The sequence below is a fragment of the Mastigoproctus giganteus genome, chromosome 12 (assembly GCF_048544385.1).
Source record: "Mastigoproctus giganteus isolate SK-2022 chromosome 12, ASM4854438v1, whole genome shotgun sequence".
In the NCBI taxonomy this organism is placed as follows: domain Eukaryota; kingdom Metazoa; phylum Arthropoda; class Arachnida; order Uropygi; family Thelyphonidae; genus Mastigoproctus; species Mastigoproctus giganteus.
Window position 1 is genome coordinate 12,801,682 of NC_143586.1, and position 144,179 is coordinate 12,945,860.

The 144,179-nt window shown below is 37.0% G+C and overlaps 2 protein-coding genes across 2 annotated transcripts; one reads left to right on the forward strand and one right to left on the reverse strand.

Annotated features, from left to right (window-relative positions):
* The first annotated feature begins 2,079 nt into the window (after positions 1 to 2,079).
* On the forward strand, positions 2,080 to 77,069 carry LOC150076707 (uncharacterized). The gene is made up of 3 exons (XM_090386220.1): positions 2,080 to 3,441; positions 53,099 to 53,247; positions 76,892 to 77,069. The coding sequence occupies exons 1-3, from the start codon at positions 2,258 to 2,260 to the stop codon at positions 77,038 to 77,040; spliced, it is 1,482 nt and encodes a 493-aa protein (XP_090242346.1). The 5' UTR covers positions 2,080 to 2,257; the 3' UTR covers positions 77,041 to 77,069.
* A 10,272-nt stretch (positions 77,070 to 87,341) lies between these two features.
* On the reverse strand, positions 87,342 to 125,724 carry Polr3H (RNA polymerase III subunit H). Its single transcript, XM_090386226.1, has 9 exons — positions 125,628 to 125,724; positions 123,030 to 123,150; positions 121,763 to 121,859; positions 117,922 to 118,008; positions 115,868 to 115,931; positions 103,509 to 103,595; positions 99,613 to 99,721; positions 98,305 to 98,382; positions 87,342 to 87,482 (listed from the first exon to the last, which is right to left on the reverse strand). The coding sequence occupies exons 2-8, from the start codon at positions 123,138 to 123,140 to the stop codon at positions 98,335 to 98,337; spliced, it is 603 nt and encodes a 200-aa protein (XP_090242352.1). The 5' UTR covers positions 123,141 to 123,150; positions 125,628 to 125,724; the 3' UTR covers positions 87,342 to 87,482; positions 98,305 to 98,334.
* Between the last annotated feature and the right edge of the window lie 18,455 nt (positions 125,725 to 144,179).

Genomic DNA, 144,179 nt, shown 5'->3' on the forward strand with positions numbered 1-144,179 from the left:
CCTGCAAGATATGCCAATGTCAGCTGTCGCACAGTGACCTGCTGTTGAGCCCGTACACTTCGCTCACCACAGACATCCATCCACCTTGCATAATCCTTTTTAGTTATGTGGGCAGAAGGTGGTTTGACCTTTAGATGCTATTCTTTATCCACCTTAACCACAGTGGACTGTGAGCAACCAGCAAGGTTTCCCAAATCTCCAAATTAGTTCGCTCCTGGTCTTAATCCCACCTACCTCATTACCGGGCATGGATCAATTAACCACAAACTTACATCCATGGAAATCATAGACAACTGCAACTGTGCATGTGGTGAAATAGAAGACTGGATCCTCATAACGTGGACTGGTATATTATGGATTGGCATGTTTGCGCAAGCACTCTTCACAAGATGGAACACCTTACTGCCAAAGCAGAACAGGAACACTCCAAACATCTGATCCTTACCTAACTGGCCAGCCGAACTTAACTCGAATAGGATCAAGTGGCTCCTGGGCCACCTGATTAGCCAATGGGGACTTACACGCAGCTCTCTTGCTGTGTATATTATCTATCCACCTCTATACGTTCCCCCTTTTGCCTGATGGTGCCTATTGCTTTAATCCAGCAAAGTGCAAGGTCTTACACGCAGGGAACAGCAATCCCGAAATAACTTATACACCAGGTGGAATTTAACTAAAGCCAGTAGTGGAGGAAAGAAACTTGGGTGTTAAGATTCAGTCAGACATGAAGTTCTCGAACATTGTAGACAGGTTGCAAGGATGGTCCATGATGTCCTATCAATGATTTACTAACAATTGCTAGTAGGGATAATGACGTCATAATCTCATTATATAAGACTATTGATGATCTTGGAATATAATGTGTTCAAGTGTGGAGACCGAACCTAAATGAAGACATTGTGCTTCTTGAATGGGTGCAAAGAAGGGTAACTCACCTGATGAGATCGGCAAAAGGGCGTCCATAAGAAGAGAGACTTCGGATATGTAGGTTGCAGAGATTGGAGACCAGGCATCTTAGAGGAGTCTTCATTGAGGTGTTTAAGGCTCTGAGTAGCAAAAGTAAAATGATTGAGGACGAAATTTTCTAGAAGTAGGGGCCATAAGTTGAAGTTAAGAGGGGAAATGTTTAGAGTGGACTGCAGGAAGTTTTATTTTAGCCAGCGAGTTATAAATTAGTGGAATAAGTTACCTACATGGGTGGTTGAGGCTGACAGTCTGGGGAAATTCAAAGGTCAGATGGATAATTAGATATGGAAGGAGGGCATAGGTTGTTTATTTCCTCTTCGTTTATTATTCACTAATTGTTTATTTTATATAATTCGACTATTCTATTGAGAGCTATGTGGCATAGTCCATTACAGAGGGTGGTCATATTTCAGTGATCACTCAGTGTATACATTTAAAAGCATTTCTAGCAATAAACGATTCTAACTAAACAGAAAGAGATAATTGAAGAAGAATCCATAATCGATTATAGAAATGCGATTTCGATTCCGATGTGCTTCACCTGTCGTCGGTGTGCTTCGCAGCTGCGGATGGATGTTGCCGGCGAGGAAGCGCGTTCAATCTTCGCCACCTGCGAATCCCAATTAGCCGGACGAGCGACGTCGCAGCTAGAAGTCCACGCTAATTACGGCTTCGCAATTATAACAGTTACGCGATAACCCCCCGGCGAGTCCCCTACGAAAATCCGTCGTTCGCGAGCAGCCGTAAACACCCACCCGGAGGGCACTCACATTTGAACGAACTCCAAAATATTGACCGCCCGCGCCAAGTACGCAATGCGTAATTTCGTGCCATCCGATCGCTCCCGGTAATGATCCTCCTCCTCGGGTTTTTGCCGATGCAGTCGGGCCACGGTACGGAGCCCAAATCTGCGACACCTCCTCGTGCCGGATTCGCTTCAGTGGCGAACGACCATCGGAGAGTCGAACTGCGGGAGCTTTCTCCGCGCTGTCAGTGTTCGAAACACGCTTCTGTCACTCCCCCCGACCCCTGCAGCCCGCAATGAACTGCGCCGCACTACGAGCGGCGCGTACCATTGATTTTGCGAGAGCGCGTCAGAAAGAAAGGTGTGCGTCTCGGGAATGGACAAAGAAATAATCCGAGGGGATCGGGCCGGACATCTTAATTACTCGCTCACCGCTGTCTGTGTGTGTGTGTGACGTCACCGAGCATGCGCAATGGCCGGCAACGCGGTGAATGAAATGAAGTGCGGTGGGAGACGCCAGTGTGCTGGCGACGTTCGCTCTGTCTGATGGGTCAGCCACCATGGTGTGGTCTCTGTAGATGTGTGCCTCCTTGTCCGCAGACCTTCTTCTGGCCCGAGCTTCCCATGACAGCCGACATCAGCTTCACGAAAAGAGCCGCCGCCGAACTGAGCCGCTGCTTCAACGGACTGACGGTCCGCACGAAGGGAGCGAACATTCCATGCAAAGAGCGAACCCCTCAGGGACCAGCGACCCTCGCTCCGCGGTGCGAGAAGAGACGTCCGAGCAGGGAAGAGAAGTTGTGTCGAGTCCGGGATTACCTGTTCGGGATACGCAAGCCCAGAACCGTGGATGACCTTTGGCACGACCCCGTCTTCCTGTCGCGTTTCTTCCTGTTCTTCTGTGCCCGCGACCGCTCTCTGCTGGCCCAGGTGTGCCACACCTGGCGGAATGTTCTCTACAAGCCCCGCTACTGGCGGGGACTTCTTCCGGTTCTGCGGTGCCGCGAGCTCCGCAGCGCCAGCGGCGATGTCACCGCTACCGCCGAACTGAAGCAAGGGGTGTACGGTAGCCTGCAGAAACGCGGTTTCGACGGAGTTTGTTTGTTCGGGGCTAACGACAACGACATTTACGACTTCCTGAGCAGCTGTCCGCCGTCTTACATTCAGCACGTGCGACACGTTTCCCTCCGCTGCTGCAATGTCACCGACCGTGGTCTGGAGGTCCTTCTGTCCAGCCTGAAGACGGTCACTCAGCTCGAACTGTCCGGTTGCAACGAAATCACGGACGCCGGCCTGTGGGCAAGCCTCACCCCTCGCCTGGTGTCGTTGACACTTGCCGATTGCATAAACGTAGCCGACAACACCATGGCGGCAATCACACAACTTCTCCCCTCGCTGTACGAACTGAATTTACAAGCTTACCACGTCACAGACGCATCTCTGGCGTTCTTCGGGCCCCGGCAGAGCGGCACCCTCAGCATCCTAAGGTTAAGGTCGTGCTGGGAACTCACGAATCACGGCGTTCTGAACCTCGTGCACGGGCTGCCAAACCTCACCACCCTCTCGCTGTCGGGATGCTCCAAGGTGTCGGACGACGGCGTTGAACTCGTGGCAGAAAACCTCCGCCAATTACGATCTCTTGACCTGTCGTGGTGTCCTCGAATCACCGACGGGGCTCTGGAATATGTCGCCTGTGACCTGACCTTATTGGAGGAGCTGACACTAGACAGGTAAGTCTATTTGCTCATATGCCAAACGACCCCCCCCCCTCTCTCTCTCTCTCTCTGAGTAATACTGGTGCATAATATTTCAGAAAACAAAAACTACCGTATTTACTGGCACATTTTCTCCCAGTTCATAATTCCTTATGTTTATCTTTGCACTGGAATGCATCTATTTCAATACTCTCTCTCTCTCTCTCTCTCTCTCTCTCATTGTTTAGGCTAGAAGAACGCACACAAAATCTTATCAAACAAAATCTCCTTAATAAATAAAGACATCCCCACGTTCTGTTCTAGAATTCAGCTGAAATTGAACGTTGGAGTTACACCGATGGAAGTTAAGTGACCTCCCGCGTGTTTCGCACCGTATTCAATTAACTTCTCTTTCGTACGAAACCCCCACATAATTGTGTGGTCACGCTCAGCGTAACACACACCTGCGTGTTACAGGAAATACAATGACGCAATCCCACGAGAGTCGCTGTTCGCACGAGTGGACATCGCATCATCTCGCAAGAATGAGATGTGCCGTTCAAAACGAAGGAATTCCATCGACGAACTCTTGATGTCTTGCAAAAGATCCCAAAAAGGAAATAATTCTTAGTGACCTAAAAGTCACTAAATCTCTAAAAATCCACAGAGGCAGGAGTATCTTGCAAAATACTCCTGCCAAACTTCAAGAGCGTTTTTCTTCTTGAGTCAAAAAGAACGCATTTGAGTGGACCCATATGTACAAGAATGGTATTCTCCTACATTATTCGTTATTGAGTTAAGTCACATTTATAAATATTACGCTTACACATATTTCTTAAGTAATATATACAGGGTGTCCCAAAAAAATTTTCTATTGAAAAAGAATATCCCAGCAGACAAGCTTCCAAATAAACAGACTTTAAGTTGATAAACACTAGCAAAGTGTTTTCTCTGCAATGCTGTACCATAAAGCCAGGAAAGCTATGCGCAAGGGGCCATAAATCTCTCGAGAATTAAAACCATGATAATCAGGTTGTGACCAAATTGTGAATCTGCAAGTAAACGAATTTTATTGATTTATGTAAGCCAACCAGTTAGATTTTCTTGCCACAGCGTACTACAAATCCTCTGTCAGTTGACCTTGTAACTGAATAACACAACCTTCAACTTCCCTACTGCCCTCTATAATCAATTGTTTTCCTTCGAAGGTCTTCGGAGTTCCAACCCTGAAGAGACTGAAGTAATCTTAGGAGAGGGGAGGGACCTCATACTTTTGGGTGGGGAGAAAGGCCAATCCGATAAACAAACCCTGCATCTAATCTACTCTGTTCTAGTCCCCCAGTTCGAGCCAATCTTCGTCCTGGACTCATCTCTCCCAAACACGCCAATTTAAAGACAACGCAGGACCATTAGGAGAACGCTTCGCGTCTGGTGCAGTGTCCTGGCAAGTTGCCAGCAGCTCCGTGGAGTTACGAGCCCGTACTTCAGCGACTCTCTCTACAAACTCCGGACGTTAAAGAGACGCGTGCCTCTGGGTCATATCGTGTTGCGTTTGCTAGTCACGTCATCTCGAAAAGAAATGTTTGCAAACTTCAATGTAGTTGGTTGGGGGCAGCAGTTTCCTGTTTCTTGCTGCCTTAGTTCCGGTGGGTCGATTCTTCCCCCCCCCCCCTTTCTTTACACACGCGTATATTGGCCAGCGTGAATCACTTATAATTGCCCACTTAATGTGTCTAAGTCGAAAGGAATCTTTAACAAATTTTAACTTAATGTACACTCCCGCCCAAAAGTTTTGAATCACAGCGTAAAAAAACAACAGATTTATTTATTTGAAATTAGCTATGACAATTTAAGGGCTAATATAAAAACAGCACACTACAAGATATTTTAAGATTAAGACTTCAGGGACTTCACGGTCTAGATGATCCCATAAAAGCTGTAATCACCCCCAATCTTGACTTAAACCTCTATTGAGTCAAGAGATTGAGGAGGGCCACACCATAATTTGCAGTACTCCGTCCTGTTGTTTAGTTGCTAGTGCTTCATTGTCTTGTGAAATAAAATTTCTTCCACAAAGTCGAGTCCAGAGGATATTGCATTACGTTCAAGAATGTTCATACAGCCTTCTTCAATTCTGACGATGTCACCCAATCGAGAAAAAGAGAACCAATCCCAGATCATAATGGAACCACCACCACCCTCGATTGTGGGACTAAAGAATATGGTACCATTTTTCCTTCAGTTGATGTTCTCACATAAACTCCACGCTTGGATCCAAAAATTTTAAATTCGGATTCATCCATCCACAGTACGTTCTGCCAGTTGTCCAATGTTGAGCAAAAAATAACACTTTTCAATCAGCTACAATCTTCTATAATATTGAAACAATACTTCCACTTTCTACCTTCGTGGGTATCATTGGTGGAATCGCGTGGATTCGAGTGGATTATTCTTGAAAATTTATCTCCCAACCACTTCGAATAATCGGGAGTTCGTTGTATCTTTACTCCCACAAACGCTTCTACATCATGTATGACAGCAAAACAGGCTTCAAGTTAGAATTTAGATACAATTGGTCAACAAAAAATATTACAGTATTTTAATTCTAAGATGTCTCCTAGTCTATGTGGATTTCTCCTTGCTGGGTCAGTGGTGACGAATCTGATTAACCTATGATATTTTGTCACTATGGAAATCGATAGGGGAAGATATCATTTACACTGACCTGTCCAAAGTATTTGATTACATTGATCATAATTGAAATTTAAATTAGAGTACTATTTGGGAAATACATTAAGACATCATAACAGTTTGCAGAATCACTGTCCTCCCCACACCGGGTGGAAAAGACCTCAGTTCAAGTCCCATCGATGACGTGAGGAATTTTCATGGGCCTTTTTCATAACGTGGCTGATTTAGTCGGTCTCAGGAGAGTGTAGCATGGTCTTTTCTCCCAGAAACTCGGGTTTTTTAGCCATCAAACAGAAAATTGGCCACAGACCACAAGCAATTTATAGACAGTATACATGGAACAATATGGCCTCAGTTATGATCCTAAAATCCTACAAGAACAACAAGAGATTACAATGGAAATACCACAACGATCTGCTCTGGGACCATTGCCTGACACCCACTCCAACAACAACAGATTACAATGGGAATATCACAAGGATCTGCTCTCGGACCCATTGACTGAGGCCATATTGCTTCATGTATATTGGCTGTTAATTGCATGTGTTCTGAGATCAATTTTCTCTTTTCTGGATGAAAAACCCGTGTTTCCGGGTGAAAAACCATGCTACTCTCAACCATGTTGTGAAAAAAGTCCAAACAAATTCCTCAAGTGATCGATGAGACTCGAACTACAGATATTAAATATCAATAAAAAGTCTTCCTCTCCTTTGTTGTTGTAGTAGGGTTTTAGGAGCATCAGCGACTAAGGCCATATTGCTTTGTGTAAATTACGTGTGTTCTGGGGTCGGTTTTCTGGATGAAAAACCCGGGGAAAACCATGCTATCCTCGCCTGAGACCGACTAACTCAGCCACTTTGTAAAAAATGCAATAGAAATTCCTCCTGTCATCGATGGGACTCGAACTCAGGTCTTTACCACCTGGTGTGGGGAGGATGGCGACCCTACCAACTGTGCTATCCACGAGGACCGAAAAAAAAAGAGAGAGAAAGAGAGAAATAAAAATAAAATTCTGTTTCTGATTTCGATGTAACTATGACTACTCCTAACATACAGAAAAGATTAAGGAAAAAATAGTGCCCACCCTTAATTGATTATTACATTTAATAGATCAATATTAGTTAAACCCTTTATTACTTTCTCAGGTTGTTTCTGGATGAAAAACCACCATTCATCAATTCTTTTTTTTTTTATTCTTATATTTTTTAATTATTTAGGAAATTCATAATTTATGTCTGTTTAAGGATTATTACTAATTTTGCAACGATACTGAGGATTTTAAATAGTTTAATTAATTTATTTTATTTATACATTCTTAATGATTTTCTTCAAATGATTTGCATATATATCCAGTACTTTAAATGGATGAAATCCTTAAAGTGCAGCAACGAAATAAATATCTATAAATTCCTCAGGTGGAAAAGAAAAACAAGCAATGACTGTAAATCCTCTACAATGAAAACAAAGGGAGGATTATTATCTTCCCAACCACAAATGGTGCCTAAGATTTGGAGTACTTGAACAAAGGTGGCCGCCCATGTTAATCGACAGTAATTGTCAGGTAACAGTAGGCCATTGAAGACATGCCATACATTCCTTACCTTCGTTCACCCCCCTGTACTTCCATGCCAGCACATAGTTGGCAATGGTGGTGACACCTAACGGCCTTGTTTGCTACAAAATGTTTTCAGCTGACTACAGGCCCAAGGAATGCGTCTACTTGAAGGGTTGGAATAAGAGACATTATGTAACCACCTTAATGGGGAGAAAGCTATTCTCGTGCGTGTGAATACCCAATACTACCCACCAACGCCAACATTAAGAAAATCCAGAAAGATTACCTTCACAAAGTAAAGATTTCCCACGATACGAACCATGATGATAATAAATGATCCTTCTTCGACTACATTTGGGGTGATCAACGTAATAAATTATACTTTAGCCACGGTTACATGGCGGAGTAATACATTATACCTCACTCGGTAATGCAAGGTGAGAGTAATAAATTAAAGTATGATAAATGGTAGGATCAGTCCCTGAAAATAAAGTCATTGATGTCTAAATGGGAGTTCGAACTCTTGTTTAAACATTGGTTTGTCCATTCAGAAGGATTTCTTCTACAGTTTAGAAGCAAACATTAAATTTAAGAATATTTTTATTCTAAGAAACAGAAAAAATCGAACTTTACAAGAGTGGTATGCAAGAACATAGTTCTTTGGTTATCGTGGTGCTGGCAGATTCTAAAAAAAAAGATGGCGCCCAAATGAAAAGATGGCGTATCAAAAAATTGTTTTCAGATGACCATGCCCAATATTTATGATACCAACAAATTAATCCAGTGATTTCCATAAAATTTTAGGATAATATTAATCTGCATATTAAGATAAGTTAGAGACTAATTTATGAAATTAATCAAAATATTTGGAAGTTTGCAAAACAATTTGCATTTTTCCATCCAGCCACCAAAATTGTATTTTGGAGTTTATGAACCATGTGACCTTGAGACACGAGATGCCTTCCATAACATTATGGAATGTTTGCCAAAGTGCTGTCATTATCTTTAAAAAAAAACTGTAAAAAGCGAAATTAATCTGACGTAACCATTAATTAATTAAGCTAATTAAGGTCGAAAGGAGTTGAAAGGGAACAACGCCAACACGTTCAAGTGAAGCGCATCAAGGTCAAATAAAATTCCTTTCGGAAATAAATCCTTAAAAAATTAAATTTTCTCAATTAAAGCAAAAAAATAAGTATTTTAAATTAAATATAGTATTTTAAACTATAATATTTTAAATTATAATATTTTAAATTAAAAATAATTAATTTTTTCCTTGAAGAATCAGTATTAGAATAGTTGTAATATTTATTTAAACTCGACAAATATTTTTGAATTACTCTGAATTGACTGCGAAGACATCAGCGCCACCTAAGCAAAATGAAAAATAAACAAAATTAATTATATATGGATTTTATATATGGATTAATTATATATGTCGGGTTTTGTAAACTCCAAATAATAATTTTTTAAGAAAATGTGTAAAAAATCTGTAGCTGGATTTAGAACAATCTACTCTTTATAAGTTCAATATAGGGATTTACGATAACCATTCATTTTCCAAATATAATTTAGTATTTGACAAAATTTAGACTCACTAATTCGATTCAAAATTTTTGGCATTTTTACTATTTTACAATTGAAAATAAAACGTAAAAAATGGACAAATAGTTGATTTGCCATATTTTACGAAAGCTTATGGTCTGGCTTATGCTGCACCAGCCAAAAAAATAAAAAAAGAAGAAGAAAATCATAATAAGAAGAAAAGTTTAAAAAAGAAAAGGAGATAGACAACCTATGGGTTTCCCTCCTCCCGTAGGTAATTGTCCAGCTGACCTTTAAATTTACCCAAACTGTCAGCCTCTATCACCCATGTAGGCAACTTATTCCAGTAATTTATAACTCGCTGGCTAAAATAAAACTTCCTGCAGTCCAATCTAAACATCTCCCCCCGTAACTTGAATTTATGTCCCCTAGTTCTAGCATCATTTATAATCTTGAAAATTTCGTCCTCATTCATTTTACTGATGCCTCTCAGAGCCTTAAACACCTCAATCAAATCTCCTCTAAGGTGTCTAGTTTCCAAACTCTGCAACCCACATATTCTAAGTCTTTCTTCATAAGGACGCCCTACTGTCGATCTCACCAGGCGAGTTACCCGTCTTTGGACCTTTTCAAAAGGCTCGATGTCTTTCTTTAGCTGCGGTCTCCATACTTGAACACGGTATTCCAAGTGTGGTCTAACAATAGCCTTATATAATGGGATCATGACGTCCTTATCTCTACTAGTAATTGTTCGATAAATCATCGATAGGACACCATGGGCCTGCCTTGCAACCACTCTACAATACTCGGAGAACTTCATGTCTGACCGTATCATAACATCCAAGTCCCTTCCTCCTCTATCGGCTTTAGTTTAACTCCACTAAGTGTATAAGTTATTTTGGGATTACTGTTCCCCAGGTGTAATACCTTACACTTAACTGCAATTTTTCTGACCATCCCTGAAGTCTATCTAGGTCACTCTGAAGAAGGTCTGCTTGGCGGTGATCATTAACTACTCTACCAATCTTTACATCATCTGCAAATTTAGCCATAATGCCCTCTATCCCTATTATAATTGAATCTCCAATGAAATTGGAAATATTGATCTTTGGACTACGGGATTTCTTCGTCTCCAATTAAATTTAAGCTGGTCTTTTCCAATTAATATTTACAGTATTTTATAAACTCTTATCTGTTCAATAATTTTTCTTTGTTTTGTAAGAAATTTATTTTCAACGTTTGGAGAACAAAATGTAGCAATGGTCACGATATTGTTTTGTTGTGAAAGCCATTTGAAGATGATGCATTTATTCTTACGAACATTCTTCAGATATTGTGCTGTATTTGAGATTTTTGATGTTCTGGAATCTTCGTGTCACTCAAAGCGAGCGGATAATTGTCCTTTCCTGATCTTTGTAAAGTAGTAAACATTGCGAACCGTACTAAACCATACTATTTTGCATTGAAAAATACTTTCTTTAAGGAGGAAAAATGCTCTACTGACGTTTTGAAACCATGACTTTATATCTAACCAGAAATTAAGTGATGAGATTATAAAATCTCTATTCTTCATGCTCAGAAAAACTGTTAATTAGTGCTGCAGTATCAATGCCCATTTTGTACCAAAAAGTGCAAGAAAGTACTTTGCATCAATGGTCATTTAATGTTTGTTTAGAATAAATTCCAGTTGACATCAATCGATTTTTTACAAGTTTTCACAAAATTATCTTAACCTCTGCTATTTTATCCAATATACTGGATAAAATAGCAGAGGTTAAGATAATTTGATTTCTGATGTGAGTGGTACATGGGTTCCTATCATGGTAGAAAGAGTATTAGCCATATTGGTTGGCCCAGCAGAGACTATTTTTAGGACAAAACCAAATTTTGTAATTAATGGAAAATGTTATTCAATGGATACAGTGTTTTGGTGAAATTTGAACTGCTCCCAAGGCTCTATGGATTCAGGTGTGATAAATAGGGTCTGGTCGCGGATGGTACCCTGCCCAATGAACTGCAGATTTGTTTGCATTAGAAGTATACTTGGTCATCTCTAGATCTGAAAGAGTCAGAGATGGACAGTCACCCAAATATGAAAACGTGCGAACTCTTTTACAGGAAGACCACGTGATCAACTTTTGCTACTGCGGTCCCAAAATCTGCAATTAATCACTCACTAAAGGAGAGCGAGGATGGTCGATAAATATCCATGTGCTAGATTACGTGAAGGTGCTATAATGAGTATGTAATTGAAGTAGATACGCATGCGCGCATGTATGTGTGTTTGGGACCCTTGGACTGCTAAGAACAGTATACAACCGTGACAGCCAATGACAAATGACTTCTGTTACTTTCCGCCTAAATAGGTTGCCTGCAAATTCGCATCGTTCGTGACGCAGCGCCTCATCTGATTCAATGAACAGCGCTCCCTGTGGCAAGATCCACTTTCAAGTTTCCTCGCGTATTTCTGAAGCCTAACAGGGAAACAATGAACATCTGTTGCCGTGGGAAGGGGAGAAGAGAGAGGGGGAAGGCAATGTCATTTGGACACTTCCAGACAGCTCGACTGGCACTCCTCCAAGCGTTTATAAAGAGGATTTGTCCGGACGCACGTTCTACGCTACCTTCAATAAGCCCCGGATGTAAACAACAAAGGATGATTTGTTCACCTGAAACAATGGCACGTGGCTAACGACTTTCCTTTGTCAGGCAAGGCGCTGCTAACACACGCGCACGAGCACAGTCAACACACACAAGGCAAGTTTTGTCTCTTCTGTAATAGGCACCGTAAAGTTCAAACGCGTCACGGGCTACGGCTCACGAAAAGAAGCTTTTATTGTCCACTGGTTCGCCATCGTAGACTGTTTTGTGAACTAGAATACAACTTCTATAACTTTCACTTTGTACTCAATGAAACAAAGAACCTCCCCAATCGGAGTATCCCCCACTACAATTTTTACCTCTGACCCGTTATTTTTGGAAACCTCAAATTCATTCCATCAGACAGCGTCAAAATAATTATACAAAAAATCTCTTCCATTCTTGATTCTTTAATACGAGGGGGGTTTGAAAAGTTCATGGCCTGATTATTTGGAAAAAAAAGGGACTAACGCCAAAGGCAATTCATGAGGATATGTCTACAACATTGGTGGAAGATGCAATTTCTAAATTTCTATGGTTAAGAAGTGGCAGCAGATTTAAACGGAGTAAGAGTTTGGAAGATGATCCACGGTGTAGAAGACCTCCAAAGTCCATCACTTCAGAAGTTGTTGACAAACTGCATGATCCCGATGATGAGTGATCGACGAGTGACAGTAAGGTACATTGCCAGCGTCTTGAACATCATCAGAAGCCCAAAATGTGTCTGCACGATGGCTTGTTGACAGCAGATCAAAAACGCATAAGGGTTGTCAAATCACGTGAATATTTGCATTGTTTTCAAGCAGATTCATAAAATTCCCTTGCAAGGTTTGTGACCATGGATGAGACGGAGAGCCATAGCTTTCAGCCAAAGACAAAGGAGCAATTCAAACACAAGCTCGTTTCTCCCTCCAAAGAGAGCCAAGTCGATTCTATCTGATGGAAAGGTGATGGCGTCGGTTTCTTTGGGATACTGATGGATTGTTCCTAGTGGAGACTTATTATGCAAACCTGTAAGGCGTTTTCATGAAAATATCAAAAAAAAAAACACCGAGGCAAACTCAGCAAAGGAGTCTTGTTCGCCAGGACAACGCGCCTGCTCACAAGTTTGTCATTGCTATGGCTGCACTCCAAGAGTGCGGCTTTCAGTCCTTCTAAAACTCGATATGATGCTCCAAGGAAGTAATGATCCGCGGAACAAAACAGCCTCCCAAATCCGTTCAGCACCATTTCTACAAAGCGGATTGTCCTCAAACACTCCGGGTTCGAACTCGCTCAGCTCCACTTGAATTAGCATAGTCAAAATTTTATATACAAGGGGATGATCATTTAATTCGCAGACTGGTGCAAGATTTTATGTTTACCGGGCAAACTTTCCATAACTGCCGCTAGAGGTGCTCTCCATGATAGCTACTAAGCAGACTCTGTGTGTGCATGCCAGTACATGTCGAGCTAGTGCTGCGAGAAGAGAGTTTTTTTTTTTAGCCACGTGTCACTAACGATCGTTTTGAAGCAAGAATCATGTCGGGCATACAGATTGAACAGCGATATGTGATTCGTTATTGTGTCAGATGGAGCTTAAATGCATCGAAAACAGTTAAAGAGATGAATGAATTGTGTGGTAATGAGTGTCTTGGTAGGATGGCCATATTCCTGTGTTAAGTGGCTTCTACATTAAGACAATTCCAGTCCACATAGAGCTAATATTGTGCAGGCAGTGATCGCTCCATAGGTGCCTAAGTTCTGCCGCATTCCCCTTATTCACCGGATTTAACCCCATGCGATTTCTTCCTCTTTCCACGTCTGAAGAAAGCTCTGAAAGGCAAGCGTTTCGCGTCCAACACAGCGATGCTCGGAGAGTCACAACGGAAGCACTTAGCAGTCTCTTGAATAATGGCTGCTTTGGATAAACAAAGAACGCGATTGTAAATGTTACCGTGCCCCAGATGAATCCGTAGTTCATCCACATCGAGATCTAAAATAAAAAACAAGTTCATGCACGATTTCGGAATGCAATCAAATTTACTGAAGATATCCTTGTAATTACATAAAAAAAATTGCAATTAAATGAATCGATGTGCACCTCTGCAGGAACTAGATCCTTCGGAAGAAGAAAGGGCATTACCTGATTAAAATCGTACTCTCTGTTCTAATTCACAAGTTTTTAAATGCAGATTAAAATGCATTTAGTCAATGAGAAGTCCAGATTCAAAATAGCTCCTGGGGTTTTCTTTCTTTCTTTCAGTTGGGCTAGAAAAACAAAGTTGGCTTGGTTCAGTAAAGACGAAAGGGAAAACAATATCTTTTGTTTTCTAACGTAGCACTTGAATACAAATACTTTATAAATGGTTACACGTAAAAGAGTTTAACAAGTAGCGTGGGTTAAACTGAGAGATTCCATCTCGCAAAAAAAGCGATATTTTTTTAAAAGATGTTTATAAGAAAGAATGATCTTTTGTGGCAGGGAGGCATTGTTCTTGAAGTGCGAAATTTCCACCGCCTTGAAGATTTAGAGACAGAAAGAAAATGAACAGATGGGATCCCCTTAATCTAGATATAACCTCCTCTCGCAAGGTCAGCAATCTTCTGCCAAAGCAAATGAAATAAAAAATAAATAAGTCCATCTATCAGGAAGGTGGTAGCAGAAGTAGAAATGCCATTAGCTGGTTGTTGTTGTAGTAGGGTTTTTGGAGCATCAGCGACTGAGATCATATGGCTCCGTGTATACTGTCTGTAAATTGTGTGTGTTCTGTGGTCGATTTTCAGTTTGTTGGACGAAAAACCAGAGTTCCCGAGAGAAAAAAACCATACTACCCTCTCCTGAGACCAACTAACTCAGCCATGTTTTTAAAAAGGCCCATAAAAATTCCTCCCGTTATACGGGACTCGAACTATGGTCTTTTCCACCCGGTGTTGGGAGGAAGACGATCCTACCAACTGTGCTACCGACGAGGGCGTAAGAAGGCCATTGTGTATCCTAGTATTCCGTCTGCCATTAGACCAGTCCCACATGGATATAACCTGCTGATTCCATGCCCGCTACTTATATTGAAGAATATAACAGCAGAATCCTGAAACGATGCTTTGAAGATGAAAGTGAAGTCTACACACCTAGAGACATTGAATCCGGCCCTCAATTGTTTTCACAGCACGAACTTGATAATATGGTAAGGGATTTAAATGTACCAAAGAAATCTGCAGTACTCCTTGGCTCTAGACTTTAGTCAAAAAATCCTCTAGCACATGAAATTTTTTTTCTTCGTGATACAGATACAGAACGAGAACTAGTCCTCTACTTTACTGAGGATGATTCCAAGGTTTTTTGCAGTAATACAAAAATATAATGAGCTATTTAGGAATTAGTTATAATCCTACACATTGGAGACTCTTTTATTGACTCATCAAAGAGGAGTCTCAAAGGTGTATTGCTCCACAATACAAATAAATATGGATCAATTCCAATATCTCACTCTCTGCATTTGAAAGAAACATAGGAGAACTTGAAGTTGTTGACAAATATATATGAAGAACATGGTTGGTTGTCTGTGCTGACTTTAAATTGATAGCCATGTAACTTGGACAGCGATCTGGCTTCACAAAAATGCGTTGCTTTTTCTGTGAGTTGGACAGTGTGCAAAGAATAAGCACTGGGATGTCAAAGGTCTGTCTAAAGAGGGACAATTTGTTGCCTGTATTAAAGAACATAGTTCATAAACCACTGGTGGACCCCAAACTGTCCTCCTTCCACCATTACACATTAAACTGGGTTTGATGAAACAGTTTGTGAAAGCTTTACTTCAGGAAGATCCCTGCTTCAACTATCTTTGCACAAAATTCCCATCAATCACCCAAGAGAAGTTAAAACAATGCATTTTCTTTGGACCTCAAATTCGCCAACTGATAAGCAACTGACATTTTGAGGGAACTATGAATAAACGAGAAAAATAGGCATGGATTAGCTTCAAACCTGTTGTTCAGAACTTCTTAAGGAAGAACAACAAGGACTCTGATAAATTTAAATTTTAAGATCGTTTTTCACATTATCCCGTCTCGATCGAACGTCGGAAGATTTTTCTCCAGGATTCTCAACTTTTTCATCCAAAAGCAGACATAATGATAATACAATACCAGAATTTATAAACAAGTTAATGCTACCTCATGGCCTTAATTTCTTTGGCAAAAATTCAGACACAACTCACAAGATTTGTCAACTAGCCAGTTCTAGAGGTACATCTTTCCGAAAATTCTGTTTCCAGTGCCTGCAATTGCTGCGCACCCTCGCGAGTAACACAGTGGTTATAATTACCTTCCTCTCAACACATTGTGAAAAAAATTGCGTTTGAATCCCGTGAATGACATGGGAACTTTTGTGGGCTTTTTTTTTTCACGCTGTGGCCATGTTAGTCTGTTTCTAGCCATAGTAGAATGTTTCTTCTCCCAGATTTTTTTCTCCCAAATTTAAAATGTTTATTTATTTATTGCCTCTTTCAGAAGATGATTCTGTTATGAACCGAAACAATTATCGATGGAACAGAAATGATGGTTGGTGATGACCAGATGTGTAAATTATTATTAAATCTCATTTCAGTAATGCTGATCTTAACAGTAGCTCCTTCCCATCCATGATTGTAAAGAGGTCGTCTCGAAGTCTCCACAGAGGAGACTCTATCCCAAGAAGCACCGCTGTTAGCAAATGACCCACGTACACCGTACCTGCTTGAGGTACGGGCACCTAATCTGAGGCCCTTTCCTGCCTCGTTCTGTGTCGTCTACGTTCGCTGATCACCTCGGTAACCAGAAGACATAACACCAACTTATCGCGTTTCGCTGACCTATCGATCGGCGGGCTATCAAGTGTGGCCACGAAATCGATATTCGTGCACAGTCCTGGTGTGCGTATCCTCTTTATGGTTCCTAAGCAGGCTAACTCCAGTGCGCAGGCTTCAAATCAGGCCAAACAAATGAAAGAATGTGTGTGGGGAAGAGGATATAAGAAAAGTGAAGAAGTGACCCTCATAGGAAACGTTAGATCTCAACTAGATGTCGTGAGAACCACAAGAAGTAGATCCTTTCTGTCACTTGTGGGACATTATATCGGTTGCTTTTACCAGAACACTGCAGTCGAGCAGAACACATCATGAATGGGTTCAGGTGTCCCAACCACGTCAATAATGCTGTAGTGACTCACTCTGTCGCCAAGTTTAAATCGGGAAGTTGAAGCATTCGCTTTCCTGTTGCGAGAGCTGCACAGCGGAAAATGATGCAATTGACAAAAGTCATCGGGTCAGGGGCAGTGTCGATCCGTATGGCCTTGAAATGCCCTTTGGTGCTGCGAGCCAACGTCTGTTTTATTAATATTTTCTCTAAACGTGCTAGTAGAAGGTATTGCCACCCGGTGGCATAAACAAGGGCACTATTTTCAGAGAATATGAGAAAAACAGTCCAAACATAACAGTCTCTTCCACGTGTGCTCTATTTCCAGAAAGTACAGAGATACGTACCAGAAGAAAACATCTTAAATCTGCCATCGTGATGCATTAGCACAGGCCGTTGCCTAGGCAACGCTATAGAGTTATGTGTGTTCCCAATCCTTGATGGCTTTTGTGTCATACATGTATATGTATGGTATGGTGTGTGTAGGTGTCTGTGGGTGTTTAAAACCGAACAGGAAATACAGACATATTAACATTACGTATATGTATCCTAATAACCAAACAAAATATCTAATTAGTCCCTTGTCCCTCCACCCGAGGCACTTCTGCTGCTGCTGCTGCTGTCACATGATTATCGTCATGAATCAGGTACTGAGAGGAGGAGTACTTTTTGAGTAATAATGGGATTATGCTCTCGGAGGAGAAAGAAGTAAAAACAAAGGAAGACATTACAATATCTTCGCGCAGTGCGCAAGAGTATTGATCAACGAAAAAACTCCGGTTTGAATGATGTTGCAGAAGAATTCTAAGCATCGCATGTACCTTAATGTGCATGCGATCTTATAAAATCGCTCTTCCGTTAGAAGAAACGACCGCGAGAGTGGCATCAAGAAAACATGTTTTCCAATACTTATTCTCAAAGATAACCAAGTGTCTTACCACAAAGGAGAAACAAAAGGTATTAGAAAAATTAAACTGCCAGAGAGCAGAACCTTGTTATAGACCTGAAAAATCAACCAGCATGCATTGTAGGATGGGGAAACATTACATAAAAGAAACGGACCAATAATCGCTTCGCTTTTGCAAGCCCCCTTCGGATTTTGAGAACAGGTAATGGCGCGAATTAGCCCCACCCCAACAAAGACAACATTAAAGATACAGACGATACTTGTTTTTCTTGTTTGAGAGCCATTTCTGTTACCTTATCTTTAAAACACTTCAAGCAGTTCTTACTTGCATCGATCCAAGACATGTTAGAAGCCTGATTGAAGGATTGAGTTTTGTGAATAAGAATGGCGAAAAAGGTTCACAAAGTTGATTTTAACAAGTACAGCAGGGAGAGTTCTGTATTTGAACAAACCTGAAGACTTCCAGTTCGATAAAGAATGTTATCATATAAAACCAGTGGATTAATCTGTGGATTATTACACAAACTCAAAATGTTATGGGAAGAAAGCAAGAAAGCAAACTTATACAGCATTAGCCAAAAAAAAAAAAAAAACGCTTCCCATTTCCCATTCCCTCCAATGGTCTGTCTAATTCTTCCTTGAATTTATTTAAGCTATCAACTTCCACCAGATGAAAGTTTGTTCCAGCAATCAACCACCCTCTTAGCTAAAGGAAAATTTTTATTCTGCAACTGTCTTTGCTCAATTTGAATTTATGCCCCCTCAAGCGCGTAATCTGAGCAAGAGGAAGAATCCCATCAGCATTGAGCTTTCTCAAACTATTTAAAGCCTTAAACACCTCAATCAGATCACCTCGCAGGTGTCTAGTCTCCAGACGCGACAATTTGCAGAATTGAAGCCTTTCTTGATGAGAACACCGCTTTGTACTCCCACCAATCTCTTTTGTCTTTCTCTGTACTCATTCTAGAAGCTCTACATCCTTCCTAAAATGAAGCCAATGAGACAATCGCCTCCTTACCCCTGCTAGCAAAATTTCTGTATGTCACTGCAGCCGGTCTGCTTCCATATGCAGGTTACATTAGCAGTCGTCGACTTAGGGATCTTCTTGACACTTCAACCTGCCATTGAAGTGTCACGTACAGACCGACTGTTCATGTGGCACCCTATTATCATTCCGTGCTGGAAGTCTGTTAACTCCATCCATCGTAGCGTCTTGCATTCGCAATCGTACTGGTGTGTCCTGAAGGTCTACGAGCATATTTGTAGTTGTCTCACATGGTGCTTGGGCAAGATGTCACTCAAGAAAAGAATTTTACATAAATAAATTATGTAAAAATGTATTCTTCAGCAAGGAATCCCAAATGATGAATACTACAGAGTACCGGTGCACCGCGAAACACAAGTTTGGAAACACTGGCCTAGACAAAGACGATAAACGTCACTTGAGATTACTGAAGTATGGTTCAAAGGGGAAATTCGTATTCCAAATCAGGCTTTTGAGTGCAATTTTCATTGCTAATGCTAAATCTAATGGAATGGAGACAATGATCTAGTTTTTTTTTTTTAATGGTGGTCTTAACTTCACTGTTTACTGAATAAGAAAAATATCTTATTTATAAGATATTATTCTTATAAAGAAAATGGTATTTTTCTTTATAAGAAAAAGATTTTTTTTTCGCGTAAACTAACACGTTCGAATGAGCCACCATAAAAGGGCCCAATGCCGCAACAAAAAAAAGTGTAGCTGATAAAATGAATCCCTGTGAAACTCTTCGTTGACCTCAATCTGAACAAATCCTGACCTCGATCATGAGAGCATTCAGGTTCTGTCCGATGGCGAATTTATCGCTAAAAAGACGATATCTCACACTGAGAGCCTCCTGGGGCACAGAACAATGGTTGCAGAAGATTGGTAATGGTAGACGAGTTTGTGTAACTTTATACAATTACGATGGTCTGTGACAAAAGCAGTGCGCAATAATTTCATAGTGGTTTATTTGCTGGAAGATCTTCACTAATCTTCTTTAGACCAATAGAAATTGGTCTAAATTCTTTTGCGACTTTGGGATATTTATTTTTTCGAATGGGCCTAACCACGTATGAATTCCAAATCAAAAGTGCTGTTTCAATTATGGTATTGAAGGTATACTCAGGAGAACGTCTGAAAAGAAAGAAAAATTTTAATCGTGAATGAGATGGAAACCATGATTCTCACTTCTCACTGTGGCTTTACTGGGCATTCTCTTGGTGGCTTTAATAATGGCTTACTTCGAAATCGTCATCTCTAAAAATTCCGCCATGCACTTGGCCTCGAACGGTTGGATCAACTTTTTGATGTTGAATTACTTTGATCAACTTTTTGACGTTCAATTGTTTCATCGCTCATTCTTGAAAAATGTCATTAATCACTGTCATGGCTGTGTCCCTTCAGAATTCTTTTGCTGCATCCCAATTTATTAAAAAGAAAAAAACTCCTCTTTTTCGCATATCATGTAAAAAGTTGTGGGTTCGAATCTCATTAATGACGCGAGGAACGTTTATGCTATTTTTTTTTTTTTTCTTTTTGCACACGACCAAGTTAATCGGCTTCATTCGCGATTCGCAAAATATTTTACTCCAGAAATTCGGGGCTTTTTTTGTCCAGTAGCAAATAAACCAATCCTATGGACCTATGAGCGCTTTGCTCAGATAATCCGTAAGGTAAAATGTTTCTTCAAGTACAGTCATTGATGATATATTTTCTTAACCTCATTAAGAACTAAGTCTGCAGCAATATACTTTCTTTGTACTACAAATCTAAAAAGTCATCATAACTGTCACTTTGTCCTTCGCCATCTTTTGCATCAAGGTGTATCAAGGTGTATCAAGGCCTATTACTGTTGTTGCTGATTCCTATCATTTAGTACATAACCATTTCTGACCGTATGAGTTACTGTCAAAGTTGATGTGATCTGCGGTAGATCCGAGCCCTTCCGGTTCAACACGAGTTTACTGAGCAACCGTTATAAAGGAATTATGCCTAATTGCCAGAATCAAACCCATGAATTCATGTGGAGAGATCAATGGACAACTGTGAATTGTAAATCCACTGAATTTACTTGAAGTGAAACTAACCATTAGAATGCACACCTCGATTGGCTGTACAGAGGATGTAACATCTTTGGTCCAATTATGATTGCATTCATTTGTTACATCTAGTTCCATGATATAATTTTTGCAGTCGTCTTGAAATAGATAGTGGAGAACGAAAAGACCTCGGAGTTACATGGCTGTACAAAAGAATATTTTGAAGTATTGTGCGGAAAAAATACCCAGAGTTACGCAAGAATCTGATAAGAGGTTCAGGAAAGTACTTGAGCAGTAATTTGCGCATATCCTTTGTAGAGCTCTCCATTCGTGAGGAAGGCTTCAACACGAAAATTTCATCGCAAAATTAACGAACAACAGGTGCAATAACGCCTCATTAGGACCTAGAAAAGACTTCTGTGGAACAGCAGATCTTAATCTATGCGTTTTCATCACAGGTAAGATGGGTAAGGCGTTCTGCAACGTTAAAACTTGGGTAAGGCGTTAACCCAGTGAATATTTCCCGGTTATACATAAGTGATATACAACAAATATTGAAATTGGCAGGACTTCCACAACATAATTAGATATCAGAATAAACTCGCTACCACTAACATCAAAGATGACCATATGGAAACTATGGTTTTTACTGATGGGTTCCCTCTCATTCACGATTAAAATTTTTCTTTCATTTCGAAAGTTCTGATTGAAACAGAATTGCCATTTCCACTTTTGATTTGGAATCAAAAGTGGCAATGGCAATGCTTGGTTATTCCCATTCTAAAAAATAAATATTCCAAAGTCCCAAAAGTAGAAAATTGTTTCTTTTTCAAAAGCATTGTACGTTTTCAAAATATCGAATTTCGATTATCAATTAAAATTGCGTTGTACTGTATAAAATTCCCTAAAGATTTTCATTCAGCCAAACATTCAAACCGACCAGAGAAAACACCCAATTTATATGCATGATATACTTGGTGTCTCATAGCTTTAACAACTAAAAACAGAAAAAAGAAGTTACACAGCATGTCCTACTGCCCAGTAATCTGTGTTCTCCTTTCTGCAACCAAAGAACCATTGGGCAAATCTTGCCTGCATCGGGCAAAAGAACACACGACCGTGAAAATGGGTTCTGCACTGTTAAAACCAAAAACATCGTCGTAAACCACTTCCCACCCACTCGTATCACGTGACCGGGACATCGTTGAACAACGAGAGGCAGGAGACGCAAGCGGTGCAGTTATCCGAATGATTAATGTCAAAGCAGCATACACATCGACTCCATTGAAATGTAAAGAAATGTGACGTCGCTCGAAAAGAACGTTTAAACACCTCGGCTGGTTACCTAGCAACGTGTTTTGTCGTGGTGTCTTCCCCTCCCCAGGGGCTCCTTGGCTTTCAACACGAGTTTGCTTTTAACGTCCACGTACTGAAACAAAACACTGGTTACTGTCTTTCGTGCGCAGTGAGAAAGAAACAAAACAAATTTGATGACGTCACCCGCGTGTTATGAAAGGAAGAGTTGCAAACTACGTTGATGTCGTAACGGAAGATGGTCCCTCACTAGCTGTCTCATCGCAAATCCTCCAGTTTACAAAGAATTCGAAATGTCAGATCGCTACTGCTGACACCTGATGATGCAATTCTTTACGTAACAAACGCTCAAGAGCGGCTCCATGGCAGCGATGTAGGGTTCATAAACAAAATAAAGAAAAAAACCTTTTGCAAAGACTACTTTCGATTGCAAAACTCTATGCAGCGTCAGCACATTGTCTCATTAAGTTGCACGTATTCTATAGACGATGAAAAATCGGATTTTCCCAAAGAAACTACACTGCCCTATCATTAATATCCGGACACCTGCCTTTAGACAAAAAAAAATAGCTTTTATTGTGTCATTTAATATTTTGTTCCGAAACTTTTTGTTTTTATGAAGGCCTTCAATCTTCGCAGCGTACTCTCAACCAGCTTTTTATAAATGTCAGACGACATGTTGTCCATTCGGCCTTTAATGGTGCCACCACTTCGGCCTTGTTCTTTGGGCGATCTCGACGTGCACGCATCCGATAATCCGATACATCCCAAGGATGCTCGATAGGGTTCAGATTAGCACTCTGAGCTGGCCAATCCAACTTTTCCACACCCATGTCCTCTATCCACTCTGTTACGACCCGAGCAGTACGGCATGGCACGTTTGTCTTGCTGATACAGGTATGGGCCTTCCCCCAAAGTATTTCAAGTGCTTAATTATCCAGGATGTCCTCGTATGGCATGGCATTCATAGTTTTGTCGATAACGGCTAATGAGCCCAAGCCAAACCATGAAAGGAGCCCCGTACCATGACACTGCCTCCACCAAACTTCTTTTTGGAAGGATACAACCATGAAGGAACTGTTCCCCTGGCATTCGCCATACCCAGGAACGGCCGTCAAACTGTTAGCGTGCGCACCTCGACTAGTCTGTCTATAGGGCTGTTTACCACTGCTCTACAGTCCACGACTCGCGCTCCTTACACCATGTTAATCGGCGTCTAGCATTAGTTGAGGTGATCAATTCTGTTGAATTGTTGAGGTAATTGTTTTGAACGTGTCATCTTGCATGCCCACTTTTTCAATTGTATGTTCGAAGCCCAGTGTTCACATTTATAGCAGGTTCTGTGACGTGTTGCATGCATAGGACGTGTTTCCTCATCCATGGAAGGGTTTCCGAATATATTAATGGTAGAGCAGTGTATGCAACCTAAGACTATCTAATTCGACTTCAATGTGGGGGAAAAAAAGAGTGTCCATAAGACTTTCGGATTGGAAGTATATTTCTTCGCTTCGGTTAGCAAAACCAAACCCAAACCTTTTCACATGGTCTGAGAAAAGAGTGAAATTATCCACTGCGTTATGACACAAGGGTTAGCGAATTTTTCAGCCGGAAATTCTATTTTTCATCCAGCAAAATAGGCAAGTGCACTGTAGTTTGCATATTATTTAAAGCGCAGCACATTTGCTCCTCATGGCTTTGGGTTTGCCTTGACACAAATCCAAATAGTCCGAACAAAAAAAAAAAAAACTTTTAATAAGGCCAAATGATGCAAAGAAGAGAAATTCTTCTGCATTAGCCAAATAAAATAAAATAAATCCAAATACTATTCCCAGCCCCTCAAAGTAAGCATCAGTTCCAATCTGAATAGCAAGCCTCACTGCTTGTGCCACTTTGGAAGGCAACTACAGTGTTCAACAACCCGCTGCGAAATAGCTGAACTTCATAAGATCCGATTTTCTGCTATGCCCTTAGATTTCTTATTTGCGTCTTCCCGGTTTTTGTCTCGACTTCTAAGGAGAACCGACCTTCCTCGTTCAATTTACTCAACCCTTTTTCACTCATGGCCTTCTACACCTCAATCACTCTAAGATGTTGAAGCGTTCTTCGTTCTATGATAATCCCCTAAGTTTTTTTTTTTTTTTTTTTCATCTCTGATAAATTTTAGCACTGCAGCTCCTTTCCCTGTTACACATAACTCCACAGTTTCACTTCCCCAAATAACTAACTCACATTTAGAAGCATTAAATTTCAGATCCAATTTTCAGACCACATTTTCAACCGATACTGGTCTCTTTTAAGCAACATGGCCAGACTCGAATTGTTAATTTCCCTTTCCAAGTTCAAATCATCAATAAAAACCTTAACAGCTTCCCTTTGGTATCCAAGGTCAATATCATTTATGAAGATTAGGAACAGGTGGAGACCCAGCACCGCACTCCGAGGGGCTTACTTTGTTACACTGAACCATCCTGAAGCATTCTGACTAAGACTACCATCTATCTCCTATGGAAGAAGTTGGAGTTACTTGGTAGGATCTCACCAGTAGCTTCAACTTCTTCCAGTTTACACAGCAGCCTTCCATGGGAGATTTTTTAATGATTACATCATACTTACCTACCAGCATGGATTCCCCTTAAATGCTGGAATCTATTCAACGAGTTCAAGGGGACCAGTTCTCTTGTCCCCTTGAACTCGTCAACGACGTGAATAACTTTTATGGACTTTTTTTTTCACTCCGCAGGCAGTAAGATTTCTTCCTCCAGAATCTCTGCTTTCTGGTCCAGAAAAATAGGCAAATCGAACAGAGAACACATGCAATTTATGGACATAATACACAAGGGTATATACGTTAGTTCTTGGGCGACCATAATGCGACAGTTTTTCTTTCTTTTTTTCTTTTCAGATGGCTAAAAACTAAAAAAAAGATGGTAGCTAAAAAAAATCAGTCCCCCTGTAGTTCAGTAATAATATAATAGGTTTTTTTTTTTTTAGGAGCATCGGCAACTAAGGCGCTATTGTTCCATATATGCTGTCTCTAAATGGCATGTGTTCTGCGATCGATTTTCTGTTTACTGGACGAAAAACCTGAATTTCCGGGAGAAAAACATGTTACCCTTGCCTGAGACCGACTAACTCAACCACGTTATGAAAAAGGTCCATAAAAATTCCTCACGTCATCGACGGGACTCAAATTCAGGTCTCTTTCAGGTAGTGTCGGGAGGATGGTGATCCTATCAACTGTGCTATCCACGAGGGCAGACTGTATTTCAAAGGCTGAAGAGTCTTCGGAATAACTCACAGGGTAACCCACACCATCTTCTCAGACCAACCAGCTATAGATCCGAGTGAACAAACCTTTTCTTAAAGAAATTCCTCCAATTTCCAGTGGGATTTAAACACACTTTTCCAAACGATTGTACAAACCCAGTTGGGAGAGATGCTGACTAATAATCTATCAAAAACAGTTCCCTTACCCATTCGCAATACCAGATAATCTTCACCACCCACTTGATCTTTTACTCACCAGCAACTCTTCAAAGTATATTGTAGATGACAATTCTCTTCTGAGTAAGGACTGAGAAAACTCCTACATGCAGTCTAATCCAATAAACGAACATGGATCTTTACAATCCACTTATTGGATTATCGCTGTCAACTCTTTTTAAATCAGTGGCAAACCACTCACTTCCTAAACTATCATAAAAGCATGTAGGGTTGCTGCCGTTGTCAATCTATCGAAAACCTTACTTGGTGGCATTTGCCATGAATGCTCAGTGAATAAGTCCTCTGAGCAAAGACAAAAAATAACAAAAAAAAAGATAAAAAAACTGGGTTTTGGATTAGATTTAGATTTAAGTGGTTAGTTGAATCCTGAAGTAATTCACGTCAAAGGAAGGACTACACAGCATTAATTGAAGAATTACAAAGCTAACTAATTTTTTGTCATTAAACTCTCTGTTTTGCATATATGGGAGGTAAAAATTAGTGTGGTTCCTTTCATTTTTCTGATGGGTGGAATGTGGAGAACACTGAGAGTATACAGGGAGGGGTAGACAGTGCATGAAAAAAACGTAAATAAATAACTGTCTATCCTTCAGTCCATTTTAAAAGTACTTAAATCTTAGTGAAATTTACGGGAGGTGGCTACTGGTACAGGGAGGGTCAGGCAGCCTGCCCTAATCCGCTCCTGGAGACGTTCCAGATTATCACCACACTTGTCAGTCGTCTCTATCCACTGCTGCTTGCTGGGGTGATTTGAAAGCTTTCTAGCGAAGCGTCCCTTGTCACTCTTGGATGTTTTTGTGGATGTCACGTATCCCAGGCCTGCTGATAGTTAATAACGACATGTTCGTATCGAAAGCAGTGTGACTCCAGACTATTGGACGTCACTAGCCGACCAGACGGCGACAGCACACGGAGTTAGGTTCTACTCGTTTTTTTTTTTTTTTTGCTATGCATGTCTCGTCCTGGAGACAATTGAGGCTCTACCACTGCTTCTGACGTCAAATACAAAATAAAAACACGATCGATGTTGACGTCACGATTGCCGTGTGACTAATTTCTGCAGTGACGTATGTAAACAATCGAAATTTGTCCAAAACATCTCACAGAATGGACAGCTTCAAAATTAGTTGGGCTTTGTAGATAAGACCTTGAAAATTTCTTAGAGGAAACAGTCATTAACAACTTCTCTATTGTTCGTGGATACGTAGTATCCACTTAGCAGCTCTGTCTTTCCATTTTCAGAATAGTCCAGAGGTTCGCCTTCTGCCAGACAAAAGATATAAACCAATCTTTAGACAACGTAAATGGCGTTTCATCACCAAAGATCTTTGTAAAAATCTGAAGAACCTGCTTTCCTCTCCCCAAAGCATTTGACATTTTGACAGATTCTTTTTCTGTTTTTAGAATGTTCTCCATTGTTCCAGTGTGGTCAAGACAGCTAAGTTATCTTGGCCATATTAGAATAATTTTGTTAATATCAACTTAGGTAATTTCAATCCTTCTGAAACTCAGTCCTGTCTTATATCTCGCAAAAAGGATTCTTCTGCTCCTATGCTTACCTTCGATCACGTTCAGATTTCTAGACAAGATCTCTATTAGGGACTACCCCGACTTCTATTAACCTCTTAGCATAAGCCCATCACAAATATTGCTTTCTCTGCATCTAAGAAACTGAGTTTTCTCTTTTGATATCTATCGGCGTTAATTTTCTTCTAAACAACTGCTCACTCTTTGCAAATCGCAACTTCATCCTGTTCCCACATCTGGTGAGGTGCCCCCAAAACCTCTTTCTCTCTGAGACTTGTTGACATCCCTCAAAAGAGAGCACTTGGGTTAATTAATGACCCATCTCTAACAAAGTCTCTCCACTTTCTGTCTCATAGACGTTCTGTTTTTGATGCATGCCTTTTCTATGGATACTTCCATGGGCACTATTCTTCTAAATCGGCTTCTGTAATTCTCCTAATCTCTTCCAAGCCAGTCCGAACATGTGCTACAACCAATTAGTATCGATTCACACTCTCCAACGACAAACTCAGACTCCTTTATTTATCTCCCCAATTTCCATTTTGTGGAACTAACTATTCATAAAACTATTTATTAGGAGCACAAGCAATAGAAATTACGAATTTGAACGCGAGTGCATGCAACAATCTTTGTAAGGGTTCCAATGACAAAAAACGTCTACTGTAGTGGTAATAATTAACCCAGGACCATAGTTATAAGTGATAAATATTCGAAAATATTTGGCACTTTTCGCAGGGTCTTCTTGTACTGGCGAACTTCTGGTATCTAATTGTAAATATTTATAACCTCTGGCATAGGGCCAGCGTAGCGGATTATGGCCTACATTTTCGCTAGTAATTCTTTAATTTCTATTGCGGATAAAGCCAACAAGGTCGCAATCTGAAAGAAGGGCCTAACATTTCATGGTGAAACACGAAGCCTGGAAAAGAAATTGATCGCCATTAGTCTCCTTACTTTGATAAGTTCTAATAAATGACGACCAGATTTCCTTGTTCGGGTATTTTGCAACGTTCCGCTTCAATTTCTGGATGCAAGCTGATAAAAGTAATTACTCGCCTTCCCTCCTCCCCATCAGAAAAATAAAAAAAAATTATAATGTATAGTAACTGAGCTGAGCCATATTAGTAGGGTGCCAACTCGATTAACTTGATTACAATTACATTAAGTAGAGAAGAACAGTAGCTTAAACTTCAACAGACACGGGTTAAAACAATTAGGAGATACCGCGGCGAGATCGATTATAAATCTCAGAAGAAGATTGCATGGTTGCTCTCTGAAACTCAGGTTTTTCATCCTGCAATGTGCCGGCTAATCGATCAAATAATGCACGCTGTTTAGACGCCATTTAATATAACTCGTGGCCTGAGCTGACGAGGTTTATTCTAAAAATTAACTCGAGTACGATACAAGAAAAAGAAATATACTACGCTGTCAAAAGAACCCAGACACCATCACTTTTTGGAACAGTGTGAGTTTTAAAGACCAAATTAATAAAGAAATGAGTTACACCGGGTGTGGGGAGTTCCAACCCACAGCCAGGCTCATTTCTTCATATTGGCGTTCGGCATACAGATAGATCTAAGCGTTATGCTCCCTTCCCCTTCCCCGAACTTAAAATTATCTTGTCACCAAATACAGTTTCATAATGACTTTTTAAAATGGCCTTGTCCATAATTTTAGTAATGTTCGATTTTTCTGTATTATTTATGATGTTTTATGTATCTTACTCAACATTTAACAATATTCTTCCTGTGTCCGGTCTGTAATTATCTTAGGCACAGAAAGAAACATTGAAATAAGTGGTTCAAAAACCACCAGGGAAGTGGGGGAGTCGTGCTTGTTAGCAAATGTTCTGCGAAAGCGATTAACTGTATCCAGAGTCAGATCAAGTTCAAATGGACGTGAGTCTGTATGGTGAAAGATCATATGCGGTAGAGGGAACTTGATAGTCCAGATACGATACGGACCAAGCAGATTTTTGAGCTATATGGGTAATTGTTATTTATTTCAACCTGTCGGAGAACCTACAAGAGGCTGTAATATCCTCGACATGGTTCTCGCCAAGGATCAAAAACTCCTCTCAAAATTTTATAGTGCAGTAACCAATTGAGAGTACTGATGGGTCATAAGCGTGTAGTGATTTGGTCATAAAAGGGAAAACAATTTATGATCTAAATGTCCCAAAATGGGTAGTGTTCAAAGAGATATCTGTGGTCAAGGGAAAAGAGGAAGGCTTTAATTTCATAAGAGGGAACTATAATGGATTGAGATAATCTGCAAACGCATTTGTTTCAGTAGAGAAGGTTCAAAAAACAAAGATACTCTAGTGGCAGAGAGATTGAGGGATTTGTACTAAAGAAAAAAGCATAGAATCGTTATAAACAATCGCAAGATACTGATTAATGTGTTATCAGCATATTTGTAACAAAACCACTGACGTGGAAGAGATTCGAAAGCTCATTATCAGGAATCACTAGCAAAGAGCGCTAAAAATGGAGAGTTATTTTTGTATACGTGACTACAAAAAGAAAGACAGTTAATCAGACAGGTCCCTTAAGCCCGTGTGGGTAGCACAGTTGGTATAATCGCGACATCGGGTGGATAAGACCGCAGTTCGAATTTTATTTTAAATTTATGGGGATTGTTCACGACGGGGCTGAGTTACCAGTCTCATGACTTTTTCTCCCTGAACTGGTTTTTCATCCAGCAAACCGTAAATTTACAGACATATTATATACGACACAATATGGCCTAAGCTGCTAATGCGCCTGAAATCTTACACAACCAACCAACCAGGACCCTTACTAGACCAATCTGGAAAAGTCACATGAAGTCTATCAGAAGTATAGTTGAAAGGAAATTAAAACCACGAGGATCAGTGACATGGGGTTATACTGCTGCTGCTGCTGTTGTTGTTGTTGTTGTAGGGTTTTAGGGGCATCAGTAATAAGGCCATATTACTGTTTGTAAACTGCAGGCGTTCTGTGGTTGATTTTCCGTTTGCTGGACGAAAAACTCCAGTTTCTGGAGAAATAAACCATGCCACTCTCGAGTGAGACCGACTATCTCAGCCATGTTGTGAAAAAGCTTCATCGACAGGATTCAAACTCTGGTCTTTTCCACCCATAGCGAAAAGGACGACGATTATACCAACCCACGAGGGCTATACTGCTGTAAATTAAGTGAAAAATCGATCTCGGAGAAGGGCATGCAGGGAAAACTGCATGACGGTAAGCTCCAAGAGTGGACGTTGTTGTTGTAGGGTTTTATGCGCATCTGGGACTTAAGAGCATATTACGTCATATATATATATATATATATAATGTCAGTAAATTGAGTGTAAACTGTGTTATGTGATCGATGTGCCTGTTTTTTTGCGAAAAAACACCGCTTTATCGGGAGAAAAACACATTCAATCCTTTCCACACCGACTAGCTTAGCCACATTGTAAAAAAATATGCACGCGAGTAGCACAGTGGTATCGTCACCGTACCCCCCCCCCACACCGGGTGGAAAAGGCCCGGGTTCGAATCCCGTCGATAACGCGAGGAACTTTAATGGGCTTTTTTCACTCCGTGGCTGAATTAGTCGATCTCAGGCGTAGATGGCAAGGTTTTTCCTTGCTATCTACAAATCGACTATAGAACATACGCAATTAACAGACATAAGACACACAGCACGGCAGATGAATTTAATTATTCGGGTGGCTTAAAAATAATAGTTGTTTTTTTTTTTTTTTTGCTACCCGCGAGGGTCCATCAGTGAATAGTATACATCCTATTATACTAAAAAGGCTCTATTTGAGTACATCATCCCGTTGAGGATGTTGATGAGACTTATGATGATGAATTGGCGAAGTTCATAATCATAAGTCTGGAAAAGCGCTAATCTACAAAGTAGGTGCGAAAGGCTTCATGGGAAACTATAGACCAGTGGGCTTGACTTCAATGGTGGATAAGATCATGAAGTCAGGATCACCTTGATAGGAATGCTTAATAGATCACAGCGTGGGTTTTTAAAGGGAAGACTTGACTAACCAATCTAGTTAATTATTATGACGAATTCATATAACAGTGGGATGCAATAAACAACTCGGATATTAATTTTCTTGAGTTCGGTAACATTTTTGATACAGTTTTCACGAAAGGCCATTGTATGAACTAGGGAAAATTAGCATAAATGGAAAAACACTTTGTTGGATGAAGCGCGAATTAAAAATGAAATAATCAGTACAAATTGGACCTGAGAACATAAACAAATAATAAATTTCTGTTTATACTCCGGGACGACCACACGGTCAGAGGAGTGCAAAAGAAAAGAGAATACAAGAAACATCCGTATTCAGCAGTGACGGGCTTGACCCAGGTCACTCAAGGCACCGGTACTTATGCCCCCGCGCCTGACCACTCAGCTACGGCAGCCTTCGTGATTGGATCAATGGAATCAAGATATGTTTATGGGCAAGTCCAGCTCAGCTTGTAACTTGAATTTTTGACGAGTCGCAATGTGGCTGTACATGGTACCTTGAACATTTTGGAAGATAAGTTGATGATCTCGCTTATCCATGAGCATCTGCAGTTGTACCGATCGTAAATAATGTATCCCTGACAGTTTGTATAGACCGTGAGCCTACCCCTCCCTTCCATATGAAACCGTTAGTGGTTAGATTCCTTTTTATAGATGACAGCGTTCCTTATCTCATAAGGCAATTCTAGTTGATAAAATTGCTCAGTGAGAAGGATATTGAGGACTAGGATTGCCGATCATACTTACCTATTCCTAACAGACTAACTCGGTCTTCGTATAAAATGGGGCCTCCTGGGCAGCCCAGTTGGTAGAATCGCGGTCCTCCTCACACCAAGTGGAAAAGACCTGCGTTCGAGTCCCGTCGATGACGTGAGGAATTTTTATGGGCCTTTTTTCACATGGCTTAGTTAGTCAGCCTCAGGCGAGGGTAGCATGGTTTTCATTCTAGGAAACTCGGGTTTTTCTTCTAGGAAACAGAAAATCGACCACAGTGCACGGAGCAATGTGGCCTTAATGCTCCTGAAACCTAACAACAGCAACAACGTAAAATGGCCTTATTAAAAGTTCCTGATAGGAACTTTTACTAAGGCTCTTTAATAAGACTAACAGATTCTCATCGCAATGCTCTATCGCATTGCGATGAGAATGTGTCTGAGAAACTACAATGGCGATTTTTTTCAAATTCGAGTCGATCTCGAGATATCCACTGATTGTTTTAAACTATGTATAGTATATTGTTGGGTTTTAGGAGCAGCAGCGACTAAGGCCATGCTGTTCCTGTATATTGTCTGTAAATTGCGCGTGTTCTGAAGTCGATTTCTGTTTTGCTGGACGAAAAACCCGAGTTTCTGGAAGAAAAATCATGCTCCCCTCCACTGAGACCGACTAACTCAGCCACGTTGTGAAAAAAGGCCCATAAAAATTCCTCCCGTAATCAACGGGATTCGAACTGTTCCACCAGATGTGGAGAGGACGACAATCCTACCAACTGTGATGGGGCACAGTATATTGAATATTAATTTTTTTTTTAAATGATTTTTGTTAACCATCAACGCAAACTCCAAAATCAGATAGCATTGTCCCTTGAAAATTTACTTACATAATTTTTTTAAAAAAGTTAATTAATCATAACTACAAAATATGGTATAAAATATCAAGGAGAATTTCAATAGTTTAATAAAATCTATGTTTCACATAAATCGGACTTGCCGAAAGACGGCGCTGATGTAGCAATAACTTTTGAGAATAACTTTGGTGAAAAATTCTTGAAAATATTCTGAGAATATTCTCGTTTTCGAGATTATACCTTTGAGAATACTCTCTATTCACATCACTGAATGATAATGCAGTCTGGATATGGCAGAATGAATTACCGTGACCTTACGCAATACAATTGAATAGTTATGCTAATGAGCAGTGAGTCAGTGAATTTGCACAATAGGATTGCTTTTCTTATGTAGTTCTGAGAATAAAAGCAACGAGCAGAATTGTTGCAAATTACGGTAGTCCTGCCATTAGCATAATATTGGAATGAATAATTACCTTTTTTTCTTTCTTTTCCTTATTTTCTCTTTCGCTCCATGGCATCTACTTAAGAAAGGTATGCCCACATTCAAAAGGATAAGACGAACGAATAATTCGAATTTGGTTAGGCAAAGGGAACGAGGACTGATTACTACTTTATCATCGCCTTAATTCATTTTTAGAACGATGGATGACGTGCGTAAAGGTAAAATATAAAAACCATTCGCAAAATGAACCAAAATTCCATTGAACTAAAGGTCGGGAAAAGAATTCAAGAGAGCAACCAACATCTAGATCAATGGTTAATCATCTACGAGTAATAGAAATGTGGACTTGGAGTACCTGAGAGATAGCAGGTCAGAGGGTAAATCCGTAAAAATCAGTCCTCGTGAGTAGCACAGTTGGTTTGATCACCATCCTGCCCAAACCGAGTGGACAAGACCTGAGTTCTCGTCAATGGCGTGAGGATTTTTTATCAACTTTTTTTCACAACGTGACGGAGTTAATCGGTCTCAGCGAGTGTAGCATGTTTTTTTCTCCTGAAAACTAGGATCTTTCATCCAACATACGGCAAATCGACCACAGAACACAAGCAATTTACAGACATTACGTAACGAACAATATGGCCTACGTTTCTTATGCCCCTAAAAATTCTACAGCTTGCAAAGTTTTTCTATCACGTAGCAGCTGTTGTATTGCGCCGAGGTAACGAAGATCATGAAACATTCTGGCACAAAGATGAAAAACCTGAATCTCCGAGAGGAAAAACTTTCACCAGAAACCGACTGACAAGGTTATGAGATGAAAAAGCCCATAAAAATTCCACACATCTTGACAGGATTCGTGCTCCGGCCTTTTCCATGTGGTGGGAAGGATAATGAACTGAATGCTAGCCAAGATGACCCCTGCAGCAGTGCTATTAGCTTATTGCTTTTTTATAAAATATCACACGTAAGATTTCTTTAATTTTATAATTTAAAACTGTCACAAATTTAACTATAATTTAAAAATTAATGAAAAACTAGTTTCCACACAGAACACCTTAAGTTGCTAGTTGACACCGAATAACTTGGCCACGGTGGGAAAACAGTTCATAAAAGTGTCTCTCGTCACCAGGTATGTCACAAGGCGAAGACTGCTGAAAGAAAGTCCCAGTGAATGTATTCAAATGGACAAATTTCAAGAGAAACACAAGTTCCTAGTAATTAACCATATTTTCCCGCTTCAATTTTCATTTATCCAAAAAAAAAGTTAACAGGCCCTACAAGACAGAAAATAAAAAAGCAGTCTTCATTGGGAACAAAACTTTTCTATTTGGCAAAATGTCCACCAACGAAAGTTTTGTGGTCATTTCACAACAATCGATGTATCGTTTGTGAAACAGTGAAAGCATAGGCACTGAGAGTATTGAACTTTTTGAAGAGCCAGTGCTTTACTTCCACCAATTCACTCTAAGAAAAATCGTTTCCACAGAAACATTATTTGTTGCAGGGGCAGTTAGCCAACAGACGGAATAACTGCCAACTTGCCCTCGTGTGTAGCACAGTTGGTAGAATCGATGTCCTCCCCACACCGGGTGGAAATGACCGAAGTTCGAGTCCCGTCGATGGGGTGAGGAATTTTTATGGTCCTTTTAACAATGTGGCTGAGTTAGTTGGTCTCAGGCGAAAGGTAGCATGGTTTTTCTCCCAGAAACTCGGGGTTTTTTTCTAGCAAACAAAAAATCGACCACAGAATACACGCAATTTACAGACATCACTAAGCAATATGCCTTTAGTTGCTGATGCTCCTAAGAAAAAGAAAAGAAATACTTATATTTCGGATTACTCTTTACTACTATCAGAGTAATCCAACGTTTATATACAATATATATATTTGTTTCCATTTTGGTAACAATTCGAAATTCAGTTTAAAAAACACACTTTTCTTTGTAAACTTTTTTTAACATGTTTTTTAGGAAAAAGAAGAAAGAGAAAATTTAATATTCCTGCATGCGGAAGCAAAGCGGAAAAAGGAGGGAAGAATCCAAAGAGATGAACGCCTAATGTTATTGCTATACATCACGTATAACTCGCGTATAGAGAATGGTGCGCGAAAGGTCAAGGGCAAACCGTAACAGATGTGGAACCGCGCGTTCGGTTAAAAGCAAAAAAAAATAAAAAAAAAGGGGGAACGCTCAGTAATGAGACTATCTGTACCTTTTGTGTAAAACTTCAACTGTTTCAGCCAAAATCTTCTGATAAATGCCAAGTTATTTGTGGAAACATTAAATAGTAGTGGTTGCTTTAGTAGAGCCATGTATGGAGGGTAAGTATCTTCAGCCAAAGAAATGAGATTTTTGGAATTTCGACTTCTAGAAATGGACTTAAACGCTGCGTTGAAGGTCAAAGAAGGTTGAATTTCTTAACCGACGTTCAATGAGCTACTGTCCAAGCGTGTTAACCCACAATGTCGCATTCACACTTCTCCTAATTGCTCCATTTGGCAGGCATAATTGCAATTAGGGCCGTCTCATCTTGTCTGCTGGGTAGACTGCATATGTGACACGACAAGAGAAAAGTGAGCGTTCCTCGCCGCTAGCGAGTTTAAGGTTGGAGCTGATCACATTAGAGTCTCACCATGATTGCAAAGCGTTATGCGTGTGAGGAGGAAACCAGCGGAAGCACGTAAGCTAAAATCTGAAAAGTACCGTTTCATGATTTACATCATCTACACTGGTGTGCAAAAGTTAAGAAACAACATTCACTAATAACCCGCTACCTGTCCTATCCTTATGTGTGTGACCTTATCGAGGATTCATAAATGATTATGCTTTTAACTTCTTGAGGGAATAGTTTTTTGTCTTGAATTAGCACAAAGGCAACTGAGATCATGAGGCATCGGTGTATTATGTTTATAAACACAGTAAGATAGATTTCTTCTGTTTGTGTCGAGAAAAATCTTTGGAAAATACTCTGGAGAAGATCCTACTTTAGGCTGGATAACTGGCTAACTCCGTCCTTATTTTAAAAGATTATAATAATCTGATTTTAAAAGTTTACTGATTTTTTTATTATTATTTTTTTTTGTTTAAGTTTATTCACTGTGTGAATATAAAGTTTGCTTAATAATGAAATACTAATTGGCATTCGCGCGCACAGTTGTAAAATTTGGCCATGTGTATTATGTCTGTAAAAGTGTGTGTTCAAGGACCAATTTTCATGTTCTGTGGGCTGAAAAATCTGTAGTAAGAGCTATAGTTCTTTTAAAGAACGAGTTCTTGAATATCTCTACCCTAGAGTTACTGATGTGGAATGTCTTGGAAAGTTCTTGGATATTTCTAACTCTAGGTTAGAAATATCCAAGAACTTGTTCTTTAAATGAACTATGGCTCTTATGAACAAGTATGATCTAGATATGGCTGTGGACAGGAAACAGTTTCACAGAGCTATCTGTAGCAAGTTGGTTGGTTGACAGTTGGTTTCAAGGTGAAAGTTATGATTAAATAGTATGTATTCTTTTTTACGCCTTGCCCCCATTGGTAGCACAGTTGGTAGGATCGCCATCTTTCTCACACCGGGTGGAAAAGACCTGAGTTCGAGGAAATTTTATAGGCCTTTCTTACAACGTGGCCGAGTTAGTCGGTCTTAGCGAAGATTGCATGGTTTTTTCATCTAGCAGAAAATTGACCTCAGAACACTCAATTTACAGACAATGCACACGGAGCAATATGACCTAAGTCACTGATGTTCTTAAAACCCTACTACAACAACTGCAGAACTATAAATAGCAAGAGTAGCCCAATGCTAAAATTGCATTTCAGTTGGGACGGATTTTTTTAGAATTTTCCAGGAAATGGGGGGGGAAATGCTCTCTCGTAGCTATTATTTTTTGCCTTCGTCTGCTATTCGAATATAGGCCTCCACACCAAGGATCCGAAGCACCAAATCCATATACATCGTACGAAATCTTTCTCGTTTTCTCAAAAGCTCTGCGTAGTGTAGTGGATTTTTTTTTGTTTACGAACGAATAGATAAATTTTATTTGCAAAACCCCAGAACCTATTTTATATTACAATGGTTGAGATTACCTCTGTTTTGTTATCTATTTGGAAATGAAAAGCACGTTAGATATTGAACATTTTCAGAAAATGTTCAATATCTAACGTGACACATGCAATAAATCTCCTACCCGACCCTTGGACCACTTAGAACAATAGCATTCATTAAGCATAAATAATGGTCATTCGCGCCAATAAAACTATGTTGACGTTTATAGTGCATAAAGGTAATGCAGCGAAACTCCAAAAGGTATAGAAGGCTTGGTGTTGGGAATACCAATCAGCAAAGGAAGTGACGCTTTACTAATACTTAATGCAGGGCTTGGTGGTTGGGGATGTTCTTGTTTTAGGCGCATCAGCAATTTATACCACATTGCCCCGTATTATATTGTCTGTAAACTGCGTGTTCTGGTCTTTTTTCTGGACGTAAAACCTGAGTTTTCGGGAGAAAAAACCTTTCTTGAGACGAACTAACTCAGCCATTATGAAAAGAGGCCAATAAAATCCGGTGTGAGCAGGACGATGATTATGCTAACTGGCTACCTAACCACGAGGGCATTGGGGATATCTTGGTAATCACTCCTCCTAGTTGTTATTTATAGTTAAACGGATGCCCTTCTATAACCTGAATCTCCTTTATGTTGTCGATAAATTTATCGAAATAAATTCTGAAAACAGTTTGATTTAGCTATGCAGTGGCTGAAAGTCGCAGAAATTAATTGGCCATTCAGAACCAGTAACCAAGCCGGAATAACGTTTGGGGGAGGGGGTGGATGGAGTTCATTCGCCCACCCCGGATCACGCTGTTTGCACATTCCCTCTCTGTCCATCAACGTGTCTTTTGAGTTGGTTTCCAGTTGAACGCTTTTATCCTTAAAAGCCTTTATAAATGAGAAATATTTCAGGAAGGGATGAAATTCAAAAATGCGATAATTGAATGCGGATGTTTTTTTAATTTAACTTTTACAGGAATTTGGCCACGGACGATAAAAACATAAGACTACAAAAATGAACTGAAACCGTAAAAATTAAAAACGAAAAGAGGGAGGTAAACAGAAAAAAAAAAGTATTTTGACCTAGAAACGAAATATGAACGTCATTCAAATTATTTTTGTGATTTTGTTTGTTCTGCTCACAGAAATGCTTTCCCCCAACTCGCGATCGAAGTAAATCTATTTTTGTTAGGCCTAGTTAAGTGATTAATTATATTAACTGGAGTACAGGCAGTTACTCAGAGAACCGCAAAAAAAAAAAAAAAAAAAAAAAAAAGAACCGGAAAATAAGGACGCACGAGCCAACTGCTGACATGTCACCAATATATCTGCACTGAATAATGATGAACACACACACAGTGTTCGTTTTCCCGCAATCAATACCTTTAACTCTTTTTCTTTTTTTTTTTCTTTTTTTTTTTTTTGCGTGGATGGGTTGAGGGTTTATAAGCCGAAAGAAAGTTGTTCACACTGAACTTTTAATTTCTGCAAGCTGTAATTTTCAGGCAATACATAAGAAGAAAGAAAATAGAGTAGACTGGTTAAATGAAGAAAATTTCATCATGTGCAGTACAGTGCGTGGAAATACAAAGAATTGCACAGTTTTTCGTATTTTTTAATCAATTTGCCAACTAGTTTTTTGTCATTTTCACTGAATATTACAGAGAAAGCTCTCTAAAAGGCAAAATAGATATGAAGCTCAGCATTAGTCACTTTAACTTCAATATTAGTGAAGCCAACATTTGCTTAACTTGAGGATCAATAAATGTAGCACTTTTCACTTTTCCATCAGACAATTTTGGAAATGCACGTTGTATATGTTTCAAGGTGTTTCTTTAATGAATCTAATGGTTTAACAAATGGTTAGGCAATCCAAGCGTGATATGGAATGGTGGAATTAAGACTTCTTGAAGTCATTTTGAAGTCCCTACAGATATCCCAATTACACCGGTCATAACTCACCTTCTTTAACAAATGTTTTGCACTTCTTCAATATGAACAGAACGCAGAACAGGAAATTATGGACAAAACTGAAAAAAAAAAAATTTTAGGCTACCACCATTTTTTAAAAAACACTAATCAAATCAAAACAACAGCATAGGGATTTTGCAACGGCTTCTGAAATGTGATCCAAATTATTCTGATTAGATTCGTCATCCACTTCTGAAGTGTGACCCAAATTATTCTGATTATATTCGTCATCCACTTCTGAAGAGTCTTCTCTGAAAGGTGTATTGTGAATCAGGTCGTCAATTTGTATCAATGGTCTTTACCGTTGCAGCAGAGCAACAGTAGTGTATTTTGTGATACATCACAGATTTTTCGGTCCGCAGACTTTATAAACGTTGATATAAATAAATAAATAAATAAAACTGAAGCAAGGGTAACATACCCCCAAAAAAAATAATTAATGAACATCTTTGAACTTAGCACAGAACATAACCCTATCCCAGGACGTCCATCGACGTTAGTGACTGTATGGCATCATCTTTGGTATCCTCGATGACAAAACGAGTCAGTCAGAAAACTTTCAGGGGCACTGTGTATCGGTTATGGGAATACACAAAGCATTTTGAAACAACATTTAGAAATGACACGTGCATGTTTATGTTGCATCTCTCGCTTCCTTACAAAGGAAAGTTAGAATTATCATTTCTAAAACCCCAATAAATGTCATAAAAATGATTTATTAAGCATAATAATCACTGGAGATGAGTGTTTGATCCAGAAACTGGAGAAATACAATCATAAATTGGGTCAAAAATTACCTGATTCCAAACCTCTCCTTACCCTTGCATTATCATGATGCTCCTGTACCATGACAATGAAATGGTGAGGAAACACTCCAAGCGTTTCGAATGAAAACAGTCCCCGCTTTCCCTATAACCCAGATTTTCCTCTCGTGACTAGTTTCTATTTCCTAAGCTTAGGGATAAAACAAGATGTCGCTGTCCTCCTGGACACTGAGCAAATAAGATCCACTCAAAATCTTAAATCGTCTCCCACAAAAATAGCTCCTCTGAAGTATTTAGGATATTAGAAGTGTTCAGAATATTGGTTGAACAAATGGGAGAAGTGTAGTGAACTAGATGAGAGATATGTCGAAAAGAAATAACCATCAGAAGTTCAATAAAACATTTTATATTTTAATTTAATTTGTCTCAATATTTTGATCATTACTTGTCACTGGGATTCTTCCTCTTACTCAGACGCACATGAGGGGGAACAAATTCACACTGAAGAAGGATGGTTGCAAAATAGATGTGCCAAAGTTTGCCTTCAGCCAGTGGGTGGTTGATTGTTGGAATAAACTTGCATCTCTCGTTGTGGAAGTCGATAGTTTGAATAAATTCAAAGAAGAACGAGACAAACTAATGGAATGAACAGGTGATGTGGGAAGGTTTTTTTTTTTTTTTTTGGTTGATGCATATATCATCAAAGATTACAAATTAAAATCAATTAAACAAATATGTTCTTCTGTTCTTCACAGGAATCAAGGTTTTGAATATCATTGGTGAGTGAAAAAATTAGCCATCGCACTTAGCACTACTAACTGTTATTTTTCCACTTTAATAGCTTTTATTCGCACTGTAGCCGAGCATTTCGTGGTTCCTCGCAGGATAGTCAATTTTTTCATCCAGCAAAATACAGTAATTTACAATCATATTCTAAACAGCTTGACCTTACCTACTGACAGTTTCGGTGACCTCTCGTTTACTAACTGCACACCTTCCTTTGCATTTTAAAGAATGAACAAAGGTTTTCATTTCGGTAGAAAATTCAGACCTTGATTTCGACCATGTGATGCTCCACTCCTTAACTGCAGAATTTTCCGAAATTTTTGATCTAATTAACTATAGAAATTCGATGCAAAAGTTAACTGTTGTTTATTATTTATTCAGTTCAATTAACCAACCCCTAAAGTGCTCAAAAGAGTCAATCTCCTTTGTATAAGTTTATAGATTCAGCAGTTAATTCATTTTGGTTATCTAGATAATTAATATTAGTATTAGTAGTGGCAGACGGTACAAGAAAGCAAGCTTACAGAGTATAAGACGAAAAAAAAAAAAAAAAAAGAAAAAAAGAAAAACAACCCGCCTCACCGTCCATCCCCTCCAAGAATTTGTCTAGTTCTTCACTGAATTCATTCAAACCATCCACCTCCAACTTCCAACACCAGATGGAAGTTTGTTCCAACAATAAACCACCCCACTGGATGACTAAAGGCAAACTTCTGCACTTTTTTCCAACAACCATCCTTCAATTTGAATTTATGTCCCCTCACGTGTGTATTATTATTATTATTAGGGTTACCCGTAATTGATTACATAAACCTGCATTTGTGTCTGTAAAATGCCTATGTTCTCTGGTCGATTTGCCTGTTTTGCTGGACGAAAAAACCCGTTTCTGGGGGGAGAACCTTGGTCTACGCCTGAGACCGACTAACTCGGCCAAGGAGTGAAAAAAGCCCATTAAAGTTCCTCGCATCATCGACGGGATTCGAACCAGGGTCTTTTCCACCCGGTGTGGGGAAGACGGTGGCGATACCACTGTGTAACACGCGCACTCCCCCTCACGTGTGTAGTCTCAAACAAGAGGAAAAATGCCTACTCAATCCATTCAAGGCTTTAAATATATTAAGCTTACTCAATCCATTCAAGACCTTAAACACCTCAATCAGATCTTCTTGCCGGTGCCTAGTCTCCAGATGCTGCAACAAGAGGAAAAATGCCATCAACGTTGAGTTTACTCAATCCATTAAAAGCCTTAAACATCTCAATCAGATCTTCTCGCCGGTGCCTAGTTTCCAGATGCTGCAATTTACAGAACTGAAGCCTTTCTTAGTAAGAGCACGTATTGTATGATGACACTTCAACGTTAGTTCAACTCCTTCGTGATACTCTGTGGCAAATAAAGGATGTATTCACCACAGAAATGAGTGCAGTGTGTACGTTGCTGTTGTTTAGTTATTTCTGACCACTTTGCTACCAGGAAGCAACGATGACGGAGGCTGCTTCCTAGAAGTGGGTTATGGGGTTAGGGACATCGACCACTACATAAGTTGTGCGATCGGAAACGTATGCCACCAGAAAAAAAAGGATGCTCCAATATAAACTATGGCGCTGATATACTGACTTTCCTGTTTGTGTTTGAGGCAAAGCAACTAAAGTTAGAGGCATCAATAGAACTTATTAACTGCGTGTATTATAAGATTGGTTTCCTCAGTTTCCGAGGAAAATATTGTGAAGGCGAGAACCGACTCCTATAAAAACTCCTCTCACCTTGACGAGATTTGAAAGAGGCCCTTTCTACACGGTATAAAGCGAGATTGATTAGCCACCGTACTTCCTGTTAGGGTATCGGCCACCTTAAAGCAATCACAGTGAACCAACTTCCTCTGGTCATCTCAACATATTAGAGTATAAAATGAAATTTAATCCATTCCACTGGCAGCAAGATTAACACTTCCTCAGTTAAAAATTTATCAGTAGAAGTTTTTACATTTATCCTTATTTCAAGTCCATTCTGTTATTTCTCTCTTTTGTTTTAGGAGGGACTATGCCTGGCATTTGTGAATTATGAAAAGGCATTTGACTCCATACAGCATAAGACAATGTTTCGGGCACTGGAAAGACAAGGCATTGATACCCCATAAATTATGATTTTGAAGAAGATATATGAGAACGCTACCTCCTTTATTAGACTAGACAAAGACAGTGACAAATTTAAAATTGAGAAAGGAGTTCGACAAGGAGACACAATATCTCCAAAGTTGTTAACTGCTGCCCTTGAAGAAGCTTTTAGAATATTGGACTGGTCGCAGAAAATAGTCAATGTTAATGGACAGTATCTAAACCATTTACGATTTGCAGATGACATTGTGATTATAACCCAAGATCCCGAAGAATTAGAGGAAAATCTTAATCAGCTATGCAGGATCAGTAAGGATTTCGGGCTAAAGATGAATATAGTTAAAAACAAAAGTATTGATGAACACTTATGCTATAGGAAGGGATATAATCATTGAAGGAGCAGAAATTGAAAAAGTGGATTCATATATTTATCTGGGACAAGTCATTAGCTGTAATAATGATAATTGGCAGGAAGTAAAAAGAAGAATAAATTTCCGATGGATAGCGTTCAGGAAGTATACTCACATACTGAGGAAATATCTCAATTTGTCTGAAACGTAAAAAAATGAACCAATGTATACTCCCCATGATGACTTATTGAAGTGAAACTTCATCACTCACCAAAAGAATGTAAGAGAAACTGAAAACTATACAGCGAAAAATGGAACAGATTATATTAGGAACCAGACGTTAGATAAGAAGAGAAACACATGGATTAGGCAGCAATGTCAAGTAAAGGGCGTTCTTATCAAAACTAAACAACTGAAATGGACTTGGGCAGGACGCATAGCTCCTAGTCCATCTGGACTAAGAAAATAACAGAACGGTACCCAAGAGGAGCTAAAAGAAAACCTTGAAGACAACAAGGGAGATAGACAGATGAAATTCAAGTTTGTGGGCAGTAAATGGATGGCCATTGCCATCCATTTACTGCTCACAGTTTTCAAATTTTCACCTTATTTAGGACATTTTCGGACCTTTATACTGTATTAGCATTAGCATTGCTCGTGGAAAGTGGTGTAAGAAAGCAAGCTTATACAGCATTAGCAAAAAAAAAAAAAAAAAAAAAAAAATTTGAATCAAGCCCACTCACCCAAGTGCCTAATCTGAGTAACAGGAAGAATCCCATCGGCTTGCTCAAACCATTCAAAGCCCTACACACATAAAAAGTCCATAAAAATGTACTCAGGTTCTAATACCTTTCGTGTTTGGGGTTTTCATAAAAAAATTATTTCTTTTGGTTTCCTCCCTTTGCTCTACGCTTTTCCTGGCAGGCTGACTATCACAAATATGGCATCTGTCGCTTCATGGATTCTACGAGGTTTTGAAGCCGTGGGAAGGTTGTCACGTACCTCGATCTGCAGACCGCATTTGATGCCATTTGGACACTTGCTCTAGTGTACCTCTTCGAGGTCTATTTCAAAATTCATGGCGACCTTCTCTGGCTACTACAGGCTGCCCTACATAAAAGAACCATAATACTCAAGCATAATCCCTTAAGGAGACCGAGATCAATAACGCTAAATTCCCCAAGGTGTTATCCCCCTAGTTTCGTCATGGCCTTGCTTGTTCCTTTTGTCATCAGTAGATGTGATATAATCACTTATGCTGCCAATGCAAAGTTACTCACGAGAATTGCTTCTGGGGATGATCCTCTCAACGTCAGAGGTGTATCAACCAGAAGTCAACTAATCTTGTAAAATATCTGTGTCTCTTCGACCTGTCCATAAATCTGACAAAACCTGCAAATAATATTCTCAGGAAATATGTCTGTGCGGTAGCACATCGGTATCGTCACCGTCCTCCTCACACCGGGTGGAAAAGGCCCGAGTTCGAATCCCGTCGATGAATTTTTTCACTCCATGACTGAGTTAGTCGGTCTCAAGTGTAAATAGCAAGGTTTTTTTCCCAGAAACTGTGGTTTTTCATCCAGCGAAACAGGCAAATGGACCAGAGAACACACGCAATTTACAGGCACATTACATAAATGTGTATATAGAATAAATTCTTGGGAACTCTTATAAAATAATTTGAATTGTTAGGAAATATACCACTATCCAATTTCATTTCTTCAATATGTAGAACCCTCATAAAGGTCGTTTCATCTCACTGTGACCTTGAATTAATTTTCGACTCCAAGCTCTTGTTCCATCAACATGTATAACTTCTCGCAAAATGTGCTCATCTTCGCTGGAGGGTGAAAAATTAACTTATTCGTGGAAGATTCTCTTCTGTTGCCAGTATATGTTTTGTCACCAACACCTTCCCATGGGTTCTGTATGTCCACAGTTCCCCACCACATTTAAAACTCTTCACCGCTAAACATTGGCTCTTGAAGTGGATGGTATGGAAATGTCACCTTCCCCCAAGCAATTCACTAAGACCGTACCTTAGGTACGGCCATTTCGGTCTGTTCAGTAGCGATCAGGGAGAGGCGCTCTCCCTGATCGCCACTGAGCAGACTTTGTGTGCGCATGCCAGTACTTGTAGAGCTAGTGTTGAGTGAAGAGAGTTTTTTTTTAGCCGCCTGTCACTGACAATCGTTTTGAAGCATCATGTCGGACATACAGATTGAATAGCGATATGTGATTCGTTATTGTGTCAGACGGGGCTTAAATGCATCGGAAACAGTTAGAGAGATGAATGCAGCGTATGGTAATGAGTGTCTTGGTAGGATGACCATATTCCGGTGTGACTGAACTTTCTGGTGTAAAGTGGTTTCTCCATCAAGACAATGGCAAGCCCCATACGGCTAATATTGTGCAGGCAGTGATCACTGCCATAGGTGCCGAGGTTCTGCCACATCACCCTTATTCACCGAGCTTAGCCACATGTGATTTCTTCCTGTTTCCACGTCAAAAGAAAGCTCTGAAAGGCAAGCGTTTCGCATTCGATACAACGATACTTTACTATCCCTTGAACTTTACACACTTTAGTGTATAAAGTTCAAGGGCGAATATTTCGAGAAGGACAGTGCCTGTATTGTAGCTAGAGCTTTTGCCGCCCTGGGCAGTCCCTGAGTTTGCCGCCCCTCTCAATACACACCAAAAATACTACAAAAAGTCAAAACGATGAATAGGGAAATAAATTAAAACGCTATGTTTATTTTTGAAGTAAAACTTCAAAACCGCGGTATAAGCAATAAACTAATAAAGCAATCGCCGTGCCATGCGTTTTATGTTTTATTTTTCAGAATTTGAATTAGTATTAGTATTAGTAATGGCCGCATGGTGCAAGAAAGCCTATGGCTTATGATGCACCAGCCAAAAAAAAAAAAAAAAAAACCGAATAAAAGAATGATAAAAAAAACTAATAATTAATAATAATAAAAGGAAATTAAACCTATCATCCTATGCGTTACCCTCACCCGAAGGTACTGTCCAGATGACCTTTAAATTTCCCCAAACTGTCAGTCTCTACCACCCATGTAGGCAACTTATTCCAGTAATTTATAACTCGCTGGCTAAAATAAAACTTCCTGCAATCCAATCTAAACATTTCCCCCGTAACTTGAATTTATGTCCCCTAGTTCTAGCATCATTTATAATTTTGAAAATTTCGTCCTCATTCATTTTACTGATGCCTCTCAGAGACTTAAATACCTCAGTCAAATCTCCTCAAGGACGCCCTGCTGTCGATCTCACCAGGCGAGTTACCCGTCTTTGCACCCTTTCAAGAAGCTCGATGTCTTTCTTTAGGTGCGGTCTCCATACTTGAACACATTATTCCAAGTGTGGTCTAACAAAAGCCTTATATAATGGGATTATCACGTCCCTATCTCTACTTGCAAAAGTTCGATAGATCATCGACAGGACACCATGGGCCTTCCTTGCAACCTCAATGCTAAGAGAATTTCATGTCTGACCGTATCGTAACACCCAAGTCCCTTTCCTCCAGTACTGGGTTTAGTTGAACTCCACCAAGTGAATAAGTTATTTTGGGATTACTGTTTCCCACCTGTAATACCTTACACTTTGTTGGATTAAAGCAAAGCATAGCTGCCATTTTTCTGACCATTCCTGAAGTCTATCTAGGCCTCTGAAGAAGTTCAGCTTGACAGTGATCATTAACTACTCTACCAATTTTAACATCATCTGCAAATTTAGACATCACGCCCTCTATCCCTTCATCAATGTCGTTTATGAAAATCAAAAACAGTGGTCCTAATACTGAACTATTATAGTATGATAGGGAAAATTATATGATATTATAATTTGAGTATTTTTTAATTGCCCTGGGCGTCATCAATCCTAGTTACACCAATATCCTCCAGTTAAATATTTTAGCGCTATACGCTTATTTTATTGTATAATTTTTTTTTATTATACTAAGGAGAAAATAGATTACAGTATCTATTTTTGCGTCATTCACCATTTCAGTTTACGTTTATGCTACCATAATTATAGGCCCAACAAACAGTACCTACTAAAAATCAAAGGAAAATATACGCCAATCTTCCAAAATGAGACAACCAAAAATTAATGAAAAGACCGGTGTGTGGCGCTATACTCCTATCATTAAAGTACAAAATTTGCTAGAATAACTCTGATGAAATGTAATGAATCTTCATTTGTGATGGCGTCAATTATTTCTAGGCAAGAACGCAGCGAAATGGCCGTGCGTATTAATATTTGAAAATATGTTGCGTCGTTATCGCGATGGAAATGATGTTAAGAAAAATATCTGTCTTCCTGTCGGTCCATATCTGTGACAGAATAAAAGGATGCCTTCAGAGGCAACGTGATCTGGCGTCAAGCCAGGTAGTGCCGCACAAAGGCGCAGCGTTGCAGGACAGCAGTGCCACCATGCGACTCTATGGGCAGTGAAAGAATTTGGTATCGGCAAACGTTTCCTTCCCACATCATAAAAGTTATTTATAGTGGATTTTCTTTCCTGTGCCTGCTATTGGCTGCCACTGACCCAAGTTGGAAAACCGGAGCTCCTGACATTCATCTTCACGTTGATAGCGAACTTTCTACCCAGACCGATAAGTAAAAGACAATAAATTACCACCTAAAACATACACACAGCCAATAACGCTGGGTAAATATGCGAAAGGACTGTTGCCACTATTTTTAAAACAAATATCTCGGTTTCATTGGAACATTAAAATATCGTAGATTGACGTGACTTTTGGTTTTCGTCAACAGGGCTGCCACCTCGTGGAGACCTTGAAATCTCCCTCACCGCATGAGCTTCATTCATCGATTAGGTATATCATAAGTGCCAAGTGCAGTTGACGACCATAGAATGACGTCATACAGACGCTGTAGATGAGATGTCATTTTTCATCTTCCCTCCTTTATGTTCTGCGCAAGTCAAACAGCATCTCCACTTGCTCCGACGTCTTACAGTTCAATTAAACTCTCTATCGGCGATAATTTAGAGAGCGAATTGCTCTTAGATTGATAATTCGATTGATCAACTCAAATATCGCCTGCGTCGGACATCAAATAGTGTCAAAAATACAGGAAAGTGCAAGGAATATTTCATCTAACATTGCCCAACATCTACCATTCACATCATTTCGTTGAACTGCCAGAAAAAGCACTTTTCACCTGCTCTAAACATAAGACCGAATCACGTTACAAGTACGTACCAATTACATGATTAGGGACACAAAAATAATTAATGAAAGCTTTCCACCACCTGCTACGAGATTTATTTTTCCTCACTCGTGAATAATTTGCTAGCGTCATAAAACGTTTAAGTTATTAAAGTATTTCTTTTGTTGATTTTGAAAATAACTACAGAACTGGTTAAAAAAGTGTGCTGAGCTTGAAATGAAAGCAGGCCCTGCAAAGTGAGGTCCTAACACAATAATACGGTGATGTTTGATTTTTATTATTAATGCGCAAGTTGTAGGATTTTCGGAGCATCAGCGACTAAGGCCTATTGCTCCGTGCGTATTGGCTATAAATTGAATGTGTTCTGAGGTCGATTATCTGTTTACTGGAGATAAAACCCGATTTTCCGGAAGAAAAAAACCATACTACCTGGTCTGAGACCGACTAACTCAGCCACATTGTGAAAAAGACCAATAAAAATTGCTCACATCATTGACGAGACTCGAACTCAGGTCTTTTCCACCCGTTGTGGGGAGGGGGGGAGACGGCGATTCTACCAACTGTACTACCCACGATGTAGTGCGTAAGGATGCACTTAATAATGAATAATAATTCTAGTATAAACGGATTTAGCTTATTATATACAACGTGTCCCCAAAGATGATAAATCTTCCAAGATGATGTGCCAAATCCAAATAAGAAGGCACTGGACACTGCTTACCCTTAAACAGCGTTGCGAAGTTTTACGGAAGTAATTTAAAGAAATCATGTAACGCACTTACTAGTAATTTCATGATATCAAAATAGAATAGCACACCATTTTAATTCTTTTCATTCTCAGTATTAGAGCCAATTCAATCAAGTCCTTGTTTATACTCCGGCACGACCACCAGAATTTACAATAAATAATCAATCAATACAAACGATAATCATATTTTAGCAGTCACGGGCTTGAACCCCGGTCTACTCAAAGAGCGTGTGCTATTGCACCGCTCTCCTGTCCACTTGGCTACGTCACTGTTATGTTGCTGGATCTTGATTAAGCCAATCCAATCAATATCCAACAACATAACAGTGGAAGTGTTTCCCCTCCCCTTTAATCGGTGCCCTCTTACAACCTCTTTGATGCATTTAATAATGAATAATAATTCTAGTGTGAATGGATTTAGCTTATTGTATACAGCGTATCCCCAAAGTATAAGAGTTGAAGGGCAATAAATCTTCCACGGGCAGTTAGCATGATGTTAAAGCAAGTTAGTTAATGTAAGCAGTACGTTACATTTAAACCGTATTAGCAAATGGTAATCATTCATGATTTGTTACCAAGAAAAAAGTGCAAAAATAAACGACTTTTATACGCGAAGACATTTTGTTTCTACGCATCCACCATATTACCATTCATTCCTCCAACTCGCGCATGGCAACGAACATATCTACTGCTTCAGCTACAATATATATATATATATCTGATAATTAAAATAAATATGATATTTAAAATAAAAACATCAGCCAGTAGTACGGCAATAATGCAGAGCGAAACGAAACGTAAAATAATAAAAAAATAAACAAACAGGGAAGGGAAAGTAGCGGTAGTAGGACAAAAGGTAGTCGATAATTCCCTATATAATTTAGTCAATTATGTCATAAAACCAAATTAATAAAACATGATATAAATTTAAAATAATGCCAATTATACATAATTTAGCGGAACCCCCTCGAAAGGTACCATTTCCAAAAGACGTGAAATATCACCAAAAAAGGGTTAAAGAAACTACCAAAAAACTAAAATATCAAAATAATAGACTGACCATCATGCCCCATATCGACAGAGGACCACGAGGCCAATAATGGTCATGGAATCGCTGCATTTCAATCGTCATACAAATCATCGCAAGGGCGGAAATATCGAAGAACCAAACCACACCTCCATTCTCCGATAGATCAACCAATGCAGAGGATTTGCATGGCGGTGGTCCTTATGCAGCGAAAAATAATCTATAGAACAGACAGCACTCTAGATCAGAGCCACACCACTGACATAATGCAAGCTTAACCAGCTTATATCCTCTGCATTGGTTGATCTATCGGAGAATGGAGGTGTGGTTTGGTTCTTCGATATTTCCGCCCTTGCGATGATTTGTATGACGATTGAAATGCAGCGATTCCATGACCATTATTGGCCTCGTGGTCCTCTGTCGATATGGGGCATGATGGTCAGTCTATTATTTTGATATTTTAGTTTTTTGGTAGTTTCTTTAACCCTTTTTTGGTGATATTTCACGTCTTTTGGAAATGGTACCTTTCGAGGGGGTTCCGCTAAATTATGTATAATTGGCATTATTTTAAATTTATATCATGTTTTATTAATTTGGTTTTATGACATAATTGACTAAATTATATAGGGAATTATCGACTACCTTTTGTCCTACTACCGCTACTTTCCCTTCCCTGTTTGTTTATTTTTTTATTATTTTACGTTTCGTTTCGCTCTGCATTATTGCCGTACTACTGGCTGATGTTTTTATTTTAAATATCATATTTATTTTAATTATCAGATATAATTAGGCATCATGTGGAGGATGTGCATTTGCTGCCTCTAATGATAGCTACATAGCCATATTTATTTATTTTTATTACTTTTGCCTAACTTTTATCTCACATAATATATATATATATATATAATGTGTCCCTATGTAATATGCACGGAAAAAATATAATAATAATTATCGAATTTATATTGGTCAGATTTTAATGAAATTTAGGAATGCTCGGCGTATCGTTTTAGCACAGATATATATAAAATTTCATGAAAATGTATCTACTGAGAGTTAAGTTATTACATGCGGACGGACTGGCCACTTTTAATGAAATCTGGGATGGCTCGACAAATCTTTATAAAAGACCCAAATATAAAATTTCATTAAAGTACGCTAGGATCTGAGTTACTACAGGTGGACTGATATTGGTGAAGACAACAGGTGCATTACATACACTAACGGGCCTAAAACTGTCTGCGTCTGTGTTTATTTATTTTATGTATTTTATTATCTTTTTAAGGCAGATGCCGCTCTTTGAAGTACAGGCTGAATAATAATTAATAATATTATCTATATACTCAACGAAATAAAAAAAACAAAACGTATTTTGGGGGTTTTAGTCTGGGGAAAAGAAAAATGGGACATATATTTACCTCCAGGGAGAGCTCCTTGGCGACAGTAACAAACGTAAGGGGAAGATTGCGATCGGCCATATGGAGTTGGACGGTCTGCGATCGCAATCGCGGCCTGTCCAACTCCATATGACTACAGTCATGCTGTCTGTTTTGACACGGACTCGTTGGGATTTGACATTCCAACGAGTCCTCAAGGCAGCTAAATCGCATTTTCTCACCCCTCCTAGATACTTTTTAATATATCCCGGGACCACAGTCACTCCTCTACTAGGAGGCTGAATATCACAAACACTCTTAGAATAGCAAGGCGTTAAAATATTTATTTGGACACCTCAGGCTGATTAAGTTAAAATATTATGGAGTACATTTCCATGACAACGAATATCACTGTAACAAAAATATTTCCCATATTATTAATCCTGTTTTCGTTTGAAATAGTCCTGATGCAAATTCAAAAGTAACTAATTATTCACAGAATTTGTGCTGTATTCTTTTAAATTTAAAATGGGTCCCTTGAAAGTGGCAAAAGAAATTGGTACACCCTTTAATTCAACTTTACCTCTTTCTTAAATTACACTTTTGGATTGCAACTAAAGCAAGAAGCAGAATATATTTAGAAATATTAATACCTAATATTTCTGAATGTGTTCTTCGTGAATATTATATAGTATTTATTCTTATACAGTTATGCTTTCAAAATGATTTGTAGAAATATATTTACTTTTGTCTTACGTACTTCGTCATTTTATATATTTATTTTATTGATTTTAAAGTCGTTAAGTTAAATAAAATTTCGAAAATTAATAATGATGAAAAGTGTAGCAGAACTTATATGATTAAATTATGGTTCTTTTAAATGTATTTTAAATGTATTCTGTGAATGTATTTTCTTTTTTTAATTTTCTAAATCAATCATAGAGTCGCTGCGCCCTCTAACGTTCGTCATAACGTGATTTTGCTATACAGTTATGTTGTTTCCAAATTTCTAGATACAGAAAGATAACTACTTACCTTCGTACTAATCTAATTTTGAAAACGAAAATTAATGTAAAATGTACTGTATATTTATTCAAGCAAGTGGGCAGAATCACAATTGTGAATAAGTCAGACAATATCCTTTCCGAGGTAAATTTGTCAATTTGTCAAGACAATGCTACTAATTAGATTTATCTTGCATTGTGCAAATGTTGCACGATAAAATTAATTCCTATAATTTACGTCTTTTCGCCTTCATGTAAATTTATTAGGCTTCGTTAATTTTATTGACTATAAGTGCTATTTACGATCAGCTTTCAACGTTATTACCTTTCCTTTAATAGAACTTTTCTTTTCCAGATGCGCCCATGTTACGGATATAGGCTTAGGTTATCTTTCAACTATGGCCAACTTGAGCGCCCTCTACTTACGTTGGTGCTCGCAAATACGTGACTATGGAATCAAACATTTGTGTAATATGAGGAATTTGCAAGTGCTTTCTCTTGCGGGTAAGTTTTTAAAACAACTGAATTATTTTATCAAGAAAGTTCAGAAAATAATTTAGAACATATATTTAATATATAAATTGCGATCAACAGTGTAATACACATATTCATCATCATCATCATCATCAGCCATTTTCAATCCACTGCAGGATGAAGGCCTCTCCAGCAACTTTCCAGTTCCTTCTGTTTTGAGCACTGGCCATCCATTTACTACCCAAAAACTCATGAATTTCATCTATCCATCTCCGCCTTTGTCTTCCATTCTGTTATTTTCTTAGTCCATCTGTCATCATGTCTTCGAGCTATGTGTCCTGCCCAAGACCCATTTTAGTTCTTTAGTTTTGATAAGAATGTCCTTTACTTGAGTTTGCTGCCTAATCCATGTGTTTCTCTTCTTATCTAACAGTCTGATTCCCAATATAATTCGTTCCATTCTTCGCTGTATAGTTCTCAGCTTCTCTTCCATTCTTTTGGTGAGTGCCCAAGTTTCACTTCCATAAGTCATGGTGGGGAGTATACATTGGTTCATTATTTTACGTTTCAGACAAACTGGGATATTGCTCTTCAGTATGTGACTATATTTCCTGAATGCTATCCATCCAAAATTTATTCTTCTCTTGACTTCCAGCCATTTATCATTATTACAGCTAATAACTTGTCCCAGATAAGTATATGACTCCACCTTTTCAATTACTGCTCCTTCAATCATTATTACCCTTTCCGTGGCATACTTGTTCATCATTACTTTTGTTTTAGCCATATTCATCTTTAGTCCAAAATCCTTACTAACTGTGCATAACTGATTAAGATTTTCCTCTAATTCTTTGGGATCGTGGCTTATAACCACAATGTCATCTGCAAACCGTAAATGGTTTAGGTACTCTCCGTTCACATTGACTCCTTTCTGCGACCAGTCTAATCTTCTGAAAGCTTCCTCAAGGGCAGCAGTAAACAGCTTCGGAGATATTGTGTCTCCTTGTCGAACTCCTTTCTCGATTTTAAATTTGCTACTGTCTTTGTCTAGTCTAATAAAGGAAGTAGCACTCTCATATATTTTCTTCAAAATCATAATATATGGGGTATCTATGCCTTGTCTTTCCAGTGCCCGAAACATTGCCTTATGCTGTATGGAGTCAAATGCCTTTTCATAATCCACAAATGCCAGGCATAATGGTGTTTTATATTCATTTGCTTTCTCCATTAGCTGTGATATTACGTGAAGGTGATCCATAGTTGAGAATCCTGTCCTAAAGCCAGCTTGCTCTTTCGGTTGATTCTCATCAAGTATTCTTTCTAATCTGTTAGTAATGACCCTTGTGAACAACTTGTAGATGTGGGATAACAAGCTAATTGGTCTATAATTTCCAATTTCTGATTTATCTCCTTTCTTATGCAGCAAAACTATGACTGCATTATTCCACTGCTTAGACGTCACACCTTTTCTAATGCACTTTGTGAAGAGCCTTGCCAGTTTTTGTGTTATGTCTCTCCCTCCCAATTTTAACAACTCTACAGTAACTTCATCTTCCCCCGGGGCTTTCCGATTCTTCATTTTCTTCAATGCATGTTCTACCTCATCAGGAAGAATATCGGGTATGTCGTATGTGTTGCTACTTTGCAATCCATCTTCCCCACTGCTGGTATCATTCCCTCGCTCCTTGTATAATTCTCTATAGTAGTCTTCTGCTATTTGAATTATGCCTTCTCTGCTGTTTATAAGTACACCATCGCTATTCTTCAGTTTCAGTATCATTTGTCTTTCTGTATTACTGCTCATGGCTGCTGATTTAAATCCTTTGTTTTCCCTTAATGCTTGTTCTACTTTTCTTGTGTTAAATCTTCTTATGTCCTCTCTGAGTCTCTTTCTAATGGCTTTGCATAACTCAGTATACTCAATTTTCTCCCTGTCAGTGTTTTTCTTGCTCTTCATTTGTCGTCTTCGGTTCATCATGACAAGTGTTTCTTGACTATTTTTTTCTTCTTTGGATTTCTGTTTCCCTATAGGTTTCTTGGGCTTTATCACTTTCAGAAAGTTGTAATATTCCTCGTCGATATCTTGGTCCTGAGCAGTCTGCAGAAGCTCAAACTTGTTTTTAAGTTCCAGTACATACTGCTTTTTCTCCTCCTCTGTTATCTCAAAGACCTTTGTATTATTTACTCGAGTCAGTTTTTTTCCTTTCCTTTCCTACATCTATATCAAGTGTACATCTTACCATTCTGTGATCACTTCCAACATTTACCTTATTCAGGACGGTAACATCATTCACAATATATCTTCTGTTAGTGAGAATGAAGTCGATTTCATTAGTTGTTAATCCATTTGGACTCTTCCAATGCCACTTTCTGTTCACCCTTTTCTTGAAAAAAGTGTTCATTACTGACAGTCCTTGAGATTCTGCAAATTCCACAAGTCTTTCACCTCTTTTATTTCTTTTACCAATTCCAAAGTTTCCTATAGTTCCTCTTTCTGCGCTGTTTTGCCTTTTTCCAACCTTAGCATTGAAATCCCCCATAATAATAGTGTAGTGGGTTTTCTGCTCATCTAGAAGACTCTCAATTTCGGTGTACATTTCTTCAACCTCTTCATCATCATGGCTCGATGTTGGTGCATAAATCATTATAATCTTTAGCTTGTACCTCTTAGAAATCTTGAGTATTAGCCTTGACACCCTTGGTGATGTACTTTTGAATTCCAAAATGTTGTTTTTAAAATCTTTATGGACCAGAAACCCACATAGGGAAACAACTCCACCTTCACTCCTTTAACTAATTTTAGTTAACTATAGTTAACTTTAGTTAACTTTAAATAACTTTAGTTAACTTTAACTAAATACACCTATTAAGTATAGATAAAAATGACCAATATTTAATATCGTTCATTATAGGCTCTCGTGGATAGCAGTTGGTAGAATCACCATCTTTCCTCGTAGAAAAGACCTGATTTCGAATCCTCTGAATGACATGAGGAATTTTTATGGGTCTCTTCACAACGTGGCTAAGTTTACACGGTCTCAGGAGAGCGTCACCGGGTTTTTCGTCTAGCAAACATCAAATAGAACACAACCACAATTTACATTTTACATATGGCGCAATATAGTCTAAGTTGCTGATACGCAACTTAGGCCATATTGTTTATATATTCTGACACTATACAACAGCATAGTTCACCATATATCACAGATAGCTGAATGACAGCAGAGATATTTGAAAATAAAATTATTACCAAATCTTTAAAGATTTTGACCATTGATCATCAAGCCCGTTAAGGAAAAGCATAAGCTGATGCTGATTATTGAAACATTAGGGGTGCAAATGACGACTTAGACAGACTTCAAAGATGGTCTGAATGTGACAGCTATCTTTTAATGCGGCAAAATACAACGTCATACACTTGAGAGAACAGCAACCCCAAGATAACTTATACCCTTTTTGGGGGTTAAATTAAAAACAGTATATACGTATATAAAAACAGAAAGGGGTCTGATAGTGATATGGACGAATATAAAGTTCTCTGAGCAATGTAGACAGATAATTAAGGAAACCCCATGTCCTATCGATGACTTATTGAACATTTTCTCATATAAGGCAAGTATAAGACCGCACTTGGAATACCTCACCTAAAAAAGAATGAAAACCTCACCTAAAAAAAAGAAAGATATTGCGCTTCTTGCAAGAGTGTGCAAAAACGGACAGCCCGCATCGTGAGATGTGGAAAATTAGCTTTTCTTTTAGTCAGCGAGTTGCTCATTACTGGAACTCGTTACCTCCCCAGATAGTTCAGGCTGACAGCTCAAAAGAAAAAAATACTAATACTGACCAATGGAATAATTACCATCTTGTCCCTACTGGAAAATATTGTATATCATTGGCAAAAATCCCATGAGCTGTCCTAGCAGCCTGTTTTAACTGCGCAGAAAACGTCATGTCGAACACTTAGTCGGACGCTTATTATCTAGGTGTTTTTAAAATCCACCAGATTCTAATAAACATCTATTGAGTTCTTTACTCATAGATACAGTTACCCTGACAGATGCTGTCCGACTAACAGCAAAAATAATCCTTGAATATTTTCCTTCTTCTTTTACTCTTGAATTTATCGACTGCCTTTGTTATCGCATTGATTACCATTGTCGGGATTATGAAAATCTTTGCATGAGATTTCCACGATCTCAGTTTGCAAATTCAAGTATTTACTGAGTCGTTTCAGTTAAATTACGATATTTACAAATCTACTTATTTTCTCCCACTTAGTATATTTAAAAAGTAAGTTTTACCTTTGGCATTGATTGTATCGTTTTGTGATCTATTATAATTTAATGTAATCTTAGCTGTTATAAATTAAGAATTGGAAGGCAGTAGTCTCGTTCCTCAGATTGGATGGCGTAATAGCTTGATTGTTATTGGAGAATTATATTCAAGGCGTGAATAAAAAGTTCTCGACTATATTTTTAAAACTTCGACGCTTCATATACCAAGTGCAGCAGTTTTTGAACACTGTTGGAATAATCTCTTTCTTCCTTCCAACCTCCCCTTTTTTTTTACCCTTCAACACTTTTTGCGAGAAATCTGCGCCCTTCCAGTGCAAATTTGAGTTTTCTGAAGAAGAAAAAATATGGAAAAGGAGGGATTACAGCCAAAAACTGTTCAACATTCAAGTTGGCGGAGCAGGTCCATTCGAATGGCAGTAGTAAGTTAAGCGTACATCAAGTTGTTCCACAGCGACAAACTTTCACGAAATATCTAAAAAATGACTGGATCTCTAAAATTCTTGACATTTCAAAAATCCAGGAAAAGTTGCACGCGATACTCAAGGAGATAAAAAAATATATATACTGGTGTATATATATATTTGAAAAATGCTTTTAATAGTGGCAGCATCGCTGTACCACGTTTCAAAGGGGCTATTTCGGGGCGTCAACATTTTTTAATAGAATTCAAGAATGTTTTGGTTACATCCCACATCGTTTTATGTGTTTGATGAAAACACCTTCAGAAGCTGAACGCTGTTAATACTTATTCTGTGAGACCTTCATAGAATAGCTATGGCTTGCTATTAAAGTGATTAATGCAGATTCAATATAATTAATTTGGTGAAGAAACTGGGAAACAGCAAATTTAAAAAAAAAATTATTGCATGCCTGACGTATCGAATCAATCGAGAATTTTGTAACACTGCATAGCCTGTTTCAACCCATCTCTATGACGCCTTCTATGTTTATCTCCCAAGCGGTTGACGCATTTATGGTAGCAGTGCCTTGATTCATCTCTCCAATAACCTGAACAATGTCAGAAGGAAAACGTTAAAGTGACTGAGGGTAAGGAACACTCCTGAAGGGGACTGGCGCAAACTAAAATAGCTGATGCGCCAAGGAAACCTGTAGACAAACTTGGCCTGATTTAGACCCATAAATCAAAAAACATTGATTAAAACCACTTCGTCTATGGAATGAATTAAATACTGTACATGAAGTCATTGTACATGTCAGGCCTAGCCACTCTGTACGTAGCTGTAAGCAAACTGGGTTTACTAATTAGCGCATCGATCTTAATATTGTTGAGGTACTTTGCCAAGAGTTGCCTTGGTGTTTCATTACTCTAATAATAATAATAATTGCTCTCTAATAATATCTATTATTTCAGTCATTCCGGGTTATTCATTGATCCATAATCCCTTTTCCCTAATTGATGAACACGCTTGGGTACAGTTGGTAGAATCGCCATCCTCCCACACCGGGTGGAAAAGACCTGAGTTCGGGTCCCGTTTATGATGTGAGGAATTTTTATGGGCCTTTTTCCCCAACATGGCTGAGTTAGTGGGTCTCAGGCGATGGTAGAATGGTTTTTTTCTGCCGTAAACTCGGGTTGTTCGTCCAGCAAACAGAAAATCGACCACAGAACATATGCAATTTACAGACAGCATACATGGAACAATATGGCCTTAGTCGCTGATGCTTCTAAAACCCTACAATAACTATGGTCACTTATGATCATGAGCTAAATGCGTGTCCAGCCACCGTTGGCGTGAATCACTGCTCCGACATGAAATGGCTTGTGTCAACAATGTGTTGAAAAGTGACACCAAGAATATTGTACAATTCACATGACCAGGCTGTCTTTAGTTCCTACAGTGACATGGACAGAAGACTGTTTTGACGTTGTGCTGAAAAATGTAAATCAGTACACTGGGAACACGTGACTTGTTTCTCTCCTCTCCCGCGTCCCTCTTTTGAGTTCCTGGCGAGCGAACTATTTTCCAGATGGTATCCGAGATCCGTCACTTCTGTGAAGGTATCCTATTCCCATAGTGCGTTCTTTGCAGTTCTTCGCATGGTGTTGGAGTACGAATGTGCTTGTGATGCGTCTGCATTAAATGCAGAGGTTAACTGTTCCCACGTTTTGCAACGATAGTCATTATACTTGATAGTCAGCTCAAAACGTCCAGCACCTCGTTCCCCATCGTAAATGTTTGTATAGAGATGCTTCTGTTCACGAATTTTTTTTTTTTTTTTCCATTCGTTAATGACCCGAATGACATTATGCTTTGGACAAGCGCAGTTGCCCTTTCCGACGTAGCACCTGCTAAAGATGCACCGATAATCAAACTTCTTCAGAAGTTCGCGAGAACCAGACCACTCTTCCTTTCTTAATAAAATGATTTGGGCACAAGTCAGGTCACACCGCCTTGAAGATTGAGATCTTTCCGTATGGGGGGAGGGGGTCCTCCACTTCAGCTGTTAGTGCCCTACTTGAAAGAGCCAAGTATAAATTTGATATGTTTATTTGCACCCCAATTTTGTTTTTATGAAGCTCTGAAGAACACTGTTCAAATACCAATTCAAAAGCTGTTTTGAGTAAGGGCAAATGGTAAACCTTCATTTTCGCAATTGTCCTATAAACAATGCTTGTTGTTTTTTTCCTTATCAATACTTCATTGCTGACACATTTTTCTGTTCAGAGTATAAATGAACAGTGCACATCTCCTTTCTGACGGAAGCACAGATGATGCATGACGCCAATTGCTTTGTCTCATCTACGGAGTGCTCTCCAACGTTAGTGCGTCTCTTATCTTTCTCTTCGCTTCCTATCTTTTATTATTGCTTTTCAGAATTACAACATTCCCTTAATGTTACCGATTTCCTTTTCTTCTTCATCTCGACTGGACCGCAATATCTTGACTTGCGAAGTTGGTAAAAGATGTAACACAAAGGCAAAACACCACTGCTAGTAGGATCATGCGCTGCTCCAAAGGATGAAATTTAAGTGCACGTCAGAAATACAGTGAAATTGTAACCTACAGTCAGCAAAAAAGAAAAAGAGCTGATGCAGAAAAATCTTCGTATAGGCATCTGATGATCGAGTTGTAGAATAAGAAACAAAGATGTCCGTTGTTTTCTGGAATAAGACTGTTCAATACGACAATATGACTCAAACGCACATGAAATTTAAATAAAAATTCAGAATCTAACACCGACTCTGATAGATCTTATCCATGGAACAGCTTGAACCACAAGGATGGAATTTGAATTTTATGATCCCCATGTTTTCCTTTGCTTGAAAATAATTACAATCGATCAGTTCTGTAAGTCAGCTCTTTCATGCAGTTTTTCTAAGAGAGGACTGTTGAATTTTCACTGGGGAGACCAAGGCCATGAGGTGTTCCTATATCTTTTCTCTAAATTTCAGTTCATATTATCTCTATACAATAAGAGAAATATGCAATCCGTTGAAGCTGTATGCCCTAAAGCGAGTCCACAATAACATTCATAAGCTCATGTGACTTCAATTTATTCATTAAATGACATCTCAGTTGTCGTCAAACAGAGAAAGTCACCTCTAACTACCTTTGACTGATAGACAATTAGTTATTACTGGGATAAAATAAAGGAAGTTACAGAACGAAATCAAACTGCATAGAGGAAGCACATTCATTAAAAACCAGAGGATATGATGATGGTCACTTCTGGCGGCTAATTAATGAAGCAGCACACAGTCCTGTTCTGCTCACAGAATTTTGCTTCTCTTTATCCCAGTTATAGAGGTGAGGATAGTTGGAAATCCAAGTGAAGGAGGAATAAATAAAAATTCCACTCGAAACTGATATATAACCTCTGAAAAATATTACACTGATGGACAAAAAGTTAAGGTAGCCGATTAAGGGCTTTTTTCAGGCAGTAGTCGAGTTAGTTGGTTCGATGGGGGTATCCCATGGTCTTTCATAAAAGAGATCAGGCTTTTCAAATCCTAACCATAGGGCACACGCATACACATAAACGTTATATATCGATTGCACATATCCTTAGTTTCTTCTGCACAAATTTGAAATATTTTTTACTGCTCCAAACCGAACTGAAATTGTACGCTTGGATGAAATAATGGCGAAAATGCAAATGAACTCTTTCGCACATTGTTCAGATATGTAAATAATGATAAATAGTGATGATATAAAATAGTAGTCTGACTGTGCGTCAACCAGTCAGATTGTTCATAGACTATAAGCAGGTATTATCAAAGTTCCAGGGTTCAGTGGCAGAGAAAAAACGTATGAGTGATTCACTGCGGTAGAGAGCGATCGGCATAATTACATCGGGCCAATCACAGGCAGAGATAGCAAGGATCCTAAATGTCCGCCCAAATTGGGAAACAGAAATACTTGAGTAAAGTATAAACTCGGGGAAGAGGAGCTAACGTGGTTCAAGGTGAAAAACTTAGGTTTCCTGATTCTTGGCATGAAATTTTCCATGCATTGTGAACAAGTGACTAGGAGGAACATAGTGACGAATATTGAAATAAATTGCCTCCGAACTCGGCGGAGGCATTGATTCTGGCTAAGTTTGAAGCAGAATTGGATGATTATCTTGTGAAAAACGGGAATTGTATGATTTATAAGGCCTTTTTCTAGTAGGAAGAAGGACGTCATTATCCCTTTTTACAAGATGACGGTTAGACCGCATTTGGATTATTGTATTTGGTTCTGGAGACCACACCTAAAAAAAAAAAAAAAAAAAAACGTAGAACTTCTGGAGACAGTTCAGAGAAGGATGACCAGATTAGTAACGAGTGGAAAGTGATGCATATGAAGAACCATTATTATTATGACTTTTTCTCCTTATGGGATTTTTTCGACCCCATGACGGGTACTGGTACCATTGCATGGGTTGGTTGGTTGTGTCCTGTTACTATTATAATTATTACTGTTTGTCGAATTACTCTCTATCCTACACCTCAATCAAGGCACCTTCGAGGTGATTTGAAGGTGAGGTGATCTGATTGAAGTGTATAATGGTTTGAGCAGGCTCAATGCTGATGGGATACTTCCGCTTGCTCAGATTAAGAACCTGAGGGGGCATAGATTCAAATTGACGAATTGACGAAGGGCAGTTGTAAAATAGATATGCGGAAGTTTGCCTTTTGCCTGCGGGTAGTTGATTGTTGGAATAGACTTCCATCTGTTGTGGAAGTTGATGACAGCTTAAATAAATATAAGGTTGAACTAGACAAACATTTGGTGTGACCGGATGGGTGAAATGGGAATTGTTTTTTTTTTTTTTTGGTTGATGCGATATAAGCTTGCTTTCTTGCATCATATGCCTCAACTAATGCTGATGTGCTCAGCATTGTGGCTCTCTAGAGTTGCACATAAGTGTTTTCTATGAAACCTATAGCCACCAAGTTATTATAATTATTTATTCAGCCTTTAACTCCTGTACAGCATATGCGCTAGAAAGATGTTAATTATTATTATTGTTGTTTTTGACTGATGCAAAAAACGTTCCCTTCCTTGTATCATTTGGTCTAACAATATATACATACACTGGCCAAAAAAAAAAAAAAAAAAAAAAACATAATAATAACGAACCTTTGTATTAAAAATCATAGAATGCATCCACCTCAAAGGTTTTTAATGAATGGAAAGTAAGCAGTTCTATATCTCAAAGGCATACATGTGGAATAAAAACAAAACTTCAACAGCATAGCTGTTGTACTCTAAAGAAGACTGTACGAAAAAATAGAACATCCAGTGCAGCAAATAACATCTGAATTCAACCAAGCCCAAAACAACCCTAACTATATGTACTATGCTCAAGGAAATGAAGGAACTGGGTATTGGCAGTAGCCTGCCTATTCTGGAGCCACTTTTTTCAGATAAAAACAGAAAAATCTGCTTTCGGTAGTATCGAGAACGTCATGATTGGACAGTGGAACAATTGAAAGTCATGCCAGCAGACGAATCACGATTGTTTTGCACTTTGCACGATTGTAGGCTAGTATTGCGACGAGAACCTCACAAGGCAATGGATCCTGTTTACCTTTTTAAGATGACCCAAGCATCAGGAGGTGGTATCATGGTATGTTCTGTTGGCACAGACTGGGTCCGTTGATACTGGAGGAAGGTAGAAAATTTATCCAGAGAGCATCTGAACTTTGTATCAGATCTACTGCACCCTGCAATATTACTTTTATCCCGAAGGTGATGGACACTTTTTAGATGACAATGCAATAGCCCATCGTGCCAGAATTATGCAATGGTTTGGAGAACACAACATGGATTTCCACCATCTTCCTTGACCCCCACATTCACCTGAGCTCAATGTTGAGAATATGTGGGATATGGAGAGCGAGAGAGATATTCAGCAATGAAGTCCTCTTCCTTCAACCTTTTTGCAACTGCTCCATATGCTGGAAGAATGGTTACAAATAGACAAATGTACTAAAACACATTATAGAATCCATGCTGCTCTGCACACTTGTTATTCGAAACAAATGCATCCAAATTCGATACTGAATAAAAGTTCGTATTTTTTTTGGCCAGTGTGTGTTATGCTACTCTAAATATGCGATATCCGTACAGACTGCTTACATTGAGCAGAGAAAGTCTGGATTTTTTAACATCATTTGGATGTGCATGTATTAGTAGGATAATAGATTATTAGATTCTGGCTATTGCAGCTCCTTGCACGGCATAATCTATGTTTTGTTTGTTTTTTTAGTTGTTGGCGCATCAGCTTCTATGGCCATAATGCACCTCTCAAAGTTTTTACATTTTACTGTGATCCAAGCCCGAGGCGGGAATCGAACCCGCGACCTTTGGGTTGCCAGGCAGGCACTTTACCTACCTGGCTAGCCCGGTCGGCCATAATCTATGTGATTGTTATACTACAGATTCCCATTTGCAGTTATTTGTGCCTCTCTGAATGCACCACTGTCGACTGGTACGTATGCTGAAAGTTCCGTTTCAAAATGGCTCTCGGTGGTCCCATGTGCTGCAGATGGTGATGGTATATGCCCCCTACCTTAACAACAAATTCAGATTTTGACGTCTTATCTCTGAGTATTACATCCCTGAAATGGACATAGTAGCCAAAGGCAGTTTCGCATGAAGAATCTGTACATAAAGGAACCACTAGGTGGCAGTGATCACAGTGTACTGATGTAGGATTTACTTAGATGTAACTACCATCAGTGGTAAAGGGAAGGGCATTTGCTTTCATAGAGGTGCCAATGGTGGTCTCAGTTTTTAAATTCTATACAGTGGTACCAACTGATGATATTACCTACAGCAAGTTCTAAATGGGAAGCATTCAAGGAATTAATCTTGAAAGTTACTCTTCAAGTTTAGGCCTAAATGGATATCAGCAGAATTAATGAGACTCGTGGCAGAGAAGCAAATGAATGGGATGCATATAAATCATCAGGTGACACAGAAGCCTATGGCAAAGAATACAAAGAAAAATAGCAAAGATTTCTTTACTTATGTAAACTCTAGAAGGAAGTGGATGAATCAGATTGGTCCACTTGATATCGATGGTTCAATTGCTGATGATAATCTTGCTCAGGTAGCTGACAAACTGAATGAATATTTTGCATCTACATTCAAAAATGAGGAATTCTTTAGGAAAGTGGAGGCCAGAAGTTTATCAGACTCTAACAGGGAGCTAAATAAATAATAAATAAATTTTCTGCTTATACTCCGGGATGACCAAGCACTGTATTCAGTAGTCACGGGCTTGAACCCCGGTCACTCAAGTCACGTGTACTTAGGCACCCACGCACCTGACCACTAGGCTACAGCTGATTTTGTAATAACCAGTTATATTAAAGGAGGCAGCCAAGGGCTTAAGCAAACCCTTAGCCATAATTATGAGAGCATCTTTGGATACAGGGGAGGTCCCCATGGACTGGAGATGTGCAAATGCATCCCCAATTCACAAAGAGGGGAATCAAAAGATGACAGACCTGTTGTTTAACTTCTGTTCCTAGGAAAATAATGGAGCTACTGGCTAAAGAAGCATTCAGGATCATCTAGACCAAACTGCAGTTATAGTTCAAGACATGGGTTTGTTAAGTGGAAATCTTGTCTGACCAATACATTTCACTACTATGTGGTCACAAATCAACTAGATGCAAAAAATAAGTTTGATATCATATACTTGGATTTTTTCAGGAAAGCTTTTGATACTGTTGCACATGGAAGAGTGCTGTACAAATTGGAGGGAGCAGTATGGCATTAAGGGCAAGTTGCTGCTATGGATAAAGGGACAGTTGAGTGGGAGAACAGTGGTAATCAATGGCCACTACTCTCAGAGGCGGATTTAACGGCGGGCGCACCGGGCGCGCGCCCTGGGCCCCGACTTCTGAAGGGCCCACGCAAAACCTCAACAAATTGCTTGAACATATTAGTTCAAAACTTTGTGATTATTATTAATTAATTATACATATATTATATTCAAATTTTATTGGAAATAAAACATTAATAGTACATAATATTTTTTATTTATTTAAAAAATTGGTTAACATGTATTTTTATTTTACCTGTCTCTCTCTTTTTTTTAAGGGGCCCAATATTTCCTTCTGCGCCCGGGGCCTCAACCGACCTTAATCCGCTTCTGACTACTCTACTCTTCATTGTTAGTGTTGTGTTGTCCCCAGGGTTTGGCATTGGGACCGTTGTTGTTTTCTATATTTATCAGTGATATTGATGAAGGTATACCAGACTTAATGTCGAAGTTTGCAGATGATGTGAAGGTTGGCAGAGTTGTTAAAACTGCAACAGGATCTAGAAAAGTTGGGCAGATTAGCTGAGAGGTAGAAATTGAAGTTTAACATTGAGAAATGCAAAGTACTGCATATGGGTAGCAGTAACCCCAGAGTAATGTACCAAGTGTGTAGTACTACAGTCAGCATAGTAGAGAATGAAAACGACCTGGGGATAATTGTGCAGTCAGATATGAAGTTTTCTGAGCAGTACAGACAAGCTGCCAGAGCAGCTGATCGGGTCATGTGAATGATATACAGGAATTTTGGTAGTAGGGACAAGGTGATTATCCTTTTGTAAAATGTAATGGTTAAGGCCACACCTTCAGTACTATATCCAGGTCTGGAGGCCTCATTTTAGGGATATAGAGCTGCTGGAACGAGTACAGAGAAGAGCAATGAGATTGGTAAGGGGAATAAAGGGTTGCTCTTACCAAGAAAGGCTTCAGTTCTGCAAATTTCAGCATCTGGAGACTAGACACCTGCAAGGTGGTCTAACTGAAGTGTTTAAGATTTTATATGGCTTGAGAAAAACTAAATGTTGATGAGATTCTTCCTCTTGTTCATACTATGCACAAGAGGGGCGTATAAATTCAAATTGAGGAAGGATGGTTACAAACTAGGTGTGTGGAAGTAGACAAACTATTGGAAGGGATGATAGGTGAAATGTTTTTTTTTTTTTTTTTTTTTTTGCTGATATATAAGCTTGCTTTCTTGCATCATTTGCCACTATTAATACTATTACTAACTTCATTGTACAACTGCTTCATTGTAGCTGATATAAAAGCACAGTAACTAACAATGGGCTGTGCACTTTTTGTAGTAGCATATGGGTTCAATCTCACCATGTGTGAATTTGCATCTGCACACTTTCCTCCAGGAGCACAGCCCTTGTAACATCATACAATTATTTTATTCACTTAAAATGTGACATTTAGAATATACAGAAATACACAAAGAAATTCTTCATCAACCATCTAAATGCACAGGAGGGGGAATATGTAATAAATCCCACACTGGCCAAAATGACTAGGGACTATATGTATTATGTCTGCACAAAATTGAGTTTACTAGCAGATGTACATATTGTGCAGGCTAAAAAAACTGGAATACTTCATGGAGCATTACCAAATTAGGTCTTGGGGAGGATTTCGTGCTTTTTTCTGGAAGTTCTTCGGGTTTTTCATTTCACAAAATAGACAAATCAATAACAGATTACACTAATTCCTCATAACTTTAGTTCTTTTGGTGCATAAAAAAAAATTACTGGAGACAAAACTACAAATTCTGGCCAGCTTGAGAGATAATGCCCCCCCCCCACCGTATACTCTTTGGCAAAAAGGCTGAAACAACCATCAAATCCATCCCCGAACTCTTTACTCCACATTCTCCATGATGGCAGACCTGGTAATATGACAGTCAACTCCACTCTCTCCTCCCTGAGATCAGATAACTCAGCTCTGATTTGTCTATCTATAGAAGTCACAAATGGCTAAACCGCAAGACTGTCATGGAGGATATATAAATGAATATCAAATAATAAACATTATAATAAAATAATTTTCTTACAATATTGTAATTAAAATTAATTTTACTTAATTTCACCATGCTTTAATATACAAAAAAATTACAAATTATAAATTAATATATACTGTATATAATATTTAATATATATTAGTTATATTAATTATATAAAGTATATAAATTCAAGAAACAAATATAAATTAAATATAAATAAATATATACATTTATTTAAAATGGGGGGCCCAAATCCAACCTTGCATGGCCCTGGCTTTAGTCTCCCAGGGATATTCCTATAGAATGGAGGTGTGCAAATGTGTGTCCTATTCGTAAAGGAGCATCATCAAAGGGTAACAAGAGCAATTACAAACCTCTAAGCTTACTTTCGTTCCAGGTAAAATAATGGCATCGGTGATTAAAGAAGTAGGATCATCTTAAAAGGAATGGAATTATATGGAAATCACAGCAGGTTTGTTAAGGGGAGGAGATCTTGTGTGCCACTCTGATTAGCTACTATGACACAGTAACAAAGGAACCAGACACAGTATAACTAATAATCTTGACATTATATATTTAGATTTTTGTTAAGCTTTTGACACTGTTCCACATGAAAGATATACAAACTGGAGCGGTGTAGCATTAAGAGTAAGGTATTGCTATGGACAGAGGAATAGTTGGGTGGCAGAAGACAGAGGGATATAAATGGCCAGTGCTCTTCTTGGACTAGTGTTAGTGGATTCCCTTGGGTTTTTCAGTGCCAGACACCTTACTGTTTATAATATTTAATAACAATATTGATGAAGACATATCAAGCTGTAGATGATACAAATGGGGTTGATATGGTAGTTAATGATAGAGGGAATCAAGGCATGCTAATGCAGCCTTGATTTTCTATAGGAGGAACTAAATCAGTTTAAAGGATGGGTTTAAAGTGTTCAAAGGAGCAGTAAGCTTTAATAACCATGTAATAGTAAAAAAAAAAAAAAAACTACAATATTTTGATTGTGGGGGGAAGAGCTATAGCACCTTTAGCCCCTATCTTGGACCACTATGACTATAGCAAGACTCAGATAAATTAGGCAGATAGGCGGAACTGAGGATTAACATTGGTAAATGCAAGATACTGCCTGCATATGTGCAGCAGTAATCCTAGAATAATATAAATAGTTGGCACCAATCAAGATGGCGAATGAAAGACACCTAGGTGTAACTGTATAGCACAAAATTCATTAAGAAATGCAGGCAGACTGCCAGAACAGATCCTGGGGGGTTCTATCAATGATATTCAGAAACTTTGCCAGCAGGCCCAAAGAGGTCATATCCCACTGTATCAGGCAATGTTTAGTAATGCATATATGTCAGCAAGCGTTATTTTAAGAAACATCTCTTTGAACAGGTCCAAAGAAGAGCAAACATATTAGTCAAGAAACATGAAAGGGTACTCTTGAATTCAAGGGGGGGTTCCTATAGATTGGAAATGTGCAAATGTGTCTCCTATTCATAAAGGGGCATCAAAGGGCAACAAGAGCAAAACACTTCAGTTCTGCAAATTGCAGCATTTAGAAACTAGGCATTTGTGAGGAGAACTGATTGAAGTGTTTAAGGATTTAAATGGGTTGAGTAAATGATGCTGGTATTCTAATTCTTTCTCAGACAATGCAAAGAGAAGAAGACAAACTGAAATCGAAAAAGGCTGGTGCAGAGAAGAGCAAATTTCTCAATTCCCAAAGGGAAATCAAAGGTAGAAATGAGTAAATACAGACCTGTTAGCTTGACGTCTGTTCCAGAGAAAAATAACAGTCAATGGTTAAAGCAATAATGCAGGAAGATCTAGACTGCTAGGAAAATCTAGGTATACTGCAGTCATAGCATAAATTTGTTAAGGAGCAATCTTATCTAACCAGCCTGACTGGATACTATAACATAGTAACAAAGAAACCGGATGCAAAAAAATAATTTTGACATCATACACTTAAAATTTCATAAAACCTTTTGATACTGTTTAAAATACTAAACAAATTGGAGCAGTGTGCCACTGAAGGCAAGTTGCTGAAATGGATAAAGGGTTAGTTGAGTAGGAGAAGACAGAGTGGTAATCAATAGGCATTGCTCTTCTTGGACTAATGTTATTAGTGGATTCCCCAGGGTTCAGTGTTAGGCCCACTGTTGTGTTCTATATTCATTAATGAATTCATTATTTCCCAGATTCTGACTAGAACTTGTGGGCTGGTCATTTTCACACTAGCAAGGCTTTTGTGGATTTATTGGATGACTGTTTTCTACAGCAGCATGTTCGGGAGGCAACCAGAGGGAGTAATACTCTTGATTTGATTATCAGTAGTGATTCTTCATGCATTTAGAATCTGCAGACAAAGGAGCCACTAGATGGTAGTGATCACAATGTGCTGATGTGGGATTTACTCAAAGAGGTAACTACCATCAGGGGTAAATGAAAGGGTTTTTTCTTTCGTAAAGGTGACTACAGAGGTCTGAGACAGTTTTTAAAGTCTATACAGTGGGACAAACTGATGATTTTACCAACAGCAAATTCTAAATGGGAAGCATTCAAAGAATTAATCTTGGAAGCTACCAGGCTTTTCATACCAACTAAGATAAATTATTCAAGGTTTAGGCCTAAGTGGATGTCGGATAAAGTAATGAGACATGTGGTAGAGAAATAAAATGCATGGTATACATATAAATTAATGGGTGACATGGAAGCCTATGATAAATATAAGCTGATCTGTAACCAAGTCACAAAGGAGGTTAGGCAGATTATGAGAAATCTTTGGCAAAGGATGCAAAGAATTCTTTACCTATGTAAACTGTAGAAAGAGGGAATGAATCAGATTGGTCCACTGGATATCGATGGTTTAACTGTGATGATTCTGCTCAGGTGGCTAACAAACTAAATGAGTATTTTGCATATACATTCACACATGAGGAGTTATTCAGGGAGGGGAATGCCAGAGGTTTATTAAACTCTGGCAGTAAGCTAGATAATCTTGTAATAACTGAGAGTAAAGGAGAAATTGTTGAAGATAAACAAAAAAAAGGCACCAGGGATCTATCCAGTTATATTAAAGGAGGCAGCAAAGGAAGTAAACAAACTCTTAGCCATAATTATGAGAGCTTCCTTGGACTCAGGGGAGATACCCATGGACTGTATATGTGTAAATGTGACCCCAATTCACAAAGGAGGATCAAAGGGCGACACAAGTAATTACAGACCTGTTAGTTTAACTTCTGTTCAAGAAATATTAATGGAGGCACTGGTTAAAGAAGCACTGCACAATCATCTAGACAACACTTTGATTATAGTTCGGACACAACATGGGTTTTTTAAGGGGAAGTCTTGGGCGAACAATTTGACTGGATACTATGAAGTGGTCACAAAGCAACAGGATGTAAAAAATATTTTTGATATCATATACTTGGATTTCAGGAAAGCTTTTGATACTGTTGCACATGGAAGAGTGCTGTACAAATTAGAGGGAGCAGTATGGCATTAAGGGCAAGTTGCTGCTAATGATAAAGAGATGGTTGAGTGGGAGAAGACAGAGTGGTAATCAATGGACACTGCTCTTCGTGGACTAATGGTATTAGTGGAGTTGCCCAGGACTCAGTGTTGGGGCCATTGTTGTTTTCTGTATTTATTAATAATATTGATGAAGATATATCAGGTTTAATGTCTAAGTTTGCAGACGATATGAAGGTTGGCAGGGTTGTTAATGACACTAATGACAGTATGCTACTGCAAGAGGATCTAGAAATGTTGAGCAGCTGGGATGAGAGGTGGCAACTGATGTTTAACATTGACAAATGCAAAGTACTGCATATGGGTAGCAGTAACCCCAGAGTAACATATCAACTGTGTGGTACTACACTCAAGGTGGTAGAAAATGAAAAGGACCTGGGGGTAATTGTGCAGTCAGATATGAAGTTTTCTGAACAGTGCAGACAGTCTGAAGGGTAGTTCATTGTGTCTTGTCAGTGCCAGGTCAGGGAACACCCTGAGTACTGTATACAGGTCTGGAGGCCTCATTTTAGGAAGGAAGTAGAGTTGCTGAAACGAGTACAGAGAAGGGCAACAAGATTAGTGAATAGAACAAAGGGTTGCTCTTATGAAGAAAGGCTTAAGATTTGCAAATTACAGTGTCTTGTGACTAGGCACCTGTGAGGTGATCTGATTGAGGTGTATAAGGCCTTGAATGGTGTGAGCAAGCTCAATGGTGATGGGATTCTGCCTCTTGCCCAGATTAATCACCTGAGGGGATATAAATTCAAATTGAGGAAAGACAGTTGTAGAATAGATGTGCGGACGGAAGTTTGCCTTTAGCGAGCGTGTGGTTGATTGCTGGAACAAACTTTCATCTGTGTTGTAGAAGTTGACAGCTTAAATAAATTCAATGCAGAACTAGACAAACATTTGGAGCAAATGGATGGTTGAAATGGGAAGGTTTTTTTTTTTTTTTTTTTTTTGACTGATGCTGTATAAGCTTGCTTTTTTGCATCATATACCTCTACTAATGCTATTGCTAGAAGGCATATCAGACTTAATGTCTAATTTTGCAGATGATACGAAGGTTGGCAGGGTAGTTAATCATAGTAATCAAGGTATGCCACTGCAACAAGATCTAGACAAATCTGGCAGATGGATTGAAATCTGGCAATTGAAGTTTAATATTGACAAATGCGAGGTACTTCATACAGGGAGGAGTAATTCCAGACTAACATACCACCTGTGTGGTACCACACTCAGGAAAATGGAGAATGACAAAGACCGGGGGTTAATTGTGCAGTTAGTTTGAAGTTCTCTGAGCAGTGCATGCACACTGGCTGCCAGAACAGCCCATGGGATTTTGCCAATGATATACAGGAACTTTGCCAGTAGGGATAGGGAGGTGATTATCCTTTTGTATAAGGGTGGTCACTATTCCTGGTGATCATCCTTATACAAAAAACTCAATAAAATACAAGAAAAAATCCTTTTCAACTACATCTCTTCAGCCAGATATTTCATACAAACAATCACCTTTCTATCTGAAAAATAATTCCTAAAGACTGAATGCAAATTCTCAGAAGATTAACAGAATGCCACTTTGAAGTAGATGAACAAGCACAGGATAATACTTCTGGATTATAAATTTATTTTCTTTTGGAAAATGCACCAGATTCAATTTAAAGAATCTAGGACATTTTCCAAAAAATGCTGGATTTTAGTTTCCTATGTTCATTCATTGTGTGCATGCATGTGGGTTTATGTATGTGTGTGTGTGTGCACGCACGGATGTGTAAGAGATGGGAGATGTAATGCTGGATTAACTTTTGTAATTTCAATAGCCTGATCACAAAAAAGCAGGATATGATTTTAACTCTTTTGGTGTTGATTTAGGTATCAGTATTGGCAAAATTATGCAAGCAAGCTTATGTAGCATTAACTAATATTAGTACTAATATTGGTAAATATTCACTAATATTAGTTTTTAAATGTTATTTAATAAAGTAAATGAAATTTAAAAAATAACAAGAAATAAAGTAACAGATATCTCCTTCCCCACTTCATTTATCTGTTTCATGTATTTATTCAATCCATCCTTAAATTTATATATGACAGCATGGGAATTTATTCCGACAGTCAATTGCTCTCTGACTGAAGGAAAATTTTTAGACACATAGCCTGCAATTATTCCTTCTCAATTTAAATTTATGCTCCCTCATGCATGTCATATGATTAAGTATAAAAATTCCACCAGCATTTTAGTTCAGGTACCGAAACCTTTCAAGGTCATTTATAGATTTTTTTTTTTTTTTTTTTGGTAGTTATTGGCGCATCGGCTTCTGTGGCCATAATGCACCTCCCAAGGTTTTAGCAGTACTTTGATCCAAGCCAGAGGCGGGATTCGAACCCGCGACCTTTGAGTTGCCAGGTAGGCACTTTGCCCACCCGGCTAGCCCGGTCGGCCATTTGTAGATGTCTAGTATCCGAACACTGTATCTTATATGATAAGGATACTTTTATCCCTGAACAAATCTCACCACTCTTCTATATACCCTCTTCAAGTGGTCCATATCTATCCTCAAGTGGGTCTCCAAGTGTTTATGCAATATTCAAGGATGTGGCACTTCTTTTTATTTCTATTGAGAGAGAGAGAGAGAGAGTGTGTGTGTGTGTGTGTGTGTGGGTATTGGTTCCATGAACTTATGGCTCTCTATATATTATTGAGAAAATTTCATATCAGATTACATAGTTACTTCAAAGTTCTTTTCATTATCTACAATCCTGAATTTGATATAAGCAAAATCATGAATTTTCCAGTTTAAATCACAACTGCCAGTTTGTTTGGAAGTGGCAACTTCAAAATAAAAGCTACCATGTTCAAAATATAATAAAGTGACATTAAAATGTACAGCGAGATAGCTAATTAATAGCATGGAAGGGATTTAAAAAATTTTTAAATAAGCAAATGAAGGTAAAGTAAAACTGAATTCATAAAAATTTATGAATTCAGTTTTTTTTTTCCATTCATTTTGGAATTAATCAATGATTAAAAACCTGAAATTTTTTTCTACCTTCCTAAATACAGTCAAACTTTTACTACTATAGTTTCTAAAGTGATTTTTCTAATGGCTTTTGTAAAGAAATTGGGTATGAGAACCTGTCAGGTGTTCCACCACTGCTTTTTGCAACTATTTGGAATTTGTTTGAAGAATGGCATGGTACTGGGAAAGCACCGATGCTGTGTTTGTTTCAAGTTTCAGGCTACTTGTTTCTTCTTGCCCACTAAGTAAATGAATGTCTACCGTTCCAGTTGATTTTGAAAGATTTATTATTGTTTTCACAGCACAAAGACAATAACAAGAACCTGGTATTCTCTTAAAATGGCTGCTACTCTGCTGTGGGAAGCTGTTTCAAATTTTGCATGCTGTAAAGGCATCAAATTTGAAATAAGCATGAAAGTGGAAGTAACTAATTGTATTGAATATACATATAGTTTTTTTTTAATTGTTTAACAATATTTATATAGATAATAAGCCAAAATGTATGAGCCCATGCAGTTTGAAATTTCATGCACTTAACAGTCTTTTAAATAAGAAAATGGCAGAGAATAAAAGATTCATGATTTTATGTCAAATACATTCTTTTGTAATAGCAAAATTAATATATATATTTTTTTGAAAATAAAAGGTTTAAAACACACAAACTTTTTAGTTTTATATAATTTTTTAAAACTTAAAAAAACATTATGTACAGTAAGCATTGCAGTCCATTAAGAAAAGATGACATATTGGCAAGCCAATATATCATGTTCAAGCCAAATTAAAAAAAAAAAAAAAAACCAAAACATTTTCCAAAAATTAAAATGAAATGGGCACCTATCAGGAGCCCTGCCACTGTTTTGCTACAAATGGAGGGTGCCACCACTGGTGGTGGTGGCAATGACAAAACCCTAAAATTACACAGCTGTACCACAATTAACAATGGGAAAAAAAGAAAGAAAAACAAACTAATAAATTTTTAATGGCACTGGTCAAAAATTTACATGAATAATAAACAGAACCTTACTTGTATTTTATAAATAACACTTCACCAAATAAAACTTTTTTTAAAAAAAAACATGTAAACTCCCTTTTATAACCCTGTTCCTGTTTTCAAATATGTTGTCAGTTTTATACTAGTATGGATAGTTTTCATAATATCACTGCTGATAATATCAGTAAAAGTGAATTAAAGCTATTTCATTACAAAACACGAGAATGATTACAAATACATTTTTACCACTTTTACAGTTTAAACCCAATACACTTCATACACATAGTTAAAATATTACAGTATACTACTGGAAAAGAAGATACATATATAATTTAAAAATATTATGAAGATATTTCCTTTGTACACCTTGTCTGAAATATTGTGGTATAACAAACAGTAGTAGTTGGCCAACCTATGTTAGTACTGGTAGTGGCAAATGCATGAGGGCAAGCTTATAAAGCACCAGCAAAAAAATAAATAAATAAAATAAAAACTTCACACATTACCTGTCCATCCCCTTCTACAATTTGTACTGGAATTGGCATACTCTCATCATGAGGGATTGGTTTCATCATTAAATCTAGGTACAGATAAGCAATCTTGTTGCTTATGATCCACTAAGAATCCAGTTACATTAATATTACAAAAGTAGCAATCACCATAGTCGTCTTTTGGCTTCCTCCATATCATGGGTATGGCAAATGGCAATGACTTTTTCCTTTTGTTCAAACGAGTCATGTAATCTATTCAAACAAGCGGTACAAATAACATGTGGTGCCCACACCTTATTTTTGTCATCTAGAGGATGACCAGAGTATAACTGGTAAACGTTCTGAATGTCTGCTACGCTGTTGTGATTTGATTAAAAAAGTGCTACATTACAGAATTTGCTGGTGCAATTTTTACAATTTTGAGGCATAACAATTATTGTTTCCTTGTTATTTCACAATCAAATTATGAAATAAAATAACAAAGAAATTCATTCATACAACAGTATATTCATATTTATGAAATTACACAAATATGAATGTATAAACAATAATAAATAAATAATAGTTACACTCATATAGGTTGGCTGAATAGGTATATGAGTAGTATAATCAATCTCATCATATAATTGGTTTCATCACAAAAACTAAACATGCTAGAGGAAAACCGAAAACAGATTTGGAATCAGCATCCAGAGATCTGTCTAGTCCATATATATATATATATATATTTTTTTTTTTTTTTTTTTTTGATGAAAAATGCTTGCTTACCTGTGTAATTTGTGAAGCAGCAACCCTTTGACCCTCTTTTTATCCTGGATTCTGCAAAATCTATCAAGCTAAATGGATAGATTTTGCAGAATCCAGCTAAATAAATATATTTGTCACAATAAACCAGATTTCACAATTATTTTAAGCTCTTATGTTGTTTAAGATAATTTAAAACCCCATATGAACAAATTAAGTTAATGAAAAAATTTTCCTGTTTATCAGGCCTAAGTTATAATTTATTTGTTACAAAAGTAGTTTAAAAATTTACTAACAAACTGTTTTTTTTTTTTTTTTTTTTAAGGGTGTCCATTACTGACATCCAGTGGCCTATCATCTCTGGTGCAACTAAGACATCTGCAGGAGCTAGAACTAACTAATTGTCCAGGCGCTTCTCGAGAACTTTTTGAATACCTTCATGAGAACCTTCTTGGTTGTGTAATTCACGAATAGCATTAAATCTCTTCTTAAGTGAGACCTTACCCTTGGTCGGCACTGTATGATTCTTAGAAGCTGAAGTCATCAAGTCAGTGCTTTCCAGTATACAAGAGGTGTACACTATGCAACATGCTATTGCCTATCTCACAGGGGTAGCAGAAGACAAGCAAGCTTCTTCTCTATCCTTCAAATGGCTGACACCATTCTTATAAAATGAAAGCGTAATCATGGTCACCACTAAATGCAAACTTTGGTGGTGGATCCAGTATCTGTTGCCAAAATATAAAAACCACCTCAGGAACTGAATATGAATATAAGTTTCGATATATTACTTCACGATCAACTTTTCAAATTTTAAGTGGACTACAGTTGACACTATTTCCATATTATAAATTTTGAATTCAGGATTTGTGTTTAATATAGAGAAAAGCATAATTTGATCAAATTTAATACAGAGCATAAAAATGGCAATTCCTTGCTATCAATGAAGCCTTTAAATTTACTTACTGTTAAGCTGACTAAATGAGCCATGGCAAAAGATGAACACATTAATGGAGAACTATCTACTAGACAGGCAGCCAACAGGCACAACTAAGTAAAACATACTAAAGCATAGTATTAACAATGTTATAAGCCATGTAGATCAACAGTACATAAATATAATATAGAGATGATGAGCAAAGAAGTTTTGCCATGGGTTACTAACTATGGGGGTAGAGTATGGGAGTGGAATTACTAATGAGATGTCCTCCCATGATGAAAATTTCTTCATTAAGCATTAAGTAACTCTAGATCTTGGTTTCAGTCAAGAAAACAATGCTGATTGTAAGAAATTAAAATGCATAATTTTATTTATCACTCTACAAACAGACAACCAGTGTATTATAGAAATATAATGTCATCAATACTCTTCTAAATACAGAAATATAGTTCTGTAGTAGGAAAAGAACCACTACTGAAGGTAAGCTAACGTAACACCTGATCATCAATTAAATTCCAAGCCCAATTCAAATAAAAATTATGTTTTCAACAAACATTAAAAGGCAAAAAAAAAAAAAAATCAATTTACCAAAAAGTATTTTCTACAATAAATAAAGATAATATGTTTAAAATGGCAACGTGATATTATTACGTTACCGTCTAAGAAAGAAAATAACAGTATTAACTATAAACTTAACCTCTTTTTAGAATCTAGTAATGTGCTCTTCATCAACTGTTTTCATGAGTAAACACATATTCTAATAAAAAAAAAGAAAATACCTGATTTATATATTTCTGAAAATGTGATTCTGAGATACCCTATCCTTTTATTCACATATTTGATTTTTGACACCAATTCTAAAGTTATTCTGCTGTTTTCCTGTTAACTGGAATGATCTAAAGCACAACTACCAATACAGCTACTGCATTAGGAAATTATTTTAATATCACAATCATTAAATCACCAATGAAATCTTCTTTGCATGCCATCTTCCATTTATATACTTATCTAATAAAATTTAATTCTCTCCTGCATCTGGTTGCAGAAAGCATTAATTTTGCAAATAATATGCATTATTTGCAGATAAAATGATCAATATTCATCAATTATTAATGAATGTATAAATCTACAATAAAACATCAACAATATTCATACATATGATACTTTACAAAGTATCTAACATCTTAAAAGTTGTTTACTGACTCTTTGGAAAAAAGCATCAGTGGAAAGTATCTGAAAATGTTATTACCCTAGAGAGAGAGAGAGAGGGAGCTGACAGAGCTGTACCAAACAGATCTAAATGTCAAAGCATAGTCAATAAGAAACCAGACCAATGGAGAAGGAAATGAAACTATAGCTCCTCAGTAAAAGAAATCAAAATAATGAAATATCAAATGGAGAGATAAGCAGAATTAAAGCTTTATACGTGAAAATCACAGGTGGCTAACATTCTTTAAGTTGAATGTTAAAACTACATCCAACGTCAAGAATGCAGAGAAATACTGAAAATAAAGTGGTATAAGTTAACTGGAAGAGAGGTGCTATGTATTTCTCAAAAGGTGATATAAAGAATGACAAAATCACTGAAAAACACTGTCAGGTTCTCTTCCTATTCCAATGTCTTAGCTACAGAACGTATACTTCAAAAGTTGTAAATTTATATTTCTGTGAGCCTGCATTTCTTCGATACTGCACGTTTCATCTCTTAGAAATAATAACTTATCTAAGCTAAGAACAGTTTCAAATAAGAAAAGAACTAACAAAAGCTGACAACCATGTTATTTGTTACGTAGCATTATTATGTAACAGCTAACTAGCTAGTAAGATATAAGGAAGGTTTATATTTTATATAACTTGGAAGTAGTTATTCACCACTAAATCCTGACTGAAAATAATGACCCCACCATAATGAATAGAATCACACTAAATTTATTCTATTCTGTGTATTCAACTTAATTTAAAAAGTTAGCACTGCTTAGAGAACCTATTTGTCTATTTTATTAATTTATAAATTTAAGTACTATTTATAATTAATAGTATATTATGCTATCCAATTTTTTAAATTTACAATTCATTTTTCTCATTCTTTACTAATTGCAGTTATATAAATAATATGAATTATGATTATAGTCTCATGAAATCACTTTTCCATTCAAATTTTCACTTATTTAATATTATGCACAGCCAGGCAAGGTCTATGCTTTCTTAGTCATCCCACCATTAGAGAAAATTATAATATGCACACTTATTCCTTGCCTACATCACATGATCAAGATATCTCTGGCAGATTGAGCAGTCTGGCAGCACAGGGTGCCAAAATTTAGGGGGTACAAAATGCCCCGCAAATTCACCGATTTGCTGTAAATTTCAAGTCGGAGAGGGCCACCAAAAAATCTCACATAGGGCTTTGATAGACCTGGGGCCGGTTCTGATCTCTGGATCCTATACATTAATTGTAGGCATGGTACATCAGAATACTGTTCTGTTCATACCTCAGTACACCCACATAAGTCAGAGGAGTTTACAACTAATCATTTTGACAAGAATACATTCATTACTCTATTTGGTAATCATGTAGGTTACTCCACCCCTGCACTAACCACTCGGCTAAGTTGGGACTTCATCTATATATGCCTATCGGCAGTTAAAAGAAAGTAGTCATTAGTTAACATTCACAATACACACTTAATAATATACAAGAAACATATATGTCTATGCACTAGGCAAGTACTACACGCTCTTCTGTAGCTCATTCGACAGTGCTAGTTCTAGTGTTTAAATGTCAACTGTAAAACATCTGCACAGGGCTGGTGATTAGTGTTTATAAGGAATTTTCTTTAATAAATAAATAATAATATGAATATTTAGAATTATTATAGGTACAAGAAAATTAGGTATAATTATTTTTAAACATTAAATTTTCACAACACAAAATGCAATTATTCTGATATTTACACGAAGATGTATTGATCTAGAAAAAAACAAGATTAGGTGCAATTGTAACCAATGCCAAAATGCTTCATGGACAAAGCTCAAAATGGCTGTAACAGATTAACACATTAATGGTAGTGTAGGTATCTCTTGTATCTTATACATTCGAGCCTAAAATCTTTAAAAACTCAATCCCATGCTTTTCTTATCAGTGCAGAGGCCAATCCATGTGCCAGGGACTAGTGTGGTATGCCTCTTAGATCCATATAGAGCTGGTTCTGTTATAACATGAAAGAGAGAAGAGTTGTTATTGGAAGCTTCACAACACAATGCAACTAAGGGCCACTATGCACCAAAGTAGAAAGTAATAGGTGCTATCAAAGAAAGATCAGGTGTGTGTGTGTGTGAGAGAGAGACTCAATAGTACATGGTAGGTAAGCACAAGCTTACCCAGGCAAAAATGAATTCAAAAATGTACCATACTGCAAATTTTATATTTTTCAAATTTTCTTATTTTATTTCTAACAGTGTCATCTGCTGAAAACTACTTTTTTTTTTTTTTTTTCAACCTTCAACCAAGCAACAATTACAATTGCAAAAGCACTTACTCTGAAAATGTCTGAAATGTCAGTTTTCTCTGAGTGGTTATATTTACTCTGGAAAACTTCTGCATTCCACCTTCTAAGATAAATAATATGATTTGATAACATCACCTAACACAACAGAATTTAAGGCTGCCCAGTCCTTGTGCAACAAAATGTATATTGTTCCAAAGTTGAATTTTTTTGCAGCTGAGGTTGTCTGATTCGTACAAGTTGGGAACAGTAGGTCCAACAGCTACCATGGCTTTGAGGCTTGTTTTATGTTACATTCTTTACTGTAAGAACCAAACTTATACAGCAATAGCAATTCTCCAGCAATAAGCCACCAATGAAATAATAACCGAAAGTATTTTAGTATATGTTGTTTTAATCACTGTATATCTAAATATACAGTTCTACAATTTTAAATAAGAAATGTAGCTATTCCTCTTAGGTGCATTATCAAATCCAATCAAAGCAAGGACACATTCACATTCAGTGAATAAAATTATGAATGTGATGGTAAAGTGTTCAATATTCATTAAAGCGAATAATTAATATAACATATGAGCCTTTTTTAAGGATAGCTGGTGACTGTATACAGTCAGGCATCGATAATCCAAACTAATTGGGACCGGGGATAGTTCAGACTTCCGATTTGTCCCGATTTTCGAACTCATCAAAAATACTGTTCTGGAGACTAGAATAAAAAGAATATTAAGTTTAGAAATAAAAAACACTATGTGTACTATTGTATTTTTATTCATAGGTAACAAAATAAATGGAACTTTGAACTGCAATAACACATATGTATAGGCCTTTAACAAAAATAATTAAATTATAATTAAATAATTACTTATTTTTTGCTGCACCATTTTTGAACTTCATTTATTTATTGCCAGATCTCTCACTCTTTTCAACAAGAGTAGTTGAGTTGGACAGCACTCAGTTTATTGATCATTTGTCGATTCATTATTCAATTTGTTTGTCGATTTTCACGTATCATTTAATTTTGGTAAGGTAATAAAAGTGTAAATTGGTGCTTTATATCTTCATTTTTATAACCTGTGGATAATATTTCTGCGATTTTCACTTATTCGAATTGCTGTTTAATAGAATCTAAATTCAATTTGCAAACTTGATCAAAATAACTGGTGCTTGCTATAATTATTTTATGGCACCAGCATAAAAATAAATAAATGCTGGCTCATTCGGATTATTGATGTTTTGAATTATTGACATTCGGATTTTTTATGCTCTACTCTATTTTATTAATTATTACAAATAGCATTTTAATCATCATGAATTTGCACAGCTTACTAATATACTGTACTGAAAGCTTTGAAAATTATTAATCAAGAAATCAAAAATTTACAATACATAAAGATATCTGAGGCATGACTAACATTCAAAGAAGTTTGCGGCATTAACATTATATCCAACTTACAGAAAATTTAAATAAATAAATTTCCATTTATACTTGAGATGGTTAAGGACAAACATGGAAGCTCAAAACAATTAAAAATGGATGGATAACTGTAAGATGTAGGACAGCAGATACAATCAGGAACATGACATCACATGTACGTGAGGTACAGAAGTAGAACTTGTTTCAAAAAAAAAAGTTTCTAATAAGGATCCTCCTATATAACTTGACTTTATATATAAAAAATACTGACTAATATCAGACTTACTTAGAGACTTACTGCAATACCAGGAGTGCTTCTTGTTAAACAAATTTTATTTTGCATGCTGCTAGTGGAAGAAGTCATTCTAATTAACAAGTTGTTGAAGTCTTTCGTGAGTAAGCTTTACAAATGCATGTGGGTTCAGGGTAGTGAGATCTTTGGAATTTTATTTACGTAAAAATAAAAATTCTGTACATAAATGCTTTTAAATATTAATTTTGCTAATTTGACTTTACTGTCAAACACTGAAATATGATACTTGTCAAAAATCAGAATTTGAAAAAAAAAACTAAAAAATTCATAAAAACTTATTTTTTTATTCAATGATAATCTCTATTATCATTTATATATCATTCAAATAAGTATAATATTTAATTTCATCAAATTCTGGATCAAATTCCAAAGAAACTTTTTCAATTTTGACTTTTGTAAGCTCAGATAACTGACGTTAACCAATGCGATCTTCTCCACAGATTTTCAGTTATTTTCATTTATTATTACCATCTATTATAAACTGTGTCTACAATTAGTTGGAAATACAGAGGAGAGGAGAGAAATACTAGAAAATTTAAGATAATTTCCACATTAATGGGACTGCTGAAGTGACCTCAAAATGTAGATCTACATATATACTTATGAAATGGTTAAAGAGTATACATGGGATTATTTGACATAGGTGAATGAGAAGATACACTATACCATATGAATTTTAAATACCTTTAGTTACATATCCAAACTGTCTAACAATAGGAGTGTAGTTGTGCCCACTTTTGAGTTGACCATGGTTCAAGTGCATGGCTGCAAAATACAGTTAATAACTGTATTCTTGTTTAAATTATTAGTTGTTCTAAGGACAGAAAAATATAATACAGAGTACTGTTCTTTTGTTAAACTATGTGTTCTGGATTTTGTGCCAAATAATATATATCATCAGAGTGAAATTAAATTTTGAAAAGACAGTACAGCAGGTCTTCAATCCATCATAATGAACAGAATGACATGTAGCCTATTCTGGTGAATAGGATTTAGCATAAAATCTAGAACACATAGTTTAAGGAAAGAACACTATTCTGTAATGTTCTTTTTTGTCCTTACTGCTCGAAACTCATTTATCCATATCTGGAATTCAATATATCATTTACACTGTCTGGAATTCATTTATCCATCAAACAACAAATAAATGAATAGATTTATTCACCATCTAATAAGAAGCCATTAAAGCCTCAAAACAGCTGTAAAAGTATTGTAGGTATTGCTTGTGGGTAATGATATATATTTATGTGGATAAGAATGTCATTTCTAAAGTGAGCATAAGCCAGGGCAACAATGTCTCCAGACAGTGAAGAAAGAAAAAGCATTCTTTTCCTGAACTATTTTGATGCCAGCACTGAAATAGTGTCCTTCTTCTTTACTAATCTGCCAAACACATTAATGGATTACTGCTTTGAACTAAAATTATTTAATCCCAAGGTGAAAAGTAATCAAAAAATTTGGAAACTGTGAAAAATACCAGCTATTCTAGTGGATTACCTTTGAAGTAATCTCCTTCTGATGTTGTATACCCAATACCGGTGCTTCTGCAACTTCTGAAAGCATTTCTGAGAGGCTTCTTTTCAGACTGTTAATTATTCCTGTGCCAGAATAATTTCCTCAATCATTGCAAAGCTGTGACCTTCAAAGGAGCTAAAGCTTGGGAAAAAAAATCCAAGGGGCTAAATCCAGTGAGAAATAGAGAAATGATGGAGTGCTACACAAGGAATTCTTGAATGAAGGGTGCAGAGTGTGCAGGGGCACTGCTATTATGCAAGTGCAAATTCCCTAAAAACCACATTTTGTGTTTATATGAACAGCATCACACAATCACCACAGAACTTATTTTGTAATATTTCTGATTCAGTGTTTGACTATGTGGAACAAATTTATAATGAACAATGCCCTGTAAGTCAAAAAATATGATTAGCATGATGTTCACATTTGACTGAGATATGTTTTTTTTGGGGCTTTGGAGAAGATCGAGTCTTCTATTAAGACTAATAGGCCTTTGGTTTCTGGGTCATAGCTATACACCCACAATTCATCACCAATAACAAAAGGAAAACAGAAAGCAGCAGCACAAAGATGAAAATGCTGACACACAAAAACTGCTGACAATAGAATCTTCTCTGAAAGCAGTTTTTATGATTTTTGTTGAATGTTTCTCTAATTGGAAAAAAAATTTGAAACAAATTGGTGATCAGTAAAATCATTCTTTTTAAAATGCAAAAAAACACAATTTACATTCAGTGCGTTCTAATTTAGACTGACTGCAGATAAACAAGTTATCCATGTGTTACTATGTCTAGATGAGTCACCAAACATGGTTCATGTCAACATGCAATATCAAGATACAAAGTCAGTCTCAAAACATTTTGATCACATCTTGTATTTCCTCATTTGCACATCTGTACATTCCAATCTGCACATTCAAAAAAAATTTTCATGCCTTCCCATAATAACTGCAGCTCTAGATTACAAATCGCTGTGTCAGAGTATTCAACTGCATGCTTTCATCAGATTCTCAAGACCAAGCATAGAAATATCTTATTCTCCCTTCTCATTTAACTTTTAGTAATGTTTTTGGCTCTGGATATCTGCTTGGGTATATAAAGACATCTATCTGCCTGAATGCTGTTTCATATCCCTTGTGTTTGTGAAAATCAGCATAAAGAAACTATTATACAGATGTATGAGCTATCTAATGCTATACAGAGAAACCCTGCTTTTCTATAATGGTAGTTTGCTGACAGAATTTAATGAATAACCTTTTGCAAACAATGCTGCCATGTTAGGCTTATTCAACAAAAATAAGTACTGTCACATGCCAGTTATTCTATTTATAACAAATGATATTACTTAAAAAAATAATGCACTTTTTTTTCTTTTTTTTTTGAAAATGAATGACGTTATTAGTATCTACCACTAATGTGGGAGAAAAAATCTACCTCAATAACACAACTACAGAAATACCAATTTGTGCACAAACAGGGGCTTTACAGATAAGTTGCCTATACATATGTGGAAAAGAGAGAGGGAAAAAAATGAAACTGTAATGGGAATAAATGCAGAAAAATAAATACGATTGAAAATCTCTATGATGTTTGTTCTAATATTTCATAGCATCTGTAGATTGGCAGTACTTTTTTTTAACTAAACAGCTAACACGAGGATATTCTTCTTAGCAATGATAAACAAGATAAAGCTACGTTGCCTTTGAAACAAAACTTAGAGATATACACTACAGATGCTACAGTGGACTCAGACATTGCCTTTCTGGTGTCTAATGATGGACAAACCGTCCATAATTTTCTTTGTAGTGAACGAATAAAGACAGTGCTTAGTTTACATAGATATTCGCAAGGATGTCCAACGCATTGATAGTAAGGATTTTAGGATACCTAGTTTCACAAATCACAATAAAGCACACTATAGTTCCTCAGAGAAAACGGACCATATACTACAGATAATGAAAGAAGTAGATGCAGGTATAGATTAGTATCTCTGATTTGATGTACAGTACAATAGTTTCAACTACATATTTTTGTCTCTCTAGATATATATTTCCTAATATATATATATATATACATAGATTATCAGTGTAAGTACGCTGCTAACATTACAAATGACTCTTCTGTACAGTATTAATATACTGATATATATATATATATATATGAAAATTAAAAGAAATAGGAAAGCTTTGGCTTGAAGCATCTTCCCTCTCCAGTTACATCTGGTAAGATTCTCTTGGTTTCATTTTATTTTATAAAGATATGTTTTTTGCCTGTAAACAGCATTAAACCATTACTTTTATAAGTTTAACTCAAACTTTTTGTGTGGCCACTGCTCTCTTTACTCACTATGACAACTGTTTTTTCCGAGTAAACCTTTTTTCATTCACTCAGTGAAACTTTTCCAGTAAAAGTAATGGGTATTAATAATTTTACAGTGATGTTTCCATTTAAATGGATATAGAGGACAGAATGAGTTTAAATTCTGTGTTTTTGTAAAAAGTTTTGAAATTGTTCAAAAAAAATAATTTGTAAGAGCAGATGCCAATTTTGGTTTGGCTCCATTTTTAATGAATATGATTTTTCTAAGAGAAAAGTTACTTTCTCAGTAGTGTCTGGAAAACTTTCCAGAAGTTTCCCTAATCTAATGTAAATAAACTGTCTCTTTGAAAAATGCACATTGATGATGTGTGCAGAAAGTATGAGGATCTGTATAACCAAAAATGAGCTGTGAAATGTATAGCACTCCTAATTCTGAAAGGAGGTGGATGATCTAAAATTACTGTAAATAGTCTGTTCATGCTAGTCTGACTGTATTTATACAGAATTTCTACATGACAAGTTCTGTAAAGTACTGGCTGTTACAATAAACATGATTTAGAGCACATTTACTGATCTTAATCATTTCCATAAAATACAGGTGCACAAAAGTAGGTTTCATCCCACAAAGCTGTAAATTATATTGAAAAGAATATACACTATCCTTGAGGATATTTAAATTTAATTTAATAAACAACTGTTAACCTAGAACTGAGTGCACATGATCTTTGTGAGTCTGCATAATTTCAGCAATTTCATGCACTTCTCTAGTCCCAAATACCTTTCAACAAAAGTTATGGAAAATCTCCTTTAATTTCTCCACTGAAAATTCCAAAAATCTCTGTTAATTACCACACAGACAGGAAAAATGCTGGACCAAGTTATGCCTCTTCTCAGTAATTACACACATTTGCTGGGAAAAAAAAAACAGAATTTAAAATTAGTGGTATCTCGAATCAAATTATTGGTGTGTGTGTGTGTGTGTGTGTGTGCTCTTTATACATTTTATGACAGAATCTCTCATTGCACTCTATGGCTTGATATCGTGGAAGAGTCTTGCTGGTATTCAATTGTCAAAAAATGTGGATTTTTTTGATGTTCAAGATAATAAGGGAATGTTTAAAATGCTGCAAAAGGTGCTTTATTTTCAAAAAGTAATTTAAAACATGTTTTAAATATTAAAATAAATTTTTCACAGTTGTGTTCATAATAGATCGAAAATAAAGATGGCATAAAAAATGCAATTTTGCTGAATTTAAAGGCTATAAGTGGTGTAACTTTTTTGCTCCATTTAACAGTGTACATGTGAGGAACAAAATAGCACTGGCATGCCCAGTTACAGATTAAACATAAATGCAGTATGTTAAGCCTTTAGGTACTGTGCTCAATTATAGTTCAACACCAATAGACTGCGCTCAGCTATACAGAAGCCAACATGTACTGTGATAACGAATAGTTGAACAGATAAAACTTTACAGATAGGTGCTGTAATCTGTTGGTGGTCAAATAAACCACCAACTACAAAATATCGGGTCAGAATTCGTGGTATGTTCATAATAAACCATGAACATACCATATGATTCTGAAGAATTACAGTGCCATAATGTATAAACAACCAATAAAGGTAGATCTGGCAAGTTGCAGTTTCCTTGCTATTAAAATGTTTTATGCAACAACTGGAAGTATATGAAAATCATGAATCTAATGTCAAAGATCTAAAAGTGACAGCATTTTTAGAATCTTTGACATCAGATTCATGATTACATTAATAGCAATTAGGAATTTTGGTATGCTGAGGCAATTTCTGATTCTGATGGAGAAATTGGGTGTGCTACAAAGAGACAGATACTGATAACGTATGAAATGAAATGCCATTGCAATGAATTCAATCTTAAAATATACAACTTTGAGGGCAGCAATTCAGGAATTAGGGAAGCATTTCCTAATAAATGTAGTAATTTGAAAGAAGTCAACTTTTTTTTGAAAATGTTTACAGGAGTCATAAAGTTAGTAGTTGAAGGGACAAATACTTACGCAATTAGCATAACTGAAAATATGACTGAAATTTTACCCTCATTATAAACAGTTTGATTTGATTTGATTTCAGTTTTTATGGTGCAAGGGCATTAGGAACAGTGGAAAGAAACTTGTTTCAGAAATGTATTGTTTTGTTGCTTTGCTTATGGTGCATAATAAGATACTGTCTCTAAAAGAATACTGGTTAAATAATTGGCCTTTGAAAACCACCACATTTCTCTGAAGTTATGGTGAAATATAAAAAATAATTCTGCAAAATATTTTCCAAAAAAAAATAAAAAATATATTTCTGAATTAATAAAATACATTCCACATCCATGAAATCTGTTTTTATAATGTTTTTCCTACATTTTTAGAAACGTTAACTTTTCAGAAAAATTACTAATGTATGGGAGTAGAAACTTTGAAAATGACTCAGTAATTAAAGATATAAACATTACTTGATTAGCGGAAAAAAACAATGTTTGTTTAAAGAATGGTGTCTCCATGCTGCCACACTAGCATGGAGATACCATTTTTCAAACATGAATTTATTTTTCATCCTAATACATCCAAATAAAGTAGGAAGAAACCACAATAGAGAATTTTTTAAAAAACCTGAAAGTACATGCCACTGCAAGATTTAGTAAAACTCACTGCACATCTCATTAGTATCTTTAAAAGAAGCATCTTTACAGTGAGGAAGACATTAGTAATGAAATGACTGGTAGAGAAACATCACATGAAAAAAGATATGTTAATAACAATATTGTAATGTGACTTAAAATTTTACAATTAGGTTCATTAAAACTTGCTGCTTTAAAATACATTTAGTCAATACGATTTGACTAAAAATGGTAGCAAAAACAAACATTCTAATGATTTTGAAACAGGATCACATAGACAAGTATCAAGTAGTTAGAAATTACAACGTACAGTACATAAGAGGAAAACTATTTTAATTGCATTGACATTTCAAAGGTGGTTATAATTTTTTTCCTTGACATGATTTAACTAAAATTATTTAACTAAAAAAACATGTCATAATGTTAAATTGAAATTCATCATATCCCCAAACAAATTAACCAGCCTAAGATGGTTAGTTAACTGTTTGGTGCAATAGAGCAATGCATTAGTAGAGCCAACAACAAAGGAAATCTATCTGTCATGCTAGCAGAGAACCAGAAATGCCCCAATTGACCATTCACAAGGTTCTCCACCACCATCTGAAACTTCATGCATACAAAATCCAGCTTACACAAGCACTGAAACCGGATGATCTGCTACATTGGAAAACATCTGCTATGGATATGTTTAATCAGATTGAAAATGATAATAACTTTCTGCACAAAGTTGTCTTTAGTGATGTGACCACCTTCCATCTGTCTAGTAAGGTCAACTGCCACAACTGCAGGATCTGGGGCAGTGAAACCCCTCATGTCTTTAGTGGGCACAAATGGGATTCCTCAAAACTGAATGTATGGAATGTCCTTTCCCATAATCAGGTAATTAGCACATTTTTCTTTGTTAAGACTACTGTAAACAGTAGAAATTACTTGGACATGCCAAGGCATTTTGTTATAGATGGCAGAACATCAGCCAAACATTATGTTTCAGCAAGATGGTGCTCCTCCTCACTGGGCTTGGACTATGCAACAATTTCTCACTGAGCATTTTCCAGATCGATGGATTGGGCAGGGAGGACCAATTTTCGGACCCCCCCCCCTCACTCACTGGATATAACCCCACTGGACTTTTTTTTCTGGAGGTTATGGAAGGATTGGATGTATTGTATATCTGTTGCAAATCTGGATGAACTTCGCGAGCCAATCACTGATGCAAATGCTTCATTGACACCTCAAATACTAGAAAACACGTGACACAAAATTTTATTAACTTTTTGAGTTGTCCCTTCCAATTTTTTTTTTTTTTTTTTTAGTTGTTGGCTTTGTTTGTTTGTTTTTTTGTTATTTGGAGCATTAGCAACTAAGGCCATATTGCTCCGGGATATGCGGTGGTCATTCCCTGACCTTTCCGCATCCTCCATATTTGGTGGTGACGGGCTCGAACCCCGGTCCAATCAAGAAGCGTGTGCTACGCACTGCTGCTCCTTCCCACCTGGCTACGGAGGCGCCTTAGTTGTTGGCACATCAGCTTCTGTGGCCATAATGCACCTCCCAAAGTTTTTGCATTTTACTCTGATCCAAGCCCGAGGTGGGATTCGAACCCACGACCTTTGGCTTTGGGTTACCAGGCAGACAATTTACCCACCTGGCTAGCCCGGTCGGCATCCCTTCCGATAAAAAAAAGAAGTTTCCCAATATTTCTTGTAGTTTCTATTATATAATAATTTGTAATGTGGTCAATAATTTAGGGACAACTTGTATTACAGTACAAAATACAGTAATATGAGCCATGTGGATTATGATGGACAGTGTATTCAGTTGGGCTGTTTAGATTTTTTTTTCTAAGGCAACATTAGAAAAAAAAAAAGAAAGAAACCTGTACAACTTTTGCTCAAGATTGATTAATTCAGATCCAATAGGAAATGCACTCACTGCCCATAATAGGTATTTTTGAACCTCAATGAGTGACAGAAATCAAACAGAGACATTACGTGTGATCAGAGAGGGAAGGAGAGAGAGAGAGAGAGAAGCACTATCAACTGCAGTGCCTAGAAAGGCTGGACAATGCTGCAGAGCCTATAACATATAGCAGTAGTAGTGGCAAACGATGCAAGAAAGCAAGCTTATATAGCATCAACAAAGAAGGGATAAAAAACTACAAGATACTTCTCCCATCCATACCCTCCAAGAATTTGTCTAATTCTTCCTTGAATTTATTCAAACCATCTTTCACAACAAATGGAAGCCTATTCCAATAATCAACCACTCGCTGGCTGAAGGAAAACTTCTCCACAGCTATCCTGTAACCATCCTTCCTCAACTTATGTCCCCTCATGTGTGTAGTCTCAGCAAGAGGAAGAATGCCATTCACATTCAGCTTACTCAATCCATTCAAGGCCTTAACCTTCTCAATCAGAATCAAATCACTCTGCAGGTGGCTGATCTCCAGAAGCTGCAATTTGCAGAACTAAAGCCTTTCTAGGTAAGAAAAAGCACCCTTTTGTTCCCTTCACCAATCTGGCTGCCCTTCTCTGCACCTGTTCCAGCAGATCTACATCCTTCCTAAAGTGACACCTCCAGACCTGTATACAATACTCAAAGTGCAGTCTAACCATGGAAGTGTAAAAAGGGATAATCACCTCCATATCCCTGCTAACAAAGTTTCTGTATAGAAACTTATGACTTATACCAGAGTGTGAGAGCAAGTAGCTTGTTAAATTAAAAATTTAAGAAGTTCCTTACTTCTAAATTTAGTAGCAAAAAAAAAATAAATAAATAAAACAACAATGAAGTACTTGCTGTGATAAACAAAAATTAAAGTAAGTAACAACTGAAGATAAAACTTAAAATAAAATTTTATGCAATGACATAAAATTAAATATATTAGTTGATGCAATGAAAACAACAAATACAAATATTGAATAAAATTTTATGTTTGGTATTTTTATAAAAATAAAATTTTATACCTTTGTTTGGTATTTTTATATCCATAAAAGTTGTAACAATATCAAACACTGAAAAAATTATATTTAATCTAGTAAAGCAATAACTAGGAGCATCATACACTGGTCTAATTGTTTTGCTGTTTTAGAATTAATAGTAGTAGTAGTATTGATGTGATACAAAATAAAAGTTGCAAAGATATCAAACACTGCAAAAATTAATATTTAGCATGTTAAAGCAAGAATCAGGAGTCTCTTACAGGTCTAATTGTTTTACTGTTTTAGTGTTGGAAAATGATGCAAGGAAGAAGCTTATACAGCATCAGCTAAAAAATAAATTAATTAATGAATTAAATTAAAATAAAAAAATATATATAGTTTCCACATACCCTGTAATAATTTGTCTAATTCTTCCTTATATTTATTCAAACTACCCACTTAGACGACAACAGATGAAAGTTTTTCAATTACCCTCTGGCAAAAAGCAAATTTCTACACATCAATATAACTTTGCACCCCCCCCTTTATGTGTGTTGATCTCAATCCATTCAGAGCTTTAAACACTTTAATCAGTCCTCCTCACAGGTGTCTAGTTTCCAGACATTTCAGTTTGCAAAACTGAAGGTTACCTTGGTAAAAGTACCCTTTTGTTCCCCTCACTAATCTTGTTGATCGTCTCTACACCCATTCTAACAAATCTGCATCCTTCAAGAGCTGGATGCAATACTCAAGATGGGACATACCATTGCCTTATACAGTGGAAAAATTACCTCCTTATCCCTGTTGGCAAAATTGCTGTATATCATTGACAAAACTAAGCTGCCCTAGCAGCCTGTCTGCACTGCTAACACCCGTGAATGTAATAACATTCACAGGTGTTATTCAGAAGCATTATAAAGTCGAATTCAAAAATATTTATTTTTGCTTATCAAAGCAAAAAATCAACATACGATTTTTTAAAAATTTTCTACAATATAAAAGTCCTCGTACATTATACAGGGTGAGTCAAAATCAAAATTTAATCCCAATGTATAAAAGTTACAACACTACAAAGGAAATTATATTGGTGAAAATTTCAAGTTTTTATACTGTCTCTCTATTACACCTCCCACTGACATTACATGTAATCAGAGATTCGGGGTACTACTAGGGCACTAGTAGTCACAGAGTGGAAACACTGGATTTCACCGGTGGTGAGCATGCAGTGTGCAGATGTATGTGTGTGTACACACAAGTTACAGCCTGATTAAACAAAGTCTGCAACTGCTGTTCAATGCAATTTTCAATGAAAAAATGGAAAACAATCTCACAGTCTGTAGGATAATAGTATCCTGGAATGCACTTTTCATTGCCACTGTATGTGTCATACACTTTCAACCTGACCAATGTTCCCCATATGTTTCCAAGGCAGCTCATCATATATGTGCAGGAAGCTTTAAAAAAAAAGTTCAGGTCCTCAAGCCAATTATATAAAAGAAACATTAATTACCACTAAACAAGTTTACAATTACTACAATTAAGATTACTGTAAGCAGTGGTGAGATTCAGCCGGTTTGCCCGAACCTGTTCCTAGAATTTCTCGAGTTCGCCAAACTGGTCCCTAAAGGCCGTTTCACACTGAACGCCATGCGAGCTACACTACTTTTGGTCTATGTTTGATTTTTCTTTTTTACCTTGAAAAGAGGGAGAGGAGGTATGGTAATAGAGAACTGGTTTTTAAAATTTTTGATTCCCGCCACTGATTGTAAGGTTATTGCTGCTTGAATAATAAGACACCCCATTAAAATAACATAATAAGAGAGAGAGAGAGAGAGAGAGAGAGAGAGAGAAAGAGAGAAGGTGACATTCATCCTCAGTGGCAAGTACACAATGTCCCACAAATGCATTCCCACAAAAAACAAAGTATGAGTGCCTTCCAAATAAAATTAACCAAAGACAGGGAACTCACAAATATCACCTCTTCAAAGGGACATCAACACCTGTGAACTCTGAAAAGGATCATGTATCAGTAATTGACCAATAACCAATCCAATGAAAATGGATGTCCCTATATGATCTGTTTGTTGTTGTTGTTGTTTTGGTTTTTAGGAGCATTAGCAACTAAGGCCATATTTCTCTGGGATATGCAATGGTCATTCCCTGACCTTTCCGCATTCTCCATATTTGGTGGTGACGGGCTCGAACCCCGGTCTAATCAAGAAGCGTGTGCTATGCACTGCTGCTCCTTCCCACCTGGCTATGGAGGCGCCCTATATGATCTGAACACAAAAAAGAAATGAAAATGTGAAATTAGCAAATGCAATAAACAAAATATAAATATGCAAATAAACATTAAACCAAAACATAATAAACAAAATTAACACAAATAAATATATCAATTAGCATCAAATAATTAATGCAAACCAAATTAAAAAGATGAGGGTGATCATGAGCATTAACCTAAAGAATGAATGGAGCAGAAGAGAACAGAATTCAAAGAAAAAAGAGGGAATGTAGAAAAAACAAAAAAGAGGAGGCAAGAACAAAAGAAAATATCACCGACCATGTCATGTCCACATCAAAAGTAACTAACTTTATTACAATTAGACAAACTTGGTTATGTTTTCAAGACTATTAAGAAAAAGAAACATTAATTACCCCAAATCAAGTTAATGCTAGAATTAGAGAATCCTACCTGAATACCAAGACACCCCAATATTAAAATAAAATAAAATCAGAAAATAAAAAAGGACCAAATAACACTCACCCTCAGTAGTGCAATAATTTATTTTAGTACTGGAGTGTCTTGGTATTCTTTTTCATAAGTCTTCAAACATAACCATGTTTATCTAATTACAACAGGGTCCAAGTCCACTTCACATTGACATATGTCAGCGTATGGATTCACAAAACAATTTTATAACAAGAACAGTTTCAGTGATGAGGCTAAATTCCACAACTAAAGTGACAAATAAGCATAATATCCATAATGGGAATACAAAATCCAAGTATTTTCATGGGCAATGAACATAAAAATGCAAAAAGGTCAATGTATTTTGTGAAATTAAAAGAATACTGTAACAAAATTTCTTACTTGGACAGTATTTCCTTATGCTGCAGTTGCAGCTACAGCACAAGGAAAAGAAGTTGAGACCCATATGACAGAGGTTTCAATTTCCAGCAGGATGGAGTATCCCTCCATTTTTATTTAGGTGAGGAATACATCTCCATAGAAAGTTCCCCAATATTTGGATCAGTTGTTAAGTGTTAGGTGCTGTATCACACAACTGTATATTATGTTAGTAAAAGTATACTGACAAGCCAATCCCATGCATGCTTGGGATTGGCTTGTCTTGCTTGTCCTGGGTTGGACAAGCAAGACAAGCTGGAAAATCTGTCTTGTCATTACATACTGGCTATAGACACCCCCCACCATACATGTCTTCTACACATATTGGTTCTCTATGAGAGTTTTGTGAAGATATAAATTACTATCCATAACAAGAAAATCTGGACCTAAAGGGAACTCATTTAGAACCAGCTGTAAGCTATAATCCCCAAAGATGTCTTTTTCTGTGATATTAGCAAGATGGACCTGGCTCCCTGTTCCTTTAACATAAGGGCACTGCGTCTTCTGACCAAAGACTATAACTCAACCCATAAGTAAACACCATAGCCTATTACTTCTAGTTCCAGATAACATAGTACAGGAACCAATTTAAATCAGCTCTTTTGTGTATAGGGGTCAAGGGAACATAGCACTGTCAGACAAAGACCCTTCTCATGAAAGTTACTACAGAGAGCATGCCTTAATACTAGCTCTCTTGTATACGCAGAAAGTAGCAACAAGCTACTGCACTATGGCATCTTTATGATGCTTAACAGATAAGCCAGATAACCATTACCTTAGTGTCAAAGTAACATGGAGGCAACTTCAGACAGGTCTTCAGGGAACAGTTTATATTTTGCAAGTGGTTTTAGTCTGCTTATAGCATTACCAATCACATTCAGCCACCTGAACACTTCAACAGTTTTGTCCCATCTCCATCCTCTCTGTTACTCTGCACCACCTCAAAAAATCATTCAATGAGATAGGTATAAAATATGACCAGTGGGCATCTTACATACTTGAGAGAGCTGATTACCACATTTACAGAAAATCCAATGATGAAATGAGACAACCAGCTGTCTCGTGGTGCAAGGCATGCGCAAGTGGATTGTGGATCAACAGAAATTAGTTCTGCTCAACAAATAATCTTTCAGTCTGATGGATGTTTGATATGGAGAATGTCTGAAGTACATTTGCTATTGAGTGCACTGTGCGAAATGTGAAGTAGGAAGGAGGAAGAATGGTCTAGGGGTATTTCTCGTGGTATGGACTAGGTCCACCAATCACAGTGCATGGAACCATGATGACACAACTACACTGATGTTCTGGAAAATTATATTTGCCCTACACTGTGGTAAATTTTATGTAAACAGCCGTTAGACCTTCCAACATGACAACACTACAATCACAATGCAAGGATTAAATATATATGATTTGAAGAGAAAAATGCAGAAACAGTAGACAGTATGGAGCACCAACTTCAACCTAATTTAACATCTTTGTAATAAACAGAATAGAATGCAGAATTAGGCCAAGACCAAAATGGCCTTCTTTTTGTTAGTACAGCTCATAAATGGAGAATGGAACACAACACCACCAGCTTTATACCATATTTTATTATTAGTAGTATTTGAATAGTTTAAATACTAATAATACTTCAAATACTAACCATTTAAATACTAATGCATTTGTAAAAAAAAAAAAAATTCCCCTCTACGCAATTCATAATTTCCCCATTGTCAAAAATGTGACTATCCAATTCCACATTAAACCTTACCAAATTCCAACTGAGCCATCTTGGCAGGTAATTTATTCCAATTATCTGCAGTGTGCTGCCTGAAGAACTATATTTGTGTGTCATGTGGTTCTTGTGTTGCCTATCAATAAAAATATACCTCCCTCATTAACCCTGTGGCAACTCCTCTTCCCTCCAAAATAACTACCACACATTAAACTGTTGGTTGAATACTAACAGCTGAAACTTTCAATTCCTTCCTAAGTACAGAAAAATTATATTTCAAGAGTTCTGGAAGTGAACAATTAATGTTTACATGAGATTACATGTGTAAAGTACTTCTCAAGGTCCTGCTAGACTAGCTACTATTTTTGCCTTTTGCTTCAATATATTAATTCTGGTTTCAGCATAATGTAAACATGTTGCTCACCTGTTGCTGACATGTCTTCTACAAAAATTAGATACTTATTCTTTTGTGTTTCATTATGGTACAAAATGTATTTTTTGTTCAAATATTATTTATCCATTATTCCTTGATTTATATGACAAAACATTTATGTCTGCATGCATAAGTTTGGATTTTTGATCTTAACAGTTTTCTGAACTATAAAATGGAAGTGGGTATTAGTTTCACATATACATTTTATGATTGTAGACCCCTCCCCCATTTTCCACAACTAATATGTTTTGTTTCATTAAAAAATATATGTATATAAATAAACATTTTTAAATTTTCAAAATTTTCATTACAAAAAAATAAAACATTGGCATACTTCAAGCAGAATTCAAAAAACTGACAACTCTTTTCAAAATGAAAAACAAAGTTGGACACATGTTGGATGCTGTGCGATCATGTTTTTGCTTCAGATCATGGTGCTGCATGACTGTGATCTAGAATAAAATCACTACTGAATTAATTTTTGACAATTTTCTTCTTTGAACGCTTGAAAAATATATTGTCAAAATGAAAAAAGTGTTTTATGGTTTCTGAGCCATAACAGCAATTAATTCAGAAGCAATATCATTCATTGTATCCACCAGTCTAAATAAATTATTTTTAAGAATCCCCTAACATGAAACTTTTCAGTTCTAAATTACTATTATTTTGTAAAAACATTGATCAGATAAACTTTATTAATGGAAATTTATCATTTTCGTGTATCGTAATAGAAGTTAACAAGTTACAGGATTACAAAATTTTAAAAAAAATCCTTTTTCTAATTAGCTTCAAATGATGAAAGCCATGGATGTCATAAAACTGTTTTGCTGAATTAGATAATAACAAATTTTATATCATTCATTTTATTTAATTTACATTTAAATCTTACATTATATACAAGTACAGTTGGCTGTAAACATTATGTCCACCATGACAGTAAACCAAGTCCTGCTTCACTTATGGATCCCTAAATGGAGAATGAAGAGGGAGGGAGAAAAATGGAATGAGTAAAATATCTTCACAGTACTCAGTAAGAATATTAAATTAAAATGCATGTATCTGCATTTTAATTTAATATGAATATTCTGCAATGAAATAAAACAATAATTAAAAACTACATTCGTTATCAAATTAATGCATATATTAACTATATGACCAAAAGTACTTAGATGTATAGAGGTAAAAACTAAGTTTCCACACAATACAATTTGCAGAACTGAAGCCTTTCTTGCTAAAATCCTAAAATCACCCTTTTGACTCCCCACCCCCACCAATCTTGTTGCCCTTCTTTTCACCCATTTCAGCATATTTTAGCTATTCCTAAAATGAAGCCTCCAGACCTCATTTTAGGAATGGATAAAAAACTCAGGATGAGGCCTATCTATTGCCTTGTAAAATGGGAGAATCACCTCTTTATCCTGCTAGCAAAGTTCTTGTTATATCATTGGCAAAACCCCAGGAGCTGCCCTGGCAGCCTGTCTACACTGCTTAGAGAACTTCGCATCTGACTGCACAATTACCCCCAGGTCTTTTAATTTTTTTACTACCCTCAGTGTAGTACCACATGATACCAAATGGTATTACTGCTACCTATACCTTTCATCTGTCAATGTTAAACAATGGTAAACAGGCAACCTGGAAGGCATATTGTATCCTGTCTATGATTCATATGACTTTTGCTAGCAAGGAGAAGGACACTGTTATTTCTCACCATACAAGAAAATGGTTAACCCATATTTGGAATATTGTATTCAGGTGTAGAGGGCACACCTAAAAAAAAAACAGAACTTCTAGAGAGATCTCAGAGAAAAGTGACCAAACTAGTGATGAGTGCAAATCAATACCATATGAAGAATGGCTTAGAAGGTGTGAAGTGCAACATTTGTAAACATCTAAGAAGAGATGTGACTGAGGTGAAGGTGTTGAAGGGAGTGAGTAAAATAAATGAGGAAGGTGTGTTTTCCTTTTGTAGATGAGACAAGAACCAGGGGAAACAAATATAAAATCTTAGGGAATAAACAGGACACTGGATCTCAGGAAGTCCTCCTATGGGAGAAAAAGTCTTCAAGGCCTAAGAGAAAACAATTACCCACCAGGTGTTCTCACGAGAAAAGTAGGCTATTGAGATTTTCTTAAAGTAACAGAAACCCAAACTAATTTTCTTATATGAAATAGTCAATTTAAAAGCAATTCTTACTGTTAATGAATATGGTATTCTCTTTTCCTTCTCCTCATTTTCTGATAATTCACTAATTTCTGGACCAGTGGGTGAGGTATCAACAAAAGTTTCATCTACAACTCGAAACCTAAATATGAAATATGCACAAGTTAGTGTTAAAATAATTATTAAAAAAAAAAAAAAGTACATACGGTGAGGACTCGTACAGTTTATTACCCAAATTAATCAGCCTATTTATTTAAAAATCATGACTTATCAAAAATATACTTCCTATTCATGCAGTCACATAATACAGTAAAGATTCAACATACATTAGATAAATTATATTGGTAAATATGTCTTTTGAACAATATAATTTCTAGTCTTTTTCTTTTATCGTTCTTTCTAATTTTTTTTCTTTTCAAATTCATTTCTGTATTAACCTTAAGGTGCTTGCAAAGGACCTGACAGGTTCCCTCTCAAAACTAACTGTTGAGCATTATTTGTTAGTTCAGTGCTAATGGCTGAAATTTCAGTACGTTTCAACAATCAAACTTTATTTGAGCAAATATAGTTATGCTCAAAGATATGCTTGCTCACACTCACTCACTCAAAGATACACACACGTGCATGCATGCACGCTCTCTCGCTCTCTCTCTCCCTCTCTCAAAGATATGTACAACACATAATTAACAAAATACAGCTAAAAACAAAACCTAGTAATATTGTTATCACATAGAAGAAATTTCTCCAAAGCACAAATGTTATCTTTCTCTTATTGACTAAATGAATGTGTTTACCGTCTATTCGCAAATATCTACAACTACGAAACTAAAAAATTATTAATATTTTAAATAAGAATTACAATATTTCTGCACAGTGTTCATATGAGTATATAACTAAAAATTTCTCTTGATTAATTAATACCAATATGACTGAACTTGTACAGGTACTTCAAACCTATTTAAATTGAAATGGACATATTTTGGTCCCTTGAACCTTTTCTGGTTTTACTGTACTAAGAGTAAGATCATAATATCCACCATTATGATGTGGAAAATCATCTGTTTCATCCTTATTTTATTTATTTATTAATTTTTTTTTTTGATGGACCTGCTAACCAACATTCTTATTTAACCATGTTGAAAGACTATCTTGTATTACAGTTTGAAGGAATGAACTACTTTGGACATACCTAGTTTCAGAAGAATTTCAGCAGAGTTTCACCTGCCTACTATGCCTGTTTGAGAATTCCTAAATGAAGTTTTTTGTGATATTTAGGATAAGTAGATAGCTGTATACTTGACTCAAAAGAGTCAGTTCATAATCCCTTCTCACATAATAACCTCATCATGGGGATTAATCAAAAAAAAATAAAAAAATAAAAATAAATATACACATATATATATATATTTTTTTTAAAGACTAAATGCACAAGGCATAATAAGTTATGGGTTGAAATTAACTATATAATATCAGTGTGTGTGTGTGTGTGTGTGTGTGTGTATATATATTACAATAAGATACAATAAAAACCAACAAAACAGCTGAAGAAACAGCATAAAATGCATCAGATACAAATACAGTAAATATAATGTGAATATTAATAAAATTTATGTTATTTCATGAATTCTAAGCCACTTTACTTTAAAAAATAATCAATTTTTCTGATGTTAAATTTAGTGAAGTTCAAAAGCATCTGTCATTCAATCTTTTCTAATGTAAGTTTTTTGGCCATAATTTTTTTGTGGTAATTTTTACCACAATTCAAATTTCTTTGAATTGTGGTAAAAATTACAACTACATCAAAATTTTTGAAATGGAAAAGTTCATTAGATAAAAACAATAGACTGACAAATTTTATTAGACACGAAATTGACTGATTATTGAGTGAAAAATTTAAGGAATAAAAATAAGAACAGACTAACAATTTAACATCCAGTATTATGTGCAATGCATGCATGTAATCACAAATATTAACGCTATCACAAAAACCTAGACAATATGTCTCAGTCCTTTGGTATAATCCAAGTATATTTTCTGCTAAGTGATTCCCAGCCACTGGTATATTGCTATATGCATATCCCATTTTGGCACTGTTCTTCTTAATTCATGAAATCAATCCAAACATTTAAATAACTTGCAGAGATCTGATGATGAAATCTGGATGTCACTTCAATGTTATTAGTTTCTGGGAACCTTCAAAACATGTCATTGTAGTAGTTCAACATTTGATAGACAAAAGTTGAGGACAGCAACCCCACAATGGCCTGACCACCCAAAGCATGTATCTCTGAACTAATAAATGACTGGCTGAGCTTCTTGTAAAAAACACTGTGGTCACATAGTTCTGAACACATCAGTTTTTGCAAGTAGGTAAAAAAACCCAGAGCATGCCAAGCCATAAAGCAAAATCAAAATAATTTTCGCAGCATTTCTTCAAGCCAGCTGATTGCATTTTTTGCAAATTAAATAAAAAAAAAAAAATCATGATGGGCTGCAAGTAGGAGCTTTCTACAACCTACATTCACCATTAAAATTTCAAAGTCAGACAAATTCAATTCAGGAAAAGCAATGGTCAGCAACTCTTTGACCTTTCCTAACTTGGTGGTAGTCACAGGACCTTACAGACTGATGCTGAAACAATGACTGTGCACTGATTAGTGTTCAAAGTTAATGGCTGAAACTTTCTGTACCTTCCTAAATAAAGACAAAGTTTTTATTTTAATGATTTTGAAAGTGAGTAGTTATTGTTCATGCAAAATTATAAATTAAAAGAGGCTATCAGGTAATGCACAACTGTTTGTGATATTATTTTTGCTTTCTGACTCAACTTGCCCTTTTGGTTTCAGCATAATGTAAACAAATATAATTTCTTACCCACTGGGCATTTCTGCTACAGAAATTAGATACTCTTTTTTTTTTTTTTAGGTCACTGAAGCCTGCATAAATGAAAAAAAAAATGAACACTGAGTTGTAATAAAATCTTTAGAAAAAAGGAATCATTATACACAAGGATATTCATCCAATGGTGAATTCATGAAGACATGAATATGAAGATATTCATATTCTTCATGAATATCATTAGTCATGTATGAAAATATTCATACCTGACTGATGTCTGAATAACTACAGGAATTATACAATAATGCAATAATGGCATCTCTGAAAGTGCCATGACTAACCAAAAACAGTGTCATTTTTAATTTTTTTTTTTTTTTTTTATGTGAACCCCAAACACGAGAGGTATTAGAACCTATAGTACTTAGTACCGTGCTTGGGTTAGGGTTGAAGGAGAAGTATGGGAGGAGGGGGATGCCGGAAACTTTGCTCTAGAGACTAAACATGGGTTTCACCACTTCAAGCCTCCAATAAGCAAAGTGGTGGTATTTCACCGGTTGATGAAAGCCATCTACCACCTATAATTACATTGTTCTTCACTATGATAGGTAAACAAATTCTATTGTTATCAAAATAAATTTCATATTTTTGATTGTAATATATGGCCTCTCTTCAGGGCAGGGTTATTATTACTATATGAGGTGATTATGAAATATGAAAGGTCCATGAACATACCAAAGGGTTAAGGAAAATTGATAAATAAATTTTACATACTTAAATGATAATAGCTTATATTATAACCTTCCATCCACTTGAATTTTTGATAAAAAAATAACAACTTAGAGTATAAACATGACATATACTCAGTAAAAGTACACTTCAAAGAAATCACCTTGATTTCTTTGATATCTTCCAGCATTAACTACACTAATCACTAACTTTTAAAGTTCAGATGTCCTTTTTTTAATACTAAAAATTTAAATTTTAGATTTTATTAAGGCACATTTAGGGCTAGAGCCCTAAATTTTAGATTTTAGATTTTATAACATTTTAGATTTTATAAAGTTGTTGCATTTAAAAATACCTTTGCTTACCTGATTTGTTCACCCAAATCCATATGCAGATCATGTTTCTCATTTTCTGCTTCATATTCCCAGATCCACAACTGCTCTGCCTCATCACTACTCAAGCATTAAGGTAACACAATACTTACTATTTGTAACTTACTCTAAAAAGACAGACATGAACTGTTTGTAATCTAGTCCAGACAGGAATGAGCACATGAATTTCCACAAGAAAATAGGAATGAGCACATGAAGTGTAAAATTTACAAAAATTTTTGAACTTCATGTGTTCATTTAACAGTTTATAATAAAATGACTTAATATTTATAATAAAATTACTCGAGGAGGATCCAAACCTGATGACTGTGGACCAAATATGAAACAAGGCCCAGATAGAGATTATGAAAGGAGGAGAAGAAATTCTAGGGAAGACCAAAGGAGGAAAGAAAATACATAAAGAAACTTGGTGGAGTGAAGAGGTCAGAAGGCATTGAAGGACAAGAAGACAGCTTTTAAAGAATGGCAGAGAGAGAGAACTGATGAAAACAAGAATAGGTACAAGGAAAAGAAAAGACAAGCTAAACAGGCAGTAACTAAAGCCAGGGAAAGAGCTGTGGAAGGATGGTATAATAGTATGAACAATAAGGAAGGGGAATTTAAGATGTTCAAGATTTCCAGAACACGGTTCAACAAACAGCAGGATATAAGAGTGATAAGAGTAGTAAAAGATCAGACTGGTAAGGTTCTTATGAAAACAGATGTAAACAGGAGATCAAAAGAGTTCTGCGAAGGGATGAGGATGATGAGGACGTTGAGGATATAAAGGAGGAAGAAATTTTGCTAGCATTGCATAGTACAAAGTCAGGGAAGGCAGCAGGGCCTGATATGATACCCATTGAAATTTTCAAGAGGTTAGGACAGAGAGGAATCCCATTTATGATGAGGCTAATGAAAAAAAAATAATGAGAGAAGTCAACATACCAGATGTTTGGAGGGAGAGTCTTATAGTACCGATACATAAAGGAAAGGAGACATACAAGACTGCAACAACTATAGACCTATCAAACTAATGAGCCAGACAATGAAGTGGTTAGAGAGGGTTATCAAAAGAAGACTGAGAGTTAAACTGCAAGACCAGATTGCCAAGAACCAGCTTGGCTTTATGAAGGGGAGAAGCACTACCGATGGAATATTTATAACAAGGGTCCTGCAAGAGAAGTGTAGGGAGAAAGAACAAGCTCTCCACTTAGCCTTCATAGACCTAGAAAAGGCTTATGACAGAGTACCTAGGAATCTTCTATGGAAGTGTCTGAGGAAAAGGTGTGTGTGTGTGTGTGTGTGTGTGTGTGTGTGTGTGTGTGTGTGTGTGTGTGTGTGTGTGTGTGTGTGTGTGTGTGTGTGTGTGTTCCTGAGACCTATGTCAAGCTTATCCAGGATAGTAGAACTAGAGTACGTAGTGCAGCTGGAGTTAGTGATGCCTTCACTGTTAATGTCGGCTTACACCAGGGCTCTGACCTTACCCTGGTTTCTATTCATCATCATAATGACACACTAACCAGAGACATTTAGAGCAATGGCTCTAACAGTTTACTCTTTGCAGATGACACCATGCATAGTGACAAATTGCGAGAGAGAGAGAGTACAGGAGAAGCTAGACAGATGGGTAACAGTTCTTGAGCGGGAAGGTCTAAAAGTCAACAGGAACAAGACAAAATACATGGAGTGCTTTGGCAACTGAGACGGCTCTCTCAGCATTGGCAATGTACTGCTTAATAAGAACAATATAATTTTTCAAGGTACTTGTAGTGACAACTACAAGTACCTTGAGTCAGTGCTAGACACAAATGGCAGCTATGAACCGGACATCTGAAGTCGAATCTAATCTGGATGGGCCAAGTGGCAGGAAATATCTAGTTCTTTGAAAGACAAAAAAGATGCCAACTAAACTGAAATCAAAAATTTACATACAGGTGGTAAGGCCATGTATGTTATATGGCTCGGAGTGCTAGGCTGTCAGAAGAAAATAAGAACAAGCTTTAATGTCAGCAGAAATGAGAATGCTAAGGTGGAGGTTTGGTTGTTGTTGTTTGTTGTTTGGTTTTTAGGAGCATTAGCAACTAAGGCCATATTGCTCCGGGATATGCGGTGGTCATTCCCTGACCTTTCCGCATCCTCCAATTTTGGTGGTGACGGGCTCGAACCCCGGTCTAATCAAGAAGCGTGTGCTACGCACTGCTGCTCCTTCCCACCTGGCTACGGAGGCGCCGTGGAGGTTTGGAATAACCCTGAGAGATAGAAGGTGGAATGAAGATATGAGACAGGGGATGAAAACTGCACCCATCAACTTGAAGATTAAGGAGAACTTAGATGGTAGGGGCACGTCCAGCGGCGCGGGTTTACCCACATTACCAAGCATGTGCTTAGCTACGAAGTACCAGGTTGAAGGAGAGAGGCAGGCAGAAGATGACAATTGGGGGCAGAATGTGGCAGTATATGCAGGAACTTGGGCTCACTCCAGCAGACTGTGCCAACTGACTAAGTGAAAGTGTTCCATCTACATCGCTGACCCCTAACCGGGACAAACAGTTCAGATTTAAAAAAAAAAAAAAAAAAAAAAAAATTACTTAATATTAATATAGTATAATAGAATTCTTTTGTTTTACTTAAGTGCAGAAGTATGTCTAACAAAGGCCTGGCATAACCAAGTAGTTGGTGTGTGTGTGTGTGTGTGTGTGTGTGTGTGTGTGTGTGTGTGTGTGTGTGTGTGTGTGTGTGTGTGTGTGTGTGTGTGGTTGTTGTTGTTGTTTGGTTTTTAGGAGCATTAGCAACTAAGGCCATATTGCTCGGGAGATATGCGGTGGTCATTCCCTGACCTTTCCGCATCCTCCGTATTTGGTGGTGACGGGCTCGAACCCCGGTCTAATCAAGAAGCGTGTGCTACGCACTGCTGCTCCTTCCCACCTGGCTACGGAGGCGCCTCGTGTGTGTGGGAAGGTGATATTCTTGTATTCTCTCTTTTAAACTCCCCTGCCTTCCTGGAGTAGAGAGAGACAGAAAAAAAATTATTTATAAAAGAATTAGAATTAATGTAAATGATTCTGATAATGAAATGAAATGTTCTTTCTCTTTGTTGCCTTTTCACAAAGCAATTAAGGCCATGAGGAGTCAGCAAACTGTTTCTGCATACTGCATGAATTCTGTAGTCAGTTTGCATATGACCTATATGGATTTTAGTGTGTATTCTATGGTCAGTGTGCACATGACCATATATGGATTTTTCATCCATGTGTCTCTGGGGAGGCTGCATGCAACCCTTGCTTAAGACTAACTCCCACAGTGTGAAATAAGTGGATAAAAATTCTTCTGCCTTAAACCAATGTTCTTTCCATGTGTTGTGAAAAGACAGTAACTGAAACCACAGTGATAAAATTAAAAGTATGCAATGATATACAGGCAGACAGCTCAATGTGCACTTCCAGTGAACACTAAGATTACATTTTAACTTAGCCTCTTAATATTCATTTTGTGTTGCATGTTATTTTTATCTGTTATTGTTGCAACGGATAAAAGTTTATATTTTCATCGTAAGCATGCCTCAATAATGCAGTAGGCTCAAAATAGGTATTTAAGTTTTTATTATTTAGGTCATTAATGGAATATAAAACTTTTGAAAAAATTTGTTTACAGAAGTTATTACAACAACCCTTTGTTGTAGTAATGATGAGCACCTGGCCAGAAATGTATAGGGTATTGTGAGGTACTGATGTATTCAAAATTTATCTGAAATGGATCCAAACTTTTAACTACAACTGAAGCAGTGTTTTTCAACCTTTTCTGAATAACGGGACACTTTCAAAGGGTAAGAAATTGTCAGAACAATATATATATATATATATATATATATAATATAAAATAAAAATATATAAAAATAAAATAAAAATATAGATGGAGAAGTTATTAAACACAAAATGCCGAGCCTAGTTGAAGAAAAAAGAGAAAAAGAATGTTAAGATCCTATAAAAAAAAAAAAAAAAAAAATTAATTATTAAGTAGAATTAAATCCGAATTAATGCCGAATTAACAGGCCAATTATATGTACAAAAGCTGAAAGAAAAAGAGGGGAGGGTGATAGAGATAAAAATTATAAAATAAAAATTATAAAATAAAAATTAAAAATTGGTACATAGATCAGGTATTTCATCAGGGGGCTACACCTGATCATGTACCAAACACTGTGTTTCTATGCAAACTCATGTTGATGGAGAAGCTGAAGAAATGAAAAGGAAATAAAAAGGAAATAAAAAATATAAAATTTTTTTTTTTTTTTTTTAAATTTTTTATAAAAATTTTTTATAGCTCCAGAAACATGAGTGAGGTAGCCCCAACGCAGTGTATTTAGATTAATAAATTAAGTAACGTAGTGTATTTGGAAATAAATTGAATAACGCAACCGCAGTGTATTTAGATTAATAAATTAAGAAAATTGAGTAACGCAGTGTATTTGGAAATAAATTGAGTCGATAGTATGTAAGAACGCCAGTTTAAATCGAAAGTATGTAATAAATAAATAAATAACAAGGTAGCGGTATAGAAAAAGGAAGCAATGCAAGGTAGGGGAGGGAAAAGAAGTTAAAAATACAGAGGCGAAGATAGTGAGAAAGAGGAAAGTGAGAATATCCGAATCACCCTCGTATTACACTAATAGTTCAACGGACGGAAAAACGAAGAGTAGAAAGTAGAAAGATGTAAAGAGAAGGAAAAGAGTTTAAAGGATACTAGGCAAGCTGGGGGTGTAAGTACCCAACCTCATAGAGAGGGCCTTGGCTGTGAGAGTGTTAGTAGAAGTGGAAATTAATACCGCTAGCTTGTATTGTATATTTTACGAAATAAAATAAAATAAAAATATGAACAGGAGGAAAATTAAATACATACGATAACTGGCAGAAACAAGTTGAGTGAAATATAATTAAGAAATGACAATAAAATATGCAATCATGATTAATAAGGTACAATTATATGAATATGATTAATAAGAATGGAATGCAAACAGAGGGAAAACTATGACAACGATGGTGGAGTTGCTCAGAAGAGAAGAACTATGGGAGCCCTCTGTGGTCAAAATAAAATAGAGAAAATAAAAGATTGGACATAAATAATTATTGATATTAAATTACGAAAATGAAAAGAAAACTTAGGAAGTGAAAGAACACGAACATCGTTCTAATAGAAGTTATAATAGAAGTCATTATGTGTGATCACTTTCCAAGTGGTGGAAATACCACCATTCAAATGTACAACTATACAACTATACAAGTATCGAAATAACCCTAATCAAGGTGGAACATGGTGAAACCGAATTTTTCTTTAATGTAATCAGAGAGAATTTTTATAATAAAATTTAAGAAATTAATAGGAATGTCATTATTGCGAAGTTTGGTATAAAGATCATTTAATGCACCAGCGAAAAGTGATTGATTGCTACTAATATTAGCTAGACGGATAATCTGTGTGCAGATAATATTTTTATGAACCTTAATCGAAATGTTCGAGTTCCAATTTGTTAAATAGATAATATTAAAATTAAATTCGCTTCTTTTGTCAAATAGTTCCAAATTATGACGAAGAGGAGGACTATTTAAAGTAATACTTAAATCCAAAAAATTTGCATGTTGGTTGCCAAAGTTTTCTTTATTGAGAGTGAGTTCAGTTGGATATATAGATTTAGCAATATTTTCAAAATGAATGTTGAGAATAAGAATGTCATCAACATAGCGGAATGCATAAAAATTAAGGTTCGGGTTGTTATCAATAAATAGATGTTCGTAATAATGGAGAAATAGATTAGATACTATGCTAGAAATTTGTGAACCCATGGGAACTCCTATGGATTGTTTATAAGCATATCTACCATCATAGATATAATTGTTTAGGATACAGAGGTTGATGTAGTTATTCCAAGTGACCTCATCTGTTGATATAACGTTTTTGTATTTGAGGAACAATTGATGAAGTACATTAACAATCAGGTGATGCGGTAAGGAGGTAAATAAGTTGGTGAAGTCATATGTTTCAATACTAAATATGCTGGAATATGCATTGGAATTAAAAATTTTAATGATACTGTGGTTGTTGTTAATGATCCAGGTGGTAGGGATATTAATAAGGATAGTAGTTAACAATTTGAAAAATTGTTTACCTGGATGATAACAGCCACTTTTTTTGGCACTAGTGATGAATCTGAAGCTAACTGGATGTTTATGGAATTTGGCTATCATATACAAGAAAGGCAAAGTAGAATTGCGAATTTTGGTATGCAATTTTTTATGCAAAGCTATAATTTTTTTGATGATGGTATTAATGCCGAGATTACAGCGTAAAAAGGTGGAACTACTTTCTACTTCCTTTTTGAGGGTGGTGTAATAAAATTGCTTGCAGAAGATAGCAAAGTTATTAGAAGCCTTATCTACCGGAGTGATGATAAATTTTTGTTGTAAATCTGAGATGGCTTTTTTCAGGTTAACCTGAAAAAAGCCATCTCAAAAAAGCTTCAGATTCATCACTAGTGACAAAAAAAGTGGCTGTTATCATCCAGGTAAACAATTTTTCAAATTGTTAACTACTATCCTTATTAATATCCCTACCACCTGGATCATTAACAACAACCACAGTATCATTAAAATTTTTAATTCCAATGCATATTCCAGCATATTTAGTATTGAAACATATGACTTCACCAACTTATTTACCTCCTTACCGCATCACCTGATTGTTAATGTACTTCATCAATTGTTCCTCAAATACAAAAACGTTATATCAACAGATGAGGTCACTTGGAATAACTACATCAACCTCTGTATCCTAAACAATTATATCTATGATGGTAGATATGCTTATAAACAATCCATAGGAGTTCCCATGGGTTCACAAATTTCTAGCATAGTATCTAATCTATTTCTCCATTATTACGAACATCTATTTATTGATAACAACCCGAACCTTAATTTTTATGCATTCCACTATGTTGATGACATTCTTATTCTCAACATTCATTTTGAAAATATTGCTAAATCTATATATCCAACTGAACTCACTCTCAATAAAGAAAACTTTGGCAACCAACATGCAAATTTTTTGGATTTAAGTATTACTTTAAATAGTCCTCCTCTTCGTCATAATTTGGAACTATTTGACAAAAGAAGCGAATTTAATTTTAATATTATCTATTTAACAAATTGGAACTCGAACATTTCGATTAAGGTTCATAAAAATATTATCTGCACACAGATTATCCGTTTAGCTAATATTAGTAGCAATCAATCACTTTTCGCTGGTGCATTAAATGATCTTTATACCAAACTTCGCAATAATGACATTCCTATTAATTTCTTAAATTTTATTATAAAAATTCTCTCTGATTACATTAAAGAAAAATTCGGTTTCACCATGTTCCACCTTGATTAGGGTTATTTCGATACTTGTATAGTTGTATAGTTGTACATTTGAATGGTGGTATTTCCACCACTTGGAAAGTGATCACACATAATGACTTCTATTATAACTTCTATTAGAACGATGTTCGTGTTCTTTCACTTCCTAAGTTTTCTTTTCATTTTCGTAATTTAATATCAATAATTATTTATGTCCAATCTTTTATTTTCTCTATTTTATTTTGACCACAGAGGGCTCCCATAGTTCTTCTCTTCTGAGCAACTCCACCATCGTTGTCATAGTTTTCCCTCTGTTTGCATTCCATTCTTATTAATCATATTCACATAATTGTACCTTATTAATCATGATTGCATATTTTATTGTCATTTCTTAATTATATTTCACTCAACTTGTTTCTGCCAGTTATCGTATGTATTTAATTTTCCTCCTGTTCATATTTTTATTTTATTTTATTTCGTAAAATATACAATACAAGCTAGCGGTATTAATTTCCACTTCTACTAACACTCTCACAGCCAAGGCCCTCTCTATGAGGTTGGGTACTTACACCCCCAGCTTGCCTAGTATCCTTTAAACTCTTTTCCTTCTCTTTACATCTTTCTACTTTCTACTCTTCGTTTTTCCGTCCGTTGAACTATTAGTGTAATACGAGGGTGATTCGGACATTCTCACTTTCCTCTTTCTCACTATCTTCGCCTCTGTATTTTTAACTTCTTTTCCCTCCCCTACCTTGCATTGCTTCCTTTTTCTATACCGCTACCTTGTTATTTATTTATTTATTACATACTTTCGATTTAAACTGGCGTTCTTACATACTATCGACTCAATTTATTTCCAAATACACTGCGTTACTCAATTTTCTTAATTTATTAATCTAAATACACTGCGGTTGCGTTATTCAATTTATTTCCAAATACACTACGTTACTTAATTTATTAATCTAAATACACTGCGTTGGGGCTACCTCACTCATGTTTCTGGAGCTATAAAAAATTTTTATAAAAAATTTAAAAAAAAAAAAAAAAAAATTTTATATTTTTTATTTCCTTTTTATTTCCTTTTCATTTCTTCAGCTTCTCCATCAACATGAGTTTGCATAGAAACACAGTGTTTGGTACATGATCAGGTGTAGCCCCCTGATGAAATACCTGATCTATGTACCAATTTTTAATTTTTATTTTATAATTTTTATTTTATAATTTTTATCTCTATCACCCTCCCCTCTTTTTCTTTCAGCTTTTGTACATATAATTGGCCTGTTAATTCGGCATTAATTCGGATTTAATTCTACTTAATAATTAATTTTTTTTTTTTTTTTTTTTTTTTTTATAGGATCTTAACATTCTTTTTCTCTTTTTTCTTCAACTAGGCTCGGCATTTTGTGTTTAATAACTTCTCCATCTATATTTTTATTTTATTTTTATATATTTTTATTTTATATTATTTATATACATGTATCCTGTTTTGCTGCTTTGCGCACTCAGGTACACGTACTGTTTTTCCTTATTTTTCCTGTTTTTCCACATCTTTGTTTTCACATTTCATATATATATATATATATATATACAAAGTATAGAAAATTAATAAATAACTTATGTAAAGTTAACTAAACAAGTTAACAACAAAATTAACTGTTAACAACAAAATTATTGTCTAACTTTAACTATACAGATCCATTTATCTAATGAATTACCTTTTGACCGGGTTAAACAGGCAGATGATATCAGAAACTGATAGCCGGGTTAATTGTAGGGGACATATTGAGAGGGTTAGCCCTTGATAAAGTCCCTTTAAATGTGTCCTATTACCTATAATTGACTTGATATATATTATTATTATGTTGATTAATTGTTTTATTTTTACTTTTGCTTTGACTAATGATTACGCTTTACTAGGTTTTACCTCGTGGACCAGTTATGGCTATTATAGGTGTAAGGACCTGTCCTTACATTAATTAATAAAAATTGTTAAATATTATGAGAATTTAACTGTAGTACGAATAGTGGTTTTCTGGTACAAACAACATGGATTAAGAAACACTGGAATTCAAAAATACCTTCCAGTCACTCTCTGTTTAGTAGTAGCTTGTTTGTATAGAAGTTCTTTGACGAGTGAGTGAAAGTAATATACCATGACAAATCCCCCATTAAGACAGAGGCAGATGCACCATAGAAAGGGCCAAGAGTGCTTAAGCTGGCCCTTTTAAAAAAATTTCACGGTGAAACGCCATTAGAGGTGGGCGACGTCACCAGGTGTGCGCGCGTGAGGTCACGGGAGGAGCTGTGACGCTTCTCAGCTGACCGGAACTTCCGCCTCTCTTTCTAGATTGTTCTCGTATGTTCGAGGTTCACGGAAGTTGGGGCACAAAGAGTAAAGAAGACCCGCCCACGGAAGAGGAGAGGAGACAAATGAGAACACAGGAAAAGGGATGTGCAGATCTCCTATTGGCCAGGAAGAAAGGAGAGGGAATTTTGAGAGGGAGATTCTGAAGAAGTTCGTGGCATTCTGGAAAAGTTTTCGTGAGATTCGGAAGAAGTTTTCGGAGCGGTCTGGAGGATGATTTGAAGGAGTTGGAGAACGATACAAAGCAGAGCAGCAGTCTAGTTTGGGTGATAGCTGCAGACCTGAGGTAGATGGAAGCAGTGATAGAAATTCTGCATATCCCGACAGCCAGTAGGAATGTTCACCTGTAAACATGGAAGCCATAGTGAGGAAGAATCACACCCTGAGAATTATATAGGCAAAGCCAGTCGAATGAGTGGTCGAACCATTGACCTACTCAAAAACCCCTCTATCCACGGAAGAGGAAATGCTGACCTGTAAAGAGTATGCAACACTGATTGATTCCAGCCGTGCAGTACCCGGTAGGGAAACACCATAAATCACCGAGATCCCCAAATGAGCGCCCCCGCATTCCAGTACCTGAATGACCGATATGAAAGGAAGCCGAGCAGAGAGGGAAGTTCCAGGCCAAACACGTAAGTGCTAGAGAGTTTACCGAAATAGGTGTACTTAATTTATTAAGGAGAGGACTTTAGGAGAAAAATGTGTATATTTAAGTAATGAATATATGAATAAAGGGGTAATGTATTTAAGACGGACGCAGCCTATAATTTGAAGTGAAGCTCCTCATATAAATGCTTGCTGGAAGGAGAGGGTATGATAGTTAACTGAGAATTGTTTAATGTTGGGAAAGGTTTTTATAATATGTATGAAATTGAAGGTTGAAATTTCAATTTATTATGAGTTGATTTGTGGGGAGTATTTCTGATTTAAGTAGGGGCTAATTAATAAGTGATATTATAAAGGTATAGAGGATTAACTGTTCAGAAGGGTAATGTTAAATTGAATTGATTAATATTTCCTGTTGACCTGATTGCAGAAAAGGTGTCTTATTGAATAAATGAAATTTTCTTACAAATTGAGACACGAACTCTGAAGGTTTTTGTGAGCCAGTTCATTGGCAGGTAGTAGTTGGTTTATTATACAGACTGTTCGGAAGAAGAGTGGGAAGAATCTATGTAAAGTGTATGACACGACCTATTGAAGTCCCTGTAAAGAACATGAAGAGACACCATGTCATAATGAATAATAATGTGTATTAGAGTAGAATATCTGATGATGAAACAATTGGGTTTGAACAAGATATTTACACATATAAAGGTTAATGAATTAACAAGTCACCAGCCAAATATTGTTTGACTAAATGCTATTACTAGTTTTTGTATGATATGTTAATAAACATTGTTTTATTTTACATTCATGTGTTGGAGTCTGTCATTCCGAAACTCAGCCAATCCTGTGGAGAAATACTTAAAATAATTAAGGTCCCCTACGAGTCAGGTAATCTTCTGAGAACAAGCAAGTCAGATGCTAAAGTGGGAGGATTGGACTACGGGGATGTACATATAAAAAAGGGGATAAATTATAATAATTAAAATATAAAGAAATTTAGGGCAACCAAGAAAAACAATAATACCCCCCCCACAAATAAACAAGAACGACCCCCACATAGGGTTAAGTAACTACCAGCTTATCCGATATGAAATATATTTTACTTATTGTTCTTAAACTATACAAAAAATATATATATATATTTGAGTTAAGTTATAATGTATAACATGAACTGTTATACATTATAACTTAACTCAAATATCTTAACTCAAACGCATTAATCGGATCTGTGACGAATTAATATTATATATTAGAAATAATATTATAAAATAGATATAAATTAACTATCCTATTTGCTTTTTACATACTTGGATATATATATATATATATATATACACACTATATATATAGTGTGTATATATATATACACACTATATATATTGGTGAAACTAAATCTATATAAACAACAATTCTTTCATTTCAATAGGAAAACCCTTATCGTCATAGCTACAAACAAAATTATTAAAATTAATTACGTCACAAGAATTTTTAGCATAGATATTGAGTGTATATATATATATATTTTTTTATTTTTTTAATTTTAAAGTGCATCAAAATATAAAATGTAGATAATGTCCAAAATATAAAAATTTGGTGGAACACAGACAAACCTTATGGAACACCACTGAATTAAAATTTATATCTCAAGTTATCTCCCATTTTTATTTGCATAAATCACATTTAAAAAATCTTTAAATAAAGTATAATTATCTTGTATGCATATCTAAATCAAAATCAATACAAATAAATTGCAATACGTCACATCATAGCTGATTACAACTGCAAGAGCTGGTCAGTTGTAAAAGTGGATTCTGTTTGTTTTTATTTTCATTATTTATAATAATTAAGTGATCTTATACAATTAGGTACAACTGTAATTAGGGCTGGCTATATTTCATAAATATTCAATTTAAAAAAAAGTGTATAATTTAAATCAGTAATGCCAAATTTAATTTCACATAAAAATAAGGTGCTAAAGAGGATACAATCTAGATGGATGCTGCAAAGAATCTGGTGGAATAAGGATATCATCAAAGAATCCTAGAGACACTATAGAGAAAAATAAATATCAATAAATTAAATTAAAAAAAACTGATGTATAATACATCAATTAACTATAAACACATGTTGTATCAATGTTCACAATAACAAAATACAAACAATTTTTTTCTTTACAATTCCTCCAAGAAAAATATAATTTTACTTGTGGATTTTAATGAGATAGCCAAATATAACTGGATAAATTAACTGTTAAAAACAAACACAATTCAAACTAAAGACAGCCTCAAAAAAGCAGTGATGAGGTGGATTAATGGAGGCTCTTAGTTATGTCCTATAATTAATACCCATATGTGTGTATGTAAAGACACACAGAAAACTATAATATACTATGTCACTTAAAATAAGTAACATAAAATAAGTAAAGTAAAATATTAAGTAAAATAAGTAAAGTAAAATATTAAGTAAAATAAGTAACTTGAAGTAAGTAATAAATGATTAACGCTTCTCTGGTAGAGAAGCGTTATTCGAAGTAGTGCAAAACTGGTATCCTATTGTGAAGGTAGCCACAATATGAGATAGAATTAAAAACAATGCCTTTCACACTACGTACGTAGTTTAATTTATGGGTAAACTATGGTGTATCAACACCGATATTATATAGTAAATTTAAACCCATATCATATTGTGCCTTGTGCATTTAATCTTAAAATATTGTATCATTCTGTACACCATTTGGCATTTCCCATATTATGGAACCACTTCGTAACTGTAATGGCATGTTTGCATTATCAGAGTACCTGCCCACCCACACATCGATGAAGGCCAACAACAACAACCGATGATAGGCCAACTATGGTGTATCCACACCGATATTATATAATAAATTTACACCCATATCATATTATGCCTTGTGCGTTTAATCTTCAAATATTGTATCATTCTGTATACCATTTGGCATCACTCATATTGTGGAACCACTGTGCAAATGTGATGGCATGTTTGCATTATCAGGATACTTGCCCACCCACTGATGATAGGCCAACAGCTTTGAAACAGTGCCGTCTGGGTGGTGATATCCACTGAGAATAAATAACCATAGTCTTCTCTACTAGAAGCGTTACTTATTCAAAGTAGTGCAATACCTGGTATCTCATTGTGAAGGTAGCAACAATATGAGATACAATTAAAAACAATGCCTTTCACACTACGTACATAGTTTAATTAATGGGTAAACTATGGTGTATTCACACCGATATTATATAGTAAAGACACGCAGAAAACTATAATATACTATGTCACTTTGGAGATTTGTAGACAGAAAATAGTTAATCACAGAGCTGAAAGGTATGGAAAACAGATATGTTACATAGCACTTTACAAACAGTTGGCCATAGAATGTTTAATTATTATAAAAACAATTTGGCACTGTCTGAGAGATACCAATTGCCACATAACTATGCATAACAATTAGTATATATCGGTGATACCAATCTTACATGTCTTTTAAGTTTAGGACTAAACTTATAAAACATATTTCTAAAAGTACAGATAGTAATTTTCTTTCTAAATTTAGAAAATTAGACTAAAATTAAAAGAACAGCCAATGTTTCCTCTAGAGCTACTACAAGAATTCTGCAGGGTGAACATGGGCTATAAAAGTAGTAGAAAACAAGAAAATTGTTGTCGTCAGTACAATGAACCCAAAACTAACAGTGTGATTGGAAGAGCAGGGTCACATTAGACTGTGAGACATCTAAGAAACTACTGTGGCTGACCTGCTCATAATGTGTTGTAGAAGAATGGCTTACCATATTTAAACAAGTCTCTCTTCCCCCCAACCACCCATTACTTTAATTCTGCATTCAGAAGTAAATATCAACAATCCTCACCTGCATGTCACAACCATCACAAAAATATAGTGCAAAAAATATTGTTCATTTTAATTTTTTTCAATTTCTTTAGATACTCCATTTCAATGTAATACTTCAGAATGCTCCATTTTAATTACAAAACTCCATTTGCCTTATGTAATACTTACCGCATATGCCTTCACGACTGCAACTCTTTATTTTTCCAATCAAAATTTCATCCACAAAAGGCCGAAACACAACATAACGAAAATGAACTGAAAAGTAAAAAACTAATCCTTTACTATGATTGTTCAATGCTCTATCTTATGAATATTAAAATCAAATATGAACAACTTGCATATCTCAACAGAAATTAGACAAAAAATAATGCTACAATCGAAATATTTCAAACAACACGTGTAATTTTTGTTTTAATTCCTCAACAATAAACTCTCTCGCAATGTTTTTTTTTTTTATTTCCATTTTGAGGAGAAGCACTATATTTCTAATAATTTGGCAGAGTACTGACACCATGATAAAAACTGATTGCTTTTTTTTTTTTTTTATGACAAAACTTGGCTCTCTGCAGAAAAATTTTTTTTATCCAATTTGGCTAGGTTTTTTGTGTAGAAAAACACTACAGCAAGGCCATGCAGAATTAATACATTACTATATCCATATTTGGACCTATTTTTAAGAATGATACTTTCACCACTAGTAGACTAATCACAGGACAGGATGAATATTTTTCAGGGGTAAATTTCTTAAAAATATCTAATATCAAATAATAAGAACTTTTTTAATTACTAGATCGTAGGTATAGCTTAGCTTAATTATCAGCACTCACCTCATAGTAATCCGCTTAGTTTGATAAAAGTTTCAACACATACAGAGTAGTTATGAAATTTTAAAATGCCGATTAGTAGCTATTTTTTAACTTAAAGAAATTATGAATTTAAAAAATTATAAATTACTAAATTATGAGCTTTAAAAATTGTTAAAATTTGCCTAAGAAAGGAAAGTGCACATTCCATTCTATAGTTGTCTAATTAAAATTATGTATTAAAAATAAAATAAAAGTGAGATAAAAGCTAATAGCCATGCACGAGCAACTTTCGAAACTGTCTTCAGTCAGCTATAGTGGAAAGAGAAGAACATGTGAAGTATGTTATATACTGGTTAAGTTCCCGAAATGCATTTCAGTGCACGTGGAAACTTTATACGTGTTAAATTCTGAATAGGGTAGAAGTTGGTTGGAATTTATACATGCGAAATTTGGAATTTAGCACGTATAAAGTTTCCATTTGCACTGAAATGCATTTTGGGAACTTAACCAGTATATAACATACTTCGCATGTTCTTCTCTTTCCACTATAGCTAACTGAAGATGGTTTCAAAAGTTGCTCGTGCGCAGCTATTAGCTTTTATCTCACTTTTATTTTATTTTTAATACATAATTTTAATTAGACAACTATAGAATGGAATGTGCACTTTTCTTTCTTAGGCAAATTTTAACAATTTTTAAAGCTCATAATTTAGTAATTTCTAATTTTTTTAAATTAGAAATTAAAAAATAGCTACTAATCAGAATTTTTAAATTTTATAACTGCTATGTATGTGTTGAAACTTTTATCAAACTAAACAGATTACTATGAGGTGAGTGCTGATAATTAAGCTAAGCTATACCTACGATCTAGTTGTTACATCACAGCACATAAGAATTCCTTAATATATCATCAGAACTTTTTAATTTTATTTTCTTATCTAGAATGTCTAGAATTTTTTAGAGTAGGCAGCATTTTTTAGATGCACATACACAAACATTTCTTTTATATGTTGTTCACAATAAACAATTTCATATTGTTTTTTTAAAATGTTTTCTGAACAAAGCTTTTCTATAAAATTTTGCTTTCTGATGAAGAAATAGGCCTCAGATACTAAAGAAATGGTTGTTGAAGCATATAGCAAAAAAAATTTATCTATATTTATCTATTTATCTAAAGCTTTTCTATAAAATTTTGCTTTCTGATGAAGAAATAGGCCTCAGATACTAAAGAAATGGTTGTTGAAGCATATAGCAAAAAAAATTTATCTATATTTATCTATTTATCTAAAGCTTTTCTATAAAATTTTGCTTTCTGATGAAGAAATAGGCCTCAGATACTAAAGAAATGGTTGTTGAAGCATATAGCAAAAAAAATTTATCTCGAAACAGTATACCTGAATGACACACCTGCTTAAAAAATGAATAATTTCACACACTTTGTATCAACCAATATGTACTGTCAAGGGAAGATAAATGCAAGGCATAAGAGACTTTGCAAGCCAACAAATGGTAAACTTCTCTTAAGCTGAGAGAAGTTAACCATACATTTCAGATTGATTGCCATATAAGAAATGAACACAGCACTCAAGATGGAATACCATAAATAATAGTTGTCAACCATCATTTCAGATATTTTGAACATGAAAAGACCACACAGCTTATTTTTATTTTTTTCCAGATTTTAAAAACAGATCAGATAGAAACAAGAGTTGCATTTTCAAAAGGATTAGTTGAAATATGTGACTGTGTTCCTGGATTTCTCAAAACAATAATGATACGATATTATATGTGGTTTTACCTTTTTGACTTATGGAGAAATCTCCAAGGGTGATAAAAATTGAAATGGCAGAACTAAATCTCTACTAGAATTATTTGTCTATAAAGGCATAATTCATCATGAATTTATACCAGACAGTGATATTGTCAATAAGCCTATGTACTTTTCTTTGCCGACCGGGCTAGCCGGGTGGGTAAAGTGCCTGCCTGGCAACCCAAAGGTCGCGGGTTCGAATCCTGCCTCGGACTTGGATCAAAGTACTGCAAAAACCTTGGGAGGTGCACTATGGCCACAGAAGCCAATGCACCAACAACTACAAAAAAAAAAAAAAAAAAAAAATGTACTTTTCATATAGGTCCTATTAAGGAAATCATTACGAACTGAGAGATGAAATCTGATCTGCAAGCTAGGAAAAATTGGAAATTACTCATCATGAAAAGGTATTTGGACAATAATTTCCAAATACCTTTTCAAATAAAGTAACTGCCTTACAACATCCTCCACAGAGCTGAATTTGTACCACATGATTTCTATTTTATCCTGAAAGCAAGGAGAACTGTGGAAAGGGAAAAACTGGAAAGTACTCATTCAGAAATTATAGTCATATGACAATAAATACTATTCCAAACAATGTAACTACCTCACAATGTCCTCCTTAGATATGTAATTTTTGTTTTATCCCCAGATTAAAGAACAGATTAATGGGATAAAGATTTTCCAGTGATGTTATAGCAGCTATAACACACTCAATCAAAGGACTATCACAAAAGAGCCAATGCTATTAATTTGAAAAATTCAATGCATAATTACACCAGACTCAAATTTAAGAAAAGTTCTCTGATATTTTACTGTATCAGGCAATATTTTGGCAATATCAAGCACAAGGTCACAAGATCCATCAATGAGGAAAAAAAAAAAATCAAAAATAGAGAGCAAAACAACTGCAAAATTGTAAACTGCCCTGGATAAGAGTTTAAAATTGGGAAAATATGATAACCCTACATGTAGGTAATGTACCTGACAATAAACTGGCATGATATCTGATGGCATATAACCTAAATAACAGATTTGTTGCCCTACTGCCAAGCACTATATGCTTGGCAGTAGGACAGCAAATATTGTTTTGCATGATAAAAACTTCAATAACAAAGCGGATACAAATGCCTTGATTCCAATTATTTATGGGTCTGCCCTAATAAATGAAGTGCCTAGAACTCATTCAAACAATGAATCTTGACTACTGCACCTTCCACTACTGGAAAGAATTATCAACTTCTTTATAGTAATACTGTTAAAATTACTGGCTCCTTGTTTATTAAACAATACATTGTATAATACTTAAGAATATTTCAAAAGTGAATTCAAAGAATAAATTAACAGCAACAGTCTTAAAACTTATTTCTACAAAACTGTTATTCATTCATGCCTCTAGTGTGGGAACCTCCTTCTCCAGGGAATATAAAGGATTCTTCCAATTTTGAGATGTCAAATAGAGCCATACAGAGGCCAACATTCATAACTACCTGAAAAAGAAAAATATACATTTCACTGGCATGCACAGCTTTTCATCATATTATAGAAAACACCAAATATCTTGCATAAGAAATAAAAATATATGGTATTTTATTTTACTATGTATAAGACAGTTTTCTTTTTTATAATAATACTGTATTCATGATTACTATAACTAGTACCTCAATGTTCATGCAAAATAACAATTATACCTATTTTTATTGGGGGAAAATTCTTTTTTTATCTTAACATGTTTGCTGCCTTTTATATTTGCAAGGGCCATCCCTGTGTGCTTAAGATATCACCATAAACATATAATTCATTGTTTTCAGATTGAATCAATATATTTATTAAAATTTGATCTGTTCTGCTTGACTGATACATTGGTAGAGCATATTTCTCTGGTACTTTTCCAAGTTTTTGGAAAAGTACCAGAGTTTATACAGCATCAATTGGCCAAGTGTTTTGGCCAATTGATGCTGTATAAGCTTGCCACCTTGCATCATATGCCTCTACTAATGCTAACTAAGATAAAATGGTAGATATTTACTGACCAGGTGGGAGGGGAAAAGCAAATAACCTGAGATTTTAAATAAGCACATCATGCAAGCAAAATCTGTGGCAGGGCCCACGACAGGTTTTCACTGTCGTGGGCCCTGCCACATATGAAATTCATAAGAAAATCACTTCAGAAACTACTGCAGTAAAAGTTTCCCTATATTTAGAAGGTAGAAAAAAATTACAAATTTTTAATCACTGAATAACATGGGGAACATTATTTTCAAGGGACACCTGTGGGGTGCCCAGCCACCTGACATGGTTATTTGGTTTTTAGGAGCATTAGCAACTAAGGCCATATTGCTCTGGGGATATACGGTGGTCATTCCCTGACCTTTCCGCATCCTCCGTATTTGGTGGTGACGGGCTCGAACCCCGGTCTAATCAAGAAGCGTGTGCTACGCACTACTGCTCCTTCCCACCTGGCTACAGAGGTGCCCCTGACATGGTGGCTGGGTTAAATCATAAAAGGAAAATACTTAAAATGAGATTAATTAGAAAAACACACAAGTCTGATATAATTCATTAATAATATTCTTTGTTTTTGTTATTATATAAAATATTTGATTATGAACTGTGAAAATGAATTATGAGATCATGTTTTCTGAAATATGTAGTCTTACCTTATTTGAAAATTTTCGGTTTAACTCCATAGAAATTGCAACATTTAGCTTCTTGTCAAAGTGCCAAGGTCTAATGAAAACAGTGTCTTTCATTTCTGCTAGTACAAACATTTTCTCTCACCTGCATGAAAAAAATATTTTTAAAAAATCAGCTGCTCATCAATATTTGTGTTGTATCTGAAATCAAATATTTTATATTTCACTTTAGTAATATATGTATACTTATATGAATAGTTAAGTTCTGTTTATTTCTCCATTATATCAATTCCCAATTTAATGTTATCAATAATGCTAAATATTTACTAAGTCTATTCAATTTCCCTTCATTTTTAATGTTACTAACTTATGTAACAGGTAATCTATCTTAACACCTAAGCAATAATTCATTTCGCTAAACTTTTTAAAACACTGAATTACTGATATTAACTATATCAGTATTGTTAAATTTTATAACAGCAAGCATACTGATTCCATATATCTTTCAGTCTCCTGACAAGCTCATATGCCCTCAGGACACAAGGAGGTGCTCTCACATGTTGGCACCATGCAGTTACCCAGTTTCTCCATCCATAACACCTCTTATTAATCCATTCTGTATAATATCAAACCACCTATCACAACTGTTTTAACAGAGTCTGATTTTCTTTCTTTGGAAGACTACTTCATCTTCTACAGAGTCTACAAATGAACGCAATTTTTCTTCCTCTTTCACTCAACCCCAGATTGCTCCTTCTGGAATTCCAAACTCGCAAAATACACTGAATTTTGTTTCACCACTCTTAACTCTTTCGATAATAGAATTTACCATGTTTTGAATAAACTTAACCAAAACCAAACTGTCCAGCATATCATAGTGCTCCAGTAAGTCACATGATTTCTCCATAAATAATGTCACAATGTATATTTTTGTCTAGTTTAGCCCTTAGCAGTGCTTGCTATCCTAAGTGCAACTTCTTATCGAAGAAATGCTGTCATATACTACTGTTTACAAAAATTTATTTTGTAACTAATGCAACACACTTGACGAATGGTAGCTGTTTGTAATTAGCATTCCACTGATAGTCTCTTTGGATCTCTAGCTGGGGGGAACAAACAAACTGGGTGTCTACAGTAATTAGTTTCTGATGAGTCTCGTTGTTTAAAAAATTACTCTGACACCGAATAGTGAATATATAGAAACAAATACAACCAATATATAGAAATATACAACCAATTTTTAGCTAATGTCTCCTCTTGGAAATACAGGTTTTCACTATGAAATTACTTTGAACATTACTTTTTCTCATAATTGTTTTGGGGACACAACCATGCCAGCAATATATCCGACACCACAGTATGAAGAAGTGCATTATATCAAGGCTGAAGTACTTCAATTTATGCATATTTTTCAGTAACAGTGTGAACTTGGTGCATTTCTTTGATTCATCAGAAATGCAACAAGTTCACAAAATGTAGACCTGTTTTTTTAACTATTATTTTTATTTAAAAAAAAAAATTATTGCTATATAATTATTATGTGACATATCCAAAATCCATATTTCACTCTGAAAGAGCTGATGTTCTTGTAAGATTTAAAATTCTAGAAGTCTATTACCAGGACACAGATACTCAAGACTCCAAAGATTGCTGAAGGCCCTCAAAAACCCAATTGCTACAAGAGACATAATACACATGTCCCACTATATATTATGTCTGCACTAGTGTGTACGTTCACAGGTTGATTTATTATTATTATTATTGTATTATTAGCCATATGGTGCATGGAAGCCTTAGGCTTTTGCTGCACTGGCCAAAAATTTCTGTTTACCCTAAGGGGGAGAGACAAGAGTCAGAAATAGAAGGGAATTACTAAGAAAGAAAAGAATGATGATATCCACCTCAGAGCCTTGGGTATGCCAAGCCCATACCCACCAGATGTGAGTTAAAACCCCCAGGGGCTCACATCTAGTGAGTATGGGCTTGGCACACCCAGGGTCCTGAGCTGGAGATCATCATTCTTCTCTTTCTTGGTGATTCCCTTCTATTTCTCTCTCTCTCACTCAGGGTAACTGAGGAAATTTTTTTTTTTTTTTTTTTTTTTGGCTTGTGCAGCATAAGCCTCAGGCTTCCTTGCACTATATGGCTAGTAGTAATAAAAAATAGTAATAAACCCCTGGGGTTAAATGTGCTGGCTGAAAAACCTGAAAGAACTCAAGGGTGAACTCTACTCCCTCAGCAGGAGATCAGCTAACTACAGCCTCTACTGCAGAAGGCTGGGGGAATTTATAAGGGGATTGAAGAGAACGTTAAAAATTTCTCCAGTCATTGAAGGGAATCGAAACCTGACCCTCCGGAACGAGTAACAAGTGACGCAACGGCTATACTGTCATGGACCAAACTGATGCAATTTGGCATTTTATGCAAATTTGCATCAAGTGCCTGTTTTATAATAAGATAACGTTTCATATATGTACGTACGTCAAATGCCAAAACTAATTAAATCCGACATTGGACCCGGTTGTCAAAAAAGTTTCGATGGCATTCTACCGGTAAGAGAAACCGAAAGTTTGGGAGCCACTGGCATAATGGATTACAAAAAAGAATTAATTGTAAACTTACTGGTTCAATTGCTTTTCACAAATCAATTATTAGCAGTAATTTTAATCCATTAATAAAGCTATCAAGACTAAAAATTCAGTAGCAGAATTTGACAACAACGTACACGTGAATACGTTGATTTTTTCCAAATAATTTCTATTCCGCACACTAGATGGCGATACATACCTTTAATATAACATATTAGATTCCAAAAATATATAAAATAATAAGTCGTCTGCTCCCGCGGTCGCCAACCTTTCGGACCTCACGGACCACTAAACTCAAAATTTTGAATCCCGCGGACCACTACCATGTTTTTTTCCATAAAAGTAACATTCTATATTAAATGGTACTTACACTTGTTTTTGCAAAGAACTGCCTTGTTAATTATGTCTGTTGATTCGTCAAGTTAAATTGAATAAAACGTAGAATTTTTCACAAGTGCAATCACTTGATTTTCAATATCTTCAGCCATGTCTTAAATTCTGCGCTTCACAGTGTTAGCGGACATAGGAATTCCTTTCAGTTTCTGGACAGCCTGTTTCCCCAAAACCTCTTCAAAGGCTTATAAAAAGCAAGGCTTAATTAATTGTTCTCCAATCGTATACGGCTTTTTACATCTCGCGATTTGAAGTGCTATCAAATAAGAAGATTTTACTAAGGACTTAACTTCAACAATCATTGTTGCTAATGAACTTTTTTGCTTTTGCAAATTTTCACGCGTCCTTTGAAAGTATTCACCTGGCTTTTTAGCTAAATCTGGGTGTTTTGACTGCAAGTGCCTGACGAGTTTCGAAGGTGTCATAGCATCATTGGATAAACTCTCAGAACATATAATACAAAGCGGCTGTGGATCCAGTTCACTTCCAGGTTCTTGAATAATCCAAACTTCAAGTAGTTCGCATCATATTTTCTTGAAACTGTGAACTTTTTCTTCTCTCCGCCTCCAGTTCTAATGTCCTTCCTGATGATGCCTTGCGGTGGCTGCGAAGGCTCTGATTCATTAACCAACTCTTGACAAAGCGATATATTACCCAAGAACTGCAAAATGCTTGCTTGCTTTTTCTCACTCATCGGGGTTATTTTATTTGAATCTAAAACCATACAAGAAATAAGATAGTTATCAAACTCAAGCTCTTTGATGCCATTAAATATCACACTGTGCACAGTTAAAATAAAAAAAAAATATCATTGGTCACTTACCTAAGAACTGCGAACTGCGACGTGTCCAGGCTAGGCCATCGATAACAAATAGAAATAGCCTTCTATACTTTTTTACAATAAAAGCATCGCTAATACCGGATATATATGAAATAATTTTCATATCATATACTTGGATTTCAGGAAAGCTTTTGATACTGTTGCCCATGGAAGACTGCTTTACAAATTGGAGCAGGATGGCATTAAGGGCAAGTTGCTGCAATGGATAAAGGGATAGTTGAGTGGGAAAAGGCAGACAGTGGTAATAAATGGACACTGCTCTACATAGACAAATGGTATTAGCAGAGTCCCCCAGGGTTCGGTGCTAGGCCCATTGTTGTTTTATGTATTTATCAACAATATCGATGAAGGTATATTAGTCATAATATCCAATTATGCAGATGATACAAAGGTTTGCAGGGTTGTTAATGACAATAAAGACAGTATGCTACTACAACAGGATCTAGAAAAGTTAGGCTGATGGACTGAAAAGTGGCAACCGAAGTTTAACATTGATATGAAGTTCTCTGAGCAGTGCAGATGGGCTGCCAGAGCAGTTTATGAAGTTTTTTCACTGATATACTGTATAGGAATTTTGCTAGCTGAGACAAGGAGGTGATTATCCCTTTGTATAAAAGTGTATAAGGCAATGGTCTGGTCATACGTTGAGTACAGCGTACAGGTCTGGAGGCCTCATTTCACAAAGGATGTAGAGTTGCTAGAACATCAAAGGCAGGTATTGTTGGGATATCAGAGACGTGGTGTCACACAGGTATAAGGAATGCAGAACTGGAATTTGGGGAGTACAATGTGTACAGAAAGGATAGACAATAAAGGAAGGGAGGAGGAGTTATGCTATTAGTTAAGAAACACATAAAATCCAAGGAAGTGAAGCCAGTCGACATCGCTGGACAGTGCAGTGTCGAGTCAGTTTGGTGTGACAAGCATTGGTAGATCAAAATTGAGAGAGTAGGAGTGTGCTATAGGCCTAATGACTCTGATGAGTATAATACGAAACTGTACAGGGAAATAGAGTGTGCCAGTAAATCAGAAAGTCTTATAATGAGGGATTTTAATATCCCAGATATTGACTGGAATTTGTGGGTTGGTCACTCACACACTAGCAAGGCTTTTGGGGATTTATTGGATGATTGTTTTCTACATCAGCATGTTCGGGAGGAAACTAGAGGGAGTAATACTCTTGATTTTATTATCAGTAGTGATCCTTCATGCATTAAGAATCTGCAGATAAAGGAACCACTAGGTGGCAGTGATCACAGTGTGCTGAAGTGGGATTTACTCAAAGCGGTAATTACAATGAGGGGTAAAGGGAAGGGTTTTTGCTTTCGTAAAGGCGACTACGATGGTCTGAGACAGTATTTAAATTCTATACGGTGGGACCAACTGATGATGTTACCAACAGCAAATTCAAAATGGGAAGCATTCAAAGAACTTATCTTGGAAGCTACTAGGCTTTACATACCAACTAAGAAATATTGTTCAAGGTTTAGGCCTAAATCGATGTCAGATGAACTGATGAGGCATATGGCAGAGAAGAAAAATGCATGCGATACATATAAATTAATGGGTGACATGGAAGCTTATGATAGATATAAGCTGGTCTGTAACCAAGTCACAAAGGAGATTAGGCAGGCAAAGGCAGATTATGAGAAAACCTTGGCAAAGGATGCAAAGAAAAACAGAAAAGAGTTCTTTACCTATGTAAACTCTAGAAGGAAATGGATGAATCAGATTGGTCCACTGGATATTGATGGTTCAACAGTTGGGGATTCTGCTCAGGTGGCTAACAAACTAAACGAGTATTTTGCCTCTACATTCACAAATGAGGAGTTATTCTGGAAGGGGAATGTAAGAGGTGAAGTAAACTCTGGAAGTGAGCTAGATGATTTTGTAATAAAAGAAAAATGCATGGGATGCATAAAAATTATCAGGCGACACAAAAGCCTCCTGCAGATATAATCTAGTCTGTAATCAAGTCACAAAGGAGGTTAGGCAGGCGAAGGCAGAATACGATAAATCTTTGGCAAAGGCGCAAAGAAAACCAGCAAAGAGTTCTTTACTTCTGTAAACTCTAGAAGGAAGGGAATGAATCAAATTGGTCAACTTAACATAGATGGTTCGAAAATTGATGATCCTGCTCAAGTAGCTGATAAACTGAATGGGTATTTTGCATCTACATTCACACATGAGGAGTTATTCAAGGAGGAGAATGCCAGAAGTTTATCAAGTTCTAACAGGGGAAGTAAGTAATTTTGTAATAACTGAGAGCAAAGTGGAGGAGTAATTGTTGAAATTAAATGTAAAATAGACACCTGGGGCAAATGGAATCTATACAGTTATAATGAAGGAGGTAGCAAGGGAAGTACGCAAACCCTTATCGTTAATTATGATGGCATCTTCAGAGTCAAGGGTGGTCATCATGGAGTACTACGTGCAGGTCTGAAGGCCTCATTTTAGGAACGATATAGAGCAGCTGGAACGAGTACAGAGAAGGGCAATGAGATTGGTGAGGGGGAACAAAGGGTTGTTCTTATCAGCATTGAGCTTGCTCAATGCTGATAAGATTTTTCCTCATTGAGGAAAGACAGTTGTAGAAAAATGTGCAGAAATTTGCCTTTAGCCAGCGGGTAGTTGATTGCTGGAAATAACTTCCATTGGTCGTTGTGGAAGTTGATAGCTTAGATAAATTCAAAGAAGAACTGGACAAAAGTTTGGAGCGAATGGATAGGTGAAATGGGAAGTTTATTTAATTTCTTACATCATATGCCTCTACTAATGCTAATGCTGATTACTGCTACGGATAAAGGGATGGTTGAGTTGGAGGTCAGTTATTCATGGATACTGGTCTTCGTAGACAGTTTTATTGTCGGAGTCTTCCAGATATCTGTTCTGGGCGCACTGCTGTTTTGTTTTTGTTTTTGTTTTAAAGGTGCGGCTAAAATGAAACGAGAATCGTTGCTTAACACCTTACTAGTGCGCATATCAACACCATTCATATCTCGCTTTAACTTGTTCTATCCAGAATGATATTAAGGGTAAGTTGCTACAATGGATAAAAGGATGGTTAAGTGGGAGAAGACAGAGGGTGGTAATCAATGGGTGCTGCTCTTCGTGGACTAATGTTATTAGTGGAGTCCCACAGAGTTCGGTGTTGGGTCCACTGTTGTTGTGTATGTTTATCAATGATATTGATGAAGGTATATCAGGCTTAGTGTCGAAGTTTGCAGATGATACAAAGGTTGGCAGGGTTGTTAATGACAGTAATGGCAGTGTGCTACTGCAACAGGATCTAGATAATTTGGGGAGATGGGCTAAGAAGTGGCAACTGAAGTTTAACCTTGACAAATGCAAAGTACTGCATATGGGTAGAAGTAACCCCAGAGAAACGTATCACCTGTGTGGTACCACACTTAAGGTGGTAGAAAATGAAAAGACCTGGGAGTAATTGTGCAGTCAGATATGAAGTTTTCTGAGCAATGCAGACAGGCTGCCAGGGCAGGTCATGGGGATTTGTCAATGATATATAGGAATTTTGCTAGCAGGGAAAAGGAGATGATTATCCCTCTGTATAAGGCAATGGTCAGGCCACGCCTTGAGTACTGCGTACAGGTCTGGAGGCCTCATTTTAGGAAGGATGTAGATTTACTTGAGCGTGTACAGAGAAGGGCAACAAGATTGGTGAGGGGAATGAAGGGATCCTCTTATCAAGAGAGGCTTAAGTTCTGCAAATTGCAGCGGCTGGAGACTAGGCACCTGTGAGGTGATCTGATTAAAGTGTATAAGGCCTTGAATGGATTGAGCACGCTGAATTCTGATGGGATCCCTCCACTTGTTCAGATTACGAACGTAAGGGGGCATAAATTCAAATTAAGAAAAGACAGATGTAGAATAGATGTGCGGAAATTTGCCTTTAGCCAGTGGGTGGTTAATTGCTGGAACAAACTTCCATCTGTCGTTGTGGAAGTTGATAGGTTAAATAAATTTAAGGAGGAACTGGACAGGCATTTGGAGGGAATGGTGTGATTTTTTTTTTTTTTTTTTTGGCTGATGCTGCATAAGCTCATACGCATGCTTTCTTGCATCACATGCCACTACTACTATTATACAGATCAGTTTTTGTTTCGTTGCAATCGGTTAAGTTTTGATTGAACTGATCCTCTTTAAGTGAATCAGTGTTTTAACCCTTCAGCAGAAAAATGAGTGATCGTAATTTAGAGTAAGGTTAATGTTATTAAATTTTTAGTGAACTCGGTGAAAATGATGCTAAAACGTTGGAGATGTTACAGAAAGTTTACGGTGGTGAAATCATGAGTGAGCTAAATGTGTACGAATGGCACAAACGGTTCAGAGATGAAGGGAAAGATGTCCAAGACCACAAGAAGATAGGAATCCCTCCAACTTCAACGGCAGACGAGAATGTTGAAAAATTCGTGATCATGCTCCAAGACCGTCGAATGAGCATTCGACGAATCGCAGAATGGTTGCACATTGACAAAGAAACTCTAAGAAAACTTTTGATAGAGTGATTGTGCATGAGAAGAGTGTTCGCGCGAATGGTTTGCAGTGAGAGAGTTTTTAGAGATTGGAGCACCCGCCTTATTTATCAGATCTGGCGCAGTGCGTGTGTTCCTGTAAATTAAAATCCACCTCAATGATTTGCGGACTTATCAGACATTCAGAAGCGCACAATGCAGCAACTAAAGGTAGTATCTTTCGAGTACTTCCGCTGCTGTTTTACATCCGAAAATCGCGAATGGAGCGCAGCATGGATGCTGCATGAGAGTACTTTGAAGGGGATAAACATTGACATTGTTGTATTTAAAATAATAAATGATTTAAAAAATATTTCTCATTTCTTTTTAGTCGCATCTTGTATTTATTAATGATATTGATGGTTTGTTATTTTGTTATTTGGTAGTTGTAGGATTTTTAGGCGCGTCAGCAACTACAACCTACAACTTAAGCCATTAAATGATAGAATGGTAAGATGCACAATTGATATAGATGTAAGAAAAGAAAGGAAAAAACTGACTCGAGTAAATAATACAAAGGTCTTTGAGATAACAGAAGAGGAAAAAAAGCAGTATGTACTGGAACTTAAGAACAGGTTTGAGCTTCTGCAGACTGTTGAGGACCAAGATATCGATGAGGAATACTACAACTTTCTGAAAGCAATGAAGCCCAAGAAACCTATAGGTAAAAAAAATCCAAAGAAGAAACAATTAGGCAAGAAACATTTGTCATGATGAATCGTAGACGACAATTGAAGAGCAAGGTAAACACTGACAAGGACAAAATTGAGTACACTGTTATGCGAAGCCATTAGAAAGAGACTCAGAGAGGACATAAGAATATTTAACACAAGAAAAGTAGAACAAGCGTTAAGGGAAAACTAAGGATTTAAATCAGCAGCCATGAGCAGTAATACAGAAAGACAAATGATACTGAAACTGAAGAAGAGCGATGGTGTACTTATAAACAGCAGAGAAGACATATTTCAAATAGCAGAAGACTACTATATAGAATTATACAAGGAGCGAGTGATTGTTGCCCGCTGTGGGAAAGATGGATCACAAATTAGCAACACATACAACATACTCGATACCCTTCCTGGTGAGGTAGAATATGCGTTGAAGAAAATGAAGGACCAGAAAGCCCCGGGGGAAGACGAAGTTACTGTAGAATTATTAAAATTGGGAGAAAGAGACCTGACACAGAAACTGGCAAAATTCTTCACAAAATGCATTAGAAAAGGTGTGACTCCTAAGCAGTGGAATAATGCAATCACAGTTTTGCTGCATAAGAAAGGAGATAAATCAGAAATTGGAAATTATAGACCAATTAGCTTGTTATCCCACATCTTAAAGTTGTTCACAAGGGTCATTACTAACAGATTAGAAAGAATACTTGATGAGAATCAACCGAAAGAGCAAGCTGGCTTTAGAACAGGATTCTCTACTATGGATCACCTTCAAGTAATATCACAGCTAATGGAGAAAGCAAATGAATATAAAACACCATTATGCCTGGCATTTGTGGATTATGAAAAGGCAATTGACTCCTTACAGCTAAGACAATGTTTCGGACACTGGAAAGACAAGGCATAGATACTCCATATATTATGATTTTGAAGAAAATATATGAAAGTGCTACCTCCTTTATTAGACTAGACACAGACAGTAGTAAATTTAAAATCGAGAAAGGAGTTCGACAAGGAGACACAATATCTCCGAAGCTGTTTACTGCTGCCCTTGACGAAGCTTTCAGAAGATTAGACTGGTCGCAGAAAGGAATCAATGTGAATGGAGAGTACCTAAACCATTTACGATTTGCAGATAATATTGTGGTCATAAGCCACGATCCCAAAGAATTAGAGGAAAATCTTAATCAGTTATGCACAGTTAGTAAGGATTTTGGACCAAAGATGAATAGGGCTAAAACAAAAGTAACCATGAACAAGTATGCCACATAAAGGAAAAATAATGATTGAAGGAGCAGTAATTGAAAAGGTGGAGTCATATACTTATCTGGGATAAGTCATTAGCTGTAATAATGATAAATGGCTGAAGTCAAGAGAGGAATAAATTTTGGGTGGATAGCAATCAAGAAATATAGTCATATACTGAGGAGCAATATCCCAGTTTGTCTGAAACGTAAAGTAATGAACCAATGTATACTCCCCACCATGACCTATGGAAGTGAAACATTTGGGCACTCATCAAAAGAATGCAAGAGGAGCTGAGAACTACACAACGAAGAATGGAATGAATTATATTGGGAATCAGACTGTTAGATAAGAAGAGAAGCACATGGATTAGGCAGCAAACTCAAATAAACGACATTCTATTAAAGAACTAAAATGGTCCTGGGCAGGACACAACTCGAAGACATGATGACAGATGGACTAAGAAAATAACAGAATGGTACCCAAGAGGAGCTAGAAGAAAACCTGGAAGACAACGACGGAGATGGACAGATGAAATTCACGAGTTTGTGGGTAGTAAATGGATGGCCATTGTACAAAACAGAAGGAACTGGAAAGTTGCTGGAGAGGCCTTCATCCTGCAGTGGATTGAAAAGGCTGATGATGATGATGATGATAATGTCAGTAAATCACATGTGTTCTCTGATTGATTTTCTGTTTGTTTTCACGAAAAAACCCAAGTTTTCCGGAGAAAAAACACAATGCTAACCTCGCCTGAGACCGACTAATTCAACCACGTTGTGGAAAAAAAACAAAAAAAATTCCTCAAGCCATTAACGGGACTCGAACTCAAATCTTTTGCACCCGTTCTGGGGGGAACGGCAATTCACCAACTGTGCCACCCACGAGGGTTACAATATAGACCAACGAATATTTTATCTTCAGCCCATGCGATAATATACTTATGCGTAAATGCGATTCATGAGGAACAGCATTCGAAGGAATCGACGTTTATCAAAATATACCACCTAGATGACGAAACATGTAACATACGTTTCGCCATCTAGGTGGTAAGGTGATATGTTTTGATAAAAGTCTACACAGTGTCTAAACATCTACACAATGAACGCTACATCTTTCAGTATGGACTCGGCGGTCATACCCGAGCTCACTTAAAATGATGATCTGTAGAAAACATAAGAAACTGTAGAAAAGTACGATCTGAAGAAAACATAAGCAAATAGAGACAAAACTACAAATTCTGTCGCCCTGAAAGATAATCACAGTCTGCTCTCCCATGCTTTTTAGCAATTATACTGAACCAAATGTTCGGCCCAGACTCTTCTGGGATCCTCCCAGTAGTAGTTGACCTGGAGGAATACAGTTTTGCCACTGTAGAAGGAATACACGAAACTATCTCACAGCTGGCATGCAAACAAGCAAATGTCGTTACTCGTTGCATGGGAAGGGCACAGCAATATTACTCTTTTCCGCCTCTAATAGCTAACCCTAATACTTTAAGGCAACATGGAGCTCACTGCAGGTTTTTCAAAATCAATCCCCCCCCCCCCCCCGAATAATGCTTATATCATTGAATGAGTTATTAAATGTTTGTCCCAATTTTATTGATGTTACAAAGAAACATGAGTGCTGGAGTGGTGGTTTTGTTTTTCTTCAGATCATGCAATCTGGAAATAACATACACATATTTTATTTTATTTATTTTATTATTTGTTTATTATTATTTTTTGAACTTAGTGAAGAGCAAAATCCAATGGAAGTCTACACAGAAAGTGATTCTGCAAGTAGCAACTGATAGGAACTTGGCTTGCTTAGAATATTAAACGCTGTTAAAAACAAACGAAACAGAAATATAATGGACCTGACTGACACGCAGCTGCATGAAGCTTTGGATTAGTTGGATTCTTTTGTCGGATCTTCTCAGAGCAAAAGGTCTGAGAAGAATCCGACCACTTTGGTCCTACCGAAATGCCACCTAGCCATATGCCTCTGAAGGAGTCCCTCACTGGCATCTGGGTGCAAATTTTAGCAATTCCTCCCCATCCTAGGTCCTCCCGACCAGCTGCTCTTCAATCTGCAGCAAATCAACTACCCTTGCTCGCCAATCAAATAGATCTACTTCAAGCAGCACCAAATTGTGTTGAGGTGAATCTCATTCCAATGAGCAGGGGCGTCTGCTCTCATGCATCACCACCTCATGAAGTGGCTCCTGTCGTTGCCACCCACTCCTTGATGCCCAACGTCGAAGTTATGTCCACTTCCAGCACTGACACCAGAGTAGAGGCTATAATCGCACTCGATGGCTTCATCAATGGGAGTAGCGGCTCTTCGGAAATAAAATCGGCTTCTGGATTAACGCATGTTTTCGTAACTATTGTTGACCCTGATACAGCCTCACAAGACGTTAGCAATTTGATTTTAAGCAAGACTGTAGTGCACACTAGCGTCCGTAAAATGCGTACAATGCACAATTCCTATGCATCTTTCGATGTAGCTTGTTCACCCTATGATTTAGATGGTATTCTTAACCCTCACGTGTGGCCACTCGGCTCTATGGTCAGGGAATTTCGGAAATATTCTCGAATCTCTGTGCCCAGGAATCATCGCTAGCAACTAAAGGGATCAGAGGAGATTGGAACCGACAGACTGTGCTCAATTTTAACTCAAAACATCAGGAGCATCTGCAATAAGTTCCACTCTCTACAATCCCTCTTGTTCATTGAGGAATTTGGGATTATATACCTTACGGAGACCTGGATATCATCCAATAAACAGCTCGATAATTTGTTCAGAAACTCATCTGACCACGCAGCTACTAATGATCGTATGGGAAGAATAGGGGGAGGCGTTATGATTATTTACCATCGTAATTTTTCACTCTCTTGCCTGAGGACCAGCAGTACAGAACGCTTTGAAACTTTGTGTGCCAATGTTACATGTAGAAATCATCTGATCCACCTGGCCATACACAAGACTCCAGGGATGAACTGCAGTCATGGCTCGCGACCCATATCACCTCTGATAAACCAACCTTTCTTACAGGGGACTTCAAAATGCCAACCTGTAGGCACTCTGTAACTAGACAAGACTTCATTACCTTCATTGAAAATTTAGGGTTGGATTTCCTTGAGTCACAGCATACAAGGGGCGACCAAGCGTTAGACCTAGTATTTCATCGTGCTGCAGATTAGACGCCCACAATACCGACCTTCATTTTTAATTCGGACCACAAACCACTCACGTTTGCTTTTACGTTCCCGTCAATGCAGCCTAGGGATGATGAAGTCCTAACCAAATCCATTGTCTCAGTTAATTTCATCAGGCAAGATATCATAATGAGTTTTCTCAGCTCAGCCTACTGAGCAGCACTTTCTACCCTGCTGATCGAAGAAGCCACTAATGGTCTGGCTTCCCTCCTAAAGGCAATGGCAATTCAAGGAGCTTCAAAAACCATCATAATCTCTAAATGGACTAAACCATGGTTCTCTAAAGACTGAAGCCCGCTTTTTTGGACAAGCATGCCTACAGGAAATGGAATAGTACTGGATCCACAAGTGATTTCATTAGTTTTAAAAAGAAACGTGCACTTTTCCTGAAGCAAAAGCGACTCGTCAACAATTAGATATATAGCTAATAGGTTAGTAGGCTCTAAGCGGCCATTTGCAAAGCATTTCAAAGATATTAAGATAGATCAAAGCCTTTTCGTTGAGTGGGCCGATAATACTTTTGGTGAGAGTTACGTAAAGAAAGAATCGAATCTTCCCTTCTCCATCCCATTATGTCATTTGACTCCACTGTCAACACTTAATATCACGAAGGAGAATCTGATGAAAGTAATAAACGGGTTACCGAATAAAGCTACTGTCGGGCCTGATGGATTTCCCTTGTTTATCGTTAAAATATACTGTTTCTTCGTTGTGGATGCTCTTCTGCACATCTTTAATGAAATTTTTCACTCCTCGACAATTCCCCAGATTTGGACACACGACTGCGTCAAACCCATTCCCAAGAATTCGAGACCAAAAGCTGTGAAGGATTTTCGTCCGATCTCAGTGGGCTCTGGACTCCTTAAAGTTTTTGAAAAGGCAATCCTGACTCAACTTATAGAGCACAGTTTCCACCACAGACCTCGCCACCTTCACACCGTGGTCCCTGGAAGATCTACTACCACCAGTCTCCTTCAAACTCTCTTTCACATACAGGAAGCCTTGAATTCTCGAGCTCAGCTCGAAATAATTTTTCTTGACGTCAAAGCTGCATTTGATAGGATTTCCATCACATCGTTACTTAACATCCTGAAGAACTACTTCAGGATCTCTGAGAACCTCCTCACTGTACTCAATAAAATTTTCTAGGAAAGACGGCTCCTTGCAGAATACAATGGTCTTTCTATTTCCTTTACTGTCTGCAGGTACCACAGGGCGGCATTTTGTCAGCAGCACTGTTTGCAGCTGTTTTAGAACCTCTGCTGGCGAATTTCTAAAATATGATCTCGTACGCCGATGATTTGAAGCTCTTCATTCATTCTGATCAGCCAGAGCAAGCTCTCTCAGTCCAAGGAGCTGCAAAAAACCAAATAAATGAGGTAAACAACTTTTTGCATTACATTGGTCTCGAGCTAAATGCCGAAAAATTTGCCCGGATGACATTCACAAAGAAGAAAAGAATAATCCCAATGCATGTTTCAATAAACGGACATCAAATCAAGGTAGTCGACTCTCACAGGGACCTCGGTTTGGTTTGGGATTCGAATCTGTCTTTTCTGGGGCACTTCAAGGAAGCAAGAAACAAATTCTATGCAGCGCTTTGGTCTGCTCGTCAGTAAGAAGACGGCAATATGAAGCTAATATCTAAATTTATCCAAGCTTGTGTTGTTCCCGTGGCTCTCTATGCGTCAGAAATCTGGTCCTCCACTCCTCCAACCTACCTGCAGTAGTTCTTGGGGGCTTGAATATTGGCTGCTGTGATTCCTCAATAGGTCTTCAGGATATCCCTTTACTATCTCTAGAGCTATACTACACTCATTGTATGGAATGACCCCTTGGAAACAAATAATCACTACTCGCAATATAATGACCTTCTCCAAGCTTATTTCGGTTAGACTTGATGCTCCCATCATCAATAGGCTCATCATCATTCTACCCAAAGATAACTAGGTGGTAGATTTACTAGGTGGTAGATGACTCTCATCAACCGGTGAAATACCACCACTTTGCTTATTGGAGGCTTGAAGTGGTGGAACCCATGTTTAGTCTCTAGAGCTAAGTTCCGGTCAACCCTTCCCTATCTCTTCCATCATGCAGTATGATTGATGACTTTTGAGGTTATGATGAACGTTGTGGCGAGATCCAATATTCCTTACATTTCGAGGGTACAGCTCTAAAACGGTTTTCGCAGGCCGGCCGCTAGTTAGTACACCGGACCGAACCTATTGGTAACTCTCTAGGAGGCTTCCGGATCAGCTAGTGTATAATCTTGCTACCTCTACTCTGCCAGATAGTGACTGGAGGGAGTCCGAGTAGTGTGTATGCGGGGAGCATTGTCGAGGCCACGTTATGTCAAGGATCTGGGTATATTCTTCCCACATGTACGCCATATCCAAAAATTTCATTACTTCATACAGCATGTCCCACCCACTTTTTCTTACTATTGAATACACCATGAATTGTCAAACTAATAGAACAAGCTTATCTGCGAAAAGATCTAAACCTCCCAAGGATTTCCTAATTCATTTCACAAATATACGTGGTCTCAATTCTAATCTCAACGATGTCCATTTCCACTTGCAGTCTGCCAAACCCCATGTACTTTTTCTGACAGAATCTCAGTTATCGGTTGATTCAACTACTGTTCATCTCAGATGCCCAAATTATTCGCTGTATGATTCCTTTCGCCTCAAAGGTGGTACTTGTGCATATGTCCGTTCTGATATTCCCTGTCAGAGACTTGGCAATTTGGAATCTCCTCTCTTTGATCTTCTCTGGCTTAAAATCTCTCTACCTCATTGTGTCAAATTCATCTGTTGTCTCTACCGTTCTCCCAACTCCACTAATCACTTGGAGCTCTTTGACTTCCTCTCGTTGCAACTTGACTTTCTCCAGTCCAACTTTCCTAACAGTGAGGTAATTTTCCTTGGTGATTTTAATGTTCACAACTCCAGCTGGCTTCCGTTTTCTAGTCACACCGACCCAGCAGGTCGAGATGCTGAGGCTTTTGCAATTACTAATGACCTAGCACAGATTGTTCATTTACCTACAAGAATACCGGACAATCCGAATCATACAGCCAATACGCTTGATCTTTTTCTCACAAACAACCCTTCTAAGTACACGGTCGAAGTGAGAGGTCCTTTAGGCACTTCAGATCACAACTTGGTGATTGTCTCTTCTCCAATGGAACCTTTATCTCATAGCTATTCCCAACCTCGTGTTCTTTGGCATTACAAGAATGCAAAATGGGATGACCTGCGAGACTTCTTTTCTTCTTTTCCTTGGTCGGATTACTGTTTCAAAACTCCTGATGTCAACGTTTGCTCAGATCGTGTCAGTGAAATTATTCTTGCAGGAATGGAATCCTTTATCCCACACTCCACTTTAAAATCTCGTCCTTTATCTAAACCTTGGTTTTCCAATAAATGTGCTAAGGCTGTTCAAGAGAAGAATATTGCATATCGTAATTGGCTTGTTTCTAATTCTTCAGTTTCATTTTCTGCCTACACCAAAGCTCGCAACAATTGTAAAGCAGTTATTAATCAGTCCAAACTAGAGTTTGAACAGGCTAAGAGTAGAAAACTTGCTTCTTGCCCTAATGGTAGCCGAGCATTCTGGTCTCTTGCCAAAGCTATTGGCTGCAACTTTTGCCCATCTCTGCTTCCACCTCTGTCCAAACCAGATGGTTCTGTTGTCACTTCAGCCAAGGATAAAGCTGACCTGCTAGCATCCCATTTTTCTTCCAGCTCATGTATTAATGAACTTGGTAAAACACCTCCCACCATTCCCAACACGGTCCATTCAATGCCTCCTGTGGTCTTCCGTCAAAAGGATATCAGAAGGATTTTGATGAATCTTGATGCTAAGAAAGCTCCAGGTCCTGATGGTATTTCTCCACTTGTTCTCAAAATCTGTGCTCCTGAACTTACTCCTATTCTTTGCCGCCTTTTTTCACTTTCCTATTCCAAAGGTGTTTTTCCTTCTGCTTGGAAATTTGCTCATATCCAGCCAGTTCCTAAAAAGGGTGACAAATCCCTCCCATCCAATTATCGTCCCATTGCAATTACTTCTACTCTTTCTAAAGTAATGGAGAAATCAATTAACCGCCAACTCTTAAACTACCTAGAAACCTTCCGTCTGATCAACGATCGCCAGTATGGATTCCGTCGGTGTCGATCCACTGGTGATATTCTGGCTTACGTTACCCATTTATGGACTACTTCAATGGAAAGGTTCGGTGAAACACAAGCAGTTGCTCTTGACATCTCAAAGGCTTTCGATCGTGTTTGGCATAAAGGTCTTCTAAACAAGCTTCCATCTTATGGTTTGCCAACTGTTTTTAGTAATTGGTTATCCAGTTTTCTCTCTGATCGCTCACTGAGGGTGATGGTAGATGGCTCTCTGTCTTCTAACTTCTCCACTAATGCCGGTGTCCCCCAAGGTTCAGTTCTTTCCCCCACTCTTTTCCTCTTGTATATCAATGACCTTCTTCCATTGACTGGAAATCCTATCCATAGTTTTGCCGATGATAGCACATTGCATTCAACTTTCCATTTTGAGAAACCTTGCCCTGCTCAATCAGCTTCAACTTCTCGAAAATCTGCTACCAATTCCTTAAATGCCGATCTTCAGGTAATTCTCCAGTGGGGCAAAGACAACTTAGTTGATTTCAACCCTTCTAAAACTCAGTCTTGTCTTATATCTCGAAAAAAGGATTCTTCTGCTCCTATGCTTATCTTTAGTGACACTCCAATTTCTAGGCAAAAGGATATATCTCTTTTGGGGATTACCCTGACTTCTAATCTCTCTTGGCACAAGCACATTACAAATATTGCTTCCTCTGCATCTAAAAAACTTGGTTTTCTCTTTCGCTCTCGGCGTTACTTTTCTTCCAAACAGCTGCTCACTCTGTATAAATCGCAAATCCGCCCTGCCATGGAATATTGTTCCCACATTTGGGGTGGTGCCCCCAAAACCTCTCTCAGGCTTCTTGATTCCATTCAGAAGAGGGCAGCTAGGTTAATTAATGATTCATCTCTAACAGAGTCTCTCCACTCGCTTTCTCATAGACGTACTGTTTCTGCTGCATGCCTCTTCTACAGATATTTCCATGGGCACTGTTCTTCTGAATTGGCTTCTATAATTCCCGCTCTCTCTTTCAAAACAGTCCGAACACGTGCCGCCACCAGCCAACATCCATTTACTGTCCAACTTCAAACCCACAGAACCAACTTTTCATCTTCCTCATTTATTCATTCAACTGCCGTTTTCTGGAACAACCTTCCTTCATATGTATTTCCTGAAAATTACAATCTACAGAAGTTCAAGTCCAATGTCAACAAATATCTTCTTTCGTCTTCTCAACCTCCAACCCAAGCACGGTACTAAGTACTATAGGTTCTAATACCTCTCGTGTTTGGGGTTCACATAAAAAAAAAAAAACAGAAGAGCAACTAATCATCAAACATCTAGGATCAGACCTGTCCTCAACCAAATCAGTTCGCTCAGTCATATGTTTCTAGCAAACACGATTGGTCTCCTGAGCAACCTAAATATTAACCCTGAGGTGATTCGCGTCGACAAGACATACAGATCAAAAGTCGCAATACTGCAATTTTAGTTGTTTCAAGTTTTCTCCACTCTCCATAGGTTCTATATCTGTGGACAAATTGCATTCCTCTCCTGTTCCGGACAGCCTTCTGCAACTTGCCTGCTCTCCTGCACTGTGCTTCGAGGGAGTTTTCCAAATTCATTTAGAAAATTTATCCTGAATATTGTGTTAGCCTGCTGTAATAAATGAATGGATAACTACTTGAATCAAAAACAAAATTACACATCCTTTTGCGTACTGTTTTATGAAGTCATAAAAAATTAATTTTCTGTTTATAGAATACAAGAACAATCGGTATATAATCAGTAGCCTTCTTCAGAGTGATTTTTGTACCAATTTTTTCACCTTCAGAATTCGTTTTCTCCTGATTTTCATGAGCGAAAATCTGATCACCGTTCAATTGACATCCCGAACTACCAATTGTGATTAAGATATAGAGCTAAGGGAAAGGATTGGAAAAACTCCTCTAGAAGATCACCGCTATAACTGGACTCAATGTCCCCTCCACCAATTCCCAATGAAAACGTTTGCGTACATTATGCAATCCATATATATATATTCCTTTTGTTGGTTGAAAAACGTGCATTTTAGAAACAACTTTTAGAATAAGGGATAAGAATAAAGGAGATAAAAAGACTTACTCGCCCAAGACTTACTAACTTTCTCAAGTGTGAATGCAAATGCAAAATGCTTATCCAATTTGTCAACGGAATCATCAACATTGATATCAAGAGAACCAATGTGATTCATCTCATTCCTTCCAGTGTTTACGTAAGTAAATACGTATTTATTGTTTTTCATTGCAATCTGTGCCAAGATTTCTCATAATCTACCTTGGCTTGCCTAACCTTCTTTGCTGACTAGTTTATATCTACCATAGGCTTCTGTATCACCTCATAATTTATATGCATCCCGTACATTTTTATTCTCTTCCACGTGTCTCATTAGTTCATCCGACATCCATTTAGGTCTAACCCATGAACGGTATTTCTTAGTTGTTACGAAAAGTCTAGCTGCTTCTATAATTATTTTTCTGAATGCTTCCCATTTAGAATTTGTTGAGGAAAACAAAGGGATGCTCTTACCACGAAGACTTCAGTTCTGTAAATTGCAGTGTCTGGAGACTTGGAATAGATTGAGCAAGCTCAATGCTGATAGCATTCTTCCTCTTGCTCAGACGACGCACATGAATTCAAATTGAGGAAGGATGGTTGTAGAATAGATGTGCGGAAGTTTTCCTTTAGCCAGCTGATGGTTGATTGCTGGAACAAACTTCCATCTGTTAGTGTTTAAGTGGATACCTTAAATAAATTCAAGGAAGAAGCAGAGAAACTACAACACCTACCAGATGGATCAATACCCTCAGGCCCCACTGAGAATTGGCATATACTACTACCAATTACTGACAGGGAAAAATGAGATTGAAATCAAACTGTTCGCTGACGACCTACCTTTGCTGACCAGAAGCGATCTTACAAGACCGGATGTGTCGTACTTCGATCGGGGGCCAGCATAGTCACTGGAGATGCACCATGGTTGTCCTTGAGAAATGGAAACTTAGACCATCAACTCTTAACTGTGACTTAGTCCTATCAGAGGCAATTAAACTGGGCCTGACCTCTCCAGACAATGGCCATTGATAAGGCAAGGAAGACCCAAGAAACACCCGGAGGAGAAAAAATAACACTAAATGCCAGCCTCCTGAATGTACTTCTTGTGTGGAATAATGGATCCATTACCTCATAGTGACTGTTGACATTGGCGACCTGAACGGGGCACTCTAGCCCAGTTCACTCTTAATCCCCATCCCTTGGCCAATGGGGAGGGGACGGTTTCATAACACGACACTACACGATGTTAACACACACATTACACATTTTAAACCTCTGGCCTTCACAGAGTTATGTGATACACAAACAGAGTACACAACGCGGAGATGGGGGGAACCACTGGGCCATTAGACATCGGACACTTTACACTTTACACTGCAGGGAATGGACAGGTGAAATGGGAATTTTTTATTTAACTTATTTTCTTGCATCATTTGCCACTGCTAATACAAATTCTGACTTGGTAGTGACGTTCAT

Bases quoted from the DNA above. Each gene is read 5' to 3' on its own strand.
- LOC150076707 (XM_090386220.1), top strand. From the start codon at position 2,258: ATGGGTCAGCCACCATGGTGTGGTCTCTGTAGATGTGTGCCTCCTTGT. The intron at 3,442-53,098 runs GTAAGTCTATTT...TTTCTTTTCCAG, and splicing joins GAGGAGCTGACACTAGACAG to ATGCGCCCATGTTACGGATA. The intron at 53,248-76,891 runs GTAAGTTTTTAA...TTTTTTTTTAAG, and splicing joins GCAAGTGCTTTCTCTTGCGG to GGTGTCCATTACTGACATCC.
- Polr3H (XM_090386226.1), bottom strand. From the start codon at position 123,140: ATGTTTGTACTAGCAGAAATGAAAGACACTGTTTTCATTAGACCTTGG. The intron at 121,860-123,029 runs GTAAGACTACAT...TTTCTTTTTCAG, and splicing joins ACCGAAAATTTTCAAATAAG to GTAGTTATGAATGTTGGCCT. The intron at 115,932-117,921 runs GTAAGTATTACA...TTTTCTCTATAG, and splicing joins CAGTCGTGAAGGCATATGCG to TGTCTCTAGGATTCTTTGAT.